Source organism: Dama dama, chromosome 11, assembly GCF_033118175.1.
Source record: "Dama dama isolate Ldn47 chromosome 11, ASM3311817v1, whole genome shotgun sequence".
Taxonomy (NCBI): domain Eukaryota; kingdom Metazoa; phylum Chordata; class Mammalia; order Artiodactyla; family Cervidae; genus Dama; species Dama dama.
The window spans coordinates 732,203-862,121 of record NC_083691.1 but is presented as its reverse complement, the minus strand read 5'-3'; the positions used below and the strand labels follow the sequence as shown (position 1 = coordinate 862,121).

The 129,919-nt window shown below is 62.8% G+C and overlaps 16 protein-coding genes across 19 annotated transcripts; 10 read left to right on the top strand and 6 right to left on the bottom strand.

Moving 5' to 3' along the window:
• Positions 1–9,814: 9,814 nt before the first annotated feature.
• Positions 9,815–32,377, top strand: GRIN1 (glutamate ionotropic receptor NMDA type subunit 1). 2 transcript variants are annotated; one of them, XM_061154198.1, is made up of 19 exons: positions 9,815–10,193; positions 12,413–12,547; positions 14,919–15,095; positions 17,759–17,859; positions 20,588–20,709; positions 20,780–20,954; positions 22,719–22,863; positions 22,960–23,043; positions 25,101–25,242; positions 25,346–25,473; positions 25,658–25,822; positions 25,898–26,016; positions 26,129–26,241; positions 26,313–26,724; positions 27,305–27,466; positions 27,548–27,657; positions 27,761–27,906; positions 29,114–29,224; positions 31,557–32,377. In XM_061154198.1, the coding sequence occupies exons 1-19, from the start codon at positions 9,936–9,938 to the stop codon at positions 31,623–31,625; spliced, it is 2,874 nt and encodes a 957-aa protein (XP_061010181.1). In that variant the 5' UTR covers positions 9,815–9,935; the 3' UTR covers positions 31,626–32,377. The 2 variants fall into 2 exon arrangements, with proteins under 2 accessions (XP_061010181.1, XP_061010180.1); XM_061154197.1 differs by lacking the exon at positions 31,557–32,377 and adding an exon at positions 31,193–31,465.
• A 136-nt stretch (positions 32,378–32,513) lies between these two features.
• Positions 32,514–33,578, bottom strand: LRRC26 (leucine rich repeat containing 26). The gene has a single exon (XM_061154049.1). The coding sequence runs from the start codon at positions 33,576–33,578 to the stop codon at positions 32,514–32,516; it is 1,065 nt and encodes a 354-aa protein (XP_061010032.1).
• Positions 33,579–34,507: 929 nt separating this feature from the next.
• Positions 34,508–47,017, bottom strand: ANAPC2 (anaphase promoting complex subunit 2). The gene is made up of 16 exons (XM_061154136.1): positions 46,863–47,017; positions 45,990–46,612; positions 44,683–44,815; positions 43,665–43,839; positions 43,204–43,323; positions 42,964–43,081; positions 42,189–42,370; positions 41,661–41,802; positions 41,294–41,369; positions 41,017–41,220; positions 38,521–38,650; positions 38,095–38,330; positions 36,287–38,024; positions 35,110–35,384; positions 34,874–34,903; positions 34,508–34,729 (listed from the first exon to the last, which is right to left on the bottom strand). The coding sequence occupies exons 1-13, from the start codon at positions 46,977–46,979 to the stop codon at positions 37,812–37,814; spliced, it is 2,469 nt and encodes an 822-aa protein (XP_061010119.1). The 5' UTR covers positions 46,980–47,017; the 3' UTR covers positions 34,508–34,729; positions 34,874–34,903; positions 35,110–35,384; positions 36,287–37,811.
• A 103-nt stretch (positions 47,018–47,120) lies between these two features.
• Positions 47,121–48,624, top strand: SSNA1 (SS nuclear autoantigen 1). The gene is made up of 3 exons (XM_061154193.1): positions 47,121–47,241; positions 47,624–47,823; positions 48,117–48,624. Exons 1-3 carry the CDS (start codon positions 47,190–47,192, stop codon positions 48,222–48,224), a joined length of 360 nt encoding a protein of 119 aa, XP_061010176.1. The 5' UTR covers positions 47,121–47,189; the 3' UTR covers positions 48,225–48,624.
• A 1,281-nt stretch (positions 48,625–49,905) lies between these two features.
• Positions 49,906–58,787, bottom strand: TPRN (taperin). Its single transcript, XM_061154137.1, has 4 exons — positions 56,956–58,787; positions 50,608–50,842; positions 50,395–50,501; positions 49,906–50,292 (listed from the first exon to the last, which is right to left on the bottom strand). Exons 1-4 carry the CDS (start codon positions 58,762–58,764, stop codon positions 50,230–50,232), a joined length of 2,214 nt encoding a protein of 737 aa, XP_061010120.1. The 5' UTR covers positions 58,765–58,787; the 3' UTR covers positions 49,906–50,229.
• A 2,209-nt stretch (positions 58,788–60,996) lies between these two features.
• On the bottom strand, positions 60,997–62,407 carry TMEM203 (transmembrane protein 203). The gene has a single exon (XM_061154191.1). The coding sequence runs from the start codon at positions 62,280–62,282 to the stop codon at positions 61,872–61,874; it is 411 nt and encodes a 136-aa protein (XP_061010174.1). The 5' UTR covers positions 62,283–62,407; the 3' UTR covers positions 60,997–61,871.
• A 126-nt stretch (positions 62,408–62,533) lies between these two features.
• Positions 62,534–70,725, top strand: NDOR1 (NADPH dependent diflavin oxidoreductase 1). Of its 3 annotated transcripts, none has more exons than XM_061154143.1 (14): positions 62,534–62,781; positions 63,114–63,191; positions 66,560–66,657; positions 67,631–67,729; positions 67,816–67,917; positions 67,996–68,205; positions 68,464–68,585; positions 68,694–68,914; positions 69,383–69,490; positions 69,565–69,679; positions 69,765–69,911; positions 70,003–70,121; positions 70,167–70,286; positions 70,369–70,725. In XM_061154143.1, the coding sequence occupies exons 1-14, from the start codon at positions 62,647–62,649 to the stop codon at positions 70,498–70,500; spliced, it is 1,806 nt and encodes a 601-aa protein (XP_061010126.1). In that variant the 5' UTR covers positions 62,534–62,646; the 3' UTR covers positions 70,501–70,725. The 3 variants fall into 3 exon arrangements, with proteins under 3 accessions (XP_061010126.1, XP_061010127.1, XP_061010128.1); XM_061154144.1 differs by having other exon boundaries at positions 62,535–62,781; positions 70,192–70,286; XM_061154145.1 differs by having other exon boundaries at positions 62,650–62,781; positions 63,163–63,191.
• Positions 70,726–70,848: 123 nt separating this feature from the next.
• On the top strand, positions 70,849–72,852 carry LOC133064276 (SKI family transcriptional corepressor 1). The gene has a single exon (XM_061154160.1). The coding sequence runs from the start codon at positions 70,849–70,851 to the stop codon at positions 72,196–72,198; it is 1,350 nt and encodes a 449-aa protein (XP_061010143.1). The 3' UTR covers positions 72,199–72,852.
• A 572-nt stretch (positions 72,853–73,424) lies between these two features.
• Positions 73,425–74,352, bottom strand: RNF208 (ring finger protein 208). Its single transcript, XM_061154170.1, has one exon. The coding sequence runs from the start codon at positions 74,326–74,328 to the stop codon at positions 73,528–73,530; it is 801 nt and encodes a 266-aa protein (XP_061010153.1). The 5' UTR covers positions 74,329–74,352; the 3' UTR covers positions 73,425–73,527.
• A 2,767-nt stretch (positions 74,353–77,119) lies between these two features.
• On the top strand, positions 77,120–78,724 carry CYSRT1 (cysteine rich tail 1). The gene is made up of 2 exons (XM_061154185.1): positions 77,120–78,035; positions 78,333–78,724. The coding sequence occupies exon 2, from the start codon at positions 78,341–78,343 to the stop codon at positions 78,722–78,724; it is 384 nt and encodes a 127-aa protein (XP_061010168.1). The 5' UTR covers positions 77,120–78,035; positions 78,333–78,340.
• Positions 78,725–83,287: 4,563 nt separating this feature from the next.
• Positions 83,288–88,359, top strand: SLC34A3 (solute carrier family 34 member 3). The gene is made up of 13 exons (XM_061156148.1): positions 83,288–83,580; positions 83,674–83,797; positions 84,029–84,118; positions 84,487–84,615; positions 84,696–84,839; positions 84,909–85,020; positions 85,109–85,304; positions 85,499–85,588; positions 85,666–85,753; positions 85,859–86,026; positions 86,104–86,220; positions 86,574–86,698; positions 87,895–88,359. The coding sequence occupies exons 2-13, from the start codon at positions 83,713–83,715 to the stop codon at positions 88,357–88,359; spliced, it is 1,809 nt and encodes a 602-aa protein (XP_061012131.1). The 5' UTR covers positions 83,288–83,580; positions 83,674–83,712.
• Positions 88,360–92,409: 4,050 nt separating this feature from the next.
• On the top strand, positions 92,410–94,863 carry TUBB4B (tubulin beta 4B class IVb). Its single transcript, XM_061154119.1, has 4 exons — positions 92,410–92,568; positions 92,839–92,947; positions 93,025–93,135; positions 93,660–94,863. The coding sequence occupies exons 1-4, from the start codon at positions 92,512–92,514 to the stop codon at positions 94,718–94,720; spliced, it is 1,338 nt and encodes a 445-aa protein (XP_061010102.1). The 5' UTR covers positions 92,410–92,511; the 3' UTR covers positions 94,721–94,863.
• Positions 94,856–98,437, bottom strand: CIMIP2A (ciliary microtubule inner protein 2A). Its single transcript, XM_061154120.1, has 7 exons — positions 98,382–98,437; positions 96,567–96,781; positions 96,214–96,476; positions 95,993–96,119; positions 95,708–95,802; positions 95,312–95,429; positions 94,856–94,944 (listed from the first exon to the last, which is right to left on the bottom strand). The coding sequence occupies exons 1-7, from the start codon at positions 98,435–98,437 to the stop codon at positions 94,856–94,858; spliced, it is 963 nt and encodes a 320-aa protein (XP_061010103.1).
• A 1,890-nt stretch (positions 98,438–100,327) lies between these two features.
• Positions 100,328–101,693, top strand: STPG3 (sperm-tail PG-rich repeat containing 3). The gene is made up of 6 exons (XM_061156147.1): positions 100,328–100,434; positions 100,525–100,679; positions 100,783–100,917; positions 101,012–101,100; positions 101,180–101,474; positions 101,560–101,693. The coding sequence occupies exons 1-6, from the start codon at positions 100,328–100,330 to the stop codon at positions 101,691–101,693; spliced, it is 915 nt and encodes a 304-aa protein (XP_061012130.1).
• A 36-nt stretch (positions 101,694–101,729) lies between these two features.
• On the top strand, positions 101,730–111,718 carry NELFB (negative elongation factor complex member B). Its single transcript, XM_061154047.1, has 18 exons — positions 101,730–101,982; positions 102,102–102,145; positions 102,293–102,367; positions 102,584–102,669; positions 103,085–103,136; positions 103,404–104,000; positions 104,272–104,435; positions 104,618–104,717; positions 105,052–105,282; positions 105,871–106,056; positions 106,588–106,700; positions 107,213–107,315; positions 107,473–107,568; positions 107,710–107,852; positions 107,925–108,031; positions 110,089–110,230; positions 110,638–110,746; positions 110,940–111,718. Exons 1-18 carry the CDS (start codon positions 101,730–101,732, stop codon positions 111,084–111,086), a joined length of 2,748 nt encoding a protein of 915 aa, XP_061010030.1. The 3' UTR covers positions 111,087–111,718.
• A 2,563-nt stretch (positions 111,719–114,281) lies between these two features.
• Positions 114,282–121,519, top strand: TOR4A (torsin family 4 member A). Its single transcript, XM_061154118.1, has 2 exons — positions 114,282–114,629; positions 115,328–121,519. The coding sequence occupies exon 2, from the start codon at positions 115,365–115,367 to the stop codon at positions 116,583–116,585; it is 1,221 nt and encodes a 406-aa protein (XP_061010101.1). The 5' UTR covers positions 114,282–114,629; positions 115,328–115,364; the 3' UTR covers positions 116,586–121,519.
• Positions 121,520–129,919: the final 8,400 nt, after the last annotated feature.

Genomic DNA, 129,919 nt, shown 5'->3' with positions numbered 1-129,919 from the left:
GGAGCCAGGCGGGACCCTCAACCTCCTCTGTGGTGACCCTCTGCCCCAGGCCCTCTGCTCGCCTGTGGAGCAGCTGGGGAAAGGCAAGTAAGGCACAGTTAGGACTGATGGCAGAGCCTGGATGGATGGAGGCGCAGTCATCCTCCCGGCCCTGGGCCCGGCCCTGGCCCCGCCGTCACACCCGGGTTGGGAGGCGTGGACGAGCCACCCATCCACTCCAGGCCCCTGGAAGGGTCACTGCCACTGAAGCTCCCAGGACAGCACCCTTCCTGGGGGAGACGGCTGCACGTGGGCTGGAGGAGCGGGGAGGGGCGGGGCGGGCCTGGCCGAGCACTTAGGACGCTCTTCACAGGAGGAGGGGGCAGGTGCCCCGTGCTGCTCTCCAGGCGGGAAGCAGGCAGGGCCCGAGACCACAGCCAGCCGGCTTCTCCCCGCCTTGAGTAGGCCGGGGGTGTGCAGTGAGGCGCTGTGCCCACCCCTTCCTGGGGAGCCGTGGGGGGAAGGAGTGTGAGCACTGAGTTGTCAGAAGCTATCAGCAGCCTTTTGCCTTCAACCTTCCCCAGCATCAGGGTCTTTTCCAATGAGTCAGCTCTTCACATCAGGAGGTAAAAGTACTGGAGCTTCAGCTTTAGCATCAGGCAAAAGGAGAAGAGGAGGGCAGAGGATGAGATGGTTGGATGGCATCACCAACTCAATGAACATGATCTTGAGCAAACTCCAGGAGACAGTGGAGGACAGGGAAGCCTGGCATGCTGCAGTCCATGGGGTCTCAAAGAGACGCGACTTAGCTTAGCCACTGAACAACTATCGGCCGGCTGGGCAGGGGATGGTGCCCTCTCCTGGTTAAAATGCAGATTTATCAACCAGCACAGAAGACATTGGAAAAGACACTGATGCTGGGAAAGATTGAGGGCAGAAGAAGGGGTGATAGGATGAGATGGTTGGATGGCATCACCCACTCAATGGACGTGAACTTGAACAAACTCCGGGAGATAGCGACGGACAGGGAAGCCTGGCATGCTGCAATCCCTGGGGTGGCAAACAGTCAGACGTGACTTAGTGAAGGAACAACAGGAGGCTGCCGGCACTGGTCCCACTTTTCTGGGGGCTGCGGCTTTGGACGGAATTGGAAAGAGCTCTGCCAGGTGAGCAGGCCAGACTTCCCGGAGAGCCAGCTCCGACCTGCTGTGGGCCTCAGCAGGGCAGGGAAGAGGGGCTGGGCTTTGACCCGCAGGCTCAGCTGCCAGGGAGGGAGGAGCGGCCCCTTCAAACACAGCGCCGTGCAGGGGTTTGGATAAAATGGAAAAATTCCTAAAAAGATACAAATGACCAAAACTGATGCAAGAAGAAATAGAAAATATGAATATCTGTATAAGAAAATTGGATTAGTAATTTAACCTCCCTCCAAAAGAAAGCCCAAGCCCAGGTGATGTTGCTGGTGAATTCTACCGAATACTTAAAGAAGAATTAACACCAATATTCACAAACTCTTCCAGGAAACAGGAGTCAACACTTTCCAGCTCATTCTATGAGGCCAGTATTAACCTGATACCAAAACTGGAAAGAGGAATCACTAGAAAACTACAGACCAATATCTCCCATTAATATAAATGCAAAAATTCTCTACAAAATGTTAGCTAACAAAATTCAGCAATATGCAGAAAACATTGTATATTTTGACCATTTTTTTTCAGGAATGTAAGCTTGGTTTAACATCCATAAATTGATGTCATACACCATGCTAATAAAGCACCAAAACTACATGATCATTTCAATAAATGCAGAAAATAAACATTTGAAAAATCCAGTACCTATTCACAATAAATACTCTCAACAAATTAGGGAAAGAAGAGAATTTCCTAACCTGTTACAATTGCCTGCAAAACCCAATAGCTATTATTGTACTTGATAGTGAAAAATCAAATACTTTCCCTCTGAGATCAGCAGTAAGGCACAGATGTCTGCTCTCACCATTTCAGTCTGGAACCAGAGGTTCCGTCTAGTTCACTCTCCCAAGAAAAAAAACAAACAGCTTCCAGACTGAGAAGGAAGAAAGGAAACTGTCTATTAACACACAGACAAAATGCTCGGGAGTCGAGAACAACCAAAAAAACCTACTAGCACTAATAAACAGGTTCAGAAAGCTTACAGACACAAGATCAATGTTGAAAAGTCAGTTTTATTTCTACATGCATATTACTGATGACCAGGCTAAAAATAAAGAAACTTTCATTCAAAATTGCAGAAAAAAAACTTGGGGATAAATTTAGTGAAGTAACTGTAAGCTTTTGTACATTAAAATCTACAAAACATTGCTGAAAATAAAGATGTTCTAAATATTAATAAATGGATTAAAAGACTCCATTTTTTACGACTGCAGTTGTCTTAATATATAAATGTATTGTAATCGCTATCAAATCTTAGCAGAAATTGACAAGATAATCCTAAATTATATCTATAATTACAAAGGACCCAGACTAGCCAAAATAATCTTGAAAAAGAATGAAGTTGGAGAACTAACACTAGCTGATATCAAAACCTAGTGCAGAGTTGAAATAATCAAGACAGTGTGGTCCTGGCATAACAAGACATGTAGAACAACAGAACAGAACTGAGATTTTAGAAACAAACCTTTACATTCGGGGTCAATTGATGTCCTACAAAGATAAGAAAATTCAGTGATTAAAGGATAGCTTTTTTTCAACAAATGGTGCTGTGTCAATTAGATACTTACAAAAAATGAATGAATTTACACCTGGCCTTATACCATATAAAAAAAAGAACTCAAAATGGATCATAGACCTAAATGTGAGAACCCAAAACACATAACTCTTGGATGAAAATATAAAATAAAATCATGGTGGCTTTGTATTGGGCAAAGATATTTTAGATATACCAGAGCACAATCAACTACCAAAAAATTCGATAACTGGACTTCATCAAAATGTAAAACTCTTGCACATTAAAGACAACATTAAGAAAATGAAAACACAAGTCACAGACTTGGAGAAAACTTATCTGATAAAAGAGCTTTATGTAGAATATAAGACACTTATAACTCAATATGAAGAAGAAAATTAACCCAGTTAATATGGGCAACATATTCAAATAAACATTTCTCCAAAGAAAATATACAAAGGGCCAACAAGCACAAGAAAAGTTGCTAAATATAGTCAGTCACTAAGGAAAACGCTCACTAAAGACACCCTGAGGAGCATTTGCATTTATTAAAACACTGCATGCAACAACAGCAAAATGCACAGCTTCCTCCAGGTTCATAGAATCTTCACCAAGAAAAACCATCTTATGAGCCATAAAATAAGTCTCAATATATTTAAGATCATACAACATATATACTCTGATCATTCTGAAATTAAAGTAAAAATCAGTAGCAGAAACACATTCAGAGGATTTCCAAATATCTGAAAATTAAACAACAGATTTCTAAATAACCCATAAATCAAAGCAGAAATCACAGGAGAAATTAGGAAAACTATGCAACTTAATGAAAACAAAAAACACAGCATATCAGAGCATGCAGGATTTGTGGCTTAGTGGCTTTATAAGAAAATGAAAAATCTTGATTCTTGCTTCAGAACACCTCCTAGACCTGCATATGTCCATTCTTTGTGGTAGTACCACCATTCTCTCAGCTGCTCAGGACAAAAACTCCGGAGTTATCCTTGGCTCCTCACCTTCTGGTCCCACGTCTTGTCTCATCCGTATCTCTTGACCAGAAGATGAATTATCCCAGGAACTTCCTGGGTGGCCACCCCCTTCCGCTCTCATTATCCACATAGCAGCCGGATGGTCCTCTCTAAAAGGTAAACTGAACCATGTCCCTCTCCTGCTAATCTCACAGAGAATAAAGTCGGGCCCTCATCGGGGCCGACACAGGACTGCGCTCCCCACCTCCACGGCCTCCTTCCTGCCTCCCCCATCGCTCTCCTGCTCCAAGCTCTGGCATCCCCGTCCCTGGGACACTCCCCTGGAGAGCCACACATGTTCCTTCTGCCACACCCCTCTCGGAAGAAGTCCTCCAGTCCGCCACAGACAGAGAGAGGGACTGGGCGCCCTCTCAAGGGGTGCGTGTCAGAGACGCTGCTGGTGCGTGGGAACCACCGCAGCGTCCTAGCAAGCTCTGCCCTCGCCTCCTGCTCTCCTTTTCCTCGGAGCATGCAACGCTGCAGGAAACGGTTTGAGATCCTTATTTGCTTGCCATGTGCTGAGTCAGGAATCTCCCTTTCCCACTGCTGTACTCCAATAATTTCGAGCAGTGCCTGCCACGCCATGGGAGCCCAGCAAACGTCTGTGGGTGAATTAAATGTGAAAGTCCCCCTCCAGTGGGACCTGTGGGGACATTGTAATGTTGAGAAGCTGCATGAGTGCATGCTCAGTCGCTCAGTCGTGTCTGACTCTTTGTGATCCCATGGACAGTAGCCCACCAGGCTCCTCTGTCCACGGAATTTTCCAGCAAGAATGCTGGAGTGGGTCGCCATTTCCTGCTCCAGGGGATCTTCCTGACCCAGGGATCAAACCCGCATCTCTTGTGTCTCTTGCATTGGCAGGCAGATTCTTTACCACTGTGCCACCTGGGAAACCTGTTGGGAAGATGGGCTTCCCGGAAAGTTAGGGTTTGGAAAGTCAGTGAGGACAGGGACAGGAGGATCTTGTGGGGGAAGCTGGCGGTAGAACCATCTGGAGATGATGTGCATTGGAAATCAGCGTGAGGGCAAGCGAGATGGCACCATGGGCGTCTGCAGCCATGGCTGCTGAGGGCCCGCGGGCTCCCCCAGATCGAGGACAGAGTCCCGGTGGCCAGGCCCGCAGATGGCCAGCCCCAGTTCCCCAGTCCAGGTCTGGAGGCGGGCCCTTGACTGGCCTCAGGCCAGGAGTCTGGACACAGCACTTGTACAAAGGCTCCACCTGCCTGTCAGCGTCCTCCTGACAGAAGAGAGTCCACAAGTGACTCAACTTTCAGAGATCGGTTCTCATCCCCGGTGTCTGATTTGGTCAAAATCCTAGGGAAAAACCCCGGGCCGGCAGCTTGAGTCACGTGACTCCCTCTCAGCCAATGGACCAAGGCCAAGGAGGGGCTGTGTGTGTGATTGACAGCCCTTGCTAGAGCTCCTGGGTTGGCGTCAGGGAGGAGGGGAAGCAGTTCCCTCCATGTGGGGAACCGGGTTGGGCTCGGGTTGAGCCCGGGCCTGGCGGTGCAGCTGGAGGCTCCCCCGCTCCGCCTGGGATGGACAGAACCTCGCTCCCACTGGGGGCCAGAGGCGGCACCCCAGCATTCCTCCGTCCTGACCACAGAATCTGATGCACCGTACTCAGGGGTCTAGTCCTGGCGGTGTCTCTGTGTGTCTGTGTGCGTCACAGGCACATTTAATCGCGCCCTGGGGCAGCAGCAGTGCTGCGAGTTAACACCATGTCCCACGTTCCCACAACCCAGCCAGACCGACGTCCCACTTAAGTGAAGCTGGTGACCACGAGCAGACGCAGGCCTGGAAGCTTTCAAGCCTTTATTTTTACTTTTTTTTTCTTCTCCTCTTTCTTTTTTTTTTTTTTTTTACAAGCAAATCATATAGATATTTATTAGAGAATTGTCTGGCTTACTTTCAACAAACTAACATTAAAAGAAAAGATAAATAGAAAAAGCAGATAATACATCACCAAATCGGGTTTTTGACAAACATCCAGACTTAATCAGCGCTGGGAAGTCCATTTGTGTCACAGCACATCTGGAGTCCCAATTCGGAAAGGGTCCCAGGCAGCGGGTCCACTCCATGGGTGAGACTTCAAAGACTTTAGTCCAGGGTTCCCAGTTATAACCCCAGGATGGAGGCAAACTGGTATCATCATCAATCTGTGACCAAACTGCCAGCCTGGCTTCCTGTGAGTGCTGTTTGTTTTGTCTTGTAAAACTTGCAATGTGACGAAGCCTGGGGCTTGGTTGGCCAGGCCCCCTCCAGGGGCTCAACAATCTCAAGATTTCTCCCCCATCTTGTCTGCGGTTCTGCAAGTCTTGCACTCACATCAGGCAGTCACTCCCAGTCACTCCCAGTCAGGGCAGTGTCCAGGCAGGTCAGAAGCAAGGTCAGAGGCCTGATCTGCTTTGTCTCTGAAGCCTAAACAAGACTACTTTTTTACATTTCGCTAATAGTCTGCCCCAGGATTGGTTAGGCTGAAGAACATTGGAACAAGGCAAAATAACACAAGCAGTCTTATTAACTCTGTAAGTAACTATGTAGAACATATTGTAGGATTTAGTGAAAACAGCCCATTCACAGTATTTGACGGAGTGTTCCAATAAACAGAGTTCTCAAAGTTGAGAAGTTGATCCATTCAGCAGTCCTTCTGTAGCCTTGCCACAGTCTGTCAGTACGCAGGTGCAGTTATCAAAGTCTAGGTAATTTAACCACCTTTGCAAAACTGTGTGATTTCATGCTTCTATTGGCTAACAGTAGGGCAGGTGAACACTTGGCTGTTGGCCAGGTGATATTTTTGTGCTACCATTTGGAGATCCATTTGCTGCATTCTCAAAGAAACAAATTTAACAAGAGGGCTAACGATGCATAAAGGTAGAGAAGAGCTGCCCGGGTGCCTCTTCAGCAGACATGCGAAACCGTAAAGGACTTGGCAAGACACTGCCATAACCCCACCTGAGGGCTCTAATCCGAAGCAGCTGGTCATGCCAACTTACACATCAGGTAGGTCTTGCTCGTCTAAGGCTTTCATCTCCTCCAGAATTTGCCTCAGTCCATCCTCCTGAGCTCCAGCCGCCCGTCTCCCGGTCTCTCCGCGCGTCCCCGGGGCGAGACGCCCACCGCGCAGCCCGCGCTCACAGCGGCTTCGAGGAAGCGGGGCGGCGGGGGGCGCTGGGGAAATGGCGGCGACCCCCGCGCGCGAGAGCCGCCGAAACCGACCTGCCCACAGCCACGGCGTGGAACCACAAGCACAACCGCCATCCCGCTCGCGGTTGTGCAGCCCCAGAGTAGCGGCCCCGGGAGGCGCCCGCCCGCCCCCGCCCTCACGGCGCCCCGCCTCAGGCAGCCTTCCCTCGGCCGCGCGGCGCAGCTCCCGGTGGCTCCATGGCCTTCTCGCAGAACATCTCTTTTTTTCTTTTTAAAATGCATTTCTTTGGCTGCACAATGCATGGGCTTGTCTTGTTGCAGAGCTCAGGCTCTCATGGGCTCCGAGTGTGGTTCCCGCTGGCTTGTCTAGCTGTGGTTCCAGAGTTCTGCTCTGCTGTGTGGGATGTGCAGCAAGCCTTCCCCTGTGTTGGAGGGCAGACTCTTAACCATCGGGCCCGCAGGGAAGCCCCAGGCTTTACTCCTTTCATCAGTGCTCCTGATTCTATAAGCTGCTCTGCTGCTTAGTCACTCAGCCGTGTCCGACTCTCCATGACCCTGTGGACTGTAGCCCACCAGGTTCCTCTGTCCCTGGGATTTTCCAGGCAAGAATACTAGAACAGACTGCCATTTCCTTCTCCAGTGCATCTTTCCAACCCACGGATCGAACCCGTCTCCTGTGTCTCCTGCATTGCAAGCTGATTCTTTACCACTAGTGCAAGGAAGCCCATTAATCCCATCCCCACCCAAATCTCCTGGTAAGCTTGGATATAGTAGGACTTCATGGTGATCCAAATGTTCTTAACAAGGCTTTGAAGCATCTTGGCACAGGCAGGCATCTGCTCAGGCAGCCTCAGCCCACGGCAGGATCTTTCACAGCAAGCAGCAGGGTCGAGCCCTTCTGCAGCTGCACCCCTCTTGCTGGGGGTGTGGAAGAAGCCCATGAGGTGAAAGGGGGTGCAGAGCCCAGGAGAGACTCAGCATGGGAAAGACTGACCTGGAACATGCGAGGGCCTCTGGGCAGAAGCTTGAACACCGACAGCCTGGGGGAGGCGGTGCTGGGTCGGTAACCAGGCCTCAAGGGCAGAAAGAGCCCTGATGTGCTGCGGGCGGCACCCACGGTGTCCATGCTCCAGCCGTGGCCATGTTCATGCTCCCAGCTGTGGAACCCCCAGCCCTGGGTCAGGGAATATTTAGAAATTCTCTTTTCAGTCCCCACAGGAGTCTCTCCAGCAACCCCTCGTGGGGGAGTGAGGTGGGTGGGAGGAGCCAGGCCCCTAGGTGGCTTTGGCCCCTGTTGAATTCCTTCCTCCTTGCACTGACCTGGAGCTGTTGGGGCCACACCAGAGCCAGCATTGCTGGCTGCCTGTCCCCATGCACCTGTGCAGACTCCAAGCTCTGAACCACCAGAGGCCACAGACCCTGTGAAGATGGGACCGGCTCTGGGCCCCTAAGCACACCCCCCAAGCCCTCCTAAGGCCACACGGCAGGCTGTGGACCTCACCCCCAGAACAGAGGGATGTGTGGGTGCAGCTGCAGGCGGGCACATTAGCCCCCAAGCAATGATTTCCTCGCGTTGAGAGAGAAGGGGACAAGAAAGAGACCATGCCAGGCGCTGCAGCCCTCGTCTTGCAGCCAGGGTTCCCGCAGTGTCTGTGTTGAACTGGGGGCAGGCCGGTCAGAATAGGGGTGAGAGAGGCAGGGGACGGGGCCAGGATCCTGTCGGGAGGGACTTGGCCCCTCCCCTCTCCACCGATTAGGACATCGCTTAGGTGTGGGGACCACCCTGCTTTGTCCCCACTGGGGGCTTCTGCTGTTGGGTCTGCAGAATCCTCGGTTGCTATTGGAAACGGTGATGTCACTGGTAGTGGGCGGAGCTTCAGCCATCCTTTGCGTTAGGGAAAAGGACGCACACGGTGGGGGTTGAGGGGGTGAGGACAAAGAATTGGGATCTTGAGGACTGGAAGGACAAGGAGGTTTTGTCAAGGGGCAGGAGGGGGTGCTGGGCACCGGGAGTGCGCTAGGAGAGGGGAGAAGAGTGGAAACGGTGCACACGGGGTGTCTGCATCAGCAAGGCCTCCTCACCTCTAGCCATCCTCCCACCTGCTGCAGACACGACCCCCTCTGGCGTGTCCTCTCCACAGCTGGTTGGGGTTCAGACCCTCAGACTCTCCTGGAAGATGCAGCTCAACATGGGGCGGTCACCATCACCCTCCATTCTTCTCAGTTCTCTAGGCGGGAGCCCGAGTCACATGGCCAGGCGGCCGGGGCCTCGCCCCCATTTTTGAGCCTTCTGCCTCCCACAGGGGCGCGGCTGAGGGCCTCATCGCAGGCCTTGCTTTCCAGCCGGCAGAGTCAGGCCCCGAAATATCACTGACTGTGGGTGAGGACTCGTGCACGCGAGTGCGCGCACACACACACACAAACTGGCATGAACACATTCGATCCTATTAAAGGACACAGGCGGCCGCCCGCGGTGACACGAACTCTTCTCACCTCCTCACGCTCGACTCCCTACAGGTGCGAGACAGCCCAGGTCTCACAGTCTCGGCGACCCTCCGCACGCGCTCACACACGCGCACACGCGTGCGCGCACAGGCGTCCCCCTCTGGCGCGCGCTCTGAAAAACGCTCGCACGAACGCAGGCGCACAATCTGGCGCGGGAGGCGCCCCCGCTCCGGCTCCGCGTTGGGAAGCGGGGGCGGCAGGAGGGGCAGGCGACGCAGGCCCCGCTCGCCGTTCCGCAGTCACCGCAGCCGCCGCAGCGTTGGGACCGGGACCAGCGAAGCCCGCGGAGGAGCTGCCGCCGCCGTGTCCTCGCGGCGCGGGGCACCCGGAGCGGCAGCTAGACCCGCTTCAGCACCGCGGACAGCGCCCGCCGCCCGGGCCGCGCGCCGGGGGCCGCCCGGCTGGCCGAAGCCTCGCGGCACGCGTCCCCCTTAGCAGGACTAAGGCTCCCGGGGAAGACGCGGCGCCCTCCGTCCGCGGGATCGGGCGCGCGCAGGACGGCCGGGGCTTCCCGCTGGGGATGCACCGAGGGCCCCGTGTTTGCGCTGCCCAGAGTCAGGGCGCTGCCGAGAGCCCATGAGCACCATGCGCCTGCTGACTCTAGCCCTGCTTTTCTCCTGCTCCTTCGCCCGCGCCGCCTGCGACCCCAAGATCGTCAACATCGGCGCGGTGCTCAGCACGCGGAAGCACGAGCAGATGTTCCGCGAAGCTGTGAATCAGGCCAACAAGCGGCATGGCTCCTGGAAGATCCAGCTCAACGCCACCTCCGTCACCCACAAGCCCAACGCTATCCAGATGGCCCTGTCGGTGTGCGAAGACCTCATCTCCAGCCAGGTGCCCGCCCCCCCCCCCCCCCCCGCCCCGGGCTCAAGCTGTGCCGGCCCCTCCCCCTCCCCACCCCTCCCCCATCCTCCCTGCTTCACCCTCCGTCCCTGCCACTGTCCCCCTTTCATTCCATCCTTCCCTCACCCTCTCACTCCCCTTGAGAAAGGACCCAGAGGGCTGGTCTCGCCAGCAGCTGAACACCGGGGGCCGTCAGCTCTGCATCTTAGCCCCAGACCAATTGCCTACCACCGGGGCTTGTCCTCACCAGGGGTCCAGCTGGTGTGTGAGGACATGTGGCCGTTTGTTTGGTCACTGTGTGTCAGGGTGGTGGCGGGCATCCCGGGCCACCTGCGAGGTGCCGGCCCAGCCGCTCGCAGCACGCAGGGCTTTAAACCGGTTGGGGCCCGGGGCCATCTTTATTCCCTCTTGGAGACCTCCATCCCTTCACCCTCCCCTGCCCCCATCCACAGGACTGCCTGACAGGGGAAATGGCCCACGTACTGAAGCAGGGTGCTCTCAAGGGTGGGGATGGGGACGATGTGCGTGGGAGGCACCAGGGCTCAGCGGCTGGCAGCCTGCACTGCAGGGGGGAGGACACGACTCCGGGGTTTTGCCTGCGGAGCTGTCCGCCCCCGGTCTCCGCGCCTGCTGCATCCCAATGAGGCAGCCCGATCACTGCAATGCAGCCCTTTATGTAAGAGGCAGACCGACCTCGGTCCAAGTGCTGCTCACACACACTCACCTGACAGGCGTGCCACATCCACGGACACTCATGCTCACATGTGCGCACATATCCATCCATGTTTGTGCAGTGTTGCATAGACTTAAACTAGCACTCACTCATGCATGTTGGTATTGCGCAACCCACTGCACACTCATTAACACAGACCCACCCCTGTGCATCTCCATGGGCACATGCATTCCTGTGCGGCACATGCGAACATGTGCTCACACACGCTCAAGCATGCACCCACATGTACATACACAAGTAGACATCCTGGGGCATGCTGTATACACACACACACACACCCAGCACACACTCGTGAGCACCGGCATGGTCACACATATGCACATACATGCTCAGGCAAAGACTGACCAGCCACCTCTGGGTGCAGATGGGGGGCAGGGAGGGAGAAGGGGTAGGGCGCTTTATGGGGATCCCTCCTCCAACTTACAGTTTTGCTGCCTGTGGGCACCATTCTCCCAGGGACTAGCCAGTGCCGGGAGCCATGGTGACAGCAGGAGCTGTCACTCACTGTCACACGCTGTGGGCCAGGCATGGGCGTGGCTGCCATCACCCCCACCGTGTGGGGTCAGCACTATCCCCACCCATTTGCAGAAGCAGGGGGGTCCTTAGCTCAGACAAGGGAAGGTGCAAACGGGACAGACAAGGCCTTCTAATCTGAGGGCAGCTCAGAACTACCAGGCCATCTGCCCCATCTCCCTGCCTCGGGGCTGAGCCACTGGTCCAGGTGGGAAGTCCAGGCCTCCTTGAGGATACGGTTGGTGCCCAAGTCAGCACTGCGTCTTGCTCAAACCAAGCGGGGCTCAGTCTGCTGCTGGAAGACACCAGCAGGAGGTCCATGCCTCTGGGTGGCTTCTCCCAGCTTCTCCCACTAATTTTTATTCTCAGTCTGCAGTGCTCCATGCGGGCCTTCTGGAGACACCCTCCATCTCTGGAGCATTAGCCTCTGTCTGTCTCTGACCCAGGATGGGGGTCAGTGAGGGCTGTGGGTGTGGGTCTCCCCAGCCCACGGCGAGGCAGCATGTACAGCCACAGACAGGACAAAGACTGGCGGTTCAGGGCAGCCCCCAGTGTGAGGGGCAAGAGGGGAGGCCCCAGACAGCAAGAGCGTGGGGAAGGGTCTGTCATCTCCCTGTGTGTCTTCTTAGCCCTCGGAGTCTTGTTTTTAAATTATTTTTTGGTTTGGCTGTGCTGGGTCTTACCTGTGACACTGGGAATCTTTAGTTGTGACATGTGGGATCTGGTTCCCTGACCAGGGATTGAACCCAGGCTCCCTGCACTGGACGCGTGAAGTCCCAGCCACTGCACCACCAGGGAAGTCCAAGTCCCTGGAGCCTTCCTCTCTCTCTGCCTCCAGACGAGGCACAAGTGCCCCCAGACAGCCCCTGCCTGCTGCATTCTGCCCCTGCTGCCGCTGGCCGGTCGGCTCTGGGGCAGGACCTCCTGCCCCCGCTCGAGCTGACTGTGTCCCCTGTCCCCGCAGGTCTACGCCATCCTGGTTAGCCACCCGCCTACCCCCAACGACCACTTCACACCCACCCCCGTATCCTACACAGCCGGCTTCTACCGCATCCCCGTCCTGGGGCTGACCACGCGCATGTCCATCTACTCAGACAAGGTAAGCTTGACTACTGTGCCCCCATGGGCAGACCCAGGGCCACCAGCAGCTGCCCGGGGAGGGGGCGCGGGACGCTGGCAGAGGGGCTCAGACCACGGGCTCTGGGCTCCAGATGATATATTCAGGCACACTCACAACTCACACGGGAGTACAGTCTCACAGAGACACATGAGCTCACCCTCACACCTGCACACCGGTACACATGCATAGCGCTCACACTCACACAAACTCAGATGCGAACATATCTGTGCGCTCACGCCTACACACACACAGTCACACACAGCCACAAGGACATCCACATGCTCTTACACATACTGATGTTCACACGTATACTCATACCATCCCCCACACTCACGCCCCATCACACACTGTGCCAGGCCCACACTCACGCACACTCTGACACATGCCCGCCCGCACACACTCAGGCACACAGCCCACTGACAGGTGCCAAAAGCAAGCCCCGGGAAGCAGCAGAGGCCTTCATGGGTCAGAAGAGGGACAGACGGGGCAGCTTCCCGGACACGGAGCAGGGGCCCTTGGAAAAGGGGGTGCTCCAGGAGGAGGAGATGCCTAGGGGGGGCGGCGACACCGGGGACCAGTGAGGGTGTAGTTTCCAGCCCCGCCACTAGAGGGCGCAGCTGGGAGAGGATGGCACTTGGTGCCGGGTGCACCCAGGAGGCAGCTCACAGCGGGGGCGGTCTCGGGGTGCGGCCCTCAGGGCGGCCTCCTGGCTCTCGGCCGGGGGTCTGGCTGGAGCCGTCTAATCATGGAGCAGCAGCTGGGAGAGTCGAGAGGTCCCCGAGTCAGGCTGGCAGGAAACTCGCCCCCAGAGCAGCGGGCGATGTGCCCTGGCTCGCAGAACTCTCCCCCAGCGTCTGCCCCGACTCTGGGAGGACCGGTCAGCTGGGAGCACATGCCACCACGAGGCCGGGGGGGGGCTGGTCAGCCCGCTGCACGTTACCCTCCAGGCCTGGGGCCACCTGTGTGCTCAGCCGCTCAGTCGTGTCCGGCTCTGCCACCCAATGGACTACAGTCTGCCCGGCTCCCCTGTCCATGGGGTCCTCCAGGCGAGAACACTTGGGTGGCCACCTGCAGACAGACTGTGGACTCTGGCTCGGTGTCTGAGCCGAGGGGCAGAGGGCTGGGCTCTTGGGGGCCTTCCAGCTCTCCCCATCTTCTCCAAATTCAACCTGTCTGGAGCTCCGAGCTCTAGATAACACCGCCTGAGTCACAGAGGTCATCTCAGCCAGGCCCAGGGTGTCCAGGGAGGCCAGGGACGACGGCAAAGAGAGAGCAGAGTGAGGGGTCCCCCGGGATGACCCCGTGGGAGGAGGCCAGCGGAGGCCGGGGCAGCCCTTCTTCCCGAGGCTCTGGGAACCCATCACAGCAGAGCCTCCCATGCTGCTCAGAGGCACTTACACCTCAACCGTGAGTGGAGGGCTCCCTCCTGCGCCTTCCAGCCTCTGCCTTCCTCACCTCTCTGGGCACCAGGCCCGAAAAGTGCCTCCAGAGAGGACAGCAGCTGGGAGCACGGAGAGGCTGGGGCGGGGAGCTCTCTCCCAGGCAGGATGTGGGTGGTCACGGGCCCCCACCCCAGATCCAGACCGTGGCCCGGCACGAGGGCACACCTAGCGGCCGGATCTTAGAGCTCCACCTTGACCCTACTCCTAGAATAAACCCCTGACCATCTGTGCCCAGCAAGCGGACCAGACCCACCTGGTTCAGAGCCAGCCCGACACGCCAGCCACAACGCCCTGGCAGCCGTGCCACCTGCCAGAGGACAGACAGAGGCAAAGGGGCATTCTTGAGCCCAGATTCCAAAGCATGAAGAGGGAGCGCCCTGGTTCGGGGTGGTCCCCAGGAGCCCTGCTCCCTGGATAGACACGGAGGCCCCGCGGAGGAGGGTGGAGCCTGCTCAGCCCCTCACCCACAGGCGGTGCCCTCAGAGAAGCAGGCAGGGCCAGGGTGAGGGTTAGAGCAAAAACTGGATGAGGCCAAGAGACAGGAATGGAGCCCCAAGAGGGAGGTTTCCTCAGAAAGACTGGTTATTTAAATTCGAGAAGGACCCGTGGGGGTCTCTGAGATGCTGCACTTCAGCAAGAACTTTCCGAGTCCGAGTAGCTGAGCTGGGAAGTCACCCCAGTAAAAATTCCACAGCCCGCTCCCCACCCCACCCCCGTCTCAGTCAGGGGGCTGGCGGGCAAGCCCAGCCTGTTTCTCAGATGAGATGATGTGGTGTGGGGAGAAGTCACAGTGGGCCGGGAGGAGTCGGGGACGCGGAGGGTCCCGGGTCTGTGCGCCCTGGCGGGGTCTCCAGCGCGCGCCCTGGCCGAGGTCTCCGGCCGCGCCCTCAGCCTCCCGCGCCCCGCAGAGCATCCACCTGAGCTTCCTGCGCACCGTGCCGCCCTACTCCCACCAGTCCAGCGTCTGGTTCGAGATGATGCGCGTCTACAGCTGGAACCACGTCATCCTCCTGGTCAGCGACGACCACGAGGGCCGGGCGGCCCAGAAGCGCCTGGAGACGCTGCTGGAGGAGCGCGAGTCCAAGGTGAGGCCCGGGCGGGGCGCCGCGCGCAGGAGCCGGCGAGCCGCCGCTGTGTCTGTGGCCCGTGTGAACACCCTTCTCTTTCCATCGTGCATGCTCAGCACCACTCCGTCTGGCGAGCGCCCGCCCCAGCCTGTCCTCGGCTCATCTCACTCGCTTTTGCCATTAGTCGAAATCTCCTTCGTGTCAGTCCCTGCGGGGCGAGGGCAGGACCACCTGGAGCTCCGCAAACACCCTGCCCCGCCCCCTCCCCTCCCCCAGCCCGCTCAGGCCCCAGGCTCGGCCCTCACTGGGGGCGCCGCCACGTCCCCTGCACGAAAGATCAGTCCCCTCTGCTGTGACCCCTCCCGTGTCCTCTTGCTGGCCTCACTGCGCAGCCGCCCTCGCCTGGCCACTGCCGGTCAACCTCACAGAAGTCCCATCCAGGGACGTCTGCCAGCCCCACTCCCAGTCTTGGCCCTGCCCCTCTTCGGACCCCTCTCTCCTCCTTGCCCAGGCTCTGGACCCCTCCTGGGGACCAATTAGGTGCCTGGTTCTAACTGATCATTCTTGTCCAGCTGACCCCCATCCCTGGGGCGGTGGCAAGACCAGAGTGGTGTTTCTGGGGGTCCAGCTGACCCCCAGCCCCTCCTCACCCACCCCCACTACCAGAGGAAACCCAGGGTCCCACTTCCACCCAGCCCAGAGCCCCGGGCGCTCTGCACCCGGGCTGTGTCCCTCCCCGGGTTGGGTGGTGGCCAAGTTGGGCAGGGAGGCCCAGGCTGGGGAGGCCCCGGGAGGCCAGACCCAGGGGTGGCGGGAGCACGCGCTGAGTGCAGAGGTGGAGTTGGCTTCCATAAGCTGAGTGCCAACCCAGGCCCCCCCAAGGTGCCATAGGCCCTGAAGGGAAGAGCGGGCACCGGCTGGGGGGAAGCAGAGGGCAGACCCAGAGGGCCCTGGGGGTCCTGCTTTAGGGGATGGCCTGAACCTGGGAGGGAGGGCTGGCTCCCAGGACCGCAGGGCCCCCCTCCTGAGACAGCACCAGGCGGGCATGTCCCCTCCCAGGGTGGCCGCACGCGTGCACACTCACACACACGCCCACACGCCTAGCCACACGCTCCCTCTCACAGGCATGTGTGGTTGCTCCCAAGAACATCCACTCCTTCCGTCTCAGACTCAGGCCCCAGGCTCCCTCTGCCCCCACCCATCGTGGTCCAGCAGGCTCACAGGTGGCGCGTGCCCGTGAGTGGATTCACCCCGAATTCACACTCAGGTGCCTGCACTCACACATGTGCTCAGACGCGCTGACCCTCATCCCCCACCGCCACATGCTCACGTAGGCTGACACTCGCACACGGACACCCACAGACGCACCTGTGCTCACGAACTCCCGTCAAAACCGCTCAGTGCACACGGGGGTGGCAGGGGCATCCGTCACACACGTCAGCGAGGGCAGGACACTGGACCTCCCAGAGGGGCAGAAGGGGGTGCTGGAGGGGAGGGAGAGGGGACAGGGCTGGGGGAGGGGACGCCATCCCATTCAGGGCTCACGTGGCTGGGGGGGGGGTGCGGCGGGCACCCCACGGCAGGTGCATGGCAGGGTTGGGGGCAGGTGGGATCCCCAGGGGGTGTGTTTCGCTTGGAGGCAGACAGGGCCTCCCTCTCTCCTGAGTGTGACCATTTCCACGAGCGCAACTCCAGGCAGGCAGGGAGCCTCAGTGGCCCCCGCGCCCCACACCCCTGCCCGTCCCCGCCCCGGCCCCGCCCCGGCCTAGGTGTTTGCGAGCTCCAGGTACGTGCCCGTCTGCAGACGTGCCGAGGAGGTGGTGTGATTGCTTTAGCGCCGTCATTTTCAACCGTTTATAATCTTCTTCTGTGTCTGCATATTTTCTCTGTGCACATTATTCATCAGAGTAAAAAAAGGAACTATGAAAACCTCGACCAACTGTCCTATGACCACAAGCGCGGACCCAAGGTATATATGCATGGACGTGCACGCCACCCACGACTAGGGAGCCCCGGCCGGGCGCCTCGGCCACCAGGGCTGCCGTGGGCCCAGCCGCGCCACGCCGCGGCCGAGCAGAGAGGAAGGAGAGCCAGGTCCAGAGCAGGCAGCCTAGGCAGGAGAGGCCGGTGCCGGCCGCCGGGCCCCCGCCCGCAGGTGGCCCGCAGGAGGAGCGGCTCTCTGGGGAGTGCATGTGAATCTCCGGGCCCCCGGGTTTCCTCGCGGAACCCAGGAGGGAGCCCGCCCGCCCGCCTGCAGTCCAGTCCGGGCCACTCCCGCAGGGCCGGCGGACCAGGCCCCGGAGGATCTCCCGAGGTTTTGGAAAAGGCGGTCCGTCTCCGCCTTTTTGGATTGCATTCCAAAACTCTTTTCTGTTTCCTGTCCGCTGCACGCCTCTTTCTGAGTCTCGGTCCACTTCAACTTGCATGCTCAGTGCAAAAGTGAGGCCAGGAGTGAGAGGAGGAGAGAGCGGAGCGCAGAGAGCGAGCAGGAGAGCGAGCAGGAGGAGGACGCAGGAAGGCCGGCGCAGCAGGGCAGGCAGCTGGCAGTGCAGGCGGCAGGCGGGCCGCGGCGGCCCTAGGGCGCAGCCTCGGGGTTCCTAGCGGCTGCAGCTCGACTCTCGCCCCTGAGGCGCTGTGTCCCCCGCCCCGGCCTCCTGCTAACACTCCCGCTCACACTGCAGGCGGAGAAGGTGCTGCAGTTCGACCCGGGGACCAAGAACGTGACGGCGCTGCTGATGGAAGCACGGGAGCTGGAGGCCCGGGTCATCATCCTCTCCGCCAGGTGAGGCCAGGCTGGGCCCTCCACCACCTCGGGGCCAGACCCAGGGTGTGCCCTGCTGATGTTGGGCTTTGCCTCCCAAATGCCCCCCACCCCCCACGCGCACACACAGGGCCTTGGAGACGGCAGAGGAATAAGCCCGTGCCCTGAAGAAGGCAGAGGTGGCCCGGGCGGTAGTGACTGACCGGGGTTCTGGGAGCTGGCCAGGGAGAGGGCCCCGAGAGGGGGCGAGGGGCCTGCAGAGAAGGCCCACGGCAGGAAGAGGGCTGGGGCCCTGGGGTGGGAGGGCTGGAGCGGCAGACTAGGCAGCACTAGAAGGGAACTGGTTAGGGACCCGACCCCCTGGTTGCTGCTGGAGGGGCCTGGCCCCACCGCGACCTTGGAGCTGAGCCCCAGTAAAAGCCTCCCTTTATGCAAATGGCTCTGTCCTCCTGCGAAGGGAAAGACCAGGCCACCAGAAATAGGAAATGGAAGCACCCTGCCCCATGGGACATGGGGGTCCTGGGGAGACCCACCCCACTGTCTGCCTGTCCCAGAAACTTTGCAGGCTCCAGCAGGGGTGAGACCCAGGGGTGCCCAGCCTCCAGTCTCCCTGGGATAGAGCATACTCCTCGGGCTGGAAGGCAGTTAGTAGGCACACACAGCACATGCACTCACACACATCCCCTGAACACACATCACCCACATGCTGTCTACACACGTACTGTATACATACATGTGCACGAGACCTGCTTCTCCACCCTCGTGTACACAGGACATTCATATACACACACAGGCACACCACCACACACAACACACGCGCGCACGCACAAACACGTGCTCACCTAGATACCTGAGCAGACACACCACACTGGCACACACATGCTCACAAGCATAGACATGTGTGCCACATATATGTGCACAGGCCCCACACATGTACATTCACTGTTCACAGAGGCACAGCACTCATCAACCACATGCCCACCTCTTGAATCCACTCACGGCCTCTGAATTTCAAGTGGGAAGGAACCCCTGCCCTCACACACAGGACCTCGGAGCAGGGCCAGAGTCCCACCGCAGGAGGAGGCCAGCCGGCCCGGCACAGTCGGCTCCTGGAGCCCAGGGGCGCCAGCAGTCCCCCGGGCAGGGCAGACGCAGCCCTAGGTTCACTCTGTCCCCGACCCGACACCCCCTGGCTCCTCCTCACGAAGCCTGTTAAGAGCATTTTGCAGAGACACCTCATTAAGCCAGTCTTAGCTTTTGACCAGTTTTCTATTGAGCATGTCAGAATTCATAATTTGTTTCCAAACTTTGTTTTAAAGTAATCCTCCTGAAATTGTCTTTCTGGGATCAGTTATTTCCATAAAACAGTTTGATGTCGATCAGGCTTTTTCCGCAACTGCTTTACTGAAGGTATCAATTTACACAGACACAAGCATAGGAGTGTGCTCACCACCAAGTCCAGCCTCACAGACCTGGATGGTGTCAAGCAGATAGGCCTCTCCACCAGGCTTTGGGGGTACCGCGTCCCGACATGCACGCACTGGTGCTGCCGGCCATCTTGGCTGGATGCAGCCTGAAGCACCTCTATTTTGGGTTGCGTTCTTGTTTAAAGCAAACACTGAAGGTTTGCATTTTTCCCTGAGAAAATTGGGGGCCAACCCCTTTGGGTCCCTAGGGATGCCTGGGTTTCCCACATCAGCCGTTGTAAAAATAACCCCACCCTCGGACCATCTCCTGAACTGCATTGTCCCCCGCTGCCTATGCATTAGAGAAGCAAAGTGCCCGTAGTGTCCGGGGTCAAGTTCCACCCTGCAGGGAAGAGGAGGTGGGAGTGCCATCAGGCCCAGGATGCTCGTTCTGACCGGGGGGGGGGGGGAGGGGGGCCAGCCCTAGGGGGGCGGCGTCCACAGAGGCTCAGCTGTGACTCAGTCCACCAAGAGCTCAGGACAGCGTGTGACTGCAAAGTGGAGGCCTGTGCTCTGTCCTGCCAGGGGCTCTGCCCAGGGTGGCAGGGAGAGCACCCAGGGCTGGGCACCTAGAGATGCTTGTTCAGACTCCAAAAGGGAGAGCAGGTGCCCTCATCCCCCCAGTGGCTTCTGCTGCGAGGCTCAGGGCAGCACCCTGGCACTTGGTCCCAGCAGCATCCAGAAAGGCCCCATCCTCTCAGTTCACAAGTTCAGGCGTGGAACCAGAGGGGTGTGGCTTGCCCAGGAAGCTGTAGGAGCGTGGGCTCAGGGGTGGATTATCAGGCACGTACCCGACCCTCCGCTTCCCACCGTGTGCCCTGGCTCCTCAGACCCTGTCCTGACCAGGGATCATGTTCTGCCTGCCTCTCAGGGAGGTTGTGAGAATTAAATGCAAAGGTGCATGGAAAGCATTCAGAATAGTGTCTGGGACGGATGAGCAAGTTATCCATCAATAATGATCCATCACCATCCGTGTCACCCTAACCCTGTCCACAAGGGCGGGGGGCCAGCAAGAGACCTCTGGCAAGCTCTGGGGGTCTGGGCCCCACCCCATCACTTCATGGCTGGTCTCCTGGCCCAGGTGCAGTGCCGGCTGGGGGAGGGGTCGGGGTAGGGGTTGCCCCCCATCTCTGCAGCGCCTCCAGAGCTCCCTGCAGACCAGGGGCAGGGGAAGAGGCAGGGGAAGGCCACGCTGTGGAGGAGGACCTGGGAGTCGAGCAGCCGCTGCCGGCCGCGGGTGGGGAGAGCTGGAGTCCTGGCCGTCACCCCACTCTGCCCCACAGCGAGGACGACGCTGCCACCGTGTACCGCGCAGCCGCGATGCTGAACATGACGGGCTCGGGGTACGTGTGGCTGGTGGGGGAGCGCGAGATCTCGGGGAACGCTCTGCGCTACGCCCCGGACGGTGAGTGCTGGGCTCCCGGGTCCCGGTGGGCAGGGGTCCCCCGCGGGCTCTAAGCCAGCCTTCGCCCCAGGCATCATCGGGCTGCAGCTCATCAACGGCAAGAACGAGTCGGCGCACATCAGCGACGCCGTGGGCGTGGTGGCCCAGGCCGTGCACGAGCTGCTCGAGAAGGAGAACATCACCGACCCCCCGCGGGGCTGCGTGGGCAACACCAACATCTGGAAGACCGGGCCGCTCTTCAAGAGGTGGGCGGGGCCACTCTTCCAAAGTGGGCGGGGCCGCTCTTCCAGGGTGGGCGGGGCCATTCTTCCAAGGTGCGCGAGCTGATCTAATGCGGACAGGGTCTCTCTGAAGTGGAATCGCTTCTCGGCCTTTTGGCTAAGATCAAATGTAGTATCTCTCTGAAGTGGACGTGACCGCTCCGTCTGAGGGAATGGGGCCGCCCTTCCAAGGTGGGCGTGGCCGCTCTTCAAGAGGTGGGCGGGGCCGCCCCTCAGGGTGGGCGGGGCCGTTCTTTGGGGTGGGCGTGACCGCTCCGTCTAAGGGGGTGGGACCACCCTTCCAAGGTGGGCGAGGCCACTCTTCCAGGGTGGGCAGGGCCGTTCTCTGAGGTGGGCGGGACTGTTCTTCAAGAGGTGGGCGGGGCCACTTTTCCAGGGTGGGCGTGTCTGCTCCGTCTGAGGCGGGAGGGGCCACTCTTGCAGGGTGGGCGGGGTCGCTCTGAGGTGGGCGGGGCCGCTCCGTCTGAGGGGGTGGGGCCGCCCTTCTAGGCGGGGCGGGCCACCGTTCCGGAACCCGGAAGAGTCGCTCCAGCCCAGCGTGCTGCACCTGCAGACACAGCCTCCTTCCCCTCTCCTCTGTGTCCCCACCTCGTCTCCATCCTCACCTCCATCCCCGCTGTGATAACCATCTGGTCCATTTCCAACGCTGACACCATCGCCTCGAATGTCACAGAAGCATGGCTGCCTCCATTGCCCCTGTTGCCACCTTTAAACACTGCAGCCAACCCTGAGAGCCCACCCCAGTCCCCAGGATGACAGCCCTGGGGCGGGGGGAGGATCCTGCCTCAGGCGGGCACTGGGAGCTTCCTCAGGCCCAGGAGGTCAGACAAGGATTTGGGGGATGGCACCCATGCCTGCTTCCCTGGTGACTCAGATGGTAAAGAATCCGCCTGCAATGCGGGAGACCTGGGTTCGATCCCTGGGTTGGGAAGATCCCCTGCAGGAGGGCATGGCAACCCACTCCATTCAAGTATTCTTGCCTGGAGAATCCCCATGGACAGAGGAGTCTGGAGGGCTACAGCCCGCGGGGTCATAAAGAGTCGGACAGGACTGAGTGACTAAGCACATCCAAGCCTGCCAAGAGCCAGGGTTGGCCAGAGACACAGTGGGTGACTGCAGCAAGGCAGGAGTTAACACAGAGAGCCCTGGACACCAAGCCACTAGTATGGGGAGGCCCAGTCCGTCACCCACACCCACCCCCAATTAGCAGGTGCAGAGTCCTGGTCTGTGGTGCCCACAGCAGGAGCACACACAACTGCAGACATACAGCATACGTGCACACAGGCACATGCGTGTATATGCAGATTCGGAGAGGCTCATGGAACATCACACCTGTGCCACAAGTACATGCACAGGGCTGCACCCCATGCAAAGATGTTGTGTGTGCACACATATATGGCCCAGTGGACACACCACACACACACACACACACACACACACACACATGTGCACACGCAGGAAGACAAGGCCTCAACCCAGCCTCCTCCACTTGCTGGTGAATGGGACACCGTGTCCTCCCTGGCCTTCTGCCACCTCATCTGTAAAGCTGTGAGAATCAAATGTCCCAGCCCACGGGAAGCCCTCAAAACAGGGTCTAGAGCCGAGGGGCTGCTTGGCTGACGTGGCTGTGCTGTCCATCTGGCACTGGAAGACGGGCTCGCATCCAGGCGGCTCACAGCGGGAGAGGGAACTGCATCCCTGCTCATCCAACCACACTGCCCTCTCCAGGGTGCTAATGTCTTCCAAGTACACGGACGGGGTGACTGGCCGTGTGGAATTCAATGAGGACGGGGACCGGAAGTTTGCCAACTACAGCATCATGAACCTGCAGAACCGCAAGCTGGTACAAGTGGGCATCTACAACGGCACTCATGTAGGTGGGGGTCATGAGGGGGTGGGGGCTGGGGCCTTAGGGTCCTGGGGCCGAGACCCCTGCGTGGCCACCTCCATCTCATACTCCCACCCCCAGGTCATTCCCAACGACAGGAAGATCATCTGGCCAGGCGGAGAGACCGAGAAGCCACGCGGCTATCAGATGTCCACCAGGCTGAAGGTGGGGGCCCCGCCTCCCTGCCCCAGGCTCTGCACGCTGTAGCCTCCATCCTGTGCCACAGGTGCAGAAGGGACAGTGAGGGCCCTGAAAGTGACTAAAGGTCCTGGGACCTGCCCAGCACCCACAGCCACTGCACACACCTGGCGCGGTGGAGGGAAGGAGGCGAAGCCCCGCTCCCCAGCCCCTCCTGACCCCATTCCGCTTAAGCCTGGGGCAGCCATGTGGACCCGGGCTCCCCTGGGGACAAGGGACAGACGGGTGGTCTTTCTGTGGACTTCAGTACTCTGAGTCCTGAGCCCCGGTCCTGGAAATGACGCCCCCACACACTCTGGCACTCCTCCAGGTGGTCCCAGCCCATCGCCCACCCTTGGCCTTCCTGGCTTCCTGCTGGGACTGGCTCAGACTGTCCTTCTGAGCCTGGTCTCCCTGTGCTGGCCAGCCCCTCTGTGACTCACTGAGCCTCTGGGAGCCCCTCCCCCGGGACCTCATCTCTCACAGCTTCTCTTCCTCGTCCCGACTTTTCTATGCTTCTTCGGGCTCATCCCAGGTGCCTCCCAAGAGTCCCTCCCACAATGACCCACACCAGCATCAGGCTGGTACCTGAGCTCACCAAAGGCAAGGAGCCTCACACCATGCTTCTTGTGGTGTCCCCAGCTCCTCTCTTGACCTCCTCTGCTTTCTGAGCTACCCAACCCCCATGGCCTCTCACCTGGACCTCTTTGTCTGCACCTGCCCACAGGTCATCAGCATTCTCTATGGGCAGAAGGGAGTTTCCCCAAGCCAACGCTCAGGACAGATGCCTTGTGTTGAAAAGTCTGAGTGTAAAACAGACAAAGCAGATGGCCAAGATGGTCCCCTATAGGCTTCGAGAGCCGGAAGGCCTTTGAGAACTTTTTTTGTGTGTCACTTATTTTTTTGACACTAAATTGTTTATTTCAGATTAATTTTCACTGGAGGATAGTTGATTGACAATGTGTTTGTTTCTTCTGTACAGCAAAGTGGCTCAATTATACACACACATGTATCCACTCTCTTTAGGTTCTATGCCCACATGGGTCACTGAGTGCAGGCCCCTGTGCCACGCAGTAGATCTTAGTTATCTATTTGACGTGTCGTAGTGTACGTATATGTCAATTCCAATCTCCCGGTTTACCCCTCCTCCGTCTCACTGATTTTTTTTAAAAAGCATGAGCATATTACTTGTATAATAGAAACTGTGATGAAAGTTTTAAAGGCAAATCCCCTGCCCTTGGGCGGGCTGGTCACCCTGCGGGAGAAGGGGCCTCTCTCACCAACCCCATTCACCTGGTAGATTCAACCCCAGCACTATGTCCCCCCGGACCCCTCATCCCGTGCAGTGATTGGTTCAGCTCCTCTGCCCGTGTCTATCCTGCCTACTCCCAGCCTTCAGGGCTCCGAAGGACAGAGAGGAGAGAGTGCCCAGCGTGAGCCCCAAGGATCCCCTGGATTGAAGAGGCAACGGCAGAGAGGGCCGCCTCAGCGGGGGAGAGGCAGGGAGGGAGGGTAGACGATCAGACAAGGACCCCCTGCGGGTGGAGACTGAGGCCAGGAGAAGCTGGAAGAGCCGACAAGGACAGCCCCTGTGTGTCCCTAGTCCTGGGCAGGCTCTGAGTGGACATGCCCCTGTCTTCACAGCAGGGGTGGGGGCAGGGGGTAGGCTCTGGGCTGGGACAGGGAGGTGCTCAGCCTCAAGAAGTCAGAGAAGGGGCTCAGGGCAGACTAGACGTTCTGGCAAGCTCCACTGACCGAGGGACTGCTCCGCAGGCCAGGACCTGAAGGAAAAGTGGCCGAGAGAGGGCACGGTGTTCCAGGAGGCCAGGCGCCCTCTACGCACTGGGCGAAGCCTCGGGGTCTGGCGCCCCTACTGGGGGCAGCAGGCTGATCGCTGCCTGAAGGGGGCCATGGCGAGGGGGTGGTGCGGAAAATGTCAGGGATCTGGGGAGGGGGGCTCCAGGGAAGTCTGGGTGCTGAGAAGAGTGCGGTGCCCAGGACAGCCCAGGGCTGGTGGTCCAGGCCATGTGTCCCCTTGTCCCCAGATTGTGACGATCCACCAGGAGCCCTTCGTGTATGTCAAGCCTACGCTGAGCGACGGCACGTGCAAGGAAGAGTTCACCGTCAATGGGGACCCGGTCAAGAAGGTGATCTGCACGGGGCCCAATGACACGTCGCCGGGCAGCCGTGAGTGCGGGGCGGGAGCCAGGGGCACTGGCTTCGGGCGGGTGGGCAGGCAGGGACCACGCGCCTGCGAGCCCCTCGCTCACCGCGCTGCCCCCTCGCCCAGCGCGCCACACTGTGCCCCAGTGTTGCTACGGCTTCTGCATCGATCTGCTCATCAAGCTGGCGCGAACCATGAATTTCACTTACGAGGTTCACCTGGTGGCCGACGGCAAGTTCGGCACGCAGGAACGGGTAGGAGTGGTCCCTGGGAGCCGGCGCAGGACCGGGTCCTGCACCCCGGACAGTCTTCGGTGGGCGGGGCGCGAGCCTGGGAGGAGTCTGGAGTGGATGACCCCTGAGATGGGTCGGGCCGGGAGCCTGTCTGGGGAGTGGGGTCCGCGGTGTCCGCGTCCCCACCGGCGGGGTCGCCCCACAGGTGAACAACAGCAATAAGAAGGAGTGGAACGGGATGATGGGCGAGCTGCTCAGCGGGCAGGCGGACATGATCGTGGCCCCGCTGACCATCAACAACGAGCGCGCGCAGTACATCGAATTCTCGAAGCCCTTCAAGTACCAGGGCCTGACCATTCTGGTCAAGAAGGTGCGCGGAGGCCCAGTGGGGCGGGGCGGCTTCCCGGGAGGGCCGCCGCGGCGCTAACTGCCTGTGGCCCCGCAGGAGATCCCGCGGAGCACCCTGGACTCCTTCATGCAGCCCTTCCAGAGCACGCTGTGGCTGCTGGTGGGGCTGTCCGTGCACGTGGTGGCTGTGATGCTCTACCTGCTGGACCGCTTCAGGTGAGTGCGGCCCGGGGGCCGGGCTCCTCCCCCCGCGGGCGGGCGGAGCGGGCGAGGGCCGGGGCAGGCTGCCCCTCCCGCCCTCTCCCGCCCGCCCTTTGCGCCCCCGCAGTCCCTTCGGCCGGTTCAAAGTGAACAGCGAGGAGGAGGAGGAGGATGCGCTGACCCTGTCTTCGGCTATGTGGTTCTCATGGGGCGTCCTGCTCAACTCAGGCATCGGGGAAGGTGAGGCGACGCCCGGCCAGGGCCCGTCCCGCCCCGCCGCCCGCCCCGAGCTGACGGTCCTCTGCCCGCAGGCGCCCCCAGAAGCTTCTCGGCGCGCATCCTGGGCATGGTGTGGGCGGGGTTCGCCATGATCATTGTGGCCTCCTACACCGCCAACCTGGCGGCCTTCCTGGTGCTGGACCGGCCCGAAGAGCGCATCACCGGCATCAACGACCCGCGAGTGAGGCTGGGCCCGGCTGGGGGCTGGGGAGGGAGGCGCTCAGGCCCTCCGCCGCTTGGGGTGGGGCCGGGGAGCAGCCACGAGCCTGGCTCTCTGACCCCGCAGCTGAGGAATCCCTCGGACAAGTTCATCTACGCGACGGTGAAGCAGAGTTCGGTGGACATCTACTTCCGGCGGCAGGTGGAGCTGAGCACCATGTACCGGCATATGGAGAAGCACAACTACGAGAGCGCGGCGGAGGCCATCCAGGCCGTGCGAGACAAGTGAGGGGCGAGGGGGGGGCCAGTGAGGGGGCGGGGCCAGTGAGGGGGGAGGGGCCATCCCGGCCGTGCGCGCCGGTGAGGGGCGGGGCAGGGGCCTTGAGGGGGCGGGGCCATCCCGGCCGTGCGCAGCAAGTGAGGGGCGGGGCGGGGGCAGTGAAGGGCGGGTAGGGGCCGTCCAGGCCGTGCGCGACAAGTGAGGGGGCGGGGCGCGACAAATGAGGGGCGAGGCGGGGCAGTGAGGGGGCGGGGCGGGGCGCGCGAGGGCGGGGCCATCCAGGCCGTGTGTGACAAGGGAGGAGGCGGGGCCAGTGAGGGCGGGGCGGAGCCATCCGGGCCGTGCGGGACGAGTGAGGGCGGGGCCACCCAGACCTTGGGCGACGATTGAGGGCGGGGAGGCGGGGGCGCGAGTGAAGGGCGGGCTGGACGAGCTGGTGGAGTCCACATCCACAGTCAGTGTCCCGGCCGTGTGGGAGCCACGGGGAGGGGACAGACGGCGGGTCCCCAGCTGGCAGGAGGAAGGCTCGCGGGGAGCCAGGGCCACCTGGAAGCGTGGCCCCGGTGACCCCGCCCCTGCCCGCAGCAAGCTGCACGCCTTCATCTGGGACTCGGCGGTGCTGGAGTTCGAGGCCTCGCAGAAGTGCGACCTGGTGACCACGGGCGAGCTCTTCTTCCGCTCGGGCTTTGGCATCGGCATGCGCAAGGACAGCCCCTGGAAGCAGAACGTCTCCCTGTCCATCCTCAAGTGAGCCGGCCTCACCCGCCCCCTCTCTGACCCGCCTCGCCCCGCGAGCCCCGCCCGGGCTCACACGCCCCGCCCACCCAGGTCCCACGAGAACGGCTTCATGGAAGACCTGGACAAGACGTGGGTTCGGTACCAGGAGTGCGATTCGCGTAGCAACGCCCCTGCTACCCTCACCTTCGAGAATATGGCAGGTGGGCCCCCTCCCCCCCGTCAGTCCCCCGCTGACCCTGGATGGGCGCCCCAGGGGGCCGCAGCCGTAGCAGCCACAGCTGAGGCACTGGGTGTCGCCCACAGGGGTCTTCATGCTGGTGGCTGGGGGCATCGTGGCCGGGATCTTCCTGATCTTCATCGAGATCGCCTACAAACGGCACAAGGACGCCCGGCGGAAGCAGATGCAGCTGGCGTTCGCGGCGGTGAACGTGTGGAGGAAGAACCTGCAGGTAGGGCAGGCCGCCCTCCGAGGCCTGGTGCCCACGGCCCGGCCCGGGCCGGCCCTCCTCCATCCCCACAGGCGGAAGCACTGGCTCTGGCTCCCAGGAGCCCAAGTGGCAAGGACTGGATCTGGGAGCCACAGCCAAGGCCGAAGTACTGGGGGCCGCTTGTGGGTGGCCGCCTCTGTGAAGCCGGGCTCCAAGCGTCCACCTGGCCCCTCTGTCTCCAGAGTCGCCCACCGAGGCCCATTCCATAGGAAGGCAGACTGAGGCAGGGTAAGACAGGGACCCAGCTGGGTGTAGCATGTGAGTCCAAGGCGCAGTCCGCCATCCCTCGCCGCCCCATGCCCCTCCAAGGACCTGGTTCCCGGCCACCGTGCTGTGTCTGTGCTCCATGTAACGGCAGTCTGAGCTGGTCAGCTGGTCCTGACGGGCACCCTGGGCTGCGCCCGTGGGGCTTTGCCGGCAGCAGGGGACGGGCTGCCCACAGCCCACCTGGGCCGCCAGGCTCGTGCCCCACAGCCCTGCCCCAGGCTGCCCCATCTCTTCTCTTTCTCTGGGTGCCTCCCCAGAGCCTGTGTCCTGGGAGGAAGCCGGTGTTATAGAGAGGGAGGGCCGGGGCAACGGGGTCACCAGTGTCCCCACACCTCTCATCTAACCACTCTTGCTCTTGGGAACTGGCCGCCGCTCCCAGTGGTGGGCACAGGGCCCACCCTGGCCATCAGACCCAAGGCCAGGGTCCCAGGAGCTGCCTCTGTCTCTCTGTCACCCCAATCCATCTCGCCACCTGCCTTTGGCCCCCTCAGCCCCTTCCTAAATCTCGGTGCGCTTCCTCTGGGGTCAGAGTGGCTGGTGGGGTCTGTGGGGGCAACTCACCCAGTGTTTAGGGGGCTCCTCCTCCTTGGGGCACCCATACACCAGGGGCACCTTGGAGCCAGGGAACCAGGCGGGCCTTCCTGGAAAAGAGCCAGCTGAGGACCCCACCCCGCCTCCCCGAACCCAGTCCCAGCACAAGGAAGGTCAGGCCGGAGGCCCCGGCAGCAGCAGAGGCCGCCTGCGCGTGTGGGGCCGGCGGCTGGCCCGCCCAGCACAGGGCGGCAGGCAGGAAGGAGGGCCCGAGCGGCCAGCCAGGCTGGGCCGCAGCCCCCAGGAGCAGGCCCGGGCAGGTGTGGCCGCCGCCCTCAGCAGTCTAATCACTTATACATATTCATTTTAGGATAGAAAGAGTGGTAGAGCAGAGCCCGACCCTAAAAAGAAAGCCACTTTTAGGGCTATCACCTCCACCCTGGCTTCCAGCTTCAAGAGACGTAGGTCCTCCAAAGACACGGTAAGGGGAAGAGCGCCCCGTCCCACGTGTCCGACTCTCTCCTCGCCCCCGTGTCTGTGTCCCGTGCATCAGGCCCGCCCCCGCCCTGTCCTTGCCATCCCACCACCCGCCTCCGCCCGCCGTGGCCCTTCTGCCCTCACCGCTGCCCGCCCAGCACACTAGGGCCTCTCTCTCTGACTCTGGACCTCTCTCTGTCGGTCCTCTGTCCCGCGGGCCCGCGCCGGGTCCTCTTCCCCGTGTGTCTCTGCGTTAGTCTGCCCCCCATGCCATGACGCCATGCGCCATCTTGAAGCCGTGTCCTGTCGCCGGTCAGTCTCCCTGCTCGGGGCTGTGCCCGCAGCCCTGGGTGCCCGGGGCCACCCCGTCCCGGGCTCCTCAGCCATCAGGAGGCCACACTCCTCTGTCACGTCCGTCCCTCCAGCCTCTTCCAGGGAGAGGCCCACTGCCCTCGCTCCCTCCCTGCGACGTCCGTGGAGGGGTGCCTGTGATGTCCCATCCGTCCATCTGTCTGGCTGCCAGCCCCGCCACCCAGACGCCTGTCTCTCGTGTCTCACCAGAGCCATGCCTGTTGCATCCCCTTCATGTGGTCTCTGTGTGGGCCGGGGCTGGGGGGCCGGGCCCGGCTCCATCTGGGTGGACGGCTGGGGCCTGGAGTTGGCACAGGACCCTGGCCACAGGGGCCGTCAGATGGGGAACGGGTGGGACCAGAGGCGGCGGCTCCCACCCCAGGCCGAGCAGGGGCCCTGCGGGAGGCGTGCTGGCAGCACCTGGGCGTCTGAGAACGGGGAGAGGGGGGTGGCCCCGAAAGCTGTGGCTGGCAAGCCCTGGGCACCGAGGCTCAGGGAGGGGAGGCCCCCACGGAGGGGAGGGGTGCTTCAGCGCCTGACCCCCAGGCCCTTCAGAGCCTGAGCCAAGGATTCCCTGTCCTCCGGCCTGGGCAGCCTGTCGCTGCCCCGGGTGTGTGCGCTTGAACCCCAGGCCCCCAAGACTGGCCTAGCCCTGCTGGGAGCGTCCCCAGGCGAGGAGGGACTGCCCAGGGCCAGCACAGCCCTCAGCCCAGCAGCCTCCCTGCGGCTCGGGGTGGCTTGTCCTCCCATCCACAAGGAGCCCCCAGTTCACAGGCAGCATCACCCCACAGTCTTACGATCCAGGTGGAAGCAGGATTTGTAGCCCCCGCCCACAGCGCAAGGGAAGAGGGGCAGACACAGGACAGACAGGGAGCGGCAGAGCCACCGAGTCCGGGGTGAGGCCGCCACGGCCCCAAAGGGGCCTGTGAGGCCTGGCCACGCCACTCCTGCAGCTCAGCACAGGCAGAGTGGGGGGACGGCGGCCTGAGGGGCTGAGCGCGCAGGCCTGGAGCCGGACGGCCCAGGGACTGGGTGGGGCCTGAGTGGGCCAGTGAAGAGCAGCGGTGGGGCAGCCGGGAGGAGGCGCCCGGCAGACAGAGCTCTGGGGACAGGCAGGCGAAAGGAGGGTCAGGAGAGTCACGCAGGCAGTGGGCCACTTTTCCAGGGCAGCAGAAGCCCACCCCCAATCCCGGCCCAGAGCCCACTCACAAGCCCCTTAACTGGCCTGGGTGCAGTTCAGAGACCCTCATGATGCCTTTCCCGGGACACGCTCCCAGCAGACTCCTTGCCCGAGCCTCCCCGGGGACCACCCTCCAGGCCAGCTCTGGTGCCACATGGCATCTGGGGCTGGCCGGCCCTGCAGGGGTGACTGGGGACACTGCCAGCTGGGGGCTGGGCAGGGGAGGGCAGCCCAGCCCCCCACCGTTTCAGGCTGGGCACCTGCTCGGAGGGAGGCCTGGGTGGGGGGCTCTGTCGGGAGGGGTGGGGTCAGTCCGGCTGCTGAGATGCGCTGCCCCTGTCCTGCGGCCGGTCTGGGCCAGGGCGGCACTGGGCGCTCAGGGCTGGGGTCCCTGGCGGCCGGCGGGGCCAGCGGGTATTGATTGTTGGTTCTTATTTATAGAGCACCGGGGGTGGACGCGGCGCTTTGCAAAACCAAAAAGACACAGTGCTGCCGCGACGCGCTATTGAGAGGGAGGAGGGCCAGCTGCAGATGTGTGCCCGTCATAGGGAGAGCTGAGACGCCCTGCCCGCCCTCCTCTGCCCCCCTCCCCCGCAGACAGACAGACAGACGGACGGGACAGCGGCCCGGCCCACGCAGAGTCCCGGAGCACGACGGGGTCAGGGGGAGGAGCGCCCCCCAGCCTCCCCCAGGCCGCGCCCGCCTGCCCGCCGGTCGGCCGGCTGGCCGGTCCACCCGTCCCGGCCCCGCGCGTGCCCCTGACGGCCGGGCTAACGGGCGCCTTGTCTGTATTTCTATTTTGCAGCAGTACCATCCCACTGATATCACGGGCCCGCTCAACCTCTCAGATCCCTCGGTCAGCACCGTGGTGTGAGGCGCCCGGAGGCGCCCACCCGCCCCGTTAGCCCGGCCAAGGACACTGAGGGGTCCTGCTGCTCGGGAAGGCCTGAGGGAAGCCCACCTGCCAGAGACTGCCCACCCCGGGCCTCCCGTCCGTCCGTCCGCCCTGCTGCCGGCGGGCAGCCCCTGCTGGACTGAGGCTCGGATGAGAGCCGCTGAGGACGGGCCAGAGCTGAGCTGGCTGGGCAGGGCCGCAGGGCGCTCCGGCAGAGGCAGGGCCCTGGGGTCTCTGAGCAGCCAGGGGAGCAGCTGACTCGGCCCGGCAGAGGGGCTTGGCTTAGAGACTGGAGCCCCATCCTTCCCGGCCACTCCCAGAGCCACGGTGGGCCTTGGCCCCGGCTGGCTGGGCCACCCCTCCCGCGCCCCCGCGCCTCACGGCCTCCACCCCACCTCCCCCTTCCTGCCTGTACCCCTTCTCCGCTTCACCCCATCCTCTGAGCTGGCCCTGCCCTTCCTGGACTGCAGACCCTGAACCCCACCCGCTGGCAGCGCCTCCCTGGGGCGCGCTCGGACCCCCCGCTGCCTCCCACCTTCTCCGGACCCTGCGAGGGCTGAGCCTTCTCTTTGCCTCCTCCGCCCGCCGCCCAGGGCGGGCCTCGCAGACGCTGGCTGGCTCAGAACTATCCTCAGCCCCGCTCGGTGCAGGCCCGGCCCTTCCGCGTCCGGGCGCGCCTCCCCCGTGCGGCCCGTGCCCCCCACCCCAGGGGCCCGGCGCGCGCCGACCCCCGCCCCTCCCGGTGTGTGCAGTGGTGATGCCAAAAGGAATGCCACGAAAATTTCGAGCTGTGTCGCTTGTTGACGCCTGTCAGGGGTGCGGAGAGGGCAAGCGGGTAGGGGGAGGTTCGAGGGCGGCGGCAACCTCTCAAGCTTGAGAGGCGGTGGCCGCAGGCGAGGCCGTGCGGGGGCCAGGATCCGGCTGCCTCCTCTGCTGGCGGCGGGCGGCGGCGCGGTGGCGGCGGCGGTGGCGAGCGCCGCAGGCGGTGAACGCGGAGCCCAGGGCCAGACAGACGGCCAGGCTAGCGAGGAAGGAGACGGGCCCGAGAGCGTACACCACGGCCAGATCCCGGGCGGCAAGGGGCCGCGCGCAGTGGCTGAAGGCGGCCTCCGGGAAGGCGGTCAAGGGGCTGAGCGTCAGGCGCCCCGGCGACACGCAAAGCAGCGTCTCGGCCTCTGCGGGACACGGGCGCTGCGTCAGACGGTTGTGGGGGTAGCGGCCCGCCCGGCCCGTCCGCGCCCCCGAGGGCTCACCTGGCGCGTGCCGCGGGTGTCCGCGAAGCCAGGCGCAGAGCGGGCGCAGCGCGCAGCCACAGGTCCAGGGGTTGCCGCGCAGGCGCAGCGTGTTGAGATTCGGCAGGCCCGCCAGGAGCCCGGACGCGAGCGCAGGCAGGTCGTTGTCTTGCAGGCTGAGCGCGCGCAGCAGCGGGAGCGCGCCCAGCGCCGCGGGCTCTAGGCGCGCCAGCCGGTTCTCAGCCAGAGAGAGGGCGCGCAGCGCGCGCAATGGCGCGAAGGTGCCGGGCAGCAGCGCCTCTAGCTGGTTGGCGCTGAGGTCGAGCTGCTCCAGCGCGCCCAGGCCCCAGAAGGCCCGCGCGTGCACCCAGCGCAGTCCGTTCTCGCGCAGGTCCAGGCGGAGCAGCGCGCCGGCGTCCGCGAAGGCGCCGGGAGGCAGCGCGTGCACGCGGTTGTGGTTCAGCAGCAGCACGCGGACGCGCCAGTTCAAGCCCCCTGGCACGGCGGGCAGCGCGCGCCCCGAGCAGTTGGCCTGGCCCCCCGGCGCGCACACGCACGCCTCGGGGCAGTCTACGGCGCCCGGGGTTCCCCAGGAGGCGGCTGCGGCGGGCACCTGGGTCCAGACTGGCCACGGCAACAGCAGCAGTAGCAGCTGCAGCGGCGGCGGCGGCCCCCACGAGGGAAAGGAGGGACTCCGCATGGGGAGAATCGTGGAGGTCCGCTGTCCGCGTGTTACCGGAGAGGGTCGGTCCCTGCGGCTCCCGCACAAACATTAACTCTCTGGCCTGAGCACAGGCAGTTCCTGTCCCACGGCTGGTCCCGCGCCTAGGGCGGAGGCTGGGCAGCCAGCCAGAGGCAGAGCACTGCCAGCCACCTGTCCCGAAGCTCTGGGCTCCACTTGGCTCCAGGCCAGCAGCGCTGTAAAGACCGCGCCCCTTCCTCACCTGTGTGGTGCGCCATCCCGCGACCGCAGGAGGCCTGAGCAACTGGACCACGCTATCCCCCACAATCTCTCCCCCGCTGAACTCACCGCAGCGACAGGCAACGTGGGAGACAGTGCGCCCTGCTGGTCACCCGCCCCCGCCCCCGTCTCCACTCAGCAAGTGATCCAGGGCACACACAGCAGTCCCCACCTAGAACAGCCCCATCCCTATGGTGGACGGCTGAAGGGCCCCTGAGCCTGGGATCCAGGAGATGTGGTGGGGGGCAGGGGGAGGGCGGCACCCCTGAGGAAACGGAGGCAGTCACCTGCCCACCCCCCCGGCCCCCCAAGGGCTCTCCCAGAACCTCCAAGAGACTGGTGGGGCAAGGGCATCAGCCCAAGTCCTCTGGTCACATGCTGCTTCCCTGGACTCGGCCGAGTCACAGGTCCTGTCCTGGCGTTTCCCGGGGTGGAGTGGGGGCGGGGGCCTGCGGGCTTCACTGGAGGAAGCCACAGGCAGGGGCAGGCAGGAGCCGGGCTGAGGCATGCAGGAAGTGCAGACACCCAGAGTGTGGACCCCTGCCTGGAGGGTGGACAGTGCGAGCCTAGAGCAGGCACCCCACTGAAGAGAAGGGGGCGACCAGGTGTGTGCAGGGCCCCCCCACCACAGACACCCCCCCAGAGGGGCCCAGGGAGGACAGCACAGAGTAACTAAATACTGTTTAATTCCCCTCCCCCCACGCCCAAAGCCCTACTCAGGCGGGGGGGGCGGCTCCTCCAGGGTCGAGTCCATGGTGATGGTCATCAGGCCATGCTCTTCCAGGGGCCGCATCATGGGGACTGCCATGTCGGGGTCCATGAGGTGGGACTCCACATGCACCGTGCGCAGGTCCATATGGTCTTCCTGCACCCCGAAGTGCCCCACCATCCTGCGCACCACGGCCCAGTTCAGACCGGCTGCGGGTAGCGCCGACCACCCAGGCCTCCGCCTCCCAGGCGGCCTCCGCCTCCAGGGGCCCAGCTCACCCTCGGGGCCCAGCTCACCCTCGGGGCCCTCTCCTGGGGTCACTCACCTGCTGTCCATGTGTGCGGGGCACGTTTCACTGGGGTGGGGGGGACAAAGGTAAGGCGTGAGTCTGTGACCAACGTGGCTGCCTCCAGAGGTGCCCCCACACACCTTTCCCCATCCCAGCCTGGGAGACCTCCTTCCCAAGCCCCTGCTGACCTCACGCGGTGAGACGGGGAGCCCAGGGGTACAGCCTGACCCACAGCCCCCCCACCCTGCCAGTCAGCCCTGGGACTCACGCACCCCTTGGCTCGAATGACACCAACGGCCACGATGACGAGGGCGCAGAAGCAGCTAGCGCTGATGCCCGCCAGAACCACCAGCAGGGCGATGAGGGCCTCGCGGCTGAGGCCAAGGCTGCACTCGCAGTAGGTTCCGGCTGCAGAGACACGGCCCGGGCAGCCAAGGGGCCCGCGTCACCTGCCAGTGGCTGACCCCTGAACCCTGTCCCCGTGGCCCCTGGGCCTGGATGGGTGCAGGCGGGGCCTGGGCCAGGGCGGGGCTGGGGGAGGCCGCACCTGCAGCAGGGATGAGCAAAAGGGACAGACATATGAGGCCGAGGGGGCCACCGAGCAGGCAGGAGTCGGGCTGGGGACAGGCGGCCATGTCCAGCCCCCGGCCCGCTGCACGCCTCTGGCCGGAGCTCGGCGGAAGGCGCTGACCTCACAATGGAGCTGTGAGGCAAGGAGGGCGGGGGCAGGGCCTCGCATGGAGCTTCGCTGCCCTGGGTGCTGGGGGCCTCAGGGAGCCCCAGGTGGGCGACCCCAGGATGGACGGGGCTGGTAGGGCAGCCTGGAATGCCCTGGCCATCTGAGGCAGGGCGGCAGGGGGCTGCCCTGGCCTTGGGGGAAGACCACGGGAAGCGGTACCACCTGTACTTGGGCCCCTGGGGCCAGGGAGGCGGCGGCCTGGAAAGCCAGAGGGCCACAGCAGGCAAGCCCCAGCCTCCGTTTGTCAGAATGAGGGCTGCAGCAGCTTGGTGGCGGGGTAGGGGGGTGGCCTGGGGTGCAGCTGACTGATGTCACCACTCTCCCCCCAAGACTGAGACAAGCAGGAGGCCTGGGCCTGGACCCAGCAGTATTTGCAGAACACCTTTGAGGAGCAGGCAGCTCTGAAACCACTACGAAGCGTCTGGAGCTCTGGGTTAGTTGTGTTGTTAGAACTCACAGCCAGCTCCGCAGTCTGTTCCCTGTGTGACCTTCCCACACACCAGGCAGGTGCGGCTCGTGGGAGATCAAGGTTAACCGCAGCCCTCCCCCTCTTCCCCTAAGGGCCTGCCAGGCAGACTCAGTCCGCAGGAGGAAAGGCCTGTCCCACGCCTGGCCCTCCAGCGCACTGGGGGCTGCAGCCAAGCCCTGGTCGCCGGGGCCCTCCCCGACCCTCGCACGGGGCCACCTCCTGGGGGCGGCTCCTGGCACACCTCTGCACCCGATGAGTGAGGCAGGGACTTGAGACGCTGGGTTTCACCACACTGATCCACAAACTGATTCCAGAGGGACTCGGGGCAGGTGTGTCCACGCCCAGGGGCCGGCACTGCCACCTGCCACCCTGCCAGGCCGGTCCAGCCGGTTTCACCCGGTCTAGGACGAGGAGGACAGGCCCAGCCCAGTGCCAGGCAGGAAGTCCTCTTCCCATGACCACAGCACAGCCCCCGCGGCAGGCGGAGTCCAAGGGGGACACCTGCTGGCCTCTCAGCGTCCGCAGACCACTCAGGCTCTGCTAGGCCCTCCACGTCCTCCTTCAAACCCCGCGGGAAGCCCCACCCTGGGGCGTAAGGAGGCGTCCTAGAGCGAGCTCCTGGTGGCCCAGCGGTCAGGACTCCAGGTGCCCCTGCCACAGCTCGGGTTCAGCCCCTGATCGGGGAACTGAGACCCCATATGACTCTTGGTATGGCCAAAAAAAAGAGAAGAGCCCTGGAAGCAGAACCAGCACTGGGGCCCTCGAGCAGGACAGGACGGGTGGGGGCGCTGGGGCGCAGACTAGGGGAGCCAGGGGGTCCTGGGGGCCGGGCGTGCCCTGTGGAGGAGGAGGCAGTGGAGACACTTGCCCTGAAGGGCCTTGGTCACCTGGGGAGCAGTGCCACCAGGTCTGAGCGAGTCCAGCCAGACAAGCTGGATGGATGAAGGCTGGGCTGCGATGCCCAGCACAGCTCGAAGGCCTGGCACCGCCAACACCCACCCCACCGCCTCCCGGGAGCTGAGGCGAGGCCAGTGCTGGGCCCCCAGAGTGGCTGGACAGGGCCTGTGCACAACCCTGGGGGCGGCTGCATCCCTGGGCCCAGCCTCTCCAGAGGGGAACAGCCAGGCCCCCGGGCGCCCCGATCACACCTCAGGGGCGTGGGAGGGGTGGGTCTTTTGGGAAGCACGCCTCACTGTCAGACCCCAACACTGCCTGCTGGACCACAGCGGGGACGCTGGCAGCCGCTCGTGCTGCAGACGCGAGTTCTCGGCTTCCCAGGGGCCGCCTGTCTGCCCACCCGCCTCACACATTCTGACAGCACCCCAAGGCCACGGGAGCTGCCCTGGGGCTCTCAGCCCAGCACTGGGGGCCTGGACCCTCAGGCCGGGTAGAGGGAGGGGGACCCCGAGGAGTTCTCTCAAAGGCCAGAGCTGGGGGCCCTTGGGGGGAGATCCAGGAGGTCTGTTTCCCAGTTGGCCGGAGCCACGAGCTTGACGTGGGCCTCCACTGGCCACGGTGACCAGACAATCACGTGCCAGGACTCCTACCGGCCTGGAGCCCACACAGGTGTGCAGCTCCCCCTGCTGGGGGAACCCGCTCTGCCTGGCTGCGGGGAGGCCAGTGTGCAGAACCGGAGCGCACGCCCAGAGTCGGTGGCAGGGGAGGGCCTGAGCACGCGTCCCTGGGGCCACAGAACCGACAGGACACGAAGGATGAAGAACCGTCTCTTTACTCCCACTCTGGGGGCGGGCGGGGCCTGGCGCGGCTCAGCCGCAGCTCTTGGGCAGGCGGTAGACGCCGGCGGAGTAGACGAGCTGCTGGTCGCGCACCTTCCTCTGCAGGAAGCCCTGGAGCTCCTGCAGGTCGATCTCGGCCAGCGCGGGGCCGGTGACCACGAACATGCGCAGCATGCTGTAGATGCGCTCCAGCGACAGGCTCTCCAGGTTGGTCAGCATGGCCTGGATGTACGTCCAGAAGAGCTGGGGGAACAGCCGCGGTTACGCCGCCCCGCCTGCCCCACCCCGCCCCCCGCCCGCGGGCCGGGCTTACCAGCAGCTCCTCCTCCTTCTGGTCAGCCTGCGAAGCCAGGCCTGAGTCGCTCTCGTCGTCGCTGTCGACCAGCACCATGCTGTCCCGGTCCTGCGGCCGCTCCTCCTCCACCACTGAGAAGGTGCCGGCCGGCTCCTCGCGCAGCACGCCCTGCTGCAGCCACACGGACAGGCGGCGCCGCAGCAGCGCGGCCGGCATCTTCACCGCCTCGCTCAGCTCCTCCAGGCCCCAGCTGGCTGCGGACAGGTGGCGGGGTGTGGGTAGGCGGGCTCGGCTGTGCCCCTCGGCCTCACGGGCCCAGCTTGGCGGGACGGGCAGAGCCTGGGGGAGGGGCTGGGGGCGGGGAGCCACCCGGGCCCGCCCACCCTCCTCGGGAAGCGGGGCGTGGCCGAGGGGTCGGGGGTGGGGCACGGCTGGGGAGCTCACCTTGGTCCTGGAAATAAAGCAAGACCACAGCCTGCACGGGGGTCACTGCAACAGACAGGGTGCGGTCAGCCAGCTCCACGTCCATTGTCACCAAGCCCAGGGTGTGCTTCCAGCTGAGCGTCCGCATGGCCTGGGGAGGGCGGGATCAGCGCAGGTCGTTTGGCGGGTCCCGCTGGACCAGGCTTTACAACCCGGGGGCAGGCGGGGAAGGGCTCCAGTTCCCACCCGGTAGGTGGCAGCTGCAGTGGCAGCGAGACAAGCACCCGGTGGGGTTCCAGTTCCCTCCCCTCAGTCAGCAGCACCCAACAGCCAGGCCACCGTGTCCCCATGAGACATGCCCACGTCTTGATCCCAGGACCTCAGAATGTGACCTGACCTGTGGATGTCGGTAGGGAAGGCGAGGTCTGGGAGCGACGTGGGACCTAACCTAATAGACTGGTGTACCTGTCAGAGGGAGGGTGGTACCAGACACAGGAAGCAGAGCGGAGCTGGAAGATGGGGGAGGGACTCGCCTGAAGCCCCGCCCCGCCCTCCATCACAGACCCGGCCTGCAGGGCCAGGAGCAGGGCCTACAGCTCTGCCACCTGGCAAGTGGGCTTTGTTATGGCCCCGCAGGACGGCGGTGGACTGCAGCGAGGGCGGAGGGTGCCACCGGAGCAAACACCTTCCCCAGAAACATGGCTGTGGTTGTGGCGCTGGGGGAGGGGAGGACTTGGAACGTTCTGAGCTGCGTGCTCGTGAAAGCCTGGTTTGCCCTGGGGAGACCACTGGGAGAAACATGACCAAAAAGGCCCTTCTGGTGAGGCCTGTTGCAGCGCCACGGGAACGACTGCAAGGCGACCGCTGAAAGAGCAGCAGAGATGAGCTCTGCTGGGGCGAGCAGGGCTGGAGGGAGACACGGGACACTGGGCTGAGATTTCCAAGTGAAGTGTGGGAAGTGCAGCCTGCAGCTTCCTCACCGCTAGTGTGAATCGAGGGGGAAACCAAGGAGGACTGGCGAGCCCAAAGGAGCACTCCACGCCACATACTCTGCGGGCCACAGGGCCCGAGAGGTGAGCTATGTCAAAGCCACATCAAGCCACAGTGTCCCGGAACCAGCACAGGGGGCCCAGGAGAGGCGTGGGTGCCCCGGTCCGGGCGCTGGATGCAGAGACCTGCATGGACACCCACAGGCTGAGGCCTCAGCAGCAGGGCAGGGATGCTAGCCTGGGTCCCTAAAGGCAGCTCGCTGAGGTGTGGTCACACGGAGCGGGGCCTGGGGTCCTCAGAGGAAGAGGGGACTCTGCACACAGACACTGGGAGAGGCCGGGTGACACAAGCCGGGCTCAGAGTGACACACCCACAACCAGGAGCACGTGGAGCTCGGCCACCGCGAGGCCGGAGGATCTTCTCTCGGAGCCTGTGGAGGGGGCGAGGCCCTGCGAACACCCTGACTTGAGTTTCTGCTGGCATCACAAATGCCTCAGATGCCGCCACTGAGGAAGCAGGTCTCCGTCTTGTTTAAGGCACCTGTCTGTGGGCTTTGTCACGGCCACCACCGGGGACACCGGCGGGGTGACTCTGGGCCAAGCGCTGCCTGCAGCCCCCATGGCTCTGAAGGGGGCATGACGCTGAAGCTCTCCATGGTCGGCAGCTGGCCAGGTCCTAGCCAGGCACTGCGGCTCCAAACCGTACCTTTTCAACTGCAGCTCGGGTCTGTGCGGGGCAGCGGTGCGGCCAGCGGCAGAGGGCATAGCACCCCCACATGTGCGGCACCACCTCAGGCAGAAGACCCGCTGCAGGGAGCAGAGGCCCTGTGGCACTGCCCCAGCTCCCCCCCCAGGCGCTCCAGCATCCAGCTGGAGGGCAGCCGTCTCATCGGGCACACCAGCCTGAGCAGGGGTCCGTGCCTGAGTCCGCCTTCGGACCCAGGGGGATGCCCTGGAGGAAGCCGGCGGGGCCTCTCCTGACAGGCAGGTTGGGGCACAGAGGGAGGCTGGGGAGGGCCCCTTAGATGTCTTCAGCCAGGAAGGGGTGTGCGGGGCTGAGGTGGGGTGCACAGGCGGGCTCCCCTGGCTCTGGAAGGAAGCCCCTGGAATCAGCTCTCCAGCACTGAGCCTCTCCCCACTCAGGACCTCAGGTCCTCAGCCTTAACAGCCGCACCCAGCCCTCCTTGGCGCCAGCTCGCAGCAAACCCAGAGGAGCCGCCAAACACCCCAAGAGAAGCCAGGAGACTCCCTGGAGACACCCACGGAGGGGACTCGGCGGGTGTCCTGGGCTGAGCATGGCCGCCAGCCCCAGGTTCTGAGAACAAGCAGGTGGATGCTGCAGAGGCAGCTCAGGGTCAAAACTCGCGCCAGCACCATCAGGCATAGCAGAGCGTAGAGGGCGCACACACACAAACGGGCAGGTACATACACAAGGAGGTGCGTGCACACGCACACACGGGTCCCGGGAGAGAGCAGAGGGCATGGGTCCCAGAGCACAGACAGAGGACTCCCAGCAGCGCGGCCCTACCTTCAGCTTCTCATACTTCCGGCAGTAGACCTCCAGGGCCTCCCTGATGTCCTCGGGGACCTCCAGCTTCTCATCCTTGAAGGGTGGCCAGAACTCGCTGGACAGGATGACAGCGTAGACTCCAAAGGGCGGCTGCTCCTCGGCGGGCCGCTTCTCGTCCTCCTCCCGGATGTTGGCGTTGATGCGGCGCGAGTCCGCCATGTCCTGGGGAGACAGGCCTCCTGAGGGTCTGGGCGGGGGTGGGGACCAGGTGGTTGTGCGGAGCCTGGGTGCCCACCTTGAGCATGACCTCACAGAAGTGCATCGGGGCCTCGCCAAAGCGCAGCTTCAGCAGCTCCACGTTACGGATCTCCCTGCAAGGATGCATCTCTGAGGGGTGCAGCGCCTCTGCCCCAGCCAGCCCCTGCAGGGCAACACCCACCAGCCTGCACCCCCGTCCCTGGAGCAGGGATGTCCCCAACCCAGCAGGCCAGGCGGGAGCCCTAGGAGCAGCCACTCCAAGTTCCCGGGCGGTCCCCAGGCACCCGGGGCAGTGGTCGAGCACAAGCTGGTCCCTGCCGGGCCTGGGGACCGCAACAGAAGACAACCATCCTGAGTCAGGGCCACGCCTCCCTCAGACGCAGGGCGCCCCCCGCAGGCCTCACCGCTCGGGGCTGAAGCTGAACTGGTGCAGCAGGCGGTCGGCCAGCAGCGAGCGGTACTCGTTGATGAAGAGGTCCTTGCTGCCGTAGATGCTGACCAGCAGGCTGATGATGTCCGAGGAGCGGCGCTTAGAGCTGGACTTCCCTGGAGGCCAGGCACACAGGAACCTCAGACACGGAGGTGGCACCGTCTGCGCCAAGCGGTCTGCCCACTGCACCCCCACGTGAGGCCTGGCTCTGGGTCCCCGGTGCAGACGTGCAGAACCCGCCCCTCCTCCAGCGGAAGCAACAGGGCCGCGGCTGGGGCTGGGGGGGAGCGCGGCAGGCAGGGCAAGCCCTGGGCTCTGATGGGGCCACTGCCCACGTGGGCCCAGCTGGCCAGGGGAAGCACCCTGGGGAACCAGGCCAGGTCGGGCACAGACCAAGGGCCTCCTCAAGCTCGAGACATGCAGTGACAACCTGGAGGCCAGAGCTCCAACCCGACTGGGCCCCCCAACAACCCCAGGCCTCGCAGGGCTGCCCGCCGCTGACCTGGATCTGCGTCCACAGGGTCAGGGACCCAGTCCTCCGGCTCGCCAGAGTCATCCTCGCTGTCCTGCCCGGTCTCCAGGCTCGCAGGGTCCGTCTTGGACAGCTCAACAGCCAAGTCCCCCGTCCCATCCGAGTCCCCGGTCAGCCCCGCCACGATCTGCCGCACCGTGTCCTCCCGCGTCCTGGTGGACACAAGCCCTCGCTGCCTGCTCCAGCTAACCCCTGTGACCCCACCAACCCCCGCAGGCAGCACCCAACAGTCACGTGTTAAAGGCAAGACCATCATTCCATTGCCAACCCCAAAATTAAAAGGCCACTGTTTCCTGCATCCGGGGCTGAGATGACAGGACAGACCCGGGCCAGGCCACGCAGGGCCAGGGGGCAGAAGGCTCGTCTCTACTGCCCCCCAGGGGCTCCTGGCTGGCTGCGCTCCCTGGTCAACAGTCAAGAAGCTCTGTTCCTCGGGTTGAAAAGGCCAACACGAGACTGATCCTTCCCGTCAGCCCTGGGCCAGCTCGCAACGAGGCAAAGTTGAGCCTGTGTGTCTGTCTGTGCTGACCTGGCCCTGGACCTGCATACAGGTGTGGTGACCCTGAGCTGCAGGCCCAGAGCCAGCAATGGCAAAAGGAAGGTGCCCAGCTTGGGCTGCCCGGCCCGGGAGGGCACCTGGCGCCCAGAGGACCACGTCCTTTCGCTCCACCAAGGCCTGCAGGGGGCTCAGCTGCACAAGTGGGGCTGCGGGCCCTGAGGGTTCCCTCAGCTGCCCCGTGCTCACCGCAGGTACCGGCGAATGGGCTCACAGGCCACCTCCAGGACAACCATGGACGGGTCCAGCACGCGCAGTGCCTTGATGGCGGAGATGTATAGGGTGATGATGTCACACGTGTTCACGCCTGCAGTCGGGATGGGAGACCCCGAGCAACACAATGACGCGGAGGTAGACACCCCGGTCAGGTGACGTGCAGGTCCCAGGTCTGGGCCCTGAGGGCGAAGGTGGGTGGGCCTGCCGCGGCACCTGGGTGGAGCAGCCGTGTCTCCAGGGCGGCCCTGAGGGACACAAGCAGCTGCGGCCTCTGGTCGGTCCTCTCCAGGCAGTACTTGAGGTCTTCCACAGCGGGCCTCGAGTCTGGGAAGTCTGTGGGGAAGGGCTGGTCCTGGTATGTGCACACGTGGTGTGCCCACAGACAGCTGGACGGAGGCCTGGAGGGTGAGCGGCCACACCTCCACAGGCCGCAGAGAGAGGCCCTGCGGGGGGCCTGGTGTGGCCCCTGTGCCCTCAGGGACCCGCACCCTTGAGCACAGCCACCCCGAGGGGCAGATGGGCGGAGCAGAGCCCAAGGGCCAGTGCAGAGCAAGGGGGCAGACACAGCGCCTCTCCTGCCCGATGCGGACGCTGTGCAGGGCCCGGGTGTCCCTGACCCCCAGCCCAGGCTGAGGGCAGAGGCGAGGGAAGGGGCTCCCAGCGGGCGGGCCGACCTCGGATGATGCTGAAGAGCTCCTCAATGCGCAGGCCAGCGTAGATGCGGTAGAAGAACCTCTGCACGTGGCAGCGCCATCGGCGCAGCGTGGGGCCCGGCTCTGGGGACGCGGGCCTGCTGGGGCCGTCCTGCAGGAACACCTTGCCCAGCCAGCCGACCACTCTCTCGATCCACTGTCGGGAGAGCACAGGTGTGGGGCTCCAGGGGCCAAGCCCAGGGCAGAGGTACAGCTACCCACCGCACACTGGGCCTTGGAAACCCCAGGCCACCTGTCTGAGACCAAGAGCACAGTGAAATCAGCAGATGGGGGCCTAAAGGGGCCTCCCCCAACACACACCCAGCCCCCCCCCCCCCCGCCCCGCCCACTAGCACCAGGCTCATCTCTGGCCGCAGTAGCTCTCACAGAGTGCTCTCAGCCGCGTCTGAGTGGATGGACACACCCTGGGGACCGCGCACCCAGCCGCTGGCAAGATGGCCTGGACAGTCTGCCACCTGGAACAGCACAGCTATCCCTGGGCCTCCGGGTGTGCGCTACACCCCACTGCAGGGACCCTTGCACTGAACACCACCCCCACCCTCAGCATCGCAGCGCACCTGCGTCCTCAGGAGACAGGCGGCAGGACACAGCAGAGCGGGGCGGGTGGGAGGTGGGGCCGGCTCAGAGCCCCACGGCTGGGCCCAGCCCTCCCACCACGCTGTGCAGCCCAGGGCAACCCCCAGGCCACGCCCCAACAGCACGGACACCCCAAGGCCCCTCGCTGGGACATCCCAGACCTTGGGGCTGCCTCTGGCCATGTGACCCTGCACAGATCTCACGAAGCACGTCACAGGTTCTTCCTTGCTGGCGCCAGGGTGGGCCCAGGATGACCAGCCTCCACCCAGCACCAAAACAGCTTCAATCACCAGCAGCGTCCTGATTCACCCAGGTCACCACACTCCGCCCGCTTCTAAAGCCAAGGCGTCTAATCAGTTTTGCCAGCAACCTCTTCTCTTGTCCACAGGTGGCGGGGCCTCACCTTGTGGAACTCACGCAGGAAGGAGCGCTCGTACTCGCCCCGACAACGGTCCTCCATCCGCTCCCGGGTCACCTGGTGCAGGGTGCTAGTCACAGCCTCGGCGCTGACCCGCTCCAGCAGACTGAGCCTGTGCCTGGAGGAGAGCCCTGCCAGTGGAGTGCACAGCACACGCACCCGCCCCGCACCCTCAGCACACGCCTCCTGCAGCCCTCCCGCTGGGGCAAAACTGCACGGGGGAATTCAAGGCAGAGCCGCCGAGATGACAAAGCACCTATAAGGCACCTCCTGCTCTCCCCAAGGGGTCAGCATCTCTGGCTACTGAGGCCAAGGCCTCGTTCATCTCCTAACAACGGCCCTCAAACAACAGCTAAAGACGTCACTACTCCGGCCACATGGACACAGATGTAGCAGTCTCTGCTTCTCGGTGCTGATCCTGACCCGTGATGGCAGAAAGTCCCAAGAGAACAAAGCTTCTGTGGACATGCCCCACCTCAGTCCCGGAAGAAGACTGACAAAGTACAAAGTACAAAATGAAGCTGCCACTTCACTCAAATTGACAAAATCATCATAAGGAGCCACGGGATGTCCCGAGTGGTCCAGGGGTTAAGAATCCTCCCAATGCAGAAGATACAGGTTCAATTCCTGGTCGGGGAACTAAAATCCCGTATGTCATGGGGCAACTAAGCTCCCATGCTGCAACTACTGAACCCCCATACCACAACCAGAAAGAAGTCCATGCATCACAACAAAAGATCCCATGTGCCACAGCCAAGACCCAGCACAGCCAAATAAATAAAAGGAAAATAGGTATCTTATAAAAAGTAAGCACCCACGGAGAATCAGGGACCCCCTACGACAGGAACTGGGTCTGACAATAGAATCCTTCCCTCCTCAGAAGGCTAGAAGGGCCATCAGTTTGCCCAGCACACTGGTCTAATTTCTGACTTGCTCTACAGAGCAGAAATAGCAAGCGTACTTTTCTCAATTCCAAGACAAACATCATTCCACTTCTGAGAGTCTACAGTAGGCACAGCAGAATTCTGCACAGTCCGGAAAACTTAGAATCATGGAATCTTAGTGTAAGCAAAGTACAAAATCCTGAGCCAAGGTGAATGACAGATCCACCTATGGCAAGGACAAGAGGTATAAACTCAGAGCGCACACATCCTGAGAACTGGCGACCAAGGCGAGTGGCAGAGACCACCCCCAGCCAGCTCACCAGCTCTTTGCAGGGACCGGCTGGACTCAGAGGGGCAAGCAGGAGCCAGGAGGGACAGGGACACAGGACACGCAGGCCAAGTACTCACAGGACCTGGCTGAGCTGGTGGAACTGCTCCAGCGCTTGGCGGCACCAGCACTGCTGCTTGTCACTGCCGCACCCTGCGCACAGGGGGCTCTGCAGAAGGCGGTAGTACCGGCGGCGGGCATACCTGCTGTCCAATTCCCCCTCCAGTTCGGGGTCTGTGCCTCCTTCCCCCTTTCTCTTACTCTGCATGTAAACTCTCAAAAAGCGCCCATAGAGGCGCTGGATCATCTCCTGAAAAGCTCTGGGAGTGGAAAAGAACAGGACGCCCCGCAACGTGGTGTGGACCTTTTCCCGAAGCCCCTGAGCACCGGTGCCCATCAGCAAGCCCAGGCGAGTCCATTTCTCCAGGAGCTCTAGACTACGCAAGTAGGGATCCAGGCGGCTCTCCAGCAGACCGAAAGCATCGAGCAGCAACAGAAGGCACTGGGGTTCGTCCGCACAGTTCTCGCGCTGAGAGATGGCATTCCAGAACTCGAGGGAGATGTTGGCCTGCAGATCGTTCTGCAGCACCTCTACGAACCACTCCTCCAGGACCGAGTGCAGACCGTGGCCCCTGAGCACCTCCACCGCCGCCCGGAGCTCCTCCTCTTTTGGAGGGACGGCACCGCTAGTCCGGGACGACGCCTGCAGTACAGAAAACCGTGAGGAGAAGGGGACGTAGCGCAGAGACGGAGAGGGTGGAGACAGGTGAGGACAAGCGGGAAAGGGACAGCGCGGATGGAAGGCCACGAGAACCCCGCTGCCATTCGTCGCAGGGACGCAGGCCCACGTGAGGGAAGGGCTGTGGAACACAGAGAGAAGCCAGGACGGGCGCCGGCGGGGTCGGGGCCCCAGGCACCCCGCGCCGGCCCGTCGCCCTCTACTCGGGCCTCACCAGTCCCAGCGCGGCCGGAGGCACCAGCCCGGTGCTCACGGTGTTCCAGGCCGCCAGCAGCTCCTGCGCAGGCCCCGCGTCACTGGCCGCCGCCGCCGCCGCCGCCGCCGCCGCCATCTGCGCCCACCAGCCTTCAGAGCAGCTCGGCGAGGCGCGCCGCGATGACGCCGTGCTGAGCGCGCGCGCGCGCGCGACGATGACGCACACGGTGCGCCGCGAGAGGCGCAGGGGCGGTGACGCGACCCGGGGGCGGGGCGAGCGGAGGTCGTGCGCAGGCGCCGAGTGGGGGGGCAGCGGCGGTTGGGGCGACGGGGACCGGCGGCGAACATGACCCAGCAGGGCGCGGCGCTGCAGAATTACAACAACGAGCTGGTCAAGTGTGAGTGGCCGCGCGGCGAGGCCGGCGGGCGGTCGGGAGGGCGGCGGGGGCGCCGGCCTGCGGGCCCGGGCCGGCGCTGGCCCGCCGCGCGCGGCTGTGGCGGCGAAGCTGCTCGGACGCTGGGCGGAGCCGCGGCGTGGCCACCCCGAGAGCGGCGTCTGCGGCGCGAGCAGGGTGCGTGGGCCTGGGCGCTCTCGGCCCCTCAGACTGTAGTGGGGCTCGCGCGGGCCTTCTGAGACGCCAGACGCCCGGGGACGCCGGCCGCCGGCCTGGTCTGGGCGCCCGGGCCTTCGCTGGCCGCTCGCCTCGCGCGCCGGCGCCGGCGCTCCCGTTCCCGCCGCGGCCCCCGGCGCCCACCGCGCCCGCTCCCCGCCCGCCCCAGGCATCGAGGAGCTGTGCCAGAAGCGGGAGGAGCTGTGCCGGCAGATCCAGCAGGAGGAGGACGAGAAGCAGAGGCTGCAGAACGAGGTGAGGCAGCTGACGGAGAAGCTGGCCCGAGTCAACGAGAACCTGGCGCGCAAGATCGCCTCTCGGAACGAATTCGATCGGACCATCGCGGAGACAGAAGCCGCCTACCTCAAGGTGGGGCTCGGGGGCCGGTTGCTGGCCCCGGGGCGCCTGGACAGGCCGTAGGCCCCCGTGGAGTGACAGCGCGGCCTGGGTCCTACTGTGGGCGCCTTGTCGCCGTGTCCCTGGCTCCAGACTGAGCAACAGCAGGAGCCGGAGCCGACCTGGGCCTGGCTTCCCAGGGTGTGAGCAGTGGGCTTTGGGCTATACTTAGAGGGGAGCAGGGCCTGGCATAGGCGAGGGCGCCAGGCCGTGGCAACTTTCTGATGGGAGGAATAGTGTTAACTGGCTGATGTCTCTGTTCGCAGATCCTGGAGAGCTCGCAGACTCTGCTTAGTGTCTTGAAGCGAGAAGCGGGGAACCTGACAAAGGCCACAGCCTCAGAGCAGAAGAGCAGCGGAGGCAAAGAGAGCTGATGAGGCCCCAGGTGGGCGTCCTGCCTGTGGCTCAGCACCCCCAGCAAGCCTGTCTTCAAAGCATCTTTGTTCTTCAGGGAAGCAGGTTTCTCCGTTTGTTGTCTTTGGTGCCAAGAGAGGCAACTGCCAAGCTCCAGTGGCCCTGGGTGTGGCCCACCAGGTGGGGGTCCTAGTCGTGCACTCACGCAGGCTCTGGGGAGGGTAGCTCTGTGCAGGGCCCCTGCAGCTCCAGGGGCTGCAGGGAAGGCCCCAAGTCTAAACTCAGCACTGCGGGAATCCCCAGACTTCCTTCCTCAACTGGTAGGTGCCCAGGCAGGTGGGGGAGGGGCTGGGGCCCTTCTTTGCCTCAGAGCTTGCCCTGGAGGCCTGTGACTGTCAATAAAGTTTGTTTTTGTAAAGATGCATGCCATACTGCTGCCTGTGTAGAGTGTGGGGCTGCCAGATGCAAACCGCACCCCCGCTCAAGTCAGAACACAAACCCTTCCCAGTTGTCATATGGCTCCTCTGAAGGAGAGAAGAGGGCCTGGGGTGACTTTCCCTCTGTCCAGCCTTGGCTTTAGGGACAGAGGTAAGGGTGCCCCTGAGCATTTCCTGTGACCCTCTGCCACACCCTTCCCCTGAGCCTATCATACAGCCCACACTTCAGTGAAGTTGCTGCTGGGCTTGGCCTCTAGCGTAAGGCCGGGCCCAGGGGACTTGCTTGGCCTTTGAGCCCCCGGGAAGAGCTGCTCTCCAGCCCAGTGACTCCTAGTGCTGCCGGGCAGCATAGCACCCGTGCTTCCCACTCTCGTCACGAGCGGCCTCCGTGCAGCCTGGGGTCCAGCCCTCCATCCTGAGTCCTCTCTGGGCCCATCTCCTTGGCCTGTCAGCCCACCTGGGGTCCCCACAACTCCTGTCTCTTAGGGCCGGGCCGACTGGGAAGCACGTGTCAGTTGAAAAGGTCTACAGAAGCCTGGGCCCACTCCTCCAGGAAAACAGCTTCTTCCTTCCCAAGCCTGGCCAGGTGGCATTTCTCCTGGGCTTGACACTCCCAAGAGGAAAAGACACGCCTTCGACGGCTGGATTGTGAATGGCCTGGCTCCACAGGCAGCCAGTCCAGCCAGGAGCCGCTCCCGTTCCTTGTCACCTCTTGTCAGTTTTCCCTGCAAGCAGGACCCCAAGTGAGTGGTCAGCTTGCCACGGCCTTCCTGCAGGCTCCGGTGGGTCCGAGAACCTTCCAGTCTAAACAAGCAGCAAGGCTGCCTGCCCGGCCCCTCTCTCTGCACCCCCAGCCCTTGACCCTTGAGGAAAACCTTCAGACCCGACGGCTGCAGTGCTCCCGCTCCCAGGCCCAGAGTTCCAGCCCCCAGAAAGCTCGCCTGGCGCCCCGCCTCCCACCACAGCTCTCACTGAGCTGCTTCTGGGGGGCAGGAGAAGCCCTAGAGACCGGGGATACTCACAGGGCGGGCACAGGGAAGACCCTTGCCCAGCCAAAGCGTGGCTGGGAGGGGAAGCGGGGCAACAAGGGCCATGCTACGCGGTGTGGGGTGTCATTTAGGGCCACCTCCCTGGGCACACAAGTCCATGCTGGTCCTCCATCCGACCCCGGATGGGTGGCCTCCCCCACGCTGCCTCGATGTAGCCTCGCAGACCGCACCCCTGCGCCCCCTCTCCCCAGCCCAGCACCATGCAGGAAGGTAGAGGCAGTTCATCCAGTGTTGTTTATTGAGTCCGTCATCAGAGGCAGGGAGAGACGTGCTGATCATCAGAAACAGTGGCTGACGTGGGGGTGTGGGCTGGGGAAATCCAGTCCCGTCGGCCTCCACATGGACACACCTGACAGGACCCGTCCTTCCCCACAGGCAGTGCCCGCAAACCAGGGTCAGGAGTCCCGGGCGCCCCCGGCTCAGGCCCTGAGCACCGGCCTGCTTGTGAGGCCCCAGGCAGCACGCGCGGCACGTGGGTGGGCAGAGCCTGGCAGGCCGGAGGGCGTCAGCCTTGGCCGTGCTGGTCGGGGGGCGGGAGGTCAGAAGTAGAGGGCTGGCTCACTTCGGAAGTCCGAGAGGTCGTTCTGCCCGGCAGGGGTGAGCTGAGAGAGCGGTGTGGAGGCAATCAAGGGTGCGTCCAGGTGTTAGCTCCCCCATCTCGCCCACCTTCCCTGGGTGCCCATCCACCACCCGGCCCTGCTCACCATGACCTCCTTGGGCGGGGCCTCCTCCACGCTTGGAGTCCGCTCCAGCACCTGCTCTGGCCACTTGCTGAAAGCCACGGAGTGCTTCGGCGTGTAGCTGGACAGGCCTGCAGGCCAAGTGGGTGGACATGTGGCTGTAATCCGACTACCTGGGCCGCCCCACCCCACCCTGCCCGCCCGCCCGCCCGCCCGCCCGCCCTGACAGGCACTCACTGGAGCTGCCGTCCGGCAGCTGTGGGCTCTCGGGCCCCACCCTGCTCACGAACGTGGCCCGGGGCAGGAAGAGCATGAGGTGCTTCTCCGGCACGCCGTCAGGGCCAGAGGCCTCCGCATCCTCCTCCACGTACCCCTCCTCCTCCTCCTCCTCCGCCTCCTCCTCCTGCAGGGAGCTCTCGGGGGGGTACTCAAACGTGGTCTGCAGGCTCTTGTCATTGAAGGAGATCTTCATCTGGGGGCAGGGGGCGCATCAGCGAAGGCCCCACTGTGGGCCTTGGGGGTCCTCCAGCTGGGCGGAGCTGGGTGCAGGGGGCCCCCGGGGTGCAGTGGGATGTCAGACCAAAGCAGGAGCCCAGCACTCCATCGGCCCCGCGGTGGGGGCTGCCCCTCATCAGAGAAGACCCTCCACCTGGACCCTCAGGCCGAGGGTGTCCGCTTGCAGCCTGAGCCCCGCCCAGCCCTTCCCGCGCCCTCCCGCCCCAGGGTACCCTCACTCCTAGTGACCACCGCTCCCAGGACCCAGACCCCAGCTGCACCAGGAGCCCTAAGCCAGGGGGTCTCCAGACGCCTCCAAGGCGGTTCCCAGGGTCGCAGGTCTGCCTCCCGAAGGAGGCAAGGCACCAGCCACATCTCCCAGCCTGAGACTCCCGGCAGGAGCAGGTCCAGCTGAGGCTGCACCTGGGAGCCCACCTCTGTGCTTCCAGCAGCCCCTCCTGTCATCTGGGGCCTTCCTCCAGGCCTGAGTTCACGTCCCAGCTTGCCAGGCACCAGGATGATCCTGCCTGCCCTGCTCAGCACAGACCACCGCTGCTGGGCCAGGCCCCCAAGGGCCCACATGAAGTCAGGCAACTGCCCTGTGCCAGGCCCGGGAAGGGGGCACCAAGTGCCGTCACCATTTTGCAGACAGAGGCAGCCGGAGGCTGCGCGGAGTGGGGGTCAGTAGCCCTCTTCTCTCACTAGGACTGCCCACGCGGGCTTCGCCCGCCCTGTCCACGCAGCAGGCCCCAGGAGTCCACGCCCAAGCAAGTCCTCCCCTTTCCGCCCACAGGCCTCCGAGCCCAGTCTGTGCTGCGGGTGGGGAGGGGCCGTGGGGTCCGGACGCTCCCTCTCTGGGGCCCAGGGCCAGGCTCCCACCGCCTGCTCGCAGGGCTCGGCCGGCCAGGCGGGGTGGTAATGAATACGGGAGCCGCCTGCCCGGCAGATGCGAGCAGCCCTACTGGAACTCGAAATATTAAACTCCAGGGCACAGGACACCACAGTCAGCTCAAGTTCCTCCTCTTCCCCTGGAAGGAGCCGAGGAGGCAGCCAGGCCCCCGGGCGAAGAACCCTGGGCCTGGGGACAGCAGGAGGGGAAGGGGTCTCAGAAGAGTCGGGCTTGCGATCCTGGGCAGCAGAGGGCCCGGCCTTGGGGGACATGCACGGGGCTGCCCAGGAGCGGCTGGCACTGCCCTGCTGAGCCAGGATCCGGAAAGAAGGGCGGGGCTCTTGCCACCTCCTGTGGGCACACACAGCTGTGGGCAGCCTTGCCCACCTCTGCCTGGCCCACAGACACCAACTGGGCAGGTCCCGAGCTCAGGAGCCGCTGCCCTCACCACAGCCGTCTGCCGGGGTCCAGCCTCAGCAGGATCCAGGGGGTACCCTCAGGATGAACGGCGTCGGCGAGAGAGAGATGTGAGACCAGCCTTGATAGGGCCAAGTCTGCGAGGGAGAGAGAGAGAGAGAGAGAGAGAGAGAGAGAAACAGAGAGAAAGAGAGAAAGAGAGAGAGAGAGAGAGAGAGTGACCAGACGGGGGGTGCGCAGAGTCTGGCAATGCTTCATTTTTTACTGTGGCTTTTAATACCCTAAATTAGTAAATTTCTAAGGGGAAGATAGTTTAACATTACATCAGCTTGTTCTTCAAGAAACCAGGGTGTTTTCTGCATACTTCTTTGTTTATGAGGGTCTTGTACATTATCTTCTGGCCTTGGGGCCTATTGACATTTTATGACCTAGGTGAATGCAAAGCTGTTTTCTGTAATCCATTCTTTAATGAACACAAAGGTCAGTCCTTTTGCAGAAGTTATCAGTTAAATTTATCTAAAAGGTTTACCACACAAAGACTCTGCAGCTCCGGTGAGGCAGCCCCTGTTTAGCATTCCTGGTTAAAATTAACAATTCTAAACTCTTATTTTTCTAAATCTTTAACTATAACCACTTTTAGAATATTTTTGTGTTCTCTAATAGGCCTTCCTCACCCCCGAAGGGCTCTGCGCCTATTAGGGCCTTTGTGTGATCAGGTTCTTTAACTCTTTATGATTAAGGTATTGTGAGCAGTCATGTGCATTAGTACGCATTTGCCAAGCAGGCTAGAATGCCAGCAAAGGGGTCTAAATTGAAACACTCCTTTCATCCTGGATAATCTTATAGGATACCACCATCCGGGGGACATATTCATTAAAGTTCTAAGTTGATTCTGTTTGGAGAGAGATCGGGGAAGGCCTTCTACCCGTGTCACAGAAATTAGGGAGTAGTCTATTGAAGCAAGCATCAGAAAGACAAATATCATCTTTAAGGTGAGCGCCGGGGGCAGCTTTTCGGAATCCCTGAAAACCTGATCTGCCTTGCCCATCAGGTTTTCTCCCTCATGACCTTGTCATGGGTGGGATCTCATGTGCCGGCTCCCGGCAGCCGTCCACACAGATAAGCGGTCAGGGAAACGGGCAGACCACCACCAGGGCCGGGTAAAAGTGGGATCGTGGTGTTCTGTCCCCAGACAGGCCCCACCTGGACCTTCAGCTGCCCCCCTCCCGCCTGGGAGGCCAAACGGAACAGAGAGCTGGCACAAGGGTGGTTGCCAGAGTCCACAAGTGCCCCACCCACTGCCGGGGACACTGGCGCAAGCCTGGAGCCTCCTCCACTCAGCTTCCCCACTGGCAGGGGCCTGCCCTGGGTTGGGGGCTGCCCATGACTCGGAGCATCCCACCTGGGCAGCTGTGTGCGGTGATTCCGTGGCCCCTGTGGGGATGGAGTCAACTGGCCAACCCCTCTCCACCGCCCCTGGAACTGGCCCTCTGAGACCTGGGGCCAAATACCCCAGGAGGAGTCCAAAGCAGGAAGGGGCTTCCGGCACAGGGGCTGCCCGGCCCAGGCCTGCAGGGAGCGTGCCCCTGGACACACAGGGTCATCCCCGAGGACCCTGGGCCCTCTGCGCCCATCCCCCACGCTGGGGACAGGGAAGGGCCCGCTGCCAGGGCCCAGCAGATTAGCATGCTCTCATTAGTCCGCGTGACCAGCTGCCAGCGGGACACCGAGGGGGCTGGGCGCAAGCAGGCCCCGAGCCTGGCACGGCCTGGCCAGGCAAGGGCCGGGCGGGAGGGGTGTGCCCACAGGTCTGGCTCAGACAGCTGGGGCATGCTGCAGGGCACGTCCCACCCCCCTTCAGTCCCCAGGCTCCGCGTGAGCTCAGTTCTGTGGGTCACAGGACACCCCGTGACTCGTGGGCTGGGGGGACCCCGTCTCCAGACCCCAGGCGGACAGAACAGGCAGGGGCTGCAACCAGAGGCACCTGCACAAGCCTGGTCAGCTGACCGGTGGGGACTTTGGCCTGGATTGCCAGCGGGTGGGTCCTGGCTCCGCCTACTTCACCCTCACCGCACCCCATCCGGCATGCCCAGCCAGTTACTGGACAGTGTCCACCCTGCACTGTCTGGGCTGGGAGCTGGGCTCCAGCGGTCCCAGCCGGGGGTGAGCACCCACCCCACCCCGTACCCCTGCACCCACCATCCCCCACTCAGCCCAAGCTCCAGGGGCCCACAGGACCACCCCGCACGGCCCCAGAGGAGTTGCCATGATGGCTCGAGAGAGACACCCTGAGTCAAGAGCAGCCTCCCCCCCGACAGCCATCAGTGGGGAAGCTGAGAGGGTCCAGGCCTGCTCGAGCAGTCCCAGGCTCTAGAAAGACCACACGGAAGAGTGGGGGGTGGGGGGCAGTGGGGGAGCAGTGCCCCAGGGCAGTGGCACCTGGGGCCTGAGAACCAGAGGGGTGGGTGGTTGGAGGCTTGGACCTGGACATGGAGGCTGAGGCCCTGCGGGCATCGTGCTGGGCTGGGCGGGCAGTGGGCAAGTGAGGAGGTCAGAGGGGAGGGGAGAGGCCCGCAGTGTCAACCCCAGGAGGCTGCCCCACCCAGGGAGCCAGGGCTGGGGCAGGGGTGAGAAGGGCGTGGCCGCCCCTCCCCCAGCAGCCAGCGGGCCCTGGCAGCAGGGGAGGTAGGCCTCTGTGCCTCTACCCAGAGGTAACTAACTGGGGGCCATGTGCGTCCCCCAGGCATGGCTCCGGGGTGCACGGCTGGCTGGGCGCCCACAGCCCAGGGCAGGGCTGCGCCCTCCACGGATGTGTCACCGGCAGCCTCTGCCCACGTAAGGAGCTGCGCCCTACTGTCCCCTGGAAGAGGCGGTGGTCTGGCCCCCACCCCGCCAGGGAGGCCCCCCACATCCTGCCGGCCTCCGGACCCCCACATCCCTGGACTGCGGGGTTGGGGGGGCGGGACAACGATGAAGTCCCGGCTGGCTGAAGCGGGCGAGCCGAAGCCAGGGCGCAGGGGCGGCCACGGCGGCCGGGGTGGCCCAGCTCACTCCGAGGGGTTGGGCGGCCCCACGCCTCCGTCCCACCCAACAGGCATGCCGCTCTTCCTGGAAACGGCAGCTGGTGCTTGGCCAGGCAGAAACCGCCCGCAGCAGCGCATGCTGCTCTGACGGGGCCCAAGCCAGACCTCTCAGCCATGCGAAGCACCATCCATCTGGACCCCCAACCCCTGAGGCTGGCACCGGGGCAGGGACCAGGCTGGTCCAAGGGCCAGGCCAGGCCGGGGCCTGCTTCCTCCCGTAACTTCCTCCCCTCCTTCTCACCCCAACTCAACCACGGGCGACCCCCACAGCCCTGCCCCCAGGCTTTGGGCTGCAGCCCTCCGGACCCAGGAAGCAGCAGGCAGGCTCCCAGCATGAGGGCCGTGGGGCTGGGACGGGGGCTCAACAGAGAGCTCCGTGACCTCCACTGGCCTCAGGCCCACCCTCTGCACAGCAGGGCGGGAGCTACTGCCTCCACCGCCTGAGGCCAGCAGGGGAAAAGAGCCTCCAGCAGCAGTTGGGGCCAAGGGTCAGGACGAAGGAGCAGATGGGGGAGAGAACAGGCATGGGGGTGGGGCTGTGACCGTGGCTGCCAGAGGGCCCGGACAGAGGGTGCGGCAAGGTCAGGCGGGCAGGACGGGGCAGGCGTGGGGGGCGCCGGAAGCGCGGCGGGGGACGGGCGCGGATGCCTGACCAGGCAGATGGAGCGGCAGGAGAGGGTGATGCACGGAGCGAGGGCAGTGCCAAGGCCGACCCTGAGGCAGGAAGTAGAAAGGAAGCAGGCAGGCGAGGCGCCACGTCTAATGAGACAGCGCCAGCAGGACAGCGGGCAAGGGGGCTCCGGTGACACCACGTCACCGCCCCCCACGGAAGACACTGAGGCGAAGGGCAGAGGCGGCCTCAGGACAAGCAGAGAAGGAGAGGCCGACCCGGGGAGAGTGCATCTGCCCGCAGCACCTGCTGACCACAGTCCTGTGGAGCTGGCCTTGGAATCCGCCCCGGGGTAACACACTGCTGCCGGAATGACCGGGAAGAATATGAGGAACGTCCCCCTGTGCCCAGAGGGTGCCAGGCCACCAAGAAGCCGGGGCAGTGAGGCTCCAAGAAGGCTCCTGGCCCTGCACCTGGCCTCTCCTCCCCAGTGAGGGCAGCCTTTTCATCGCTCCCCAGCAGCTCAGCCCAGGCTCAGACCAGCCTGCCACACACCAAGGGCTCGGTCAACCCTCACTCAAAGCCAAGTCCTGCTAAGTGCGAAGCCGGTATGCTCTCTGGGTTGCTGAGAGTAGGAGTCCCACCCCATCCAAATCAAAGGGCTTCTTGCCCCTTCCCACTTCCACCCTGGCCCCTGCTACCTGCATAGGCTAGGACACAGGCCAGGACCCAAAGAACATGCCAGGCCACTCCTCAAAGCCAGGGCCCACCTGGGACAGGACTGCCCGGCCAATTCCAGAGAAAGCCACGAGAGTCAACAGGAAGACACGACCCTGGCTAGACCCGCCGTCCCCACCAGCCTCAGTGTACAGAGCCCCTAGGTCCCTAGGATCCCACTGGAAGGCGTGCCAGCGACTCCCCCAGCCCAGACTCTCCTGGAGCGCGCACAGCCACCAGCCCCCTCTGGTCCACGTAGACGCCATCCCACACCCAGCCCAGGTGTCCTGGAAGCAGGCCACGTGCTACACCCACAGATCTGTGACCCGCCACCTCTCCCCCTCCCTCTGTGGACTCTGCCCCCCACCACTCACCTTCTTTCTTGAGGAGCCGGCCTTGGTGAGACAAGACTTCTGCAGGGCCAGGTATCCGCCGATCACCTCGATCTCGTGCACAGTGGGGTAGCGCTTCTTCAGTGAGGTCCCTGCAGCAGCAGGGGGCTCCGAAACTCTGCCTGGCTCCTCTTCCTCAGCCTCCGTTGGCCTGGCCTCGCCGTTGGCCTGCACGGCCCCTGGCTTCCTCTTAGGCACCACTGTGAAGGTGTTGCCACCCCGATGCTGGAGCTCTGACAAGTACCCAGGCCTGGTCGGATGCGGGTGGTACTGGGGAGGCGCACCAGCCCCGGAGCAGGGAAGTTTGGCTTCTTGGGGGACCTCGTCCTCCGAGTCCACCTCATCAATGAAAGTGATGGGCAGCCCTGGCCGCCTAGGCTCCCTGCCGTTCTTGGCCAAGCCAGAAGTCTGGAAGCCCTGGGCGGGCTCAGCTTCAGGAGATGGGGGTGGTGAGGGCAGCCCCTGCCACCTGACAGCAGGGTCCACAAGGGCAGCGGCTGGAGCAGGGCTGCCCCCCTCCACGATTCTGGGGGGGCTCCTCCCACCTGCAAACACACCATCCACTCCAGGTACCTGCTGGGCTTCATGCTCTGGGTGCTGGGAGGCCCAGCCAACTTCTTTCTCTGGAGGCGCCACGGACCGCCTCCCTTCCCCAGGAGGAGCCCCAGAGGTCTTGCGCTTGGGGATGACTACGAAGGAGTTTCGAGAGTTCACTCGAAGGCTAGCCAGAGCCCGGGCCTGGAGGTCCCCGGCAGGGATCCTGCCCATGTCTGGCTTTGAGGCCGGCCGTATCTCGAAGGAGTCATTGGCGCTGGTGGCCGCGGAGACCCACTGGCGCTGGCTGGGAGTGGCACTGGAAGAGCTGAGCGTGGGCAAGGCCGGATCCGCGGCTGGAGTGGCACTGGGGGTCCCCGGGCTGGGGGACTGGTGGGCGGGGGCCTCCCCCGACTCCACCTTTGGCTTCCACTCGCCTGGCTCAGGCGCGGAGCCCTCAAAGCCGTTGGCAGCGCCGGCCCGGGACTCCGGGGCCAGGGGCCCGTTGGGGAGTGGGCGAGTGCCCGCACTATGGCGCAGGCCCCGCGGGTGGACAGTGAAGGAGTTGCTGCTAGTCTTGTGCAAGAAGCCGCTGCGCCGGGGCCCGGGGCCAAGGCCTGAGCCGCAGCGCTCCGGATCGGACTGGAAGCAGGCGGCGCGCTCGCCCACGCGCGGAACGGCCGGGCCCGGAGAGGGTGGCAGCGCGGGGCGGACGCGCTCCGGGCTCCCGCGGCGGCGCGGCGCGGCCGGCGGGTCGAACTTCTGGAGCAGGCGGCTGACGCGGCCGGCCGTCGGCGGTGCCTCGTACACAAGCACCTCCGCGGCGCGGATGCGGGCGGTCCCTCCGGGACCGAGGCCCGGGCTGGGCGCGGGCGGAAAGCCGGGCTCCGACTCGATGATGAGGATGTTGTCGGCGCGGATGGTGCGCACGCCGGGCACGCGGCAGTACAGCTCCAGCAGCTGCTCCGCGGGCCGCGCTCCGGGCCCCGCCGCGCCCGCGCCCCCGGCGCGCCGCGCCCCGTGCCGCCGCTCCGACTCGAGCCGCATGAACGGGTTTTCGCGCAGCGGGCCCAGGCTCTCGGCCAGCACCAGCGGCTCGGTCACCGGCCCAGCGGTCTCCGTCGTGCCAGCCCCAGCGACCGGCGCCGCGCCCCCGCCCAAGGCCGCCAGCTTAGCCCGCTTTCGCTCGAGGATCTCTCGCTTCCAGGCAGGCATCGCGGCGCGGGGCGCTGGGCCCGGCCGTCCCAAGCCGGCCATGCTGCGGAGTAGCCGCCGGATCCAACGCGCGCCGGGGACTGCGGCCGCCGCCCGCCGCCGGCCTTCGCGCAGCTGCCACACCCCCGGACCACCGCCCATTGGGGGAGAGGCCCGTTCAGGCCCGCCCCAGCCCCTCGGCCCCACCTATGGCAGGGAGGATAGCCGGCCACGCTGATTGGAAAGCGTTTTCCTCGACCCCGCCCTCCCGCCGACCTCAGTGGACAGCGCCCAGCCCCGGACTGGGTCCCTATGGGGAGGCCCTTGGACACGCCCGTGACGCCTCACGCCCCTCCAGGGAGGCCCACACTTCCGCCTCTGCTCCCTGGGCTCGCCGCTCCCGGAAGGCGGAGCCAGGAGGGGGCGGGTTCTGCCCCGCAGGCAGGCCGGCCGGACGCCTGGGCCCCGCGTCGCGGTTCACCTTGGCTGCTCTTGGTCTGTCCGCCTGTTATCCCAGGGAAAGCGCAGTGGAAGAAGGGCCAACCCAGGACTGGAAGGCTGTCCCGCTCCCGTGAGCGGTCCGCCGGTTGTACGCCAGCCTCCCTCTTCCTGGCCCAGGTGCCTATGGGTCTAAGGACTGCCCACCTGCGGTCCTGGGTCTCCCGCGGGACTTAGCGGAGATACCAACGGCTGAAGCCCCACCCAGTGCGAAGTAATCGGTTTCTCAGAAATCTCTGTTTTTTACTGGCCCCTAGAATCCACTCTTGTTGCCCAGACAAGTAGTGGAAACTATTCACCCTTGGTCATCCAGGGCCCACCAAACACGAACGGGAGTGTGGAAGCCCGTAAGGCATACGAGCATGCCCACAGCGCTCCAAGGCAGACAGGGCAATAATAGCCGGGACACGTTCCCTTCGCCTGATGAACCGCCCCCAGCCCAACGCTGCCCTTGAGGGCACACCTTCTCTGTCTACTTGCCATGAGGAAGTTCACTGCCCCAGGAGAGCTGCACAGAGTTCTTTCAGGCCTGCTGGAGCCAATGAGAGGACAAACTGGGGGCATGGGCAAGGACAACTGTCCCCTGCCTTTCCATCACCTGCCTACAGTCAACAGATGTTCACAAATGACACTACTGCCTCCCGCTACACTCACTTTTCAGAGACCAGGCTCCAAGAGCACCTGGGCCTCTGCGAAGACCCAGGGCAGGTTTCAACTCTGAGGCCCTTCTCCACTTCTGTGTCCCGTGGCAGTCTGCAGCTATCACTGCAATAACAGTACTTGTAACAGCCCAGTCTATCCAGCTGGAGAAAAGAAACTGGATTTCAGCCTTCCAGGGTTCAAGTGTTCCGTCAGGACTCTCCTCAAATCACCTTCCCAGAAGGAAGCTGAACATTTTTGCGCTCATCCCTTGTATGCTGACAGGATTACCTAAACTACCAGAATTCAACAGGGCAGTGATAAAACACACAAACTAAAAATAACATTGAAAGGAAACCCAACCCCAAGGGTCAGTTTGTATCTGGTTTTGACACAGGTTATGCTGACGCTGGGTAGGAGACATTTCTGTAGCTGTGGCACCAACTAGACCAGCCTCCAACTCAAGCATCTCAGTGGTTCAGGCCATGCGGCATCCATCCTAGAACAAGAGTCCAGAAAACATGGGCAAGACAGGGGGTAATTTAGTCCAGCGGTTCTTACTAGGAACAGTTTTTTCCTCCAGGAGATTTGGGAATGTCTGGAGACACTGGGCTGTCACGTGTGAGGGGTGCTCCTGGCATCTGGTAAGTGGGGATCAGGGGTGCCATTGAACACTCTATGATGCCCAGGACAGCCTCTCCCTGCACACACACACAACCAAGAGTGATCTGACCCAAAGGCCAACCGTGCCAAGATTGAAGGGCCCTGTACACTGCAGGCCACATTCATTTCTGTCACATTGTTTTTACAACCCTTTGAAAATATAAGTTATTTTTAGCTTACGGGCAGTACAAAAACAGGCCCCGGGTCATAGTCTGCTGACTCCTGCTCTGCAGGTCAGCAAGGCCTACAGAGACTCTGATGTCACACAAGCTGCCTGTTAAGTCCTCAACATGGGCCCACCCCCGCGGGGTTGTCTTCACTCTGGCTCCCCAGGGAGGAAGCAGGGATTCTCCGAGGGAACTACCCTCCCATTCACCCAGAAGGCTCGAGCCAACTTCCAGCCCTCTCTTACAACCTCAGCTCTGTAACCATGTACACCACACAGCAGGGAGCATCTCAACATTAACCCTCAAAAGGTCAGGCAACCACTGTGTGTTTCAGCAAAACATTCTCTTATTTTATTTTCATCTCAGCAAATGTTCTCATTTGGCACCTAACTGGCATCAAACCAAAGCCCTCAGAGTGACAAGCGTGGGCTGAGACCAACTGCAAACTCCCCATGTGTAGGTCTCAATGCCTATTCACATCAGAACACCTGTTCCTCTCTCTGGTCCCTTAGTGGCCTAAATGTCTCAGGTGCACTAACACTGCCGGCCACAAGGTGGTGGAAAAGCTGGGGACAGGAAGCCAAGCAGTGCCTTGAAAGCGAGTTCTTTTCTCAGGCGACAGATCTCTGGATAGGGTCGGGTCACACTTATTCAACATCCTCCTGTCTGCCTGGGCTGGAATGAAGAAAAAGCCATCCTCCACAGTGCCACTGGGGAGAAGACACAAGCTGGTTTACACTTTTTAGAGCTCAAGCATCTAAGAAAGTCTTGTCTGGGGAGGTGGGGACAGCAAGCACTCAGGTCAGCACTGCTGGCCAGGGCAAACCCCGAGTCCGGCTTTGCAGCCTTTGCACACGGCGTACTTTGCCAGGATCCATGAAAATACTCAAGAGCCCATCAGGATATTTTACTTATATGCAGTTTCTGTCAGGAGTTCAGGATTGTCTGGCCTTCTCAGGATCCTTCTAGGGATCTCACTCAGTTCAAGATTAGCTATTCAAAGCATGAAATAAGAGAGAATACACTTTAAGAATCAAGGCTGCTCTTTTTAGCCCAGCTGAGGGAACAACTTCAGACATGACTGATTGAAAACCAGGCACGCAGCAGGGCACAAGCTGGCTCTCAGACTCAGATTTCTCCTCTGGTGTGGTAGACATGGGGACTCGGCGTGGGTCCCAGCATTCCAGCCTATCTTCTGCGAAGCTAGTTGACCCGGCAGGCACGGATCATGAGCAGCTGCAGGAGAATGAAGACCGGAGACGTGATCAAGCCGAACCAGAGCTCTCGCGTTTGCTCCACCAGCTTCTGGCACAACAACATCTCGAAGACGAACTTGAGGCTGAGAACTGTGAGGACCCAGAAAAGGCGAAGCACGGCCAGCCGCTTCTCTCCATCCTGGAAGAGTCGCACGGAGACGATGGTGGTGAAGTAGGTGCTCAGCCCATCAGCAGCGAAGAAGGGCACGAAGACGTTCCACCAGGAGAGGCCAGGAGCCAGGCCGTCCACACGCAGGGCCAGTAGCACGGAGAACACCAACAGGGCCAGCAGGTGCACGAAGATCTCGAAGGTGGCGAAGCCCAGCCACTGCACCAACTCCCGGAGCGAGAAGAGCATCGCGCCGGTTGGGCGCAGGCCGGGGCCCGGCCGAGCGTCCCAGCTGCCGGGCTACGCGGCCGCGCCCTCCTAGCCTCGCTGGCGCCCGCCGCCGCCGCGGCCAACGAGAGGCAGCAAGCGGCCCCACCTGCCCCGGCCCTCGGCCCCGTCGCGCGGCCGACCCCCCGGCCCCGACCTGGGACCCCTCACAGGCCACCAGCCGACGCCCGCCGCGCTCGGACGCCATGCCCCGCCGGGCGCGGCCCTGGGGCGTCACTTCCGGCCGACGCCGGAAGTCGGAAGTCGGAGCCGGTCGCAGCGGCCACGGGCTCGTGGCGAGTGCTGCGGGTCACGTCAGGAGTTTGGGGTTCCCCGGGGTCAGCCCATGCCGAGCTCACGGCTCCTGGTGCTCTTCGGCAGCCAAACGGGCACAGCCCAGGATGTGTCGGAGAGGCTGGGCCGCGAGGCCCGGCGCCGGCAGTTGAACTGCCGGGTGCAAGCCCTGGACTCCTACCCGGTGGTGAGGGCTCCTCGGACCTCGGCGGGGACACCCGGCGGGCTTGGGGCGCTGGCCCCCAAAGCGCTCGACCCCAGGGGGCTACGCTTCGTCTGAGAGCGGGCACTTCCGTTACGGCAGATTTAGGGGCCGGGAACGCTTGGGAGCAGCGGCCAGTTTAACGCAAGGAGACAGGGGAGCGGTAGGAGGGGAGCCTGAAAGAGAAGGCAGGCCGGCAGCTCGCTAGCGCTGAGTCCCTTTGCCCCATTCCTCTGAGAGAAGGAGGGGAGCCAGGCTGCTGGGAGGATGCCTGGCCATTACAGCCCGAGGCCTTACATATGTGTCTTTTTGTTGAGGTGAATCTGATTAATGAGCCCCTGGTGATATTTGTTTGTGCAACTACAGGCCAAGGAGACCCCCCGGACAACATGAAGGTAAGGCTGACCTGAAGTGTGCTCAGGGGCTCAGATCCTTTCATTGCCTGAAAAGACTTGAGAAGCACAGTGAATAATTGTTCTCCTGTGGATTTTGGAAGAGGTCTTTGGGTGGAGCAGGGGGTTCTGGGTATCCTTCCTAATAAACTCTGCACCACTTTAACTTTTCATGTTTTTTCCAGGGCTCTATATAAATCTGGTATGGGTCTTGTGTGTATTTCAAAGCTCACCTTCAGGGAACATTCTGCCATTCTTTGACCATCTTTTGAGCACTTATTGTATTCCAAGCATAATCTAGTGCTGGGAATCCAGCTATGAACCCAGTAGTCACATTTCTACCCTCGTGAAACTCAAAACATAGCAAAAGCAAGAGTTTAACGGGTAGTTACAATGCCAGAAAAATGCATGCCGCAAGAGAAAGTGCTTGATGTTAATGGGAGCATTAGTTAGGGCTGCCTCCCTCAATCTGGAGGTTCAGAGAGAGCTTTCTGGAAGAAAAGAGGCTAGGCTAAGTCTTGAAGGATAATTGGGGCCAGCCAGGCACCAGGCAAGAGGGAGCAACGTCTGCAGAGGAGGAGAAGAGCCCAGCCGTGGAAGAGTGGAAAGCGGTTCAGAATGGTCGGTCGAACCAAGGAATGAGTCAGGCTTGGAGGGAAGAAGAGGAGCAGGCAGCCAGGTTGGATCCCAAAGAGGTCAGCAGCCACAGGGAGGCAGAAGGATTTGAAATGAAGGGCCTGGAACCCATGGGGTGATGCAGTCACATGTGTATTCTAGCAAAACCAGCCCCTGTCTGCCAGGGGAGCAGGCTGTAGGAGAGCAGGAACCAGGGTGGTGGTGGTGGGAGGTGGGCACAACGCAGACAAGAGCCTGAGGCTCGAGGCAGGATGGTGGCAGAGCAGAGTGGAGCAGACGCCCTCCAGAGATGTTAAGAAGGTAGAGTTGATTGAACATGGAATCGTGGGATCGAATCTCAAAGATGAGAAAGAAGGTAGAATTAAGACAGGGATTTGGGCCTAGGTACTAGGACGGATGGTGCTTCCACGCACAGAAGTAAGAGAATCAGAAGGGTAAGATGCCTGGACGTTGTCCAGGTGGAGACACGCAGTCGGCCTGGAGCTCCAGTGAGGATCCTTAGTGGACGCACATGTCACAGTGGCCAAAATATGGAGGCGAGAGGAAGGAAGTGCCTCCCTCCCCCAGGACCGGCTGCCCTTAAACACAAAGGCGTGGAAGGTGGAGAAAAGCCGGTGAGGGGCAGGAAAGTGGCCCCAGCAGCGAGAAGAGGGAGTGGACCATCTCCAAGGTCGAGGGCAGAGGGGTGACTGTCTCCAGAGGATGGTTTCTGGCGCTCAAAGCTGCAAGGAAATGAAGTAAGGTCAGCAAAGGGACGGCTGGCAACCTCGAGCAGGGAAGCGTTTAAGGATGTCTGCACATGAAACAATTCAAAAACGCTTATGCTGTGAGTGGGGTTAAGGGGTTAAACAGAATAGTTGTGAGATAGAGAAACCCAGGCATGTTTAAATCCTGGTAGGTGCAAAAGGCAGAAGATTGAAGAATAGGCTTGGAGTGGGCATACCAGCACAGGAGGAGGTGCAGGAGAGGAGGCAGCTCTGGGGAGAGCAAGGCAGGAGGCGCGTGGTGGATGCCAGAGACCAGGGTGTGGAAGGGGCGGGGGATAAAGACCTCCATCAGGTCAGCTGGCAGAGGTCCTGACTTTACAGTGGAAGCTAACAGCATCAGCGTGGTGATGGTCACACCGGGATGAGGGTGGTTACAGGAGGGCCGGATGCCAGGAAGGACACCATGGAGGGAGTCAAGATGGGGCCCTCCCAACCCAGCACAGAACAGGACTACGAGACCCCAGCCTCCTTGTCACCATCCCGGAGGACACTGGCCGGGCAAGCCCCTCCAGGCAGCTGAGCCTCGCCCCCTCTCTTGGCCAAGAACCCCACTGGTGACAGGCCCGAACTTGGGGTTTTCTGTCATCTTCTGAAGCACAAACCACGAAGAATGACCACGTGCTCGAGGAAAGACCGCTGGGAAGGACGGGGACCAAGAGAAGCACATGCAGAACCAGAGGAACAGGCAGAGCAGAGCTCCATCTGCGAGGGGGGCGAGCCTGGTGCCAGAAACGCAAAGCCTGGGCAGGGCAGGAGCTGAGGAGACCACCCTAAAATGATACCAGGTCAAAAGACAATGTTGAGAAAATCTCCCAGAAAACATAACAAAGTTAGGGAACAAGAAAGATAACATCAGGAGCCCAAGATTTTCCCAGCAGCCCTGCAACAGGAACGAGAGCGGTGAGGGAATCACCACGGAAAGTGTCAACAGGACTGAAGGCTGGGTCTCCAGCCCACAAACCCGCCATGTGCCCAGGAAGGGCTGGCGGGGTGTGAACCGGGCTCCCGCTGACACCTGACTCATGTGGGTTTCAGCTGTTGGAAGTGCAGAGTGCCCAGGTGTCTGGGGACAGGGCAGGGCACAGAGGGACACTGGCTTCCCAGCAGCGCCCACCCAGCTGGACCAGCTCAGAGCAAACTTTCAGGGGCCTGAAGAAGACAGTGTCAGCCTGAAGTGTGCCCCACTGTCTGCCAGCGGTGCAAGGGGAAGCCCAGCATTTTCACACCTAAGCCATGAGAAGCTCATCGTCCCTGGACCCTTTCTCAGGAAGTACCTTGAGGCTTTCCACAGCTTTCAGGAGACAAGATCTAATCAGGAGATCTCAGAAGCACCTCTGGGCCTGCAGGAAGACCAGGTCAAGGTGTGGAATGGGCGGCGCTCCTGCACAGGCTGCCCAGTGGTGACCCTATGGTCAGGGAAGGAGAGGGACTCGGGCGCCGACCTGGGGGCCACCTGGGATGAGTGGCCGCATGGAGGTGAGGGTGCCCCGGGGGAGGGGGGCAGTGTGGGACCTAGGCTGGCCCTGCGGGGGCAGGGCATGGACACAGAGCAGCCTGATGGCCGGCAGCTCCAGGCCCAGGAGGGAAGATTCCCCTGAGGTGGGGAACCAGACCCGAGAGGAGCCTGGGGGTCTGCCGTGAGGCCCGAGACAGGGCTGAAGCTGCCGGGCCGTGCTGCCCGCACGCTGGGCAGTGGGGGGCAGGCCAGCAGCTGCCCCGCTGGTGACAGCCCCGCCAGGCTCCCCCAGCCCTCTGCGGGCAGCACTGGAGCCCAGCTCTGGCACTGGTGCCTGGGTAGCATTCTTCCGCTTTACCATTTTGTGTCTTTCCCCAACTTTTTCACTACTACAGTAGAACAAGAAGAAGCAGTCTTGTAATAACAAAAGCGTTAGGTAGGAGAGCAGAGCCCAGGGGAGGCCTGGGCCCTGACGGCCAGGAGAGGCCTTGAGCTCCCCTCTCCCGCTGCAGAGTTTCTGGAGGTTCATCTTCCGGAGGAGCCTGCCGTCCACTGCCCTCTGTCAGATGGACTTTGCTGTCCTGGGTCTCGGGGACTCGTCTTACACCAAGTGAGTAAGGGAGGGTGGGCCTGACCCCACATCCACACGGGGTCCTGGCAGAAGGGTGCATGACCCAGCCCCCATGGCGCTCCCTCGAGGCCGTGGCCCTGGCCACACGTCCTGGCCCCACAGATGCTCCTTGGTGGCACCTTCTTCATGGCCAGAAGCCCTGGGCTTGAAAGACAGGCCGGTTCATGCAGGAAGTGGGCAGGGCAGCCGGTGGGGGGGCGGGGGGAGCCTGGCTGGGGCCACGCCTGAGACACAGTCCAGGCAGGACCAGAGCCAGACCCCAGGGCCTGAGCCAGCGTCCTCTGTCAACACGTGATGTAGGGCAACAGGGGACCCCGGCTCACCCTGCCTTCATAAGCAGCCTTTGAGGAGGGATTCGAGCTTACCATGAGCACGGAGAACAGGGAGGTGTGAGCAGGCAGGGCGCAAAAGAGCCCGGCCCCTGGGAGCCATTCCGTGGCCACCTCTGCTTTGCTTCCTCTCACCATTGTCGCGGCACGCCTGTGTCCTGAGCAGAGTGCTGGCGCTTTGCACCATTCCCAGGGAAGTACTGAGGGCTTTGTGTTTAAGGGTACACATAGCGTGGGGCTCCTGAAACATTAAAACCCCTAAGACTACAGCTCGGAGCTGAGGGATGGGTCGCTAGGTACAGATGCCTCCAGAGCCAGACGCAGCCTGAGGCCTGCAGTTGTCCGGGTGAAAAGGACGGAAAGTGGGTGGCCTTGTGACCCACGTCTGGGAAGGGTCTGGGGCTTTTGTTCAGTGCATAGTGTAGACGTCTGTTCCCACTGCCGGGCACGCCCATGGGGGCGGGTGAGAGACCCTTCTGCTCCTTCCAGGGAGGCGCTGTCCTTCAGGGAGCCAGCAAAGGAACCTGTGGAGCCTTGGGAGCCTCCACCCTGTGCAGTCCTCTGGGCGTGTGCCTCCCGTCCCTGCGGGCCCGGGGCCAGCACCAGCTCTGTCTTCTCTGTAGGTTCAACTTCGTGGCCAAGAAGCTGCACCGCCGGCTGCTGCAGCTCGGGGGCAACGCCCTTCTGCCCGTGTGCCTGGGCGATGACCAGCACGAGCTGGGGTGAGTGGGTCGTAGGGTGGGGGTGCCCTCCTGTGGGCCCGGACGGGAGCAGGGTCCCCAGAGGGGTGTGCACCTGCTCTCTACAGGCCCGACGCCGCCGTTGACCCCTGGCTGCAGGATCTGTGGGAGAAGGTGCTGGGGCCGCACTCTGTGCCTCTGAACCTCGACCTGAGCCCTCCTGGAGTCCTGTAAGTGTGGCCTTGGGGTGGCACCCACCGGCACAGCAGACCTGGCCAGCGGTCTGACGAGTGTCCGCCCCTTCACAGTTGGCCCTCCAAGTTCACCCTGCAGTTCCTCAAGGACACCCCCAGCTCGAGCCCTGAGGAGCTGTGTGTGGCCGGAACAGACCCTCAGGGACCCCCTTCAGAGCTGCAGCCATTCCTGGCACCCATGGTCAGCAATCGGAGGGTCACGGGGCCCTCGCACTTCCAGGATGTGCGGCTGATTGAGTTTGACATCTCAGACTCTGGGATCAGGTGCGGGCCGGCCCCGGGGCCCCGCGGAGTCAGGGCTGCATGAGGGAGCCACGGTCCGGGGTTGAGCCGCTCCTCTCCCAACGCGGGTGCATGTCGGCCGAGAGCAGAGATGACAGCTGGGGAGGTGGGACCCACCCGTCCAGGGGCCCCCTGGCCCCCCTGGCCCCCCGCCTCCTTCCTCTGCGGTTTCCCGGAGCCCCAGCGTCCTCCCCCCGCAGGCGGGCCCCTCCCCAAGCCCTGGCTGTCCCTTCCCCACAGCTTTGCAGCCGGAGACGTGGTGCTGATCCAGCCCGAGAACACAGCCAGCCACGTCCAGCAGTTCTGCCAGGCGCTGGGCCTGGACCCCGAGCAGCACTTCACGCTGCAGCCCAGGGAGCCGGGTGAGCCTCCGAGGCCACGGCGCCCGCACACTGCACTCCCCCATGCCCCCCGGCACCCTGTGTCCGCATCCCCCGCGTCCCCGCCCCACAGCGTCCCATCCCCTGCAGGTGTCGCCTGCCCCGCGCGGCTGCCACAGCCCTGCTCCATGCGGCGCTTCGTGTCCCAGTACCTGGACATCGCCAGTGTCCCCCGCCGCTCCTTCTTTGAACTCCTGGCCTGTCTTTCCCCCCACGAGCTGGAGCGGGAGAAGCTGCGGGAGTTTGGCTCTGCACGGGGCCAGGAGGAGCTGTGCGAGTACTGCACCCGACCCCGCAGGACGGCCCTGGAGGTGGGCAGGGGCCGGGGGCGCGCCTGGATCCGGGACCAGGGGCCGAGGGAGGGCCTGGATCTGGGGCCAGGGCCCGGGGGAGGGCAGGAGCCAGGGACGCGCCTGGGGCCTGCAGGACAGCCCCCGGGGAGGGCCTGGATTTGGGGCCGGGGGAGGACCTGGAGGTGGGCAGAGGCTGGGGGAGGCCCTGGACGTGGGCAGGGGCCAGGGGAGGGCCTGGATCTGGGGCCAGGGGCCGAGGGAGGGCCTGGAGGTGGGCAGAGGCCGGGAGACGCCCTGGAGGTGGGCAGGGGCCAGGGGAGGGCCTGGATCCGGGGCCAGGGGCCGAGGGAGGGCCTGGAGGTGGGCAGGGGCCAGGGCCTGGGGGAACGCCTGCGGCCCGCAGGATGGCCCCCGGGGAGGGCGTTGGCTGGGGAGCAGGCTGGGACCTTCGCTGCAGCCAAGGCTCCCTGCTGCTGTCCCCCCCAGGTGTTGTGCGACTTCCCCCACACGGCTGCTGCCATCCCCCCAGACTACCTGCTGGACCTGGTGCCCCTGATCCGGCCTCGGGCCTTCTCCATCGCTTCCTCTCTGCGGGTGAGAGAGGAGGGGCCGGCCTCGCGGGGGCGGGGGGACCCCCAGGGCAGGGCGCCCACTCTCCGCTCCCCCAGGCCCACCCCTTGCGGCTGCAGATCTTGGTGGCCGTGGTGCAGTACCAGACCCGCCTCCGGGAGCCCCGCCGTGGCCTCTGCTCCAGCTGGCTGGCGTCCTTGGACCCTGCGCAAGGTGACCCTGGCTCTTTGGGTTTGGGGGTTGGGGGGTTGGGCCCTGGCCCTGCGAGCCTCTTCAAGCCGCCTCCCTCACGCCATAGGACCTGTCCGGGTGCCCCTGTGGGTGCGGTCTGGGGGCCTGACGTTCCCAAAGACGCCAGACGTACCTGTGATCATGGTGGGGCCCGGCACCGGCGTAGCCCCCTTCCGAGCAGCCATCCAGGAGCGAGTGGCCCAGGGCGAGACCGGTGAGCAGAGTCTGGGGCAGGGAGGTGGCCGGCTGAGCCCCGCGAGTGCAGCTCCAGGCTCAGGCCCTTCTCCCCGCCTCCCTCCCCCCAGGAAACGTGCTGTTCTTCGGCTGTCGCCGGCAGGACCAGGACTTCTACTGGGAGGCTGAATGGAAGCAGCTGCAGGCGAGGGGCTGCCTGACTCTGGTCACGGCCTTCTCCCGAGATCAGGTGTGTGTGCCAGGCGGGGGGCAGAGAGGGACGCCCAGGGTGCAGACTCAGACCGTCCCCTGCCCCGCAGGAGCAGAAGGTGTACGTGCAGCACCGGCTCCGGGCGTTCGGGCCGCTGGTGTGGGAGCTGCTGGAGGGCCAGGGCGCCCACTTCTACCTGGCAGGGTGAGCCTGGGCCGCGGGTGGTTGGAGGGACGGCCCCCTGGGGACGCCGGCTGTGCTGAGCGCTGTCCCTCCTGCCCTCCAGCAACGCCAAGTACATGCCTGCCGATGTGTCCAACACCCTGCTGTCCATCTTCCGGGAGGAGGGCGGGCTCTCTGGCCCCGATGCGGCCGCCTACCTCGCCCGGCTGCAGCGGACACTGCGTTTCCAGACTGAGACGTGGGCCTGAAGGGCCATCCTGCTGTTGGCCGCAGCCACCCTGCCCGACGCTCTCTGGGGGCTATTGTTGGCTCTCGCCCTGTCTGCTCCCAGCTGGGAGGGTGGTCAGCTCGCCTGCACAGACTTCAGCAGTAGGAGGAGGCCCTGGGCAGCACACACCTGCCCGCCCAGTTCCAGGAAAGCCTCAGCAATAAACGCCGGGCTCTTGGTGGCTGCTTCCTACCTGCTCTTCTTTGTGCGGAAGTGGGCCTCAGGTGGTGGGTGTTCCAGAGAGGGTCTGGATGGAACAGCCAGCCCAGCTGGGCACGGGCAATGTGGCTCAGCCCACACTTTGGTGCCTGAGTCATGATGAGGGTGCCGGCCGTTTGCCCACCTTGTGCAGTCTCTGCCCTTGCCGTCAGGGGCAAGCAGGAAAGGCACCCGGCCAGGCTGATGTTGACCATCCCTTACCAGCTCAGGGAACAGCTGCCCGGAACCCCCAGGAGGGAGGGAGGGGGCGTGGCCTGGGCTGGAGAGAAGGGGTGTGGCTCAGGCTGGTGGGGAGGGAGCGTGAGTGGCGGCCCCACCCCTGGGAGGCGAATTCCTGTTGGAGGAGTTGGACTGGCCTGCCCGCACGGCCACTGCCTGGAATCCAGCTGGCTGTCCCTGGCTAACACAGGGACCGCCGCGCCTGCGGCCGGGCTTGGGCAGATCCTATCGGAGACGGCACACTGGGCCTGGGAGCCTCCGGGGCACGGGGGCCCCAGTGAAGTTTCTAGTGGGGCCCACAGCCAGAAGGAGGCGGCAGTTGCTGCAAGGTCAGTGCCAGAGCCTGCCCCAGCCGCGGAGGGCCACACTGACCTTCAAGGCCCCAGCCACCCTGCCGCCACCCTGGGGTCCCCACCCACCCATCCCGGCCTCTGCCCTGGAGGCACCGCCCCTGAACTGTGCCCTGGGGTCCCCACTGGTGGCCCTGCTGACCTCAGCTCTGGGCTCACCAGTCTGCCTCCGGGCCCTGAGCACTTGGACCCACCACACCAAGTGCTGGGAGAGGATGGGTCGGGCAGCGGGGCCCTGGGGAAGCCCCAGGGTGCCAGGACCCCGGACAGTGAGGCCCTGCTGGGGGCCATGGCCGCGGCCCCTCCCTGGACCAGGTACACAGAGGACGAGCAGGCGCAGCAGGAGGCGGAGGAGTGCCCCGTCTGCATGGAGCCCTGCGGGCCTGCCCACCGCCTGACCCTGCTGAACTGCGGCCACGGCCTGTGCACGGGCTGTCTGCACCGGCTGCTGGCCACTGCCCCTGGCGACCTGGGCCGGGTGTGCTGCCCGCTGTGTCGCCAGAAAACCCCCATGCTCGAGTGGGAGATCTGCCAGCTGCAGGAGGAGCTGCTGTGGGCCGACGGGCCCCCGCGCCCCCCGCCCCCCACCCCACCTCTGCCTGCCCGCCGCGGCCGCGGGCCCTGGGCCTCCCTGGAGCACCGTTACCAGCTGCGCTTCCTGCCGGGGGCCGTGGGAGGCCGAGGCTGCCTGCCTTTCCTGCCCTGCCCGCCCTGCCTGGGTGCCTGGCTCTGGGCCCTGCGGGGACGCGGGCCCTGCGCCCGCCGCCTGGCGCTGCTGAGCCTGCTGGCGCTCGAGCTGCTCGGCCTGCTGCTCGTCTTCACCCCGCTGCTGCTGCTGGGGCTGCTCTTCGTGCTGCTGGACGGCTCCCGCCGCTGACGGCCACACGCCTGCCGCCGGCACGGCCTGGGCCTGGGCCAGCCTGAGTGCCAGGGGCCCCAGGAGCACCCTGCCCTGAGGCCCGATGACCAGGACTGAAGAACCCAGGGCTGACCAGGACGCTAGCCTTCATCCTGGGGCCTGGCCTTGACAGGGCCGCCCTGCAGCCTGCGTTCAGACTCTGACCCAGCCCGAGACGTCTACTGCCCAGACATGAACCGCCGGCGCCCAGCACGGCACTGGAGGAGGTCCGTGGCCAGGGCTCTGAGAGCCCCTCGATGGACAGGCCCCACCCCACTGCTGGGTCTCCTGCCCGGCTGGTCTGCAGGAGGGGTCGCCGTGGACCACGTGGAAGGTCAGGCAGCCCGTGGGGCCCTTGCTGCACAGGCCCAGGCCACAAAGGGCCCCCTCACCTGGGCTGTCGGGAGCCCAGCGGACCCGAGCAGCCTGGGTGTCAGCACACACCCCTCCACTTCGAGGGCCGAGGGCCCCGCTGGGTCCTGCAGCCAGAGACTGCCAACCGGGCCCCAGCTCTCCCGACCCCACCGCAGCGCCCCTCCCTGAGCCTGCGGCCTGCGCGTGTGGAGACTGTCAGAGCCCCACCTCACAGGCTCCTCGGCACGGGGGGCGGCTCTCAATAAACAGGGACTGCGACGGATGCTGTCGTTTCTGCATCGCCCTCACCTCTCCCCCACCTTCACCAACCGGGCGACGGTTCCTTCTCCAGATGCAGTCGTCCAGTGCGGCCAGGAGGCCCTGTACCCCACTGTGGCTGTGGCCAGCCTTTGTCCCGGCCCCAGCTCAGACAGGCCCCAGGGCTGTGCCCACAGGGAGTCAGGCGGGCTCTGGGGCCCAGGTGGGGTGCCTCGTGCCCCCGGCTGGACTCACTCCCAGTGGCCAGCGCAGAGAAGGTGCCCTCCCTTTGTCCAGCCGGCCCTGCTCTGCCCAGCTGCTCCCACAGTCCTGCCCGGAGCACATAGGTGGCTCACGCACATACACACAGGCCCCGCCTGGCCCACAGTGAGCAGAGCAGGCTGACCCCAAGTACTGGGCCTCCCTCTGGCTGCTCAGCCTGGACCCCACTGGGGCTGCCGCTCTGGGTGCCCACTCCCCCCAGCCCGGGCCTGGGAGCAGGCCTCGGCTTTGGTGCAGGGCACGAGGTGCAGGCTTTGGCAAAGAGTTTTAATGGCAGAGTTGGCTGCAGCGACAATGCCACGCGGGTGGGGCCAGAAGCTGTGGTGGGCACGGGGTTAGCGGGCAACAGGGCAGGGCCAGACCCCTGAAGCAGCGGTGAGCAAGGACCGGCGGGTGGTGGCGGGCGGGCGGGCGCTACATGATGGAGCAGGCAGACAGCGGGTTCCGCACGTGGCAGGTACACGCGGCCCCGCAGTACTGCCGGAAGGTCTGGTAGCAGCTGCCCTCGGGCTCACTGCCCCACTGGCCACCCGACGGGGCGGTCAGCGCCTCGGGCGGCAGGCGGCTCAGGATGGACGTGTTGATGGCCAGCGCGGCCAGGCCGTAGTCAGTGAAGAGCACAGTCTCGCGGCGGCACGTGGGGCAGGAGATGAACTTATACTTGGGGCAGGACTCGTAGAGAATCTGCAGGCACTGCTCACACACGGAGTGCAGGCAGGACAGCACGCGGGGCCGCCTCTGCGTGGCGTTGTACGTGTGCCCGCACGTCGGGCACTCCAGAGGCTCCCCCGCAGCCGCGGCCACGGCCGCCGCAGGGGCCCCTGGGGCCGCAGGGCCAGGCCGGATCACGTACTGGTTCACGATGACCTCGTCCGCTGGCGCCACCCGGGGGAAGCCTAGCTCGGCACTGCCCTTGCGGGGCCGCCGTGGCAGAGGCGGGGTGCAGGGCGCCCCTTCAAGGGCGGGCATGTCCCCCCCACAGGCCTGGTTGACGATGATCTCTGTGTCTGAGGGCCAGGCTCGCTTGGGTGCCAGAGCCGGGGCGGGCCGGGGTGCAGGTGGGAAGCAGGGGGCGGCCGCCTGCAGCTCGGGGAACTTCTCAGGGTGGACCATCTTCATGGCCTCCATCTTGAGGATGACATGGGGGCCCTTCAGGCAGGACATGAGGAAGCCTGGCCAGCCACCGCCCGCCTCGGGCCCCGGGTCAGCCGGCATCCGGCTGTCTCCAGTCAGACTGGGTGCTCGGGTGCGGGGGGCAGTTGGGTGGGGCCGGGGGGGCGGCGAGGGGACAGCATCCTGGCTGCCCTGTGGACTCCTGGGGGAGGCGGGCAAAAGCTTGGCGGGAAGGGCCCCCCCCAGAGGCCACAGTGGCTTCTCGGGTCCGGTCCTCGGAGGAGGAGGAAGGGGCGGGGGAGGAGGAGAGGGGCAGGGGCAGGGGGGTGTGGGCAGCTGCCCTGGGCCTGAGGTCGGGCCCAGGGGCTCACCCAGGGTCTCTGGCCTCTGAGGCTGGCCAGGGGGCGTTGCAGGAGATCCCCCTGCAGCCGAGATCAGCCGTCCCGGGGCCCGGACATCCGGGCAGGCAGGGGCTAGGTGGGCCCCATGGCTCCAGGACAGGGCGCCCAGGGAAGGCAGCTAGCCTGAGCGCGGGCCGCCAAAGGACCCGGGCGGCAAGCTTGGGGTTGGCGGCGGAATCACAGGAGAGGCCGGGGCTGGGCCGGAGCTGCAGGTGAGAGATGGCGTGAGGTCAAAGCCCGGGCCCACCCCCACCCTGTACAAAAGACGGGGCGCCCGACCTCTGACCCCGACCCTCGCCAGACTCGGAACCCAGCCCCTTCCGCAGCCCCCCGCGCCCGAGGCCCGACCTCTGCCCAGGAGTGGGGGCAGGCGAGCGGCGACCCCGCGCTGTCCCGCCCCGCCCGCACTCACCTGCCCCAGCCTGGCGTCCCCGGGCCGGGCCGCGCGCCGCCGCCTCCGCAGAGGTTGTCTCAAAGGCAGGCCTGGATGCGGCGCCCGAGCCTTGGCCCGGCGGCTCCGGAGGCTCCGGCGGCGACCTCGGGCGATGGCCGGGCCGCGGCGGCTCCCGGGGGCGTGGGGCGCGGGCGCGGGGCTCGGCGCGGCGGCGGCAGCGGCGGCGGCAGGTGCGTGCGGAGCGTGGCGCGCTCTGCGGCGGAGGCGCGGGGACCGCAGTGCGCGCGGCGCCCGCAGCGCCACCCCCCGTCTGGGGACCCGCGCGGGGTCCGCGGGGCGGGGCCAGTCTCTCTGCCGCCCCTCGATCCGCCGCGGGCCTGGCGCCCGCTCTGGGGGTCGCCCTCCCCTCCCCCCGCGGGCCCCGTGGGGGTCGGGATGCCTACGCCAGGCCCCCTCCCGTCTCCCCCACCTCCGGCCCCGCCTGCTGACCCTGGGTCCTGGTCAAGCCCCCTGCCCCGATTCTGGAAGGGAAGGAGTGCTCTGAGATCTCACAATACCAGAGGGAGGAAATGGAGAGGGAGCCCTGGGGTGGTCCCAGGAAAGCCGGCCCCCAGCCCCCACCGTGAGACCGCCATGTGTCTTCTGCAGAGGCAGGGTCTCTGCCAGTCCTTCCCCTGGGCCCCCAGAGAATGCCTCCGGGCTGTTCCGGCTCACAGGTGCCCAGCTCAGACCGGCTGAGGGCAGAAGAGGGTGAACAGGAGTGGGCAAGTGCACATCGGAGGAGTGGAGGATGGAGGAACGCTGGCTGGGAGAGTGCTCCAAGGACAGGACAGTGGGGCAGATAGGTGGTGTAAGGGGTGCGCAGAAGGTCAGACCGACGGTCGGACAGGCCCCATGGGGCAGCTCACGGAGGACACGCACCTACACAGACGGGCGGGGTGGCCTTTCCGGCACCCTAGCAGGTCAGCAGGTGCCCCGTCGTCACACAGCTGTGTGCTAACCTGACCCCACCCAGCAAGGCCCCATTCCTTTCTGCTTCTTCCTCGGGCCAGACTTCCCTGCCCCCCAGGATACACCCTCTGCCTGTAAGGAGTTGTCAGGTGAGGGGGAGGGCAGGGAGCTGGGGTGGCCCGGGCCTGCAGAGTGCCTTTCCCTAGCCTGCTGTGGCCACTACGTGGCTTGCTGGCATTCCTTTGACCAGCACTGGGCCCTGCTTCTGACCCTGGACAGACCCAGCTCCTCTGGCCACAGAGGCTCTGCTCTGTTACAGGCCAGAGTACCCCTGGCTATAGACCTAAGCCCGGCTCCTGCAGGGCAGCAGAGCCCAGCGCGGTCGGCATTCCTGATCAAGGGCCCCACGTGGCCAGGAGGCTGGAAAGGCGTTCTGGGCCCACAGGCCCGACCTCGCTGTCTCTGAGACCTCAGTTTGGTGCCTGCCCTTCAGTGTCACCCACCACTCGGGTGTGAGAGCTGTTCACGTGAGCAGGTGCCCAAGGGAGGGGCAGCGAGGGGCCCTGGCCTCGGGAAACTGAGGCAGCCTCGTCCAGGGTAGGGCTGGGGGCCTAACCTGGGCAGCCGCTCTGCTCAGGCCCCTTCTGCCCCAACTCGAGGCCCCGCCCCGTGCCCGAGGCCCCGCCCCTGAGCTGAGGCCCCGCCCCGGCCGGGCCCGGAAGCGCAGCGCCGGGGCGGCCCAAGCCGGGTTCTGGCGGCAAGAGGCCCGCTGACCCTGAGCCTGGTCTTTGGCAAAACCTTCGAGTGCGGAGGCTTCTGGGGACTACAGTCCGCACCAGCCTCCCGCTTCCTTCCAGGCCAGGTTTGCGCACGCGCCTGCCCCCGCCCCTCCGCCGAGGCGGACGCTGTGGGGCGGCGGGCGGGGCCCGCGGAGCCTGCGCGCTGGGGCGCTGGGCCGTGCGCGGTGGGCCCGGCCCTGCGCGGTGAGCCCTGACCTGCACGTTGGGCCGTGCGCGGTGGGCCTGCGCCATCGGCCCCCGGATTCCGGCTCTGGCCCGGTTACCCACCCCCCACCCCCCACCCCCCGCATCCGGTGCCGCATCGGTAGAGCTTGTGCCCAGACCGGTCTGACTGGCCCCACACCGGCCACGCGGGTCAGCTGGCCTCTGGGCCAAGTCTGATTGGACCCCGCCCTTCCCGGAGGCGCGCACCCAGCCACCCCCCCGCCCCCCGAACGCGAAGGACGAGGGGTGCGGGCCCGGCCGCCCCAAGCGGAGCTCGGCAGTGCCAGCCCCTGCGCCGAGAGCGCACGTCCACTGTGACCCCGCACACAGCGGCCCCAGGGCATGGCAGGCGCCAGGCGCCACCTCAGACATGAAGCTGGGGGAGGTGGGAGGGCCGAGGATGGGGGCCCTGAGAGACGGGGGCGGAGGGGGGGGTGCTGCCCACAGGCCCCTGGACCAGAGCGAAACTGTAGTTTCAAAAATAAGCCCGAAATGTCACTTGTCTATGAAACTCATGTTGCCAATAGTGAAATAAGTTTTATTGGCAAAGGTATGCAAACCAAACATTTTTTATCAGTTAAAAATACAGTAAACCTCCGGGCAGAGCAGCATGCTCACTAATACCCTGGTCTCTCTGCGGGGAAGAGGCTCAGGTCACCATGCAGGCCTCTCCCTCCGCTTCAAAGCAGTGGCTTTGAGACTGTGGGTGACGGCCAGGCACCAGACCATCTGCGGCCCTGACCCAGGCTCCTGTCCTGCATTCTGGTGACCTGCTGGCTCCCCGAGGGCCAGGACATGCCCCAGATGGGTCAAGGCTGAATCAGCCGGGCTGGCAGTGTCTCTGGGAGCCTAGGCCTGGCCACCGCCCATCCAGGAAAGGAAGGGTGGGTGGCCGCGGTGCTGCGGGAGCTGGGGCCTCCTGGCATCTTGGGAACCCCGTCTTTGAGCCCCGCCCGAGGCCCCGCCCCTCCCCAGGAGGAAAAAGGCAGCTACCAGAGGCTCGGCTCACACGCGCGGGGACCAGGACAGGAGGACAGCTCGCCGCCATCTCCGCTCCAGGTGGGTCTTGGGCTAAGGAACTTCCCCACCCGCGGTCGGACCAGCTTAGCTGCGTCTCCCAGCCCCTGCACCCTGCTTCCAGCTCCATCACAGGGCCCTGCCACTCAGGGAGGGCGAAGGACACCTGGGGACAGCTGAGAGATGCTGGCCCTCACGGTCCCTACACTCTGCCATCTTGCACACACACACACACACACAGGCCTTGCACTCTCAGGCGCTTACATGACCTGGCTTATCTTGGGATGCAGCTGTTGCCCTCCACAGAGCTGACTTGTCTCCTTTGCTCACCCTTGCCAGGCAGGGCCATGGACCCCCATGAGATGTTCGTCAAGAACCCATATGCCCACATAAGCATCCCGAGGGCTAACCTGCGGCCTGAGCTGGGGCAGCAGCTGAAGGCGAGCCCGTCCTCTGCAGAGTCGCAGCCTCTGCCTGTGCGGTCCTGCACCCTGGAGCCTCCAGAGGAGGGCGCCAAGGGGGCTGCCTCCATTTGGGGCCAGCCGGCCTGTGAGCAGCCCTGCAGGCCCTGTGGCAGCGGGCGGCGCCCAGCAGGACTGGCCTACGCCGGCCCGCCGCCCGTCGGGCGCGGCGACGACATTGCCCATCACTGCTGCTGCTGCCCCTGCTGCTCCTGCTGCCACTGCCCCCGCTTCTGCCGCTGCCACAGCTGCTGCTGCGTGGTCTCCTAGCCCGGCCCCCCCGGCCCCGAGGCCCGGCGCTGCCCGCGGGCCTCTGCTCAGGCGGCCACGGCAAGGGCCTGGACAGTTGGGACCGCCACTGTGATGCTGTCATGGGCACTGGCCACGCCCCTCCCTAGACAGCTGCACCTCACCCACTGGGAAGGCTGACAGGTCAGCCCAGGCCCCCGGGACGGAGCCCTGGGCACTGCCCGTGCTGGGGACACCTTGATTGTCTCTTTGAGGCCCAGGCCCAAGCAATAAAGCCATGCGAGCTCTGTCCTGGACACTTCTTTCTTGTCACTATCCCCTTTGGAGGGTCCCAGGCTAAATGCCACCAGAGACCGCCAGCCCCTGTGGGGCAGTCAGGGGCAGGGCAGCCTCAGGACATCCTGACCTGTGGCCTCAGCTTGGCCCACGGGCTGGACAGGAAGGCCAGTCGGGGGCAGGTCAGATGGCAGGAGGATGCTGTGCGTGGAACCGGGCCCCGAGCCCGAGACAAGCCTCCCGGAGGAGGGCCCGGGTGGCAGCACCGTGGTGGGTGGAACCAGCACGGGCAGGTTTCCGGGGGTGGGAGCCCGGGGCCTAGCGCGCGGCCGGCCCACCCGTGAGTCAGCGCCCTGCCTCGGCTGCTGTGTCTTCCTGCTTTCCCACAGAACACCCCGGTCCCTGACGTCTGCCGTGTGCTCCTCCCCACTGCCCTGCCTCTGGGTCCCGGGCTCTATGGAGGTGGGCAGACGGTGCCGGGCCAGACCCATCTTCCAGCTGTCAGCAGCTCCGCACGCCTGCGTGGGGGGCCTGGGGTGGGGCAGGGAAGCGCATGTGCAGGGGGAGCATCCAGGCCAGCACCAGGCACCTTGACACTCCCGGGACGGAGCAGAGAGCTGGAGGAGGCGAGCTGGCCTCGCAGGACGGACGGGTCCCGGTGACAGCCCTCCCCTGACCCCTGGTGACTGGCCACGTGGCAGGACCGGTCTCTGGGTGTGGGCAGACATGTCATTGGCCTGACTACACGGGGACTCAGACATGCCCCCTGCCCCCTGGCTGGCCCCCGCAGGAAGGTAACCCCCACCCGGGGCAGCCACAGAAACCCGTCCAACCAGCCCAGGAGGCCGAGGATGCCAGGCTGGTGGGAATAAGGAGGGGCCCTCTGGCCCTTGGCCTCCTCCAGCGGGGGAGGTTCTGGGGTCTGACCCCCTCCCAGTCCTCCCTGACACACCCCATCCTGCTATGCCACCGGGCTGGCCCCGGGGCCTCGGCCAGGCGTATGCCAGGGGGAGTTGGCCTCTGAAGGGGCGTCTGGGGCTTTCCACAGCGCCTGCGCCTGGGAGTTTCTGGGCGGTCTGTCCACTCCTGTGCTCATGGGCCTCCTCGTGGGGCTGGCTTGTGATGGGAACACCGAGGGGATGAAAAGGCTCTGCGACAATTCAGCACGGACTCACACACAGCGCCCGAGCCACGGTGCGGCGGGGCCCTCGGGGCTCTGAGCTGGTGGGGGTCCTGGCAGGGTTCCTGGAGGAGGTGACGTCTGAACTGAGTGCCGAAGAGCAGGCAGCACCCAGGCAGAAGCCAGAAAGCTTTCCCGTCGTGAGTGGCGGTCGAGTAGGAGTGGGCGCAGGTCCGGGTCGCGAGGCAGGAGACCGGGCAGTGCTGCACGGCGTGGGGGGGGCGGGGCAGGCAGAGCAGGGGCGCCCGGCTCCAGCCCTGTTGGCAGTGCTGGTGGATCCAGTTGCAAGCGCTTTGTGGCTGAAAGGGGAGCCCACGCGGCCCGCAGCCACCACCTGCCTCCCTGCTGACTGGTCCACGTTCAGCCAGTAACGTGAGCCCCAGGGAGGGAGCCCCAGGCGCCCCGGGTCCCCCCACCCCGCCCCCGGTCACCCTCGGTGTGGACACAGCCGCCCGGCAGAGCAGATGCAGGTAAGACAGACCTGGGGCTGGAGCAGGCTGGGGGTGGGGGGGCGGTGGGTACGAGCCTGGGACGGTGCCCGAGGGCCACCGAGACCGGACCACAGGCCAGGGCACTGCCCGCCCGGCAGTCACAAGGACTGAGCCTGCGCCCAGGCCCCGGTGCTGGCCAGCCCCACCGGCCACCACCCACCTCCCAGGTCTGCAGAGGCCTGGGCTCCTGTCCTCTGGGGCCGGGGGAGCACTTCCTGTGCTGAGCCCAAACCTGGGGGACACTTGCAGAGGCTGTACCACCCCCCCGCATCCCTCCCCAGGATGCTGCTGCCGGAGGAGCCCCCAGCCTCTGAAGAGGCCATGGCTGCTGGGCCCCAGCACGGCGACTGCATCGTCTGCTACTCGGCCTATGACCTCACCGGGCACCTGCCCCGCCGGCTCTACTGCGGCCACACCTTCTGCCAGGCATGTGTGCGGCAGCTGGCCACGCCGGCCCCTGAGCAGCGCTGGGTCCCCTGCCCGCAGTGCCGCCAGAGCACGCCCGTGCCCCGCGGAGGGGTGGCCATGCTGGACCTCGACCTGGCCGCCTTCCTGGCCGTCAGGGCTGGGCGGGGGCCGTCTCGCCTGGAGCTGCAGCTCCCTGGGCCCCGCAAGGGCAGCCCCACCATCACTCAGCAGCCGGCCAGGCTCCTCCCCGCGTCGGGCCCCCCGCCCCACTTCCCCCAGCCCAGAGGCTGCTGTCCAGCATGCCGTAGCCTCTGCTGGGATCCCCCAGGCAGTCCCCAGCTCTGAGCTCTGCTGGGCGCCGCCCCTCGGAGGGCAGCCTTGGCCTGCAGCACGAGGCACGGCCTTCCAGAAACAGCCTGGCAGCGGGGTGCCCCGGGTTCCGCCCCGCGTGTTCGCCCAGGGGTCACCATCTAAGGTCGTGAGCTGTGCCCACAGTGCAGTGCACCCCTGCAGGAGCTGGAATCCGGGCCAGGACCCCCAGGCCACACGGTGGTCTGTGTGCACTGCGGGGGTGCTGCTGTCAGAGTCGCCCAGGTCTGGACGCGGCTCAGAGGCGGCTCCTGAAAGGGCCTGGGGGCCAGTGTCCGGGCCTGGGCTGCGGGTTGGGGGAGGTGGGCAGGGCCTGCAGAGGCTGCTCCTGGCCCTGTTGGAGCAGACCCCCTCCTTATAGAGTCCTGAGCCCGGCGGGAGGTGGCTGCCTGCACCCTGGCCTGCGAGGCGGCTCTGTGAAGCCCACACGCTCACTGCCCCGGGCCTCCACTGTGTCAGGCGCTGTTTGGGAAGGGTCCCTGCAAGCATGGTGGCTGCTACTGCAGTAGGTGTGCAAGGAACTCCAGGCCGGGGGGTGACTGCTGAGGGGCGCTCAGGACAGCCGCCCCCTCCCCGGGCCCATGGCATCCTCTGCCTCCTGGGGGCGGCCACACAGACCCTCAGAGGGACCGGAGACAGACCCCACCGGTCAGACTGCCGCATGCCCACCCCCGCGCGGGAAGAAGGGGCTGTCGCTCAGGACCCCTGGAAGGGCCAAGGGGCCCGCCCCAGCCGTGGGGGGCAGGATGGGAGGGACGGGTCAAAGAATGTGCTGAGAGGACACTCGGAAGCTTCCTCCTTCCCGGGGACAAAGTCCCCCCGGCACCAGCGGTTGGTGGACAACAGGCAGGGGCTCGAGACACCAGCCAGCTGGGGCGGGGCTGGCCCCCGCAGGACCGCTCACCCTCCCTGCATCCCTGGAGCGGGAAGGGGTCCGACTCCAGAAAGAGGCACCCGTGAGCGAGGGGGCCGGACTCAGCTGGGGAGAGAGCCGGTGGGCTCGGGCGCTGGGCTGAGCAGCAGTGTGGCCTGGGGTGGGCCCTCCCACTTGCAGAAGAAGTCAATGACACCTGTGACTGACCGTTGCTGGCCACCTCCGGGGCCGCGCCACTTGGGAGCTCTGCCAGGCCCAGCCCTGAACTGGATGACCTCAGGGGCTGCTGCCCTCTCCGCCCACCTGGCACAAAGAGCTCCTTCTGGCCATGTGACCGTGGCAGGACAGGCACGAGAAGGCCTGCAGAGATGAGGGGAGACTTCCTGAGGGGTCTCCAGGCCAGCCGGCCAGCGTGCCAGCATCCTGTCTGCTGCAGGCGGCCAGCATGCAGCATCCTGTCGTGTTCCTCAGAAGTCCATGTGCGGGAGCCCAGCTCTGGGGGCCAGCTGCCCAGCCCCGCTCACCCCCCGGGTGACGGTGGGGGCTGGAAGAGGCAGGCACCCAGGGCTGCGACAGTACCCCTGGGGGGCCCTGGCTCCTGGGTAAACATTAATGGGCTCAGTACACAGCAGGTCATGTGTGCGCCCAGCGGATCTTTGACCTGCAGCTGCTCTCAGCCCGTGTCTCCTCCCCGAAGGTGCCCCTCACTGCCCACACAGGTAGGAGCTTCTAGGACCAGGCGGGGGCCCAGGACACTGGGGTCAGGGCTGGGTGGCCTCCAGGCCCAGGCCTTAGCGCCCACCTCACTCTCCAGCAGCTGAGGTTGAGAGACCAGCTTGGGGGCAGCCAGAGGGAGAGGTTACCGCAGGCTCCCCAGGACCCGGGCCCTGGGGGCTCCAGGCCCAGTAGGCTGAGGAAGGAACCTTGAGGCGGGGTGGGGCGTGAAGCCCCTTGTCCTGCTCCCCATCACTGGGAGTGGGCCCTTATCAAGTGGAGACGTTGCTGTTTGGTACCCAATGCCAAAGCCTAAGCTGTGACCGTCTGCAGTGGTCTCTATGACACCCGATAGGAGACGCCCTGGAGTCCCGACCGCTTCCGGCTACACCCTAGCACCTGGGTCACCCACCAGCCCTCCTTCCAGCCAGAACCAGCAGCGAGCCAGGGCTCCTTTCACCCTGTCCCCTTAAACCGGACTGCGCTCGCCTGACAGCCACCTGGGGTCACTGTAGCCATCCCCCTGCGGACGGAGGAAGGGGGAGACCACTGAGACCAACAGCAGGTGGGAAGGGGGGCCGGTGGGAAGGTCTCGGGCCAGGGCACCCCAAGAGCTGGCGGGCAGGGGGCAACGTTGAACTGCCCTTCTCCCTGGCAGATCTGGGTTTGGGCCTGGGTCTGTTCCTGCCTGAAATCCATGCCGCATCCCCTCACCGGTGGCCTGGCCCCTCCCGCCCCTCTGGACACAGTTGGCCTGGTGGAACAGAGGCTGGGAAATGCAGGTACCAGAAACCCAGGTTCCCAACCTCCACCGGCATCCCTGCCCACCCACCTGGCCCCTGACCCATCGCTCTGGGGAAGCTGGGAGAAGGGTACCAGCCGGTCCCCAGGAGAGCCCACAGGCCAGATCCCTCCTTCCCTCACCCCAAGCCCCTGTGCTGCGGCCTTCCCCCACCTGAAGGTGTCCAGGAAACAGCTAGGTCCCTGGCCCTAGCTGACCCCGACCCCTACAGGGATCTCTGGTTCTGCCTCCATCCTGGAAGACAGAGACATGGACCCCTGGGCCCTCCCTCAGCTGAAAGACACCGGCCAGTCCTGGAAAGGTATGTTCGGAGGCACCGGGCAGCTGGTCCAATGCGGCTCCACCTCACCGGGTGTGTCTGGAGAGGGTTCTCGGGGAGAGAGCGAGGAGGGGCTTTGCTCCAAGAGGCCACATGGAGACGCACCGCAGACCCCAACCAGGGCACCCGGTCCTTCAGCGGGACTGCTGCCCGCCACACTAGCCCTCCTCCTCCGTCCTGTGGGCAGTTAGGCTCCCAGGAGACCCCAGAGGGCTGTCGGCCTGAGCATTCTGCCAAGGGACAGAGAAGAGGCGTCGGGGCCCTGCCCTGGGAAGGGGGAGAAAAGGGGCCTGGGAGGGGTGCACGGGAGGGCAGGACCCGCCAAGGACGGCCCTGCCCTGTGTCCTCAGAGCTCAGCACGGCCGGCAGGGCGCTGCGGGTGCTCGTCGGCTTCCTCAAGGCCTGCGGGCTCCTGGGCGGCCTCTACCTCTTCATCTGCTCCCTGGACATCCTCAGCTCCGCCTTCCAGCTGCTAAGCAGTGAGTGACCCACCAGGTGGCTGCGGGCTGGTGGCCAGCCCGCCCTCCCCAGCCTCAGGATACCTGTCTCCTGGGTGCAGGCAAAGTAACTGGAGACATCTTCAAGGATAACGTGGTGCTGTCCAACCCCCTGGCTGGACTGGTCATTGGCGTGCTGGTCACGGTCCTGGTGCAGAGCTCCAGCACGTCCTCCTCCATCGTGGTCAGCATGGTGGCCTCCAAGCGTGAGTGCCCCTCCCCTCCCGGGATGGTGGGGGGCGTGGGGGCGGCTGGCTGACGCAGCGCCCCCACAGTGCTGACCGTCCGGGCCTCTGTGCCCATCATCATGGGTGTCAACGTGGGCACATCCTTCACCAGCACCCTGGTCTCGATGGCACAGTCAGGGGACCGGGACGAGTTTCGGAGGTGAGCGGGGTAAGGGGCGGACAGGGGCCAGGGTGGCAGTACGGGTGGTGGCCGAGACCGGCACCCAGCTGCCTCTGTGTGACCTCAGGGCCTTCGGCGGCTCAGCCGTGCATGGCATCTTCAACTGGCTCACAGCGCTGGTCCTGCTGCCGCTGGAGAGTGCCGCAGCCCCCCTGGAGAGGCTCAGTGTGCTGACCCTGGGCGCCGCCAGCCTGCAGCCCGGGGGGCATGCACCCGATATCCTCAAGGTGCTAACCCGGCCGCTCACACACCTCATCGTGCAGGTGAGGCTGCTGGCTCCTTTCCGGCAGGACCCGCAGGCCAGGGCCTGGCTGGGAGGGCTTTGCTGGGGAGACGGGTCTGGGCCCGGGGTCGGGTGGGGCAGGAGAGGGGTCCAGCACGGTGGACTGGCTGCAGTCCTCCGAGCCCCAGGCCAGTCCTGAAGGACAGACGCCAGACCCGGATCCTCTGTCCCCAGCTGGACGCTGATGTCCTTACGGGGAGCGCCACGGGCAACACCACCAACCCGAGCCTTATCAAGCGATGGTGCGGCACCAGGGAGCAGACGGTGAGGGGCTGCTGACCCCTGAACCCCACCCCGCCTACTCTGAGCCCATTCTGAGCCCCACCGCCTTGCCTTCCCAGACTGCGGGGAACAGCAGCCACTGCGGAGCGGCGGCGGGGGGCCCCTGCCCTGGGAAGAACGGCTCTGCGTCTGAGGAGCCCTTGCCCTGTGAGGCCCGGCCCGCGCGCCGCCCCCCCCCCCCCCCCGCCCCTGCCCCGCGCGCCCCCGCCGCCCCCCGCTGGCCGCGGCTCACCTGCCCCTGCCCCGCCCCAGGCCGCCACCTGTTCGCCGGCACGGCGCTCACGGACCTGGCCGTGGGCCTCATCCTACTGGCCGCCTCCCTGCTCGTGCTCTGCTCCTGCCTCGTCCTCATCGTCAAGCTGCTCAACTCCACGCTGCGGGGCCGCGTCGCCCAGGCCGTGAGGACAGTCATCAACGCCGGTGCGGCGGGACGCGGGGCCGCCGCCGGGGTGGGGGCGGGGAAGCGGGGCTCGGGGTCACCGGCTCTTGCCCTGCAGACTTCCCCCGCCCGTTTGGCTGGCTCAGCGGCTACCTGGCCATCCTCGTGGGTGCCAGCCTGACCTTTGTGCTCCAGAGCAGCAGCGTCTTCACCTCGGCCATCGTGCCGCTCATAGGTGAGGAGAGCCCTCGGCACCTGGGGGGGTGGCTCAGGGCCTGTGATGACCCCCGGCTCCCCCAGGGGTCGGGGTGATCAGCCTGGAGCGAGCGTACCCTCTCTTCCCGGGCTGGGGGGGTGGGTGGGCTCAGGGCCCGTGATGACCCTCGGCTCCCCCAGGGGTCGGGGTGGTCAGCCTGGAGCGAGCGTACCCTCTCTTCCCGGGCTGGGGGGGTGGGTGGGCTCAGGGCCCGTGATGACCCTCGGCTCCCCCAGGGGTCGGGGTGGTCAGCCTGGAGCGAGCGTACCCTCTCTTCCCGGGCTGGGGGTGTGGGTGGGCTCAGGGCCCGTGATGACCCTCGGCTCCCCCAGGGGTCGGGGTGATCAGCCTGGAGCGAGCGTACCCTCTCTTCCTGGGGTCCAACACTGGCACCACCACCACGGCCCTGCTGGCGGCTCTGGCCAGCCCCTCGGACAGGCTGCTCAGCGCCGTCCAGGTACCGCCCTCCCGCACCCTCCCGGGCCTGCAGGCCCCTGCACTCCCAACGCGGGCCTGGGGCTTCCGCTCTGGGTCAGTCCCCCTCCTGTTCGGTCCTGCAGGCTGGCGGTGGGATGTGTATCCTGGGGCCTCAGGCCCCGGTTCTCCTGGACTCCACCTCTGGCTGCCCACTCAAGCCCACAGCCTCACCTCCTGGGACCCCAAGGGCCCTGTGGGAGTTCTCGGGGTGCCAGGCCTTCCCCTCTTCCCCTGCAACCTCGTCATTTCCAGGACCCTGTAGCCCCAGGCGTTCCTCCTAATTCCATCTGGCGGCTCTCCTGAGGGACCACTGTGGCCTCAAGCCCCTCCATCTCATCACCTCTGGGATGCCCCCACACCCAGTGGCCTAAACGGCACAGGTCCCTACTTGGACGACGCCCCATCTCCCTCCGCACACCCCTACCCAGTCCCAATTCTGCCTCCAGGATGCCTCCTGCCAGCCCCCCAGCTCTGAGCCCCACGCCCAGTCCCATTCAGTCCCCCTGATTCCCTCCAGATTGCCCCTTGGGCCCCACTGCCTCCATCCCAGCTGCACCCTGATAGGTGCAGCTCTGGAAAGCCTGGGTCTCACTGGACTGCTGCCCCCGAGAAGAGATGAACCTCAGTGCTCCCAACACCCACCTGCTCTCTTGCCTCGACTCTGTCTCTGTCCATTTAGAACCTCCCAGTGCAGGGCCCTGACCCCTTCCTCCAGGAAGCTCTCTGGACTGCACCCACCACAGCGGCTCCTCGACTTCTCCAGCAAACCCCTGGAGAGAATTGTGTTCCCTCCACGTGTAGCCCTGCAACTCCTCCTTGCAGGAGCCAGGCCAGAACCTGGGGCTGGGTGGCTAAGCCCACTGAGGGATGAGCATGAGTGGGGTCACTGTGGATGAAGCATCGGCAAGCGAAGCCAGCTCAGGGGAAGGTGGGACCCACGGGGCCGACAGACACGTACTTACCACATGGCGATGCCGTACTAGGCTCCTGACCCTCAGGGTACTGTGGGGTGTGGGAAGAGCGTGCCCACCACAGCTGGCCAGAATTTGCCCTCCCAGGTGGCCATCTCAGACAGACCTGGACGCCTCCCCTTTCTGCCAGGACGGGGAGGGGTGAGCCTCGCATGGAGCCCAGGCTCCTTCCTGAGTCCTGCCCGCCCCCCTGCCCTCCCTCCAGGTCGCACTCATCCACTTCTTCTTCAACCTGGTGGGCATCCTGCTGTGGTACATCGTGCCCATCCTCCGGCTGCCCATCCCGCTGGCCAAGCACTTTGGGAACCTGACCGCCAGCTACCGCTGGGTGGCCGTCGCCTACCTGCTGCTCTGCTTCCTGCTGCTGCCGCTGGCCGCCTTTGGGCTCTCCCTGGCGGGGGCCGCAGTGCTGGCTGCGGTCGGCGGGCCCCTGGTAGTGCTGGTGCTCCTCGTCGCCCTGGTCACCGTCCTGCAGCGGCACCGGCCGGCCTGGCTGCCCCGCCGCCTGCGCTCCTGGGCCTGGCTGCCCCCCTGGCTCCGCTCTCTGGAGCCTTGGGACCGCATGGTGAGATGCTGCTGCCCCTGCCAGGCCTGCAGCCCCCCTCAGGCTGCGTCCAAGGAGGCCCACTGCTATGAGAACCCCCAGGTTCTGGCCTCCCAGCAGTTGTGAAGGGTGGACGCCCCCCCCCCACCCCGTTGACCTCTGGCGGCCCTGGGCGGTCCCAGTAGCTGAGGGCTTCTGAGTCACCTGGGGCGCCTTCTTTGCAAATAAAAAAAGCCTGTACCCAGGTGTGGGCGGTCTTCTCTCCCCAATCGCGGGCAGCATGGGGAGGGCCCCCCTCGACCCCCAACTTCCCCCCACCCCGCCTCTGCCCGGTAGGGAGTGGGGGTGGGGCAGTGCCTTTGCCGCCACCCAGCGGACACGCGGGGGCCAGCGCCGAGCCCGAGTGGGAGCTGGAAGTCCCCGGAGGTACGGCCAAACAGCCGACGCCGAAGCTGGAGCTGTGACTCTCTCCGCGGCCGCTGGCGGCAGAAGGCCCTGAGTGCGGCCGATCCAGAGCGTGGAGACTCCCCGCAGCAAGAAGCTCGGGGTCCAGGGAGGCTGGACGCGGCCGAGGCCTTCCCTGTCGGTGCAGGGAGGGAGGGCGGACGCGCGCGCAGCTCGGGCGCCCTCCAGCCCCAGTCGGCGGTCGGCCTGGAGGGCGTCACGTGGCCGCTGCGGGGCCCCGAATTCCGCAGGTGCGTCGCACAGTGGGGACCCGGTGAGGACCAGGTGGCCCCGAGACGCCCCGCTCCCCCGCGTCCCCGCTCTCCTCCCGCGGCGCGGCGCCCGCCGCTGCGGGGCACGGGGCTGCGGGGGTGGGGGCGCGGGGGCGGCGCGGGGCTGCGGGTCGGGGGCGCGGGGCCGGGGGACCAGTGTGCGGTTACCCATGTACGCCGCCTGCACCGGGGCGGCCAGGGGCGCCACCCCGCCGACCTGGGCAGAGCAGGTGCTCAGTGCCCCCACCCCGGGGAGTGGGTCCTGCCCACGCCCAGCGTCGCTTGCCCCTGGAGGCCGCACCTACCTAAACCATCTCTGGGCCAGGTGCCCACCCGGCGGTGGCTCCCCTCCCCCTCCCCCTGCCCCTCCTGGCTGCGTTTTCACATAGGAAGGCTTTTGTCTGGAGCCCGGCGCTGGTAACCGGACACCCCTCCGGTTCAGGGCTGCCCCCAACACTGGCTGGACCCTGTTCCTCCGCAGCCCTGAGAGGAGAGCGTTGGCGGATGCAGCCTCTCCCCCAGAACCCTGGCACCTTGGGGTGCCCACGTGCAGACCGCTGGGCAGCTCGGACCTGGGGAGGGCTGGGGGCGGGGTGTGTTGCCTGCTTTCTCGGTTTGCAGCTGCAACCGGTGACTGCCTTCTGATCCAGGGATGGGGGCCACATTCCTTCCTCGCTCCCCAGGTGTGCCTAGCCAAACCCGGTGGGGGGACAGGTGTGAATGGCCAGGAAGATGAGACGGGGACCCCAGAACCAATTACCGTCCACAATGGTGGCCTCTCATTCATTCTCGGGTTCTCACGGACTCCCCTTCCCGTGTCCCCCAGCCCCTCTCAGCTCCCCGTGTCTCCTGTCCTCCCAACAAGCTTCTAGATCTCCTGGGCCTGGGGCTCACCCCGGCCTCCGAAGGAGCTAGCCACCTGCTCTGAGACCCACAAGGGGCCTCGTGGGGACAAGACCCCTGAGGCAGGTCCATGTACCCATTCTTGGCTTCCCCCCCACTTTTGTGACTCCAGGACACACCTGCCCTTCTGACATCAGCCTGACTCCCATGGAAGTCCCTCAGGAGGGGCTGGGCCTGGCTGTTTTCCCAGGGACAAGGGGGGGGGGGGGCTGCCCCTCCCCGTGGTGGGAAGGCAGTGAGAGGGGAAGCAAGTACCTCTCCTTCCTGGGGCGGGTGAGGCCGCCCACAAAGGCTGACTGCTAGGTCCTTTGAGGCCGTGAACCCCTGTCTGCCTGCTGCTCCCGCCTGGCGGTAATGCAGCCTCCCACTGGGACCATGGCCACCGGTAAACAGAGCTGTCGTTGAGGACGCCTTCAACAGCTGCAGGCTCAGGCGGGAGAGCCAGGGAGGGCCAGGCGCCGGCACTCCCACAGCCCCCGCCCACTCTGCCCTGCGTCCCGCTGGGCCATAGATCCCCCCTGGGCCCGGGCCTCCCCCCAGCCTGGACCCGGTGGCTCACCGAGCCCACCTCCAGCCTGCGGCAGGAACACCCTTGGTTAAGGGTGGGGACCTGCAGGGCCGCCCCCGCCACCGGCCCTGTGCAGCAGTGCCGACGGTGGTCCTTGGCTGAGGGCCACGGGGAGGCCTCTGCCCGTTCCCAGCCAGTGTCCACTTTGGAAGGGCAAGGGGGACAACCTGGTGCCACGAGGGCCCCTGGGGCTCTCGCCTGGGTGGGTGACACAACTGTTTTGTTACCTGCAAAGTAGGGGTGCCACGCTGAGCTCCCGGCCCTGTGGGCACTGGTCACAGGAAGCAGAGACTTCTGCCAGTGGGGATCTCAGCCCAGGGTAGGGGGCGAGGAGGGAAGGCTCTGACAAACATTTCAAAGTGCCCCAACTCACTGGCTCACTTGGAGCAAAGTCTGAACTTTTCCCTTTCTTGCTGATTTGTGACGACTCAGTGCTGCAAGACCATGGAGCCTCCCTGCTGCAGTGCCAGGGCCTCGCAGGCCTGCTTGGGCAGCTAAGCTACTTTGCGGGGCACTGTGAGAACCCTAGATACCAGGCAGGGACCCTGCACACCTGATACGCCACTGCCTGTGGCCAGCACCAGCTGGGCCCACCTTCCTGAACTGGTGTTGGGGAAGGGGCTGGTCCCCTAGGCCCTTCCGGGGACTATTACTTTGACATGCTGACTCACCCTCCAGGTCAGGTTCAGGACTGCAGCAGCAGACCACTCAGGGTATGGAAAGACTCATCCCTATGCCAGTGTGCTACTTCCCAATAATTTCATCCCCAGATTAAGCATACCGTGAAGTGCCCTAACGCTGCAGCACGCCAGGAAACGGCGGTGTCATGAAGTACACGGTGAAGAGCAAGCACAACCTCTCTAGGTAGAAATGACCAGGTATTGCCCACAGATGTTGTGGGCTGGGGAGCAAAGGAGGGTAAGAACATCGCTGAGAAAACCAGAATCTAGAGAGGACCCGTGGCCACAGCGAGAGAGACTGTCCATGGCGGACATTACGAAAATATAATGCAATGGTACTGTTTTTAAAATGATTAATTAAAAGCGTCACTACATGCAAGCTGTTTTTTTTTTTTCAATAAATTTTTTTTTCTCCAAACAAAATTCAAGGAAAAGTACAAGCATTTGTTCAGCCAGGTGTACCGATCTGTGGTTGCCCAGAGGCCTGGGCGCGGCCCTCGTGTCTCCACGCAGCTCTGTGCGCTCCTGGGGCCAAGGCACCAAGGCAACGGGCACCAGGCCAGCGCGGTCTCCACAACAAGCCGCTGCAGGGCAGGGCCCCGTCCTGCCCCGCCCGCCCCGCGCCCACCTCTCCCCGTCCGGGCGCCGCGGCCCCACACGCTCGCCCACCTGCCCACGACCCGTGCGGGCCTGAAGAACGAAGAGGGGGGCAGGCGGCCCCAAGGCCTCCAAAGCTCAGGGGGCAGGCCCGGCGCCGCCGCCCCTCGGCCCCGTGTCCCCTCGGGCGTCCGTGTGAACGGCCCTGCGCCCCTCCCCCACTCCAAGACCCCGCAAGATGAGCCCGGCCGCCCTCGAAAAGGCGCACGGCGAGGCCCGGGCTCGCGCGAGGGCCACGGGGCGCGCCCCGCCCCCCTGCCCCGGGCTCGGCCGGCCCCCGCAGCGCCCCGCCCGGGCCCGCGCCCGCGCCCCGCCCGCGCCGGTCCCCGCGGCACTGCGGCGGTTACCAGGACGCCGGCCCCGCCAGCCAATAGCGGTAGGCTGTCGGCGTGCTCTGCGGAGCCGGCCAATGGGAGCACAAATCAATCATTTGAAACAGCCAATGGTCAGAACACCGCAGAGCGAGGGGGGGGACTTGGATAGGGAGCGCAGAGGCCGCGACGGACCAATAAATGGCGAGCGGTGTCGGGAAGGCGGGCGCTGGGCGGCTCGATTGATGGGGCTACAGCCAATCAAACGAGGCCGCCTGCCAGCCTCGCTCCGGACGCCCAATAAGAGGCTGGCGGGGGCGGGCGCGGCGTGTATATAAGCGCCAGCGCAGCGTCGGTTGTAGCACTCTACGCGCCCGCATTTCGGCTTTCACTCCGGTCTTTCCTCTGCAGCCGTCCCTGCTGCCGCTGCCGCCACCGCCGCCATGAGGGAGATCGTACACCTGCAGGCCGGCCAATGCGGCAACCAGATCGGCGCCAAGGTGAGCTGGGACGTCTGGGCCGGCGCGGGTCCTCCGGGCGGGGCGAGCTGGCGGCGGGAAAGATGGCGGCATCCGGCGGGCGTCGCCCCCGCATTGCGGCCCCTCGCGGCGCTGGAACCGGGGTCGAGGCAGCTGGCAGCGACTGGGGTCCGTGGGGACGGCCGGGCGGCGGGGGAAGGGAGGGCCGCGCCGCGCCGTCCGGGGCGGGGCCGGCTCCGGGCACCTCCGGCGTGACTCAGCCCCGGACCGGCCCGCCCGCGTCTCCCGCAGTTTTGGGAGGTGATCAGCGACGAGCATGGCATCGATCCTACCGGCACCTACCACGGGGACAGCGACTTGCAGCTGGAGCGAATCAACGTGTACTACAACGAGGCCACCGGTGAGACCCCGCGCCCCTTCCCCACCCCCCCTGCCGCCCCGCGGCCCTACCCTCGCTGACGCCCTCCCGCCCCCCAGGTGGCAAGTATGTGCCCCGCGCCGTGCTCGTGGACCTGGAGCCGGGCACCATGGACTCTGTGCGCTCGGGGCCCTTCGGGCAGATCTTCAGGCCGGACAACTTCGTCTTCGGTGAGCCGCGGATCGGGGTGGGTGGCGGCTGATAGCTAGGACGGCGCAAAGGTCAGGGGGGGCCCAAGGTCGCCATCTTCAGGATTCGCAGAGCCGAAGTTATGATTTACTCTGTATGCTCAGTAGAAGCTGGGTTCCAGGACGCCCTCCTCCCCTCTAAAGTCACTCAATCCCTTCACTTAAAGCGGCTTTGCCGAGAAGGTCCAGCTGTCTGCCTGCCGGGAAGGAGCAGGCAGATGTAATCTCCATGCCGGAAGGCTGAGCTGGAGGCAGTGGCAGCTCTTTTGCTCTTGGGAGTTGGCAGAGGCTGCCCGTGGGAGGGGCTGGTTTGTTGTTTAACTATGTTAGCTTACCATCTTGGTGTTTCGTCGGGTACGTTTTTATCTTATCAGTTTGGGGGCCCGTCTGCTGTACCTGCAGGGTGGGTTTTGGGTGTTACCTCCCGCTGTGTCGTTTGGCCTTTGTGGCACCAGTGGTGACCACATGCCTGGCTGAAGAGCAACCGGCTGCCCTCTCTCTTGCAGGTCAGAGTGGCGCCGGGAACAACTGGGCCAAGGGGCACTACACGGAAGGCGCGGAGCTTGTTGACTCAGTGCTGGATGTCGTGAGGAAGGAGGCGGAGAGCTGTGACTGCCTGCAGGGCTTCCAGCTGACCCACTCCTTGGGTGGGGGGACTGGGTCTGGGATGGGCACCCTCCTCATCAGCAAGATCCGGGAGGAGTATCCAGACAGGATCATGAACACCTTCAGCGTGGTGCCGTCACCCAAGGTGTCAGACACCGTCGTGGAGCCCTACAATGCCACCCTCTCGGTCCACCAGCTTGTAGAGAACACAGATGAGACCTACTGCATCGACAACGAGGCGCTCTACGACATCTGCTTCCGCACCCTGAAGCTGACCACCCCCACCTACGGGGACCTCAACCACCTGGTGTCGGCAACCATGAGCGGGGTCACCACCTGCCTGCGCTTCCCGGGCCAGCTCAACGCTGACCTGCGCAAGCTGGCCGTCAACATGGTCCCCTTCCCCCGCCTGCACTTTTTCATGCCCGGTTTCGCCCCGCTGACCAGCCGGGGCAGCCAGCAGTACCGGGCGCTGACGGTGCCCGAGCTGACCCAGCAGATGTTTGATGCCAAGAACATGATGGCCGCCTGCGACCCGCGCCATGGCCGCTACCTGACCGTGGCTGCCGTCTTCCGGGGCCGCATGTCCATGAAGGAGGTGGACGAGCAGATGCTTAATGTGCAGAACAAGAACAGCAGCTACTTTGTCGAGTGGATCCCCAACAACGTGAAGACGGCCGTGTGCGACATCCCGCCCCGCGGCCTGAAGATGTCGGCCACCTTCATCGGCAACAGCACGGCCATCCAGGAGCTGTTCAAGCGCATCTCGGAGCAGTTCACGGCCATGTTCCGGCGCAAGGCCTTCCTGCACTGGTACACGGGCGAGGGCATGGACGAGATGGAGTTCACCGAGGCCGAGAGCAACATGAACGACCTGGTGTCCGAGTACCAGCAGTACCAGGACGCCACGGCCGAGGAGGAGGGCGAGTTTGAGGAGGAGGCCGAGGAGGAGGTGGCCTAGAGCCGCCGGAGCCGGGAGGCCGAGGCCGTGGGAACTCTTTATTCACTCACAGCCGCTCTGGTAGTCTGTCTCACTGTGTGTGTGCTTTCCTGTCCTGACATCACGTTCTGTACAGCCGCCACCATTAAAGCGTTTTCATAGTGTCTGGCTGCGCCTCTCCAGTTCCTTCCCATAGGCCTTGCGGGTACTGTTGCCGAAGGTCAGTGCATAGTTGTCCTGCATGGCTGTGAGGGGCAACGCTGCTGCTGAGCCCCTGGGCTCACTGCACGCACGGGGGACACGGGGCTGCTGCAGGGGCAGGGGCCTGCGAACGTGCAGGCTTGGGAGCTGCGGGCTGCCTCCCGGAGGTGGGCCCAGCCTGTGCACCACAAACCCCCAGGAGGCCAGCGAGGTCTGGAGGCACTGGGCCTCTTGGCTTTTAGTCAGGGCTGTCGGGCGAGCCCCTTCCGCACTGGGGAAGGGGGCACTGAGGGAACCTTGGGTCCTGTCCCAAGGGAACCTTGGCTGAGGTTTGGCCTGGCTGAGAGGGCTCCACCCCCGGCCCCGCCCAACGGTGGCCTGTCGTTTCTAAGAGGAGCCCGCGGCACTCACATGGTATGAAGCCCATGTAGAAAGGTATCAGGCCCTGGCTTCTGTAGATAGTGTTGCTGGGCCAGTGTGTTTGGGGCAGCCTTTCACCCAGGGCACAGATGGGATTTCTGAGCAGAAACTGAGGAAACAGGCAGGTTGGTGCTGCCATGTCCTGCTTCCCCCAGCTGGAAACCACTGAGCAGAATGTCCCGGGGGGTTCAAGGCTGGTATTTTGGGAAGTGAGTGGCTCAGGGGTCTTCCCTCCCCATGACACTCCAGACCTGAGAGTCAGGACCTAGTCAGAAGGATATGACTGGGAGCAGGAAGGGGATAGCCTCTTTGGGCCGGCAGAGCTTCCTCCAGGGGAAGCCAGAGGGTGGAGACGGCCTTGCTCACCCAGGGGTGGTGTTCACACACCTGGCTCTTGTCGAACTCGTCCATAGCCTGTGTGACCCCATCGCGATAATTCATCCCCATCACCCAGGCAAACCGAGGGACAAAGCCTGCGTAACCTGGGGAGGGAGGAGGTCAGGGTCCCCTGCAGGTCCCCACTTGCCCCCAGGGGTGTCAGGGCAATGCGTGTGGGCTCCAACCCCTTCTGGAAGAGGAGTGGACCTTCAGAGTGCCCACCCTTGGGAAGGGCCCAAGGGCAGCCTCCTCACTTGCTCTCCCCCCTGGGCCCTTGGTGGGGAGGGCACGCACCTGAGATGGCTTTGCGCTGGATCAGGTTGGGGTGGTCCAGCTGGGGCAGCCTGTGGAACCTGCCCACGTCGAGTGTCTCCTGCCAGTGGGCGAGTGGTGGGGACCGGTCCCTCCTGCAGTGGTACAGCTGAAGTGGGGGAGCGCGGGTCACTGCCCAGCCCCTGCCCAGGTCTGGCTGGGGTGGGGCCTGGGCCCATGTTCCCAGGGTGCCCCTCAGTTACCTGGTACTGCCCCGGGGCCTCGCAGGCAGGGGTGATGCTCTTCCAGGCCTCTTCCCCGAGTGCCAACCGCAACCCCGGGTGTCCAAGGTCCCTGGAGCCCCCCTCCCTGCCCGGAGGGCAGGGGGCGTAGGGGGGATAGGGCATGAAGCCTGCAGGCAGGGGTTCTTGCCTGGATACATTCTCACCCCCCAGGGACCCCTGGGCATCCACCTCCTGGGGTGGGAACCGGCCCAGCATCTCAAAGTTCTTGTAGGGCTTCAGACCTGTGTAGACAGGGCAGACTTGAGCCACAGCAGGCAGGAGGGCATCCTAGGGTGTGGTAGGGCCAGGGTGGGGGGGGGCAGGTGGCTTACCAGTGTAGTGGGGTATGTAGGGCTCGATCAGGTCACGGCAGGGCACAAAAGGTGGCTTGGGCTTGCTGAAGTCCTCGATGAACTTGGGCTTGGCGATGGGGGCCAGCACGGAGCAGGGGCTCTTCTGCACACTGGGGTCTGTGAGCAGCTGTGCCGTGGTGCGCCCGTAGGTGTTGCCCACCTGATAGCGCAGCTGCGGGTAGAAGCCGGCATAGCTGCAGGAGAGAGGGCGAGGCAGGGCCCCACAGGCAGGTGTGGGTCTGGGCTGCTGGCTGCAGGCGAGAGACTCCACCTGCCTGCAGAGCGGGGTCACGGCAGCCCCGCCATCTGGGGCTGCTGGGGCTTGAGCGGGCAGCTCAGGCCAAGCACTGAGAACAGGCCTGGCCCGTGGGAGGGGAGCTGCGTCGTCCTCCCCACCATCCGGCGCCATCCGCCAGCCATTTTCCAACAAGGGGCTGAAAGATGAGAGAACAGGGAGCTCTGCCTCCCGAAGCATCACAGGGAGGAGACGGGCTGGGCCTTCCTTGGGCTGAGGCACAGGGGAGCTGGCAGGATACCAGGAAGGTGTGGGGGACGCTGCTGGTGGGGTAGGTGCAGGTCTGTGGGGAAGTGGCGTGGGTGCCACAGCTAAGCCCTGAGGAGTGGCCTGTGTCACAGTAAGGAGTGTGCGCTGTTTTCTTTTTAAAACCTGCCTGGTGGTACAGTGCAAGGGAGACGGGCTCAATCCCTGGTCTGGGAAGATTCCACATGCCACAAAGCAACCAAGGCCATTGTAGTAGCACCCACAACCGCTGAGCCTGCCTGCTGCAACTCCTGAAGCCTCTGCACCTCGAGCCTGTGCTCCGCCAGACACCACTGCACTAGAGGCCGAGCACCACCGTGAGGGGCAGCCCCTGCTCGCCACGGCTAGGGAGAGCCCGTGCACAAAGACCCAGTGCAGCCGGGTCATGTAAAATAAAATCTATTTAAAAACTGCTCGAGTGAATGCAGGTTTGTTAGTCAACCAGCTGAGTGAGGCTGAGGCTGAAGGTCAGGGCCTCTTCAGTGTCACCAGAGTTGGTTCTGCTCTTACTAGCCTTTTTTGGCATGTGGGCTGAGTGTGTGTCAGTGTGCACACACGCTGTGGAGGCCCATTTCTGTTCATTTTTGGTCACGCTGCGTGGCAGGCAGGATCCTCGTTCCCCAACCAGGGATCGAACCTGTGCCGCCTGCACAGTGTCTTAACCGTTGGACCCCCAGAGAAGTCCCCGTTTCTGTTTTTGACGAGGGGACACCTAGCAAGGCGGCCTGAAGGCGATGCCCATCAGTTCACGCCAGGTGCTCATCTCGTCTTTATTTTTTCATTTTATTTTTTCATGTTTTGGGGGCACAAGTCACGCAAGGTCTTAGTCTCCGGGGCCAGGGACCGAATCCTTGCTCCCTGCGGTGGAAGCGGAGAGTCTAATCCCTGGACTGCCAGGGCTGTCCCAGCTCAGCTCTTCTTTAAAGCGGGACACACTCTGGAGGGAGAGGCCAGCGCCCCCCACTGTAGCGCTGTCCCCGGTCTCTGCTCCCGCGGGCGTGTGGACCACGTGGCAGGGCTGCATCGGCAGGGTGGGCTGGCCAGGCCCCTGCAAACCTGCCCCTGCCTCCTGACCGGCCCGCGGCCTCACCCCGCTCCCCAGGCACCCCGGTTCCCGGCTCCTGCCCAAGAGCCCCCTGCGCTGGCCTCAGCTTCCTGGAGACCCAGCTCTGGGGTCCCCTCACCCCTCACGGCCCGGTCATGCTCCGCCGCCCCCGGGGACCCCAGGCCTGCCCCAGGGCTGTGGCGCTTACCCAGGGATGTAGTGAGGTTCTGGCGAGAAAAGGCTGTGCTTCTGAGTGGCTGTCATCGCACCTCAGTTCTGTGGGGCTGCCTCCGGCCGCGCCTGCACCTGCCTCCTTCCCAGAAAGGAGCCCTGTTGCCTGGCAACCATTGTGAGGAGGCCTGACTGCTGGGCCGCCCAGCCCGCACCTGTGAGCACTCCCACCTCAAGGCGGGGCCACAGGCTGGGGGCGTCACACTGGGGACCAGAGGCAGCCCCGCTGGGCAGTGAGGAGCAGGCCTGGGCCAGGACGCTTGCAACGCACGGGAGGCCGGGAACCCAGTGAAAAGCAGCCGCTTGGGGTAAGGCTGAGGGAGCCGCCCCCCTCGAGCCCCCTCCTCAGACACGAGGCGCAGGCCACTCTGAAGGCATGAGGTTCAGCAGTGAGCCTCCTGAGGCCCGGAGCCTCTGGGACTCTGTCCTCGAGGGTCTTTGCCCTGGAGCTGGCATTGCTGTCCTAAGTCACTAAGTCACGTGACTTAGCCCAGCGGCCCCTCTGTCCGTGGAATTCCCCAGGCAAGAAGATTGGAGTGGGTTGCCATTTCCTTCTCCAAGGGGTCTTCCCGACCCAGGGATCGAACCCACGTCTCTTATCTGTCACTATTTTCCATTTAAAACAAATCCTGATTTTTTTTTTTTGGTGTAGGGAGGACTTTCTAAGCATAAAAACGAAGAAAGGTAGCATAAAGTTTCAAGCACATGTCAAAAAACAGTATAATCAATACTGAGAGACTGATGCCAGACTGGGGGACGTGTCTGCAACAAGTGTCGCGTGCAGATAGGATATCAGCAGAAACAAGCTCATAAAGCAAACCTAGGAGAAGGTAACACCCAGTAGAAAAGCACGAGAGACGTGCCCAGAGTCAGTGAGGGCCGAGCCTAGGTTAAACCAGTGAGGACGCTGGCGGCCTGGCGCGCCTCCCCAGCACAGAGACCACCTCTCATGTGGGGACGCAGGCACCGGGCTTTGACCTGCGGCTTCCACTCGGCACGTCGGTCCCGAGCAGGCGGCCTGCGGAGCACAGGTGTGCATGTCATCTGCCGCGCCAGGGTTCATCCCTGCGGACCCAACCTGCTCCCCAGGGAGCGACCCAGGAGCAGGCGGGGAGCCCCTTGCCCTGACTAAAGGTGCGTTTCCTCATGTCGCTATCGACAGGAGCGCCAGGCAGGCCCGGCGGTGCCGGATGGGAGAGCCTTGGAGAGGGAGAGATGGGCGGGCGAGCGTGGGGGACAGGACATCCTTGGCTGTGCTGCCCGGGTGAGGCCAAGGCCAGGGCCGGGGCTGGTTGCCTCCGGAAGGCACTGCGGGGGCCTGGCGCCCACCCAGACTCCCGTTCACCCAGCCTCATCGTGCCTTCGTGTTTCAGCCTCAGCAGCCCCTGTGTCTGTGGTGACGTCCACCTCTGCGCGCCCCAGAGGACAGTGCCCCCAGCCTCACCTGAGCCGCCAGGCCTGCCTCCCCCTCCTCTGGGGAGTCCCCTCCACCCTCCCCCGTGTCTCCTTCAGCTGGCCCTGCAGGCTCAGCAGCCCACAGCCCCTGCTCCCTTCTCCACCCTCTGCCAGGGCCTTAGTCCTTCCTGAGCGCTACTAGAGTGGACCCTAGGGCCCTGGGAGACCCGAAAGTCCAGGAGATCGGAAGGTCTGGGACAAGAAAGGGGAGGAGGGAGGAAGGGCAGCGGGGAGTCGATTCTCACCGGGGCCTCCCTGGGGCCTGCTGGGGGCCTCCTGGGGGCCTCCTGGGGGCCTGCTGGGCGTGGCTGATCCCAGGGCAACCCACCTCTCGGACCAGGGGAGGGGCGCTTCAGGGCTGGACAGTGCATCCCAGGGAGTCCCTGGCAACAGGGGGACCCATGTCCAGTCAGTGAGGTCACAGAACCCTGTGATGTCCCTAGGGGAGGGGAGCCAGAGACCCTGATAATGAATTTTGACCAGAAGGCGGTGAAATTCCTGGCAAGTTTTCACATCAATGGAGGCAGACACTGGACCCATGGCTCCCTGAAGCAGAAGCCACCTGTGACTTCCCAGTAACTGCCCGCGCGGTGGGCTGGCTGGGGGGCAGCGGCCTGGGGTGGCCCTCTGGCCGTGTGGATGGTGGCTGCTCATGTCTCTCACAGGCTCAATGCTGCTGTGCTGTTGTCAGGCCTGGAACCAGGGCTGGGGGCCTCCTGGGAGGAGATGTGGCCCCCAGCGGTGCAGGAGCTCCAGGTGGGGCTCAGGACGCAAACCAGCCCCCGCCAGGAGCCCCTTACTCGGAACCTAAGGGAGCTGTGTGAGTGAGGGCTCGGGCTCCCCAGCCCCGGGCCGGTCGGAGGAGGAGGCAGGGGTGGGCGGGGGCTGCTGGGAGGACCCAGGCGCAGGGCTTGTTCCGCCAGTGCTGGAGCAACGCCCTCCCATCATGACCGACCTGCATGTTCCTGGCCCCACCAAGTACCAGGTGCCAGACGCGTCGGTGCGAGAGTCCTCCCCACACCCCCACTTCAGCATCGGCCGCAGGCACCCCACCCACGGTGCGTGCCCCTCCCTGCACTCCCCACCGCCCGCCCTCTCACATGGAGAGGGACCCTGGCCACCGGCACCCCTGTGACCCTGTCCCCACTGCAGAGGGTGGTGGCCGCAGGGCGTGGCAGACAGTGTGGTTCCAGAGTGAAAGTCCCTTCACTCAGAAAGCTGACTTCAATCGAGAGCAGAAGGTGGGGGCCGGCCTGGCAGGTCCTGGGCAGGGTGGGCCACCCCGAGGGGCGGGCCTGCAGCAGCCACATCTCCCCACAGTGGCCATCGCCTGCAGACTACCAGCTGCCCAGCCCGCCTGCGTGCCCAGCCTTCAGCTTCAGGGGCCGCCCTGCCTCCAGGCCGCCTGAGGCCCGAGCCCGCCAGGGGGTGCTGCAGGCCTGGGGCACAGGACCCCCGGCCCAGCCCCTCCTGCAGGCCCCTCCGCCCACAGGGGACAAGACGGGCCCTGGCCCCAGCACCTACAACATCCTTCCTGGCTGCCGTCTGAAGGGCCCGTGCCCACCCGCCTTCTCCATGGGCCGCTCGCCCCTGCTGGCCTCCTGGGTGGGCTCCTGTAAGGGGGTGGAGGCGGGGGGCGGGAGGGGTGGGCGTGGGCAGCACAGGTGGACACAGTGACTGCACCTGCCTCCCCTCTGCAGCCTGCACCCCAGGCCCGGCCGCCTACAACGTGGAGGACTGCTACAGGTCACAGCTCCCCTCGGCACCCGGGGTGGTCATCCAAGGTGTGCGGAGGCCCAAGCGCCACGACACTGGCCCGTTCTGTGCACTCTAGAGCCCGCGGGGTGCACCCAGCCTGCCGGGTTAGCACATGAAACCCCGCCCCCCGGGGGCCGTGCTGAGCCTCCCTCTGGAACTCACTGCCCCCCGGCCTGGCCTTCTGCCTCTGAGCCCCTCTGATCCACCCTCCCGACCAGCCAACCCCTCTGAGCTGCGGATGAGGCGGGCCCACCCCCTCACTATATACGGAGGTGCTGCTGGTTCGTCCGAGTTCTGTGTGCTTGCTGACCGCTGGCCCTCCCCCCGAGCCGTCCTGCAGACGTGGCCTGCGGCTGACCTGTCAGGTCTGCTGTGCCCTGGCCAGGCTCTCTCCTCTAGGGTGGCTGGGGTGGCAGCCTGAGCCTGCCTGGCCTGGTGCAGGGTGGGGTGGGGCCCTGTGGGCTGTGCGAACGCCCCCACCTAGCTGTGCCAGCCAGTGGAGGGGTCCAGCTGCCGGACTCCCCAAGGGTTGGGCTGCTTGCTGAGCTGAGGAGTCAACTGCTGGGGTGGAGGGGGGGGACAGTCAGCTGCCATCCTGAGTGGTCAGCCTGCTCCCCGGCCAGGTAAGGCCCAGAGGACCTGCTCTTTAGGGCCTGGCTCCACATCTCCCTGCAGCTGCCCAAAGACCCTGTGAGCTCAGCCAGAGTCGTGCAGGCCAGGCTGCGGCCAACAGACGCCCTGGGCTTCACCGTGAGGCCCTGCGCCCACAGCCGCAGGCTGGCATGGGCTCCTCATCGCCAGCCATCAACCCGCCCTCCTGCGCAGGGGTCGGCCCCAAGACTGCCTCCCTGCAGGGGCCTCCTGCAGCTTGCGGTGACTCCTGTCACTGCACCAGTTCCTCCAGGGGCCTTCCCCGTGTCCCCCAAGCCCTCGGCCAGACCCCGTCCTCTGTTTCTTCTGTCCAAGCTCAATCCTTTCAACAGGTGCCACGAGAGCTACTCCCGCGGTGCTGGCATCATCCCTTTCCGCAGGGAGGCCAAGGGCAAGGGAGGGTGAGTGCTGTGCACCGGACCCTCCTCCAGGGCTGAGCCAGCTGGCGGCCAAGCCTCAGCACCCCAGGACTCAGAACACTGGGACAGCAGGCCATGGGCACTGGGCCCTGGACTGACCAGAGCTGTGGAGCCCTGGCCTTTCGAGTCTGGCCCAAGGTCAGGGCACTAGGGGCCCTCTATGGGCTTCTTGTGTTGCAAGGTGGGCTGTTGAGTGGGGCTGGACCTCAGCCTGAGGGCCTGGCACTTTGGGTTAGTCAGGGGATTAGACGCTCAGGGCAGTGAGAGGACAGCCATCTTTGTCACAGTGCCACTGCGTGCCCGGGTCTCTGCTAGGCACTTCCTACTTTGAGGCACTTCCCATTAGAGTCTGGTCTTTGCGACACTCCTGTGGCGTGAGCTTCTTCGGGTTGGACAGGGAGGAAAGCAAGTTCCAGGATGAGAGGGTCCTGCAGCTGGTGGGCGCTGAGGTCAGCAAAAGGATTTTTCACGATTATTAAAACTCAGATCCCGCGAGCCGCAAAGACCCGGCACAGCCAAATAAATATTAAAAAAAAATAAAAAGCACTTGGCGGTACAGTGATTAAGACTCCACACTTCCACTGCAGGGGGATGAGGGTTCAATTCCCCGGCGCGCAGCCAAAAATTTCTTAAGTCAAATGCACTCGGCTAAAGTATCAGTTCTGAATCTACTGAAGCAGGCCAACCCACCGGTGGCACCGGCCCCGGTGTTCCAGCCCTGCTCTCGTGTTCGCTTCCCAGGGGCCCGCCCGCGAACCGCTTTCTACCCGGCGAGGGGAAGCTGGCCCCGGGAGGCTGGGCGGGGCCGCGCAGGAGGGCAGGGCGGGGCCTGGCTGGGCGGGGCGGGACCGGTGGGCGGGGCTTCGGCAGCGATCCCTGCGTCATCCGGGCACCGCCTTCGCGCTCTGTCTCTGCTGGGCGCGGGACGCGGCGCTCCTCCCGGGAACCCCTGCGCGACTGCGGCGGCGTTTCCGGGGAGCCCGTTGGCGGGCGGACCTGGCTGCGCGGAGCGGAAGTGGGCGGCTGCGGGGAGAGCGGAGCGGCGCTGCGGGAGGGACCTGGCCGAGCTGGAGGGCGCCGGGGAGCGGAGCGCGGGCGGCCCCCGAGGCCCGGGCGACAGGACCGCTGCAGGGCCCGTGGCGAGCGCGGCAGCGCCGGGGGAGCGCGGCGGGGATGGGGTGCCGGGCCGGGTGGGGACCGGGGCCTCGGCCCTGTTTGCGGGGCTGCAGGATCTGGGTGTGGCCAACGGCGAGGACCTGAAGGAGACGCTAACCAACTGCACGGAGCCTCTCAAGGCCATCGAGCAGTTCCAGGTGAGGCTGCGCGAGGGGCCGGGCGCGGGCGCGCGTGTGAAGTGGGCGTATCCGTCTGCTCCGCGGCCCGGAGGGGCCGGACACGCCGAGCTCGGGCCGCTTCAGCCGGCGGGCGGCTCCCAGCGTCAGCTGCTACAGCCGGCGCGGCGCGGACACCCTTCTGCCTGCCTCCTCGCGCGCTCGGGGCAGCCGGGATGCCTGACCACGAGCGGGTGCGGCTGAGGTCTCTCTTGCCGCCCCGAGGAAGTAACGCCGACCTCTGCTTCCTTAGACAGAAAACGGCGTGCTGCTGCCCTCCCTGCAGTCCGCCTTGCCTTTCTTGGACCTGCATGGGACGCCGCGGCTGGAGTTCCACCAGTCGGTTTTTGATGAGCTTCGGGACAAGCTGCTGGAGCGTGTGTCCGCCATCGCTTCAGAGGGGAAGGCCGAGGAAAGGTCAGTGAGACAGGCAGCCCCCTCCCCAGCCAGGAACCCCCAGTCAGCAGCGCTCACCTCCCCGTGACTACACATCCTTCCTGAAAAGGGAGCCGCCCGTGACACCACCGGTCTGGGGACCCGCAGGTGGCTGCTTCCTCCTTGGTTTTGTGCTGCTTCCTCAGCAATGTGAGTTTTCCCAGGTATAAGAAACTGGAGGACCTCCTGGAGAAGAGCTTTTCTCTGGTAAAGATGCCGTCTCTGCAGCCAGTGGTGATGTGCGTGATGAAACACTTGCCCAAGGTAACAGCTGTCCGGCCGGCTCCCTCTGGTCAGCGTTCCTGAACTGCCTGTCCTGGGAAGGATGGCTTCGGAGCACGGCTTCCTGCGCTGGCTTCTCCCTGAGCCGAGCAGACACTGAAGCTTGGTGTGAGCTCCGGGGTGTGGAGCCCCTTCTGGGAAAAAGCTGTCTGTGGTTGCTGCCTGTGCCACAGCCTAGGGGCCCGGTCCCAGCTGTCCCTGTCAGTTGGGCTGGGTTGGATGTGGTCTCTGCCATGGGGGAGCTGAGGCCTGCTAGTTGTCTTGAGGGAAACCACCGGAGCAGGGTGCTGCTGACGGTGGCTTGTGGGTTATGTAGGTTCCTGAGAAGAAGCTGAAGCTGGTGATGGCCGACAAGGAGCTGTACCGGGCCTGTGCGGTGGAGGTGAAGCGGCAGATCTGGCAGGACAACCAGGCGCTCTTCGGTGACGAGGTCTCCCCGCTGCTGAAGCAGTACATCGTGGAGAAGGAGAGCGCGCTCTTCAGCACGGAGCTCTCTGTCCTGCACAACTTCTTCAGCCCTTCCCCCAAAACCAGGCGCCAGGGCGAGGTGAGGCGGGGCGGGCCTGTGTGCGTGCCCCCCTGGCCAGCCCCTTACTGCCCCTGTGAACGCCGGCCTGTCTGCTCTTGGAGGCCTGGGCCCATCTGCGGGGCTGGCCGGGGGCATCGCAGCACCGTCCCTACGTGTGGATCTTGTTGGTCTTTTCTGTGTGCTTCGTGCTGGGTGGCTTGGCTGGCCTTTTCGGCCACCTCCGTCTGCTCTCAGCCCCGGGGTCTCCCCATGTCTGGCTCTGATTTGTTTCTTGTGCAACAAGTGTTTTTTGGACACTGACTCACTACCACGGGTACCTGGACCCTTCAGTGACCCCAGGGATCAGGGCACCTCCTGGGGTACTCAGGCTCCCACGGGGTGGACCCCACACGTTAGATGTCACATGTCAGTCACAGAGAGAAGGCGGGAGCGGGGTGGCCACAGCAGGCCCAACCGATGTGGAGTCTGGGGCCAAGGCTGACACCCTGGGAGGAGCCTCAGGGCCTGAGGGCTCACGTCCCCCAGCGTGTGCCGACGTCCTGTGAGAGAGGAGCCCAGCCCCGGGGGGCGGGGGCGGGTGGGCGCTGAGGCCTGGCGTCCCGGCAGGTGGTGCAGAGGCTGACACGGATGGTGGGCCGCAACGTGAAGCTCTACGACATGGTCCTGCAGTTCCTGCGCACACTCTTCCTACGCACCCGCAACGTGCACTACTGCACGCTACGTGCCGAGCTGCTCATGTCCCTGCACGACCTGGACGTGGGCGACATCTGCTCCGTGGACCCCTGCCACAAGGTGTGCCCCTGCGGCGCCCTGGGCCCGGCTGCCTGCCCCTGCTCCGCAGCCTCTGCCCTCCGCGGGGGGCCCAGTGTCGGAGCCCCTGACCCCGAGCCCCCCCCCCGCCCCGCCCTCCCCGGGGTCTGTCTCCCCCGCTCCAGAGCCCGCGTGGTGAGCTCCTTGTCTTGGAACAGGGCTTTCCGCGCTGCCCCGTCCTGACATGGACGCGTTGTGACCCCCCCACGGCATCCCTAGGGGCTTCGTGGCGTTACACTCTTGAGTCGGCACTGCCCACCGCACAGTGGGAACCCTGGGAAGGCCGTTTCAGAACAAAATGCAGTGGCCTCTCTCTGGCGCCGCCGGGCCTGTGGGGTGTGGGTCCTTGGGCCCGTTTGCTTTGCGTGGTCCTGTTCCTCGCACCAAGCGGGGCCCTGGCAACACAAGGTGGGGATCCTGGTGCCCACCCCAGGCTTGGATGCTCAGGCAACGGGGAAAACTGCCCAGAGGCGTGGTCTCTGGCCGAGTCCTGACCCTGCCTTCTCCCCGCAGTTCACCTGGTGCCTGGACGCTTGCATCCGAGAGCGGTTCGTGGACAGCAAGAGGGCCCGCGAGCTACAGGGCTTCCTTGACGGAGTAAAGAAGGGGCAGGAGCAAGTCCTGGGGTGAGGGTCCGCTTGGTGTGGGCACCTGTCCAAGCCTGCCGTTGGGAGCGGCGTTTCCTCCCGTGCGTTTTTAGGGGGACCACTTGGTGCCCATGCCCGCGACAGAGGCTCGGCTGCCCGGGTGAGGCTGTGGCGTCCCAGCTGCGCTGGGCACCTAAACTGGGCCTGCCCATGGACAGACAGGCCTGCTGCGTCCAGAGGTGGCGGCCTGGCTACCGGCAAGGTGCTATCTGGGTGGGCCCTGTCCCAGCTTCTATCTGGGATTGGGCTTGAGGGAACCTGAATGAATTTATGGAGCCTGGCTCAGGATCTCGACCAAAATGGGACCTTAACTTTTAGAAAACCTGTGGTTTTTCAGTTTATTGGGTATGTTAAGGGAAAGTTGTGAACCATGAACTTTTAGAAAGTGGGCCACAGTGGGGTGGCTTGGTCTGCAGGAAGGGCTGGCTCCCAGGCCGGTGACTCCACGGGCCGGGAGCCTCCCTCACTGACGCTGTGGGCGGTCGTCACAGGGACCTGTCCATGATCCTGTGTGACCCCTTCGCCATCAACACCCTGTCTCTGAGCACCGTCAGGCACCTGCAGGAGCTGGTGGGCCAGGAGGTGCTACCCAGGGTGAGTGCACCCGGCCAGCCGCCCGCCGCAGTCGGGGCGTGACCCTGGGGTAAGCCCATGCTCCCTCCAGGCAGAGGGCACTTGGGCCTGAGCCCTGGGTATGTGCGGTCAGGGCAGGACACTGGGCGAGCCCCCTGAGGCCTGCGTTTCCCTGCAGGACAGCCCGGACCTCCTCTTGCTGCTCCGGCTGCTGGCGCTGGGCCAGGGCGCGTGGGACATGATCGACAGCCAGGTCTTCAAGGAGCCCAAGATGGTAACAGGGTTAGGCGGGCTCCTTCATGAGGGGCTTGGGGGCAGGGCGGGGCTTGGGGGTGCCGGGCCCGCGACTGGGGGTGGTCAGAGGATGGGTCGGGGGTGGGCACAGTGTGCGACAGCTTGTGGGCCTGCGCCCCAGGAGGTGGAGCTGGTCACCAGGTTCCTGCCCATGCTCATGTCCTTCGTGGTGGACGACCACACCTTCAACGTGGATCAGAAGCTCCCGGCCGAGGAAAAGGCCCCGGTCACGTACCCAAACACGCTGCCGGAGAGCTTCACCAAGTACGGCTGCGGGCGCGCGGGGAGGGCCCGGGCGCGCGGGCTCCCTCGGGGGCTGACGGCGCCGGGGCGCAGGTTTCTGCAGGAGCAGCGCATGGCCTGCGAGGTGGGGTTGTACTACGTGCTGCACATCACCAAGCAGAGGAACAAGAACGCGCTGCTGCGCCTGCTGCCGGGGCTCGGTGAGTGTGAGGGCGGCAGGACAGCCCGTCCTCCCCAGACGCCCTCTGCCCTCGCCACAACCCATGTTCCCGAAGAGCCGGTGTTAGCCTTCCCTAGCGGGCAAGGGGCCTGGAGCCTCCCAGCTCCTCAGACCAGGGCGAGAGCGCTCCCCACCAAGGCAGTGGAGAGGCCAGTTCCCCCAGAGCAACCTTGCTCTGCACGCTTGGAGGGACCCTGCAAGCCAGGAAGACCGGGGGGCATCCGGGGGCCCCGTCAGGAGCCAGCTGCAGGTTGAGTCGGGGCGTGGGTGCCAGTCGGCGGCACCCAGCCTGCCCACCCCACAACAGGTCCAGGGCCTCTGCTGGCTCAGTTCTGTCGAGGCATTGCGGCTTCGTGGAGAGGGCGTGACGCTGCTCGCTCAGCGTGCACGTGGGTCATTGATGGGTCTGATGATGGTGCCAGTTTCCAGGCTTTTCTTTATGGAGGAGGCTGTCTACTGGGGGTATTAGTTTCTATACAGCCACCACCTAACTGGTGAACAGGAACTTAATTAACTCTTAGGCTTCTGGGAGCCGGATGTCTACAGTGGGTCTCTCAAGGCTAAAGCTGGTGTGGGTGGGGCTTGCTCCTCTCGGAGGCCCCGGAAAAGACCCTTCTTGTCCCCTCCAGCTCCCAGAAACCCCGTCCTTGGCTCTGGCCCCGTCACAGTTCATCCGTCCAGCTTCTCCCGTTCTCGTGTCTTTGGCTCTGACCTGGCACTCGCGCCAGCCACCTCCCTCTCCTAAGGGGCCAGCTGGACCATCTCTCCCCTTGGGCCCCATACACCGGGGGCGGGGGGTGAGTTTGCTGGCTCTAGTATCAGCATGTGGAGTTCTCTGGGGGGGAGTTCTCTGCTGGGGGACTTCTAGGAGCATAGTTCTAGAAACTTGGGTTAACCGCGTTCTTCCTGCTCACTTGGGAACTTTTGTGTCTGTCTGGGAGTGTCAACATTGCCCACCTGGTGGGCCGGGTGCAGGGTCTAATCCCACCCATTGGGCGGGTCTCTAATCACGTTCTGGAGAGGAAGCTGCTTTGTTGTTACTGCAAGGTTCTAGTAAAGATGGCTGTCAGTTTTAAAAAATTCTCTTTGCTTTTAAACGTTTTTTTGGTGGGAGTTTTTTATGAACTCCAGTGCAGGCTAGTGAAGCCCAGAGCCCACTGCCCACCTGCAGGGGGCTGTATGTGGCGTCCATCCCCTCAATGACGGGCTGGACATGGCCCAGGCCCAGCAGACCAGGTCGGAACAGCCCAGCAGGTGTCTTGATGGGAGGTGGAGTCTTAAAGCCGTGACTGCATCGCGGTTAGTTGGGGTCCAGGCCCTGACAGTTTCCCCTGTTGTTGTGTAATGTTTTCGTGCAGATGGTCTGTTCAGGTCAGGAGTCAGACAGGGGCCTTCCCTCAGCTCACTTCTCCTGCTGCCTCTCAAGTCTTGGGGTCTGCAGGGCTATGTGGGGCTTGTCGGGGGCACCAGGGCACCTGTTCCCCGGCTGGGGCTCGGCTGGCTGCGTCCCTTGGTACACTGACCGTGCGCCTGCCTCAGTGTTGTGTGAGCCGGGCAAGGCTGCGGAGACCTCCGTCAGCTGTGGCGGGTGCGGTGGGGTGTGCCGCGTCTCCTGCCCAGCTGGGGGCTCTGTGTCTCGGCAGTGCCCGCGTTTCCAAGGTCACAGCTCCCGGTGACAGGGTGACGTGGTAGTTACCTTGACCGTCTGTCTCCCGGGGTTTGACGGCCCTGGCTTTTAAAAGAAGGCCCGTTTGCTCCGTTCTCTCCCCTCGAGTGCCAGAGTCTGGTGGGCTCGAGGGGCTGCCCGCCTTGGCACTTGTGTGTGTGCTGGAGTCCACTTCACCCCGATCCCCTTGGACCCTGGGCAGAACCCTACGACAGGATCTTGTCCCCTCCCCACCTCGCCCTGGGACCCGCCCCCAGTTAGGCCCAGGGCCCCCAGGCCCGCCCAGCACTTGCCTGCCGGCCTGGGTCGGTTCCATCTCAGGCCCGGCCCGGGAGGTGGGGGCAGCTGGGGGACACCTGCTGTGCTTGCAGTGGAGACCTTCGGCGACCTGGCGTTCGGGGACATTTTCCTGCACCTGCTCACGGGCAGCCTGGCCCTGCTGGCCGACGAGTTCGCCCTGGAGGACTTCTGCAGCAGCCTCTTTGACGGCTTCCTCCTCACCGCCTCCCCTAGGTGCCTTCCTCTCGCGGGGGAGAGGGGTGGGGTGGGGACGGGGGCGGGCCCTCTGGGTTGGGGTGGAGGGCGGGGGCGGGGCCTCTGGGTTGGGGGTGGAGGGCGGGGGCGGGGCCTCTGGGTTGGGGGTGGAGGGCGGGGGCGGGGCCTCGGCTGGGGTGGAGGGCGGGGGTGGGGCCTCTGGGTCGGGGGTGGAGGGCGGGGGCGGGGCCTCGGTTGGGGGTGGGGCGGGGGCGGGGCCTCGGTTGGGGGTGTGGGGCGGGGGCGGGGCCTCTGGGTCGGGGGTGGAGGGCGGGGCGGGGCCTCTGGGTCGGGGGTGGAGGGCGGGGGCGGGGCCTCGGTAAGGCGCACAGCTGGGCGGGGGCGGGGGCTCTGGGCCGCCTGCAGCCCGCCGGCTCCTCCCCCAGGAAGGAGAGCGTGCAGCGGCACGTCCTGCGGCTCCTGCTGCACCTGCACCACCGGGTGGCCCCGTCCAAGCTGGAGGCGCTGCAGAAGGCGCTGGAGCCCACCGGCCAGGTGCGCCCCCCACACCCGCCTGTGCCCTTGGGCCGCGCTGCCTGTGCTGGCCCGACCCGGTGCACGGGTGTGTGTATCCCCGCGCTGGTCTGTGTGTGTGCGTGTGGGTGTGTCCCTGTGCCGGCTTGCCCGTGTGTGTGGGTGTGTGTGCGCGTGCAGGCACACACACACGTGCCCTGGGCCTCCCCCACAGAGTGGAGAGGCGGTGAAGGAGCTGTACTCCCAACTTGGAGAGAAGCTCGAGCAGTTGGACCACCGAAAGCCCAGCCCAGCCCAGGCCCCGGAGACGCCAGCCCTGGAGCTGCCCCTGCCGGCTGTGCCTGCCCCGACTGTGCTCTGAGGCTCTGCTTGGGGCTGCTCAGGGCGGGCAGGGCCCCTGCTGGGGGTGTGGCCCCAGTTGGCCTGGAGACGAGGCTCCTTCCTGCCCCACAGACCCTCTCCTGGAGGTGGTTCCGCCGTTCCTGGGTCCTCCTGTGGGCAGGGCACCCCTGCTCTGCACCTCAGCCGTGCCCTGAACTGGGTCCTGGGAGGCTTTCACCTCCTGTGTGAGGGGCCCACGCCCCTGCTGCTCCCAGGTCCCTGGCCAGCTCCCTGGAGCCCCGGCCCTGCTCCAGGCCTTGCCGCCCCCTCCCACTCCCACACCGTGGAAAGCTGCCTGCTTGTTCCTCCTCGAGTCAGGGGTTTCCACTGCTGTCGGGCAGACAGACGAGCAGTAGCTGGGACTGGGAAAAAGCCACCTGTTTTCCCAGGGGTGGGGCGGGGCCTGAGACCCACGGGGAAGAGGGCAGGCCAGGATGGTTGTCACAGATTGGCAGAATCACACAATTTGCTGGCAGGGGCGTCTGCAGACAGAGGAAAACCCAGCCCCGCCCCCGCTGCCTCGGTTTACCCTTGGAGCGCACGGCCGGGCGAGGGTCAGCTGTTGCTCATAGTTGCGACTTCACTTTTGTAAATAAAAGGTGTTTTGGTAAACCCGGCAGCCGAGCGGCTTCTGTGCACACCCAGGCTTGGCGGCAGCGTGGGCCAGTAAGAGCTTTCCTGGCGTGTTTCTGTCTCCGTGGGGATGGCCGTGACACCTGGCCCCTCAGAGACAGCAGCCGTGGATGGCGGGGCCTGGGCCTGGCGGTGCTGGGGGCCACAGAACTCGAGACGGTCGGCCCTGGGGGGACCCAGTTGCCGAGGGTCAGGCTGTGTGGAGGTCACTGTGATGTTGACAGGTGCGCTCTGCGGGGTGGAGAGGCGCTGGTCCAGATGGTGACGGGGAGGTGAGGCCTGGGGGCCTGGGCATTGGTGGTCAGGAGGAGCCTGGGTGTTCAATGCGTGAACAGGGGAAGGGGTGTGGGAGGGATGGGCTGGGGTGTCACCGAGCCGGTGAGGGGGCTGTGCCAGGCACCGCCCCTCATCAGCACAGGGTTTTCAGGGAGGAGGCAGGTCTGGGCTGCAGGCACAGGGGATCCCTTCCGGCTGCTGCTTTTCCTCCAGGAAGCAGGGAGCCAGGTCCTGGGCAGGAAATCAGGACGGATGGGGTGGGGCTGAGGAGGGAGGGGAAGGAACTGGGCCTAGGGAGGGGCGAGTGCCCGGGCAGGGCCCATGTGACCCACCTGAGGCTCGCGGGCAGTGTGGACAGAGGTCAGCCGACAGACAGGTCAGCAGGGCCAGGCTCCTGCCCGGACAGAGGGACCAGGAGCCGGACAAGAGTGTGGGTGGGGGCTTGGCGGGGAGAGGGCACGAGCTGCAAGGACGGGTGTGGGTGGGCGGCTGCAGGAAGGAGGAGGCCCAAGTGGGTGGGTGGGAGGGGGCAGCTGAGTTCAGCGACCCTCAGGGCCGTGAGGGAGGCGGGGGTCCTGAGGCTGGACCGGGCAGGGCTGTGGGAGGCCGGGGGTTGGGAGGTCTGGTCTGAGGAAGGGAGCGTCCATGCGGGAACTCAGGGAGGAGAGGAGCACGTGAGAGGTGGGGGCTCTGCCCACCTCCAGGCCAGCAGTTTGGGAACCTCAGCGCCCCACTGGACTGGTAGAGGGGTCGAGGTGGGCAGCAAGGTGAGGGGTCTGCAGAGACCAGGTTAAAGACAGGGACCTGAATTCTGGGTTGGTGGGGCGTGGGCTGGAGTGAGGGGTGAAGGGGAGACGTCCCCTTAGAGGTGGGGGAGAGTGCAGGGGGAAGAGGCCTTAGCCCAGGGCTCAGGTTCACTCTTGACACGGCCGCAGTGGGCCCTCCGAGGCCTGACTTGTCTTGACTCCTGCCACACCCCATAGCCCCTCCTCACCCCCGTGGGGGGGGCTCTGGATCCCAGAAGGTTTGGCAGACCAGCATTTGGCAGAAGCAGCTGCTGACCGGTTGAGGACAGGCCTGGCCACGCTCCTCGCTACTCCCCAATCTTTTTCTGCATCTGGCCTTCAAGGCCCCTGCCTTCCCCTCAGGCAGAAGTGTGGAAACTGCAGAAAGCCTGAAGATCCCGAAGGACCCCAGCTCAGGAGAGGCCTGAACAGATAACACCCTTCTGTCCTGTCCTCCTGAGTGAGAGCCACATGGGGGACGCCGCAGGGGTGCCTGGGCCCCTGGCTCAGCGCAGAGGCAGCAGGCGGGTGGCAGGGGCAGGTCCGAGGCCGGGAGGGTGGGGGGATGGGGTGTGTGTGTGCAGCAGCCGTGGCTTCTCAGGCTGCCTGAGGGCACAGACATGCAGACAGGCAGGGCTCCCATCTTCTGGGGACAACAGAACCCCCAGCCCATGACCAATACTTCCCTGAATGCAGGTCTTGCAAGGAGGTGGAGGGAAGCTAGGGAGAGGGGAGGGGTGGTACGCTGGGCAGAGGGACCCTTGTGGAGGAGGAAAGACAGGGAGGATGAGGGGCCATGGGCAGGACAGGATCGGGGGGCTCAGGACCGCCGGCGCCCATGGGACACAGCTGGGCTCAGAGCCAGTGTGGTTTTGGGGGCACTCCTGGTTAGCAGAGTCGCCCTGGGCGGCCTGCAGACACAAGCTCCAGAGCCGGGGGCGCCCCAGGCTGGCCAGCCTGCTCGGGTGGGGCCGCGTGACACTGGTGGCTGGGGAAGGACCCAGTCTCCACCTGCCAACTCTTGGTCCAAGTTCTTGCTGAATCTGCCCTCCCGCTAGGGCTGGAGCCAGTGTGGGGCTTTCTCCCCAGTTACAGGGCTTCTGTCCCAGCATGAGCTGCCCTGTATCGGGGCCGGGGGGGGGGGGGGGGCGGGCTCTAGGCTGGGGTACAGGGGACAAAGGCAGAGATGGGTGGGGGCAATGAGGCCCGGGGTCCTGGCAGAAGAGGGGGAGGAAAAAGAAATGAGCCCTATTTTGCGGGGTCCCCAGATTGGGTTTGGGGGAGCAGAAGGGGGAGAGGACCCCCCCACCCCCTCTGCTCCTGTGAACAGGCAGCCTGGACACACCCATCCCCCTCACCACGGGCCCTGGGGCGTCAGGTGCAGGAGGAGATGTCCCTGGGGAGGTTGGGGTCCATGGCCCCAGGGGAGGGGAGGTACATCCTGGGGGTGTCCTGGGCTGGGCTGAGTCAGGAGGTCTGGGAGGGCTGCAGGGCTGAGGAGGGTAGATGACCCACCGGCTGGGGACCTGGGCAAACCCGCCAGGCCTCCCCTCCAGCGCCGCTGCCGCAGTCCAGCCGAAGTCCCGCCCGCGCCGCACCCCTGACTCACTTCCTTTGCAAAGAAGCGGAAACCTCCCCAGGGCTTTCTCCAGTCCAGACGCTCCCAGGGCACCCGCAGGTGTCGCTGACCCGGTGAGGCCCCTCACCCCGCCCTGACCCACGCAGAGAAGCCCGCGCTGTCGGCTTCCTGAGTGGTAGGCCCCAGCCTCCGGCGTGGGCAGGCGTGTGGGTCTGGGGGCCAGTGAGAGCCTGACCTGACGCAGCTGCAGGTACCGGGGTGGGCCGGGGCATCACCCCACCTTTCTCCAGCTGTCTCCTCATGGACTATCCCCCCTCCTCCGAGTTTTGTCTTTCTGTCCATGTTTTTACCCCCACCCCCACCCCAACCCATCTCTAGGGGCTCCCCGCACCCCCTCCATTCGTGTGTCCACCGGAGGGATGTTGGGAGGATCCTTGTTTGGGGCTGGGAGGCCTGGGCTCATCTCAGGAACGGGGCTGGAGCCCAATCTAGAGAGAAGTACCCCCGCAACCCCCAGCCCAGGGTTCGTGTGTGGGACACCTCCGAGCTCCGGGGTGCTCGGACCTCTGCTCGCCCTGGCCCCCTCTAGGCTCCCGGCAGGCGAGCTGCGGCAGGGGCGGGGCCGGCCTTGACCCTGCTTTACCCCTAGTTGGCGCCTGGCCGGCACGAACCCCTCCTCCAGGAAGCCCGGGCGGTCTGCCGGCCGATAAACTGCGCCCCCCACCCCCACCCCGCGCAGTCACTTCCTCAAGGCCCGAGGCTGTTTATGCGAGGACCCAAGAGATTTGCATTGGGGCCCCGCGGGGAGGCGCTTCCTGGGCAGAGGCTGGTCCCGGTCTCCGGGCAGCGGGCCGCCCTCCGGGGGCCTCGCAGTGGGGTGAGATCCCGAGGGAGGGTCCCAGTCGGCCGGGCGGAAGTCTGCAGACCATCCCCGCCTTCCTGTTGCAGGGAGGGCGACCTGTATGCCAAGCACCGCCCCTGCGCCATGGACCGCGGCCAGTCCAGCCCGGAGCCCGCGGCCCCGGTCGCCCCCAGCCCGAGCGTGATCGCTCCGGTGCGCGCCGTCGTCCGCCTGCGCCACCAAGTGCGCCTCCTGCGCAAGCGGCGGCCGCCCCCGCCGGCCGTGGAGCCGGAACCCGGGGCTGCGGCGCCGCGCGTCCTCCGGGAGCAGCCGCAGTTCTTCACCTTCGACGGGCCGGCCGAGCTGGTTTCGAGACCCGCGCGGAAGCGCCGCCGGCGCAGCCGCCTGGTGCTCTACCCTGAGACCTCGCGCAAGTTCGGGCCGCGCGCCGAGCGCCACAGCCGCGCCCAGCGCTGCCTGCTGTTGCTCGTGGCCATCGTGGGCTTCCAGGTGCTCAACGCCATCGAGAACCTGGACGACAACGCGCTGCGCTATGACCTCGACGGGCTGGAGAAGACGCTGCAGCGCGCTGTGTTCGGGCAGCCGGCGGCCATGGGCCGCCTCGTGGCTCTGCTGCGGGACTACCTGGCCACGCACGTGCACAGCCGCCCGCTGCTCCTGGCGCTGCACGGGCCCAGCGGCGTGGGCAAGAGCCACGTGGGCCGCCTGCTGGCGCGCCACTTCCGCGCGGTGCTGGAGGACGGCGCACTCGTGCTGCAGTACCACGCGCGCCACCACTGCCCCGCGCCGCGCGCCGCCGCCGGCTGCCGCGAGGAGCTGGCGCGGCGCGTGGCCGACGTGCTGGCGCGGGCCGAGGCGGAGGAGAAGACCCCGCTCCTGGTGCTGGACGACGCGGAGCTGCTGCCGCCGGCGCTGCTGGACGAGCTGCATGGCCTCCTGCAGCCGCAGCGGCCGCCGCGCTTCCACAACGCCGTCTACGTGCTGCTCAGCGGCGCGGGCGGCGCTGAGGTCACGCGCTTCGTGCTGCAGAACGCGTCCCGCTCGGGGCACGCCGAAGGGCCGGAGGAGCTGCGCGCAGCCGAGGAGGAGCTGCGCGGCAGCCTGCGCGCGCTGCTGATCCGCCAGCATCCGCTGTGGGAGGCCGCAGCCATCGTGCCCTTCCTGCTGCTGGACAAGCGGGACGTGGTCAACTGCTTCCGGGATGAGATGGCCGGGGAGGGCTTCTTCCCGGAGCAGGCCCGGGCCGAGCTGCTGGCCGCGCAGCTCAGCTACTACCGCGTGGCCGGCCGCGAGTTCGCCGTCACCGGCTGCAAGCAGGTGGTGGCCACGGTGAACCTCTTGTAGCGCAGGTGCGCCTGGACGTGGCTGCCCGCTGCGCCACCACGGGAAGTCCTTGTGGCCGTAGTCGTTGGAGGCGGGGAACTGCGGGTTTGCTGCGGCCTGTGAGGCCCGAATAAATCTGTCCGCGGCCTGCCGCCGACTCACGCTGGGACCTGGAGTGGGAGGGCCAGGCCGGGTCAGTTCTAACCTCTTCTGCCAGTGCCAAGTCCCTCAGCCCCCGTCTGCCACCTGCTGGTCCGTAACTCAGCCTGCATCTCCAATGCCAGTGTGTCCCCCAGGGCCCACACCCTAGGAGTGGGCCGTCTGTCCCTGTGGTCTAGCGGTCGGATGGTCACAGAGGGCGAGCAGCCCCCAAGGGTGGCATAGTGGTCCCCGCGGAGCTGGATATGAGCACGACTCCAAAGCACCCGCCGCGGCCATACCGACCCCCCACCCCATCCCGCAGTCCTGGCCGCTTCTCTTCTGGCAGAACCGCCTGGGTCGGCCTGGACTCATGGCCTCTTAGGCCCAGGGGCTCCCCGAGAGGAAAAGGGCTGGGTGGGCGTTTCACCCAATGAGCTGATCTGGGGAGCCCTCTGAATGTTCCAGAAGGGGCCCTCTCAGGGTGACCCAAGTAGGCAGTGGGCCCATGTGGGAAGTCCTGCCCACCCCCTCCCCCGCCCCCACCGGCTCCAGGGTGCTGAACTCCTGGGAAGCCTCTAATAGGGCTCTCTCAGACTCCCTGGTCCGCACTGCGTCCCAGGCCTGGGGCCGGGCCTCATGCCTGCCATCCCGGCTCCTGCCAGCCTGGCTCCTCCCCAGGCCCTCCAGGCTCCGGCCTCCTGGAGCAGGACTGCAGGAGCCTCGGTGGCTCCTAGGGAAGGGGGCGGTGAGCGCTGAACTTTGGGGCACCTCCTATGCTGGGCTCCCAAGGGGGCAGGTGCGGTGGTTTCAGTGCTGTTCCTTGATGGGCATAGGGTCAGCCTGGACCAGCCCACTGGGAGGAAGGTGTGACCTGGGAGGTAGGGGGCCTGGAACACAACTGGGGAGCAGCAGCATCCCAAAAAGGGGGCCGAGGGGGGCGGCTGGTGGGGGTGCTGCCAACGGGAAGTGGGCTGTACCAGGGGCTTCAGACCCCACCTCTGCACTCAGCCTGACCCCTGCCCTCGTGAGACCTCAAGGCCCACAGGCTGATGTCGCTAGAGCCCCTCCCTGACAGGCCCCTCCCTGAGGGTCCCCCAGGGTAAGAGCCCTTCCCTTCACCTGTCCTCTTCGTGGTGGTCGGCTGCAGACGGTGAACCGTCTGTCCAGGAGGGAATTGGGTCCCTCCCGGCAGAGGGAAGTGGCCGGCCTGTCCACCCGGCATGCAGACCCTGGGCCCCAACAGGAAGGAATGGGGAGGGGGCACGTCCTGTCGCGAAAGGCCATACTCCTCCCAGCTCCGGGGCTCCCAGGGACGCCCAGTCTGCAAGCTGGTTCTAAACCGGGAGCCGGACCTGCAGGCATACATTTGGACACACCTGGAAGAGTGGGCTGCCAGGTGATACTGCTGTAGCCAATGTGCTTGCTCAGCAAATAGTGATCACAGGCACGTGTTTATCTAAAACCACTGTGGCCAATGGGTTAAGTGACTGTGGCTGAGCTGAGACTGCCTTGGAGTTGGCTAGTCCTAGCTTCTGGGAGGAATTCCTGATCATATGTTTGCTGGTGCTCACTCCTGTCCATGGGAGGAAGGATCTCCCTACAGAAGGAAACTGAAACTGAAGTTGCTCAGTCGTGTCTGACCCTGCGAACCCATGAATCACAGCACGCCAGGCCTCCCTGTCCATCACCAACTCCCGGAGCCCACCAAAACCCATGACCATTGAGTCAGTGATGCCATCCAACCATCTCATCCTCTGTCCTCCCCTTCTCCTCCTGCCCTCAATCTTTCCCAGCATCAGGGTCTTTTCCAGTGAGTCAGCTCTTCACATCAGGTGGCCAAAGTATTGGAGTTTCAGCTTCAACATCAGTCCTTCCAGTGAACACCCAGGACTGATCTCCTTTAGGATGGACTAGTTGGATCTCCTTGCAGTCCTTAGGCCTCCTGCAAATTCTTGAGGCAGTTACAGAAGTTTAATGGGATGGATGCATGTGAGGCTTCTCTTCAGTCATGCGGGGAGAGCAGGACAGTGAACACAGCGGGCGCACCGTGCCATTTTCCAGCCTCGAGACAGGAGGCTGCCCGAGCATAGTGGCTCTCCCCCAAACTTCCACACAAGAAGGTGCACGCAAGGAGTACACGCACACAAAGCTTCACCAAGTGTGATGGAGCCTGGGATTCCTTCACCAGTCAGAGGCACTGACATCGCGTCACCGAGGCTCAGAGATGTGGTCACACACCAGGAAGTTACTTAGATGTGCCGATGTGTCAGCAAGTCTAAAGGTGACTCAGCTTGCATGGGCAGCTCCCTAGAACTTTCCATGCAGGTATTCAGAAGATCTTGTTTTCCCATTCCAGAGTCAGGTCACATTGAAACAAGGAATACACTTAGGTGGGCTCAGCTCCCTAGCTCTATCAGTATACATTTAGGTGGGCTCAGCTTCCTAGCTGTACCACATGGGCCCAAGGAGCAGTCTGGACAGACAGCAGCATCTAGAGCCCCAGTGAAATTACCTAGAGAGGGAACCAAAGGGTCCTTGCTTCGCTGGGTGGGCTGAGGCTTCCGATGGCAAATCGGGCAATCAAAGAGGTGGCCCCCTTCTCCAGAAAGTGAAAGTGTTAGTCACTCAGTCATGTCCAGCTCTTTGCAACCCCATGGACTGTATCCCACCAGGCTCCTCTGTCCATGGGATTCTCCAGGCAGAAATACTGGAGTGAGTAGCCATTCCCTTCCCTGGAGGGCTTTCCCAACCCAGGGATCGAACTCAGGTCTCCTGCATTGCAGATGGATTCTTTACCATCTGAGCTGCCAGGGAAGCCCCCTTTCTCCAGGGATTGGGAAGTACGAATGAGGGAGTTGTCCTTCCGTGGAAGGAGGGAGGGGGATGAGGTGAGGGGCTGTGTTGAAGTGAATGTGCACAGGTCGGGTCCGGACATCGTGGGGAAGCTGCTGTCCTCCGCTTCCGGTCCTGATGGACGTTTATCCTCAGGTCTGCAGACAGTGAGCAGGTCCAGCTGGGGCTGGGTGCTCTCTTTAGACGTGACGCTGGGCCTGGAGCCTCGTCCCTGGAGTTGGTGGCACAATGGTTAGTCACCAGGGCCTGGTGGTGCCCTTCACGTGAGGCTGGAGGGGGTCCTTTAGGGGTGCCTTTTCCAGGACCTCCGGCCTCTGGGGCGTGGTGTGGGGGTCTTGCTCTTCTGGGAGTGCACAGCAAAAGGGGTGCTCTGCCAGAGCCCAGTGATTTTTTTACTTTTTTTTTTAATTGATGTATAATTGATTTACAATGATATGTTAGTTTCAGGTGTATAGCAAAGTGATTCAGTAACACTTATGTTCTTTTTCAGGTTCTTTTCCCTTATAGGTTATTACAAAATACTGAGAATGGTTCTCTGTGCTACAGATTAGGTCCCTATTGGTTATCTATTTTCTGTACAGTAGTGTGTATATGTTAATTCCAACTGGTTATCTTCTTAAACTTTTAATTTTTTTGGCCACACCACACAGCATGTGGGATCTTAGTTCCCCAGCCAGAGATCAAACCCAAGCCCTTGGCAGTGGGAATGGGGAGGTCTAACCACTGGGCTACCGGGGAATTCCCCCGCTGGTTATTTTCAATAGAAGCAGTGAAGAAACATTTCTCCCTTTCTCAGCTGTGGATCAGAGAGGCAGGAGACACGTGCACTGGGTATTCTGTTCCAGGGAGAACAGACCCCATCAAACCTGTGCAAGTATGTCCACTGTCATGAAAAACTAATATTCAATAACAGTTTCAGAACTCTTGAGGGACCAGGTAGGGAGAAAAAATGTAAATGTCAAGGATACACTTTACCAAATCGTAAGGTATAGACTGCGTAGGGCTTCCCAGGTAGCACTAGTGGTAAAGAACCAGTCTGCCAAATGCAGGAGACACAGGAGACGTGGGTTCCATCCCTGGGTCGGGAAGAACCCCGGGAGGAGGGCATGGTAGCCCATTCCAGTGTTCTTGCCTGGAGAATCCCATGGACAGAGGAACTGGGCAGGCTACAGTCCATGGGATCGCAAAGAGTGGGACATGACTGAAGCGACTGAAGCACACAGGCACACATAAACAGCTTAAAGGAGAGGAGGAAAGGGGATCCGTTGTGTCTGGAAAACAAAACATTAAAGCAACTGGTTTTCCGTGAGAGTTTTACAAATGCTTATGCAGTTAAGTCATATGAATTCAGTTCAGTTCAGTTCAGTCACTCAGTCGTGTCCGACTCTGCGACCCCATGGATTGCAGCACAGTAGGCCTCCTTGTCCATCACCATCTCCCCGAGTTTACTCAAACTCATGTCCATTGAGTTGGTGATGGCATACAACCATCTCATCCTCTGTCGGCCCTTCTCCTCCTGCCCTCAATCTTTCCCAGCATCAGGGTCTTTTCAAATGAGTCAGCTCTTCGAACCAAGTGACCAAAGTATTGGAGTTTCAGCTTCAGCATCAGTCCTTCCAATGAACACCCAGGACTGATCTCCTTTAGGATGGACTGGTTGGATCTCCTTGCAGTCCCAGCGACTCTCAAGAGTCTTCTCCAACACCACAGTTCAAAAGCGTCAATTCTTCAGTGCCTCAGCTTTCTTTATAGTCCAACTCTCACATCCACACATACCTACTGGAAAAACCATAGCTTTGACTAGACAGACCTTTGTTGGCAAAGTAATGTCTCTGCTTTTTAATATGCTGTCCAGGTTGTTCATAACTTTCCTTCCAAGGAGTAAGTGTCTTTTAATTTCATGGGTACAATCACCATCTGCAGTGATTTTGGAGCCCTCAAAAATAAAGTCTATCACTGTTTCCACTGTTTCCCCATCTATGTGCCATGAAGTGATGGGACTGGATGCCATGATCTTAGTTTTCTGAATGTTGAATTTTAAGTCAACATTTTCACTCTCCTCTTTCACTTTCATCAAGAGGCTCTTCTTCACTTTCTGCCATAAGGGTGGTGTCATCTACATATCTCAGGTTATTGATATTTCTCCCAGCAACTTTGATTCCAGTTTGTGCTTCATCCAGCCCGGCATTCCGCATAATGTAATCTGCATATAAGTTAAATAAGCAGGGTGACAATATACAGCCTTGACTACTCCTGTCCCAATTTGGAACCAGTCTGTTGTTCCATGTCCAGTTCTAACTGTTGCTTCTTGACCTACATACAGATTTCTCAGGAGGCATGTCAAGTAGTCTGGTATTCCCATCTCTTTAAGAATTGTCCACAGTTTATTGTGATCCACACAGTCAAGGTTTTGGTGTAGTCAATAAAGCAGAAGTAGATGTTTTTCTAGAACTCTTGCTTTTTTGATGATCCAGCAGATGTTGGCATTTTGATCTCTGGCTCCTCTGCCTTTTCTAAATCCAGCTTGAACATCTGGAAGTTCTCAGTTCATGTACTCTTGAAGCCTGGCTTGGAGAATTTTGAGCATTACTTTGCTAGCGTGTGAGATGAGTGCAATTGTGCAGTAGTTTGAGCATTCTTTGGCATTGCCTTTCTTAGGGATTGGAATGAAAACTGACCTTTTCCAGTCCTGTGGCCACTGCTGAGTTTTCCAAATTTGCTGACATATTGAGTGCAGCACTTTCACAGCATCATCTTTCAGGATTTGAAATAGCTCGACTGGAATTCCGTCACCTCTACTAGCTTTGTTCATAGTGATGCTTCCTAAGGCCCACTTGACTTCACATTCCAGGATATCTGGCTCTAGGTGAGTGATCACACCATCGTGGTTATCTGGGTCATGAAGATCTTTTTTGTATGGTTCTTCTGTGTATTCCTGCCACCTCTTCTTAATATCTTCTGCTTCTGTTAGGTCCATGGCATTTTTTGTCCTTTCTTGTGCTCTTCTTTGCATGAAATGTTCCCTTAGTATCTCTAATTTTCTTAAAGTGATCTCTAGTCTTTCCCATACTACTGTTTTCCTCTATTTCTTTGCATTGATCACTGAGGAAGGCTTTCTTTTTTTTTTTTTTTCTTTTTTCTTTTGGTAAGAAGTGAATTTATTCAGGTACAGAGAAAAGCACCCTCCACAGAGTGTGGGCCATCGCAGAGGGTGAGTGCAGCGGCCTGAGGAAGGCTTTCTTATCTCTCTTTCCATAGTTCTTCAGGCACTCTGTCCCTCAGATCTAATCCCTTGAATCTATTTGTCACTTCCACTGTATAATCATAAGGGATTTGATTTAGGTCATACCTGAATGATCTAGTGGTTTTCCCCACTTTATTCAATTTAAGTCTGAATTTGGCACTAAGGAGTTCATGGTCTGAGCCACAGTCAGCTCCCAGTCTTGTTTTTGCTGACTGTATAGAGGTTCTCCATCTTTGGCTGCAAAGAATATAATCAATCTGATTTCAGTATTGACCAACTGGTAATCTCCATCAGGACGTTTGGAATCCTCCATTTTAATGGTGCCCCTTAAGGTGGACTAACTTAAAACAAAATTCCCCTTTACAAACATAATGCATGACTTACCAAGATTTCAACAAATAGTAACAGAAAGCAAGTTTTCTCCTAGGAGTTTTGGAGTATATTTGTATATTACAAAAAATTGAGGGCATTTGCTATTTTAATGTTTCTTTCTAGTTATTTATTTGCTCCATAGTTAGGGGTTTAGCAGCAGGATCCTAAGAAGATTGATTTTGAAGGGGCAGGTTTCCTTAGCGGAGGGGAGAGGACAAAACTAAGGGGGTGGGTCAGATACAAAGGGGTGGAGTCTGAGACAAAGGGGGTGGAGTCTGAGACAAAGTGGGTGGAGTCTGAGAAGAAGGAAGTGAAGACACAAGAGGGTGCCAGAGACAAACCCACTGCGGGAGGGGGAATCAAGCAGCCTGAGGCTTCAGAAACTGTTTTGTTCTTTTTTTTTTTTCATTTATTTTTATTAGTTGGAGGCTAATTACTTTACAATATTGTAGTGGTTTTTGTCATACATTGACATGAATCAGCCATGGATTTACATGTATTTCCCATCCCGATCCCCCCTCCCACCTCCCTCTCTACCCGATCCCTCTGGGTCTTCCCAGTGCACCAGGCCCGAGCACTTGTCTCATGCATCCAACCTGGGCTGGTGATCTGTTTCACCCTAGATAATATACATGTTTCGATGCTGTTCTCTCGAACATCCCACCCTTACCTTCTCCCACAGAGTCCAAAAGTCTGTTCTGTACATCTGTGTCTCTTTTTCTGTTTTGCGTATAGGGTTATCATTACCATCTTTCTAAATTCCATATATATGTGTTAGTATACTGTAATGGGCTTGTTTTGTTCTTTTCAAGTTTTTCAGTTGTTTTGGCAGTTAAGAAATGTTATCTTGCAAACAAGCAATTAAGACTTTTGCACACATTTGGAAGTTTCCAGGTACCAATGAAAATAGATATCCCATTCTTTTTGTTTAATTTTAGAACCACAGTCCTCCAAGTGAATCTTTAGAAAAATGAGTTTGGGATGATCAAAAGTTCCCTGTAATGGCCATCTTAATTCTGGATTACTTTTAGTTTGTTTGGCCCACTTTATAAAAAATGAACATGTTGCGGGGGGAGAGCCTGTCAGGGTCCAGGCTTTTAAACATGGACCTGCCAGAGTCCCTGAGGGAGGGCCGCCCTCAGAGCATTTGGATGCCCAGGATCCCTTTTCCCTAAGTTCTCCTGGAAGCCCAAGAAAGTTGTTGGAGTCCTAGACCAGATTCCAAAAGGAATAAAACAAGTCACTGGATTCCAGTTAGCTCATCCCCCAAATAATGTCACTACTGCACTCTCCAGAAAACAACTGAGTCCTCACCAAGGATGAAGCCTTGACCAAGAAAAGATGAAGCCTCCCTGTGAGAGGGCAAAGCCAGTCCAGATCCCAGACAAGTCAGAGCTCAAGACGCAGAAAGAATGGAGTGTGGAGTCCAAGACGAAATCCAGGAAAGCGATGAGCATGAGGGGCTCGCTCAGCTCCAGGGTCCATAGTCTGTTGGGGCTCACCTCCTTCAGAGCCCACTTCTGACACCATATAGATTAACCTTGATAAGTGGTAGCTAGTTATTTTACCAGCAAAGGCAAGTTTATTTGAAAATAGCAGAGGAGTTGCAATTCAGGGTATTAGAAGAGTGATAGACCAAAGGCAAATCCAGAGAACAAGAAGGGGAACTTGCTTTTATGGGGAGCAGGGCAGCTTGGCAGGGGCCATGACAACCAGAGAGCCCATCTGGAGGAGTGGCAGAGTGACTTCCCTGACCAGGGACAAAACTTGCGCCCTCTGCATTACAGAGCCCTAACAGAGGACAGAACACAGAGCCTTCACCACTGCACCTTCAGGGAAGTCCTTGTCAGATTCTTTGAAAAGCCTTTTAGGATTTGATCAGAATTGCCCTGACTCTACAGACCAATTTGGGGAATAACGATCCCTTCACACTATTTTACACTTACTAAGACCTGATTGAATGTCTTTCAGTAGAGCCTGTAATTTGCTGAAGACAGGTCTTGCTCATTTTTATTTGACGTATTCTCAGAAACAGTACATTTTTGATTGGTATTGTTGTGTAATATAACATACATCAAGAAATGTATATAAAACAAAATATATTTTTAATGGGCGGTCCAGTGGTTACGACACAGTGCTTTGACTGCCGTGGCCCAGGTTTAGTCATTGGTGGGGACACTAAGATCCCGCAAAACCATACAGTGTGGCCAAAAATGAAATAAAATAAAGCTTTACTGCCAAGCAAACACACGTGTGCTCATTATCCAGGTCAAGAAATAGGACACAGTCAGTCTCCTGGATCCGCTGGCCTCCTCTCTACTCACTGACACCCCCACACCTGCCCCACGCCCCTTCCCCACCCTACTCTATAACACCCAACTTTCAAGATAATTACCATCTCGTTTTCTTCATATTTTAGCCACCTAAACTTACAACCCTAATCAGTCTGGTTGAGCTTGTATTTTATGTTCTAGTTTTCTTGTCTGCTTATTTTTTAAAAAACAGTTTGAATGAGGTATCATTTCCATACCACAAAATTTACCCGTTTTAAGTGGACAATTAATTGATTTTTAACAATAGAATGGGCAAGACTAGAGATCTCTTCAAGAAAATTAGAGATACCAAGGGAATATTTCATGCCAAGATGGGTAAAATAAAGGAGATAAACGGTATGGACCTAACAGAAGCAGAAGATGTTAAAGAAGAGGTGGCAAGAATACACAGAAGAACCATACAAAAAAGATCTTCATGACCCAGATAACCACAATGGTGTGATCACTCACCTAGAACCAGACATCTTGGAGTGTGAAGTCAAGTGAGCCTTAGGAAGCATCACTATGAACAAAGCTAGTGGATGTGATGGAATTCCAGCTGAGCTATTTCAAATCCTGAAAGATGATACTGTTAAAATGTTGCACTCAGTATGCCAGCAAATTTGGAAAACTCAGCAGTGGCCACAGGACTGGAAAAGGTCAGTTTTCATTCTAATCCCAAAGAAAGGCAGTGCCAAAGAATGCTAAAACTACTGCACAATTGCACTCATCTCACACACTAGTAAAGTAATGCTCAAAATTCTCCAAGCCAGGCTTCAAAAGTACATGAACTGAGAACTTCCAGGTATTCAAGCTGGATTTAGAAAAGGCAGAGGATCCAGAGATCAAATTGCCAACATCTGTTGCATCATAAAAAAAGCAAGAGAGTTCCAGAAAATCATCGACTTCTGCTTCATTGACTATGCTAAAGCCTTCGACTGTGTGGATCACAACAAGCTGGAAAATTCTTAAAGAGATGGGAATACCAGAGCACCTTACCTTCCTACTGAGAAATCTCTATGCAGGTCAAGAAGCAACAGTTAGAACTGGACATGGAACAGACTGTTTCCAAATCAGAAAAGGAGTACATCAAGGCTGTATATTGTCATCTTGCTTATTTAACTTATATGCAGAGTACATCATGAGAATTGCTGGGCTGGATGAAGCACAAGCTGGAATCAAGATTGCCAGGAGAAATATCAACTACCTGAGTTGTGCACATAACACCACCCTTATGGCAGAAGGTGAAGAGCAACTAAAGAACCTCTTGATGAAGGTGAAACAGGAGAGTGAAAAAGCTGGCTTAAAACTCAACATTCAAAAAACTAAGATCATGGCATCCAGACCCATTTTCATGGCAAATAGATGGGGAAGCAATGGAAACAGTGACAGATTTTATTACCTTGGGTTCCAAAATCACTGCAGATCATGACTGCAGCCCTGAAATTAAAAGACGCTTACTTCTTGGAAGAAAAATTATGACTCACCTAGACAGCATATTAGAAGGCAGAAACATTACTTTGCTAACAAAGGTCCGTCTAGTCAAAGCTATGGTTTTTCCAGTAGTCATGTATGGATGTGAGAGTTGGACCATAAAGAAAGCTGAGTACTGAAGAAATGATGCTTTCAAACTGTGGTGTTGGAGAAGACTCTTGAGAGTCCCTTGGACTGCAAGGAGATCAAGCCAGTCAGTTCTAAAGATCAGTCCTGGGTGTTCATTGGAAGGACTGATGCTGAAGCTGAAGCTGCAATACTTTGGCCACCTGATGTGAAGAACTGACTCATAGAAAAGATCCTGATACTGGGAAAGACTGAAGGCAAGAGGAGAAGGGGAGGACAGAGGATGAGATAAGGTTGGTTGGCAGTACCAACTCAATGAACATGAGTTTGAACAAGCTCCGGGAGATGGTGGAGGACAGGGAAGCCTGGCGTGCTGCAGTCTGTGGCGTCAAAGAATCAGACATGACTTAGCGACTGAACAGCAACAATTGATTTTTAGTAAGTTTGCAGAATTGTGCAAATATCACCAGAGTTCAGGTTTAGAATATTTCCATCATCCAGAAAGAGCCATCCTGATCATTTTCCGCCAGTCCCTGTTGCCACCTGTTTCTCTGAAAACCACTAATCCTCTTTCTGTCTCTATAGGTTGCCCTTTTGAAAATGCATTTCATGCAAATGGAATCTTCTGTTGTTTTTTGTGTCTGATTTCTTTCACTTAACACGTTTTTGAGGTTCACCCGTGCCCTCGGACACATTGGTAGATGGTGTCTTTCTTTCTGCTGCTAAATAGGATTCCATTAAATGGATCAAAGGCACTTCCTTTACTCACTCACCAATTAATGGACATTGGCACTGTTTCCATTTTTTGGCTTTTATGCATAAATGGTGCAAGGAACATTAGCCAAAAATTTCTTTGTGTGGACATGCGTTTTTATTTATCTTGAACCAATATCAAGGAGTGGAATTGCTGAGTCATATAAATTTTTGTGTGTGTAATTTTTGAAGACACGTCCAATCTGCTTTCCAAAGTGACTGCCGTTTTTCATTCCACCAGCAGTGTGTGAGGGTGAAGTTTCTCTGAATCCTTGCTAAAACTTGGTACTGACAGTCTTTTTTATTACAGTGATACTAGTGTGTGGCTTCAGTTTGCATTCCCCTAATAACTAACGGTGCTAAGCATTTCTCCATGTGCTTATCAGCCATTTCTATTATGAGTTAGTCTCATTACTGAGTTGCAAGAGGTCTTTATATAGTTTAGCTGTAAGTCTCTTTACCAGCTACATAATTTGTAAATATTTTCTCTTTTTTTTAATAATTTAAAAATACTTTGTTTTTAGATTTTTATGGAAATATAGTTGATTTACAATGTTGTGTTAATTTCAGATGGAGAGCAAAGTGATTCAATATATGTATATTCTTTTTAAAAATTCTCTTCCATTAAAGGTTATTACAAGATACTGGGTCATGCCCTTAAAAATGTCTTTTGGAGTACAGAAGTTGTTAACTTTTATGCAGTGATATTTATTGATTTGTTTCTATGTTGGATCATGCCTTTGATGTTGTAGCTAAGTCTTTGCTTAATCCAGGATTATAAAGATTTACTATGTTTTATATGTGGCTTTATGGTTTTAGCTCTTACATTTAGGTCTGTGAATCAACTCTGTACTAATTTTTGTATATACGGTGAGATGAGTAATCCAAGTCTATGCCCGAACCAGTAATGCTGAAGAAGCTGAAGTTGAACAGTTCTATGAAGACCTACAAGACCTTCTAGAACTAACACTCCAGAAGGATGACCTTTTCATCATAGGGGACTGGAATGCAAAAGTAGGAAGTCAAGAGTTACCGAGAGTAACAGGCAAATTTGACCTTGGAGTAAAGAATGAAGCAGGGAAAAAGCTAATACAGTTTTGCCAAGAGAACACACTGGTCACAGCAAACACCCTCTTTGAACAACACAAGAGAAGACTCCACACATGGACATTACCAGATGGCCAACACAGAAATCAGATTGATTATATTCTTTGCAGCCAAAGATGGAGAAGCTCTATGCGGTCAGCAAAAACAAGGCCAGGAGCTGACTGTGGCTCAGATCATGAACTTCTTAGTGCCAAAATCAGACTTAAATTGAAGAAAGTAGGGAAAATCACTAGGCCATTCAGGTATGACCTAAATCAAATCCCTTATGATTATACAGTGGAAGTGAGAAATAGATTCAAGGGATTAGATCTGACAGACAGAGAGCCTGAAGAACTATGGATGGAGGTTAGTGATGTTGTACAGGAGGCATGAATCAAGACCATCTCCAAGAAAAGAAATGCAAAAAAGCAAAATGGTTGAGGAGGCCTTTACAAAGAGCTGAGAAAAGAAGAGAAGTGAAAGGCAAAGGAGAAAAGGAAAGCTGTACCCATTTGAATGCAGAGTTCCAAAGAATAGCAAGGAAAGATAAGAAAGCCTTCCTCAGTGATCAATGCAAAGAAATAGAGGGAAACAATAGAATGGGAAAGACTAGAGATCTCTTCAAAAAAAAATTAGAGATACCAAGGGAACGTTTCATGCAAAGATGGGCACAAGAAAGGACAGAAATGGTATGGACCTAACAGAAGCAGAAGATATTAAGAGGTGGCAGGAATACACAGAAGAACCATACAAAAAAGATCTTCATGACCCAGATAACCACGATGGTGTGATCACTCACCTAGAGCCAGACATCCTGAAGTGTGAAGTCAAGTGGGCCTTAGGAAGCATCACTATGAACAAAGCTAGTGGAGGTGATGGAATTCCAGCTGAGCTATTTCAAATCCTGAAAGATGATGCTGTGAAAGTGCTGCACTCAATATGTCAGCAAATTTGGAAAACTCAGCAGTGGCCACAGGACTGGAAAAGGTCAGTTTTCATTCCAATCCCTAAGAAAGGCAATGCCAAAGAATGCT

Coding starts and splice junctions, on each gene's coding strand:
- GRIN1 (XM_061154197.1), top strand. CDS start 9,936: ATGAGCACCATGCGCCTGCTGACTCTAGCCCTGCTTTTCTCCTGCTCC. Junction 10,194..12,412: donor AAGACCTCATCTCCAGCCAG/GTGCCCGCCCCC, acceptor CTGTCCCCGCAG/GTCTACGCCATCCTGGTTAG. Junction 17,860..20,587: donor GTCATCATCCTCTCCGCCAG/GTGAGGCCAGGC, acceptor TCTGCCCCACAG/CGAGGACGACGCTGCCACCG.
- LRRC26 (XM_061154049.1), bottom strand. CDS start 33,578: ATGCGGAGTCCCTCCTTTCCCTCGTGGGGGCCGCCGCCGCCGCTGCAG.
- ANAPC2 (XM_061154136.1), bottom strand. CDS start 46,979: ATGGCGGCGGCGGCGGCGGCGGCGGCGGCGGCCAGTGACGCGGGGCCT. Junction 42,371..42,963: donor CCCATTCGCCGGTACCTGCG/GTGAGCACGGGG, acceptor TGTGTCCACCAG/GACGCGGGAGGACACGGTGC. Junction 41,370..41,660: donor TTCAGCTTCAGCCCCGAGCG/GTGAGGCCTGCG, acceptor GCATCCTTGCAG/GGAGATCCGTAACGTGGAGC.
- SSNA1 (XM_061154193.1), top strand. CDS start 47,190: ATGACCCAGCAGGGCGCGGCGCTGCAGAATTACAACAACGAGCTGGTC. Junction 47,242..47,623: donor CAACAACGAGCTGGTCAAGT/GTGAGTGGCCGC, acceptor CGCCCGCCCCAG/GCATCGAGGAGCTGTGCCAG. Junction 47,824..48,116: donor CAGAAGCCGCCTACCTCAAG/GTGGGGCTCGGG, acceptor CTCTGTTCGCAG/ATCCTGGAGAGCTCGCAGAC.
- TPRN (XM_061154137.1), bottom strand. CDS start 58,764: ATGGCCGGCTTGGGACGGCCGGGCCCAGCGCCCCGCGCCGCGATGCCT. Junction 50,843..56,955: donor CCGGCTCCTCAAGAAAGAAG/GTGAGTGGTGGG, acceptor CCCTGCCCCCAG/ATGAAGATCTCCTTCAATGA. Junction 50,502..50,607: donor GCTGCCGGACGGCAGCTCCA/GTGAGTGCCTGT, acceptor CTTGGCCTGCAG/GCCTGTCCAGCTACACGCCG.
- TMEM203 (XM_061154191.1), bottom strand. CDS start 62,282: ATGCTCTTCTCGCTCCGGGAGTTGGTGCAGTGGCTGGGCTTCGCCACC.
- NDOR1 (XM_061154143.1), top strand. CDS start 62,647: ATGCCGAGCTCACGGCTCCTGGTGCTCTTCGGCAGCCAAACGGGCACA. Junction 68,586..68,693: donor GCTGCAGCCCAGGGAGCCGG/GTGAGCCTCCGA, acceptor CATCCCCTGCAG/GTGTCGCCTGCCCCGCGCGG. Junction 70,122..70,166: donor CGGCCTTCTCCCGAGATCAG/GTGTGTGTGCCA, acceptor CCCAGGGTGCAG/ACTCAGACCGTCCCCTGCCC.
- LOC133064276 (XM_061154160.1), top strand. CDS start 70,849: ATGATGAGGGTGCCGGCCGTTTGCCCACCTTGTGCAGTCTCTGCCCTT.
- RNF208 (XM_061154170.1), bottom strand. CDS start 74,328: ATGCCGGCTGACCCGGGGCCCGAGGCGGGCGGTGGCTGGCCAGGCTTC.
- CYSRT1 (XM_061154185.1), top strand. CDS start 78,341: ATGGACCCCCATGAGATGTTCGTCAAGAACCCATATGCCCACATAAGC.
- SLC34A3 (XM_061156148.1), top strand. CDS start 83,713: ATGCCGCATCCCCTCACCGGTGGCCTGGCCCCTCCCGCCCCTCTGGAC. Junction 85,021..85,108: donor GACCGGGACGAGTTTCGGAG/GTGAGCGGGGTA, acceptor GTGTGACCTCAG/GGCCTTCGGCGGCTCAGCCG. Junction 85,305..85,498: donor TCACACACCTCATCGTGCAG/GTGAGGCTGCTG, acceptor CTCTGTCCCCAG/CTGGACGCTGATGTCCTTAC.
- TUBB4B (XM_061154119.1), top strand. CDS start 92,512: ATGAGGGAGATCGTACACCTGCAGGCCGGCCAATGCGGCAACCAGATC. Junction 92,569..92,838: donor GCAACCAGATCGGCGCCAAG/GTGAGCTGGGAC, acceptor CGTCTCCCGCAG/TTTTGGGAGGTGATCAGCGA. Junction 92,948..93,024: donor GTACTACAACGAGGCCACCG/GTGAGACCCCGC, acceptor CCCGCCCCCCAG/GTGGCAAGTATGTGCCCCGC.
- CIMIP2A (XM_061154120.1), bottom strand. CDS start 98,437: ATGACAGCCACTCAGAAGCACAGCCTTTTCTCGCCAGAACCTCACTAC. Junction 96,477..96,566: donor CTACATACCCCACTACACTG/GTAAGCCACCTG, acceptor CTGTCTACACAG/GTCTGAAGCCCTACAAGAAC. Junction 95,803..95,992: donor CCAGCGCAAAGCCATCTCAG/GTGCGTGCCCTC, acceptor CTCCCTCCCCAG/GTTACGCAGGCTTTGTCCCT.
- STPG3 (XM_061156147.1), top strand. CDS start 100,328: ATGAATTTTGACCAGAAGGCGGTGAAATTCCTGGCAAGTTTTCACATC. Junction 100,435..100,524: donor AAGCCACCTGTGACTTCCCA/GTAACTGCCCGC, acceptor TGTCTCTCACAG/GCTCAATGCTGCTGTGCTGT. Junction 101,475..101,559: donor GGCCTCCTGGGTGGGCTCCT/GTAAGGGGGTGG, acceptor TCCCCTCTGCAG/CCTGCACCCCAGGCCCGGCC.
- NELFB (XM_061154047.1), top strand. CDS start 101,730: ATGAAACCCCGCCCCCCGGGGGCCGTGCTGAGCCTCCCTCTGGAACTC. Junction 107,316..107,472: donor GCCAGGAGGTGCTACCCAGG/GTGAGTGCACCC, acceptor GTTTCCCTGCAG/GACAGCCCGGACCTCCTCTT. Junction 108,032..110,088: donor GCGCCTGCTGCCGGGGCTCG/GTGAGTGTGAGG, acceptor CTGTGCTTGCAG/TGGAGACCTTCGGCGACCTG.
- TOR4A (XM_061154118.1), top strand. CDS start 115,365: ATGGACCGCGGCCAGTCCAGCCCGGAGCCCGCGGCCCCGGTCGCCCCC.